General features: G+C 39.8%; 10 protein-coding genes and 1 non-coding gene across 30 annotated transcripts; 5 read left to right on the top strand and 6 right to left on the bottom strand.

Moving 5' to 3' along the window:
• The first annotated feature begins 2651 nt into the window (after positions 1–2651).
• On the top strand, positions 2652–5297 carry LOC102712547 (heat stress transcription factor C-2b-like). Its single transcript, XM_040525108.1, has 2 exons — positions 2652–2986; positions 4212–5297. The coding sequence occupies exons 1-2, from the start codon at positions 2774–2776 to the stop codon at positions 4830–4832; spliced, it is 834 nt and encodes a 277-aa protein (XP_040381042.1). The 5' UTR covers positions 2652–2773; the 3' UTR covers positions 4833–5297.
• A 9083-nt stretch (positions 5298–14380) lies between these two features.
• Positions 14381–26111, top strand: LOC102717257 (protein HEADING DATE 3A-like). 2 transcript variants are annotated; one of them, XM_015838334.2, is made up of 5 exons: positions 14381–14411; positions 14507–14603; positions 24151–24212; positions 24313–24353; positions 25503–26111. In XM_015838334.2, the coding sequence occupies exons 1-5, from the start codon at positions 14389–14391 to the stop codon at positions 25727–25729; spliced, it is 450 nt and encodes a 149-aa protein (XP_015693820.1). In that variant the 5' UTR covers positions 14381–14388; the 3' UTR covers positions 25730–26111. The 2 variants fall into 2 exon arrangements, with proteins under 2 accessions (XP_015693820.1, XP_006656153.1); XM_006656090.3 differs by lacking the exons at positions 14381–14411; positions 14507–14603 and adding an exon at positions 23362–23783.
• Positions 26112–28444: 2333 nt separating this feature from the next.
• LOC102712269 lies at positions 28445–42819 on the bottom strand. 19 transcript variants are annotated; one of them, XM_040524980.1, is made up of 17 exons: positions 42503–42819; positions 40911–42395; positions 40471–40522; positions 39710–39768; positions 39262–39318; positions 38519–38654; positions 37144–37215; positions 35116–36912; positions 32166–35031; positions 31911–32077; positions 31513–31788; positions 31134–31443; positions 30972–31053; positions 29802–30898; positions 29658–29723; positions 29503–29587; positions 28445–28820 (listed from the first exon to the last, which is right to left on the bottom strand). In XM_040524980.1, the coding sequence occupies exons 8-9, from the start codon at positions 35882–35884 to the stop codon at positions 33314–33316; spliced, it is 2487 nt and encodes an 828-aa protein (XP_040380914.1). In that variant the 5' UTR covers positions 35885–36912; positions 37144–37215; positions 38519–38654; positions 39262–39318; positions 39710–39768; positions 40471–40522; positions 40911–42395; positions 42503–42819; the 3' UTR covers positions 28445–28820; positions 29503–29587; positions 29658–29723; positions 29802–30898; positions 30972–31053; positions 31134–31443; positions 31513–31788; positions 31911–32077; positions 32166–33313. The 19 variants fall into 19 exon arrangements, 18 of the variants coding, with proteins under 18 accessions (XP_040380914.1, XP_040380925.1, XP_040380926.1 ...); XR_005812025.1 differs by lacking the exons at positions 32166–35031; positions 35116–36912 and having other exon boundaries at positions 31134–31267; positions 31353–31443; XM_040524991.1 differs by lacking the exon at positions 31134–31443.
• A 12041-nt stretch (positions 42820–54860) lies between these two features.
• On the bottom strand, positions 54861–56194 carry LOC102711988 (aquaporin NIP1-4-like). Its single transcript, XM_040525173.1, has 4 exons — positions 56000–56194; positions 55503–55922; positions 55360–55421; positions 54861–55272 (listed from the first exon to the last, which is right to left on the bottom strand). The coding sequence occupies exons 1-4, from the start codon at positions 56192–56194 to the stop codon at positions 55074–55076; spliced, it is 876 nt and encodes a 291-aa protein (XP_040381107.1). The 3' UTR covers positions 54861–55073.
• Positions 56195–64966: 8772 nt separating this feature from the next.
• On the top strand, positions 64967–69938 carry LOC102716977. Its single transcript, XM_040525121.1, has 5 exons — positions 64967–65346; positions 65982–66848; positions 67860–68060; positions 68143–68338; positions 69506–69938. The coding sequence occupies exons 1-5, from the start codon at positions 65164–65166 to the stop codon at positions 69685–69687; spliced, it is 1629 nt and encodes a 542-aa protein (XP_040381055.1). The 5' UTR covers positions 64967–65163; the 3' UTR covers positions 69688–69938.
• Positions 69939–72589: 2651 nt separating this feature from the next.
• Positions 72590–75642, bottom strand: LOC102711711 (protein BZR1 homolog 3). The gene is made up of 2 exons (XM_015838123.2): positions 75306–75642; positions 72590–73972 (listed from the first exon to the last, which is right to left on the bottom strand). The coding sequence occupies exons 1-2, from the start codon at positions 75552–75554 to the stop codon at positions 73157–73159; spliced, it is 1065 nt and encodes a 354-aa protein (XP_015693609.2). The 5' UTR covers positions 75555–75642; the 3' UTR covers positions 72590–73156.
• A 9261-nt stretch (positions 75643–84903) lies between these two features.
• Positions 84904–87631, bottom strand: LOC102711443 (G-type lectin S-receptor-like serine/threonine-protein kinase SD2-5). The gene has a single exon (XM_006656986.2). It carries the CDS (start codon positions 87629–87631, stop codon positions 85130–85132), a length of 2502 nt encoding a protein of 833 aa, XP_006657049.1. The 3' UTR covers positions 84904–85129.
• A 3562-nt stretch (positions 87632–91193) lies between these two features.
• Positions 91194–94204, bottom strand: LOC102716697 (G-type lectin S-receptor-like serine/threonine-protein kinase SD2-5). Its single transcript, XM_006656089.3, has one exon. It carries the CDS (start codon positions 93921–93923, stop codon positions 91389–91391), a length of 2535 nt encoding a protein of 844 aa, XP_006656152.1. The 5' UTR covers positions 93924–94204; the 3' UTR covers positions 91194–91388.
• A 3305-nt stretch (positions 94205–97509) lies between these two features.
• Positions 97510–97581, top strand: TRNAQ-CUG. Its single transcript has one exon. It is a non-coding gene; the product is annotated as a tRNA-Gln (tRNA).
• Positions 97582–98008: 427 nt separating this feature from the next.
• LOC102711164 lies at positions 98009–99476 on the bottom strand. Its single transcript, XM_006656985.3, has 2 exons — positions 98760–99476; positions 98009–98468 (listed from the first exon to the last, which is right to left on the bottom strand). Exons 1-2 carry the CDS (start codon positions 99099–99101, stop codon positions 98445–98447), a joined length of 366 nt encoding a protein of 121 aa, XP_006657048.2. The 5' UTR covers positions 99102–99476; the 3' UTR covers positions 98009–98444.
• Positions 99477–105080: 5604 nt separating this feature from the next.
• LOC102710885 (ras-related protein RIC2) lies at positions 105081–110070 on the top strand. The gene is made up of 2 exons (XM_006656984.3): positions 105081–105423; positions 109377–110070. Exons 1-2 carry the CDS (start codon positions 105200–105202, stop codon positions 109804–109806), a joined length of 654 nt encoding a protein of 217 aa, XP_006657047.2. The 5' UTR covers positions 105081–105199; the 3' UTR covers positions 109807–110070.
• Positions 110071–135083: the final 25013 nt, after the last annotated feature.

Below are 135083 nucleotides of genomic sequence, written 5' to 3'. Positions count from 1 at the left end.
CTTGCATGCCAAGCGTGGCGATATTTTCCCACTAACATCATTCTTGTCCCATATAATATTGTCCCGCCGACTGACACGACATGCTAGACGCATCTTTAAATCAAATTAAAGTTGGGTGGAGATTATATAAATACAACTAAATGCAACATATATTTTATCATATTTATATTGTAGTAAAAAACAAAACACAATCTATAAATTGAGTCAAAAAAATACATAGATATAGTAAATTTCATATCAAAATGAAGCAATGATCTTTAAACAATTTAAACAATATGTAATCCATTAGACATAAAAACATAATGCTAAACCTATTAATTTTAAAAAAAGTTAATTTCTGAAACATGAGTAGTAGTAAAGTAATCAACTATATTTAAAGATTTAGATTAGTATATGAGAAGACATATACCACTAATAAATCACACGTCTTTTCAGCGCGTGTATGTTATATAGGAGGCGCAATAAATTGAGTACACATGCCTTGAATTCTCTTATTATCGTCGTTAAAATCAAGTCCTTAAATTTTGATATAGCACGATACGAAATCGAGTCATTCATTGTTAATCCTGTTGCACAAAATGGTTTTTGTTATATCCAACAAAAAGGACTTTTAACATATGTTATTGTTACAAATAGAAGTATTGCTAATTTTATCAGATAATGTACAAAAAATATGCTTTATGTTTTGATATTTTTAATGCCAAGCTATTAAGATCGTCTTTAAGTTTAAAAATTATCAATATTAAAGGGGTCTTGAGGTGTGAAATAACATGGATCGTACCAATGCATGGGTCTGCCCCATCGCTGTAATTTATCCACGTAGCAAGGTGCCATAGTAAAAAATAAATCATAGAAAGTTTTAACTTAAAAATTACAAAGCTACAGGTTAAAAAAAAGTAAAAATAATAAAGGGGCCCCAAAAATAAATTTCACGAAGAAACGAGCGACGGCCAACAAAAGCGCCCGTTCCCCGTCTTTTCGCGTGCGCTAGCCACCGCCTTTTCCACTTCCCCCACCCTGCTAACTACGGCTGGATAACGAGGCAACTCGTTAAGATAATAAGTTGATTTAGTTATCATAACGAGTTTTGATTTAATTATTGTAACGAGTTAAAAACACAATTCGACTCGATTCGTTATAAAACCCAAACTGACTCGTTAGGCTTGTGAGCTAATACATAAAAAGTTAACTAAACAACTTTTTAATAGATTGTACAATCAAACTTTTTTATTCAAACTTATAAATCATATGAAATTGTATCAAAATATTAAAGTTTAAACCAACAAATCACATGATTAACATCGTACTGAATACATGTATTCTGGGATGGAATCAACGAAGAACAGCGAATCACATGTCTTTGATCTAACTCTTTAAGGCTCGTGAGCAGCTCATCCGTAAACTCAAGCTGACTCATTATCTCTAATAAAATAAAATAATAGCTGAACTCATTAGAAAATAAACCGAGCCGAGTCCGTGACATAAAGATCGAGCTAAGGAGCTTATCCACGCCGCTCCTGACCCTGCCTTCCCTCTTCTGCGCGCACAGGCACCGCGACACACACCGGGTGTGGGGTCCACGTGCCCACGTGTGAGCCCCCCAACCCCGCGAGGAAGGCTCCCGAGCGCACGCGACGCGTCGCGGCCGGAGTGGGCCCGATCGCTCTCACGCACGCACTCAGCTGCCTCGCCCTCGTGATACAATGGTAATAATATTCGTATAATTAAATATGCTGATAAAAGATAATACGATAAATAAGTAATAAATAAGTAGAAAGAAATTATGTATGACATAGATATTGTTTCTACCCAACCCATAAAACATAATAAATAGTAAACTATTGGCCGGTTTTTAAATTTGTGGCGTAGTACCATTTATGTTCATAAATTTGAAAAATACATGTTTAGGTCCATGAACTCGTTTTAATTTACCATCCAGATCCATGATTTTAGACATTAAAACGAGTTTATGGATCTAAAGTACATTTTCTAAGTTTATGGACCTGAATGATACCGCGTCACAAATTTAAGAACCAACCATTTACTTTATTCCATAATAAAATATGAGTAATATTAAATTTAAAAGATAAAATTAGTAACGTTTGTATTCTCAAATAAATGATGTCTAAGGCTCTGTTTGGTTCATAAAAACTTTTCTCAAAAGCATAACATCGAATATTTGGACATCTAGATAAAGCATTAAATATATATGAACACTAAAACTAATTATACAGTTATAGAGAAAATCGTGAGACGAATCTTTTGAGCCTAATTAGGATATAAATAGGCATAAGTGCTACAGTAACAACATGTGCTAACGATATATTAATTATATTAAAAAATTCGTCTCGCGGTTTTCAGGCGGAATCTGAAATTTGTTTTATAATTAGACTACGTTTAATACTTTAAATATATGTCTAAATATTTTTGTAAACTTAACCAGGCCTAATTCTAGTTTTTTTTTATGAAAGATATAGAAATAATAAATAAAGTTGCGAGCCACCTGTGGCGTCCACGTACTCTCCCCACTCTCCCGGCCGTTTCGGTGACCGAGACGTCGCCTTGCTCCGCCACGCGGCCCTCGCTTTTTTCTTCTTTTTCCTGTACTTGCTTTCGCTTTTTCTCGCTCCCCCATTACCACATTTAGAAACCCACCCCATCGCAATTCGCAATACCTATCCATCATCTCAGCCAGAGCCAGGTATACTTTCGGGAGACACACAGCTAGCTTAGCTTAGCTTAGTCCATCTGCCGCCGGGAGACGGCGACGGCGATGGCGGCGGCGGGAGGAGGAGGAGGGGCGGCGCCGTTCGTGTGGAAGACGTACAGGATGGTGGAGGACCCGGGGACGGACGGGGTGATCGGGTGGGGGAAGGGGAACAACAGCTTCGTCGTCGCCGACCCCTTCGTCTTCTCGCAGACGCTGCTGCCGGCGCACTTCAAGCACAACAACTTCTCCAGCTTCGTCCGCCAGCTCAACACCTATGTCAGTCTCACGCGCTAATTTCATCTCTTCATGCTCCTCGCTCTCCCCTCTCTGCCTGCTGCGTTGCCATGGATCGATCGGCCAGCTACTCAGCTCAGTTCGTTCGTTCTGAGGACACCCCACCCACCCATGGATCTGCACTACATGCTTCTTATTTGAGTTATTTGGGTCTCTGCGTGTGTGTTTTGGGAGATTCTTTGGAAGAAAAAAAAAGTGTTGTGGTTGTTGGCATGTCGATTTTGTAGGCCAACAGAGCATGGGACCCTTGATTATTATTATAGCCTTAATTGTGGAGTACTTATGCTGTGTAATTCAGCGAGCTGTACATCTTGCTGTACTAAAATCATATTAAGAAAGAGAAGCAAAGAATAGAATCCTTTGGCGCTATGTCGTGTTTTTTTTCCTTTGTGTGTACTGCCTAGTTCTTTTATGCAATTTGGTCTAATCATGGACGTTCGGAACATATTCATGTTTTGCGTCACTCAGCTTTGCTTCTGGGAAGAAAGCAAGCGGTCAATTAAAGCCAACAAAAATAGGATTTCGATGCACCTGAAGAAATCGATCGGTAGCTACATGTTTATGATCCGAGGTGGTTCACGAGTTCATTCCGGGAACACCCAAAGATTCAATTTTGTTCACCCTTCTGTAATTGAACGATCGGTCAAATACTCAAAAAGGTGTTTAGGGGTGTTTATCCGGTGAAAAGAAAACTCTTGCATGTCACGTGACCGAATGTCCCGAATGTCGGATAGGTTTTCGGACATAAATGAAACTAGCCTGAAACCGCGAAACGAATCTTTTAAGCCTAATTAAGCTGTCATTGGCACATATAGGTACACTTAAGGCTAATTATAAACTAATTAGGCTCAAAATATTCGTTTCACTGTTTCTTTTTCTTTTGAAACGGTGCAATTAATTTTTTATATGTGTTTAATACTCTATTTAGATGTCTAAATATTCGATTGGATGCTTTTGTTGAAAATTTTTGGGAAATAAACGAGGCCTTGGTGTCACCGTTTGAACCAACACGCAAGAATTAACCTGAAGAAACTGTAGAACCCGTTCCATTTGTTCTTCAATTATCTTCAGTGACATGACATCACCAAAGAATCGAACACAAAACTGTCAAAAGGCGTGGTTTTGAATTTGTTTTTCAGAAAAGTGTGAAGTAATTTTTGATCTCTGGCCCTGATTATGCTTGGATTTGTCGCTCGATTCCTGCCAGGGCTTCCGCAAGGTGGACCCGGACCGGTGGGAGTTCGCTCACGCGTCGTTCCTGCGTGGCCAGACCCACCTCCTCCGCAACATCGTCCGACGCGGCAGCGCGGCCGCGGGCGGGGGAGGCGCCGGCAAGCGCAGGGACGCGTCGGCGTTGGATGGCAGCGGCGGCGACGACGACATGACGATGGTGGCGACGGAGGTGGTCCGGCTGAAACAGGAGCAGCGCACCATCGACGACAGGGTGGCGGCGATGTGGCGCCGCGTGCAGGAGACGGAGCGCAGGCCCAAGCAGATGCTGGCGTTCCTCCTCAAGGTCGTCGGCGACCGCGACAGGCTGCACCGCCTCGTCGGCGCGGGCGGCAACGGCGCCTCCCCCGCCGCGGCCGTCGACGACGGGTTCGCGGGTGCCGCCTCGCCCGTGGAGGGCGGCGAGAAGCGCGCGAGGCTGCTGCTCGACGGCGACCTGCAGGTCGGTCACAACGCCGCCTCCGTCGCGTTCGGCCCGGACGCCGTCGACTTCGCCGGGTTCTACACCGGCGCCGACATGTTCCCCGACATGCCCGTGGATGCAGCCGCCGCGCCAGCCGGCTGCTCGTTCGCTTTCGGAGTGGACAGCGGCTACTGATCAACTCACCCATCCACGGACTGACACATGCGTCGGCCGCCGCCGCGAACTGCTCTCATTTTCCGGCTGGTTACGCCGAACTATTGGCGCCCCATGCGTCTCCGCTCGCCGTCGCGCTGTCGCCGCCGTGTGCTGCTGGGATGGTGATGTGGCACGACATGTATCCATGGCGTCGCTTTTTCGATGGGTGCTTGCTTGCTTGGTCACATGTTTGCAAATTGCAATGCTGCGGCGATGCTTAATAAGATGTGCTATATATGTGTGTATCTATGGAGTACTTGTGTTGCTGTAGGGAGTGATGGCAATGGCCTCTCTAAAGGCTCTTAACTAGTGCTGTTGTGTACATACGCATATGCATGATTGTAATGGTCGGGTCAGCCCTTAATTTCATGTAAATTACCTTACATGTTGCAGTGTTAAGAATTTTGGAGATGGGATGGCATAATTAAAATCTTTAGAAGTATAAGCTGTTAGCCCGTGCAATTAATATTACAGCATCTACAATCAGGGCGGAATAATGTATAGGGCGGCTAGGGCTTAAGCCCTATGCTTAGCTATATAATCTCATTTATATCTTGTCAATTTATCACGTAAATTCTAAAAATAATGAAACACATGTTAATTTAGCCCTACAAGTGATTAGTTTCTGTTCTATTTATATCTTGTCAATTTATCACGTAAATTCAAAAATAATGAAATACATGTTAATTTAGCCCTACAAGTGATTAGTTTCTGTTCTGCTCCTATCCATATACAGCGCTTTGAGCGCTACGTAATAAACAAGTAAATTCTAAAAATAATGAAGCACATATTAATTCAGCTCTACAAGTGATTAGTTTCTGTTCTGCTCCTATCCACTATACAACGCTTTAAGTGCTACCTAATAAACAGCTCGTGACATACCATAACCAAACTAGACTCCACACCACCCACCAATCGATTTAGCGGGTTGAATTGTTTTACTCCCTGGCATCTATATGGCGTTAACTTTTGGATAATTTTTATCATTCGTTCTATTAAAAACTTATATAATTAATTTATATTGTTGTAATTTGTTTTATCATTAATTATGACTTATATTTTTTTGATATTTTTACTAAAATTTTAAATAAAACAAATGGCGAAACAGGTGTAGAAACGACGTGAAATATTAAAAGTAAGAGGGAATACCTTAGAATGGGCCAATCTTTCATGGGCTACATATTAGACATGGTAAGCAGGCTGTCGTTGAATGGGTTTGAAATAGGCGATTCGAGGGCGTGCACACTGAGAAGCAGGTAGGTACGGAATTTTTTAATTATTTTATTTTATTTAATAAATAATTTACAAAAATATATTTTTGTTTATAAAGTTTACAAATCTAACCTTGTGCCGCTCTCCTAGAGGGAGGAAATGTGACATGGCAAATGGCAGGGAAGGAGCTGGGGACAGACGATGACGGCGTGGAGACAATTTTGCAATTTAGCCCCTTGTTAGAACGGACTCAATTTCTCAAAATCTCATAAGAAACTTTCTGAGAATTTTATTTTAAATCTTGCTTAATTTTATTGCTAGCTAAACTTCTTTAAAAGATTTATTATCTTAAAAGGCGTTATTATTTTAAAAGGTTTTACTTCAAAATTCAGTTCTAATTTAAATTTTGGTCGGTCCCGCATTCAATTATGTATCATCACCTTCTTTTCAATTAAACTTCCGTTCCTTTAACCTCAACAAAAATCCATAAATTCAATTAGGAGTTATTTCCAAATTCCTATAGAAGTCACTAATAACTCCTTTCAATTTATTTCCTTTGATTCATTCCAATAAATTTCAAAGCTCCGCATCATTTTAAACCTTTAATCTCAAATTGGATTTTTCTTCAAAATTGAATAATCTATCATTGAAATCCATTCCTTGTTTTTCTTAATTTAAGTATCTCTTACAAATTTTTATTTCTTTGAATCTATATAATTTCACTCCTTTGAAACATTTCTATAAATTCCAGATCTCAAATTTCTACAAATTCCAAAATCTTACTATTCCAAAAGGGCCAAAACTTTCTCTCTTTCTGGGCAAGCTGACCCAGTAAATCAACCAGGCCGGCCTAACAAGCCAGCTGGTTTCAGCCCGCCGACCCAGCTCTCTCCCTCCACTGTTTCACCAGAAACAGCAGCAGACGCCGCGGCCGCCGCTGCTTCCCGGTGGCCAGCCAACCGCCGTCGTCGCCATTGCTATGGGCGCCGCCCGTTTGCTGCAGCAACCGCCATCGGCAGTGCCTGAAACCGCCACCGCCGGCGGCTCCCAGCCACCACCACCACTACCAACTGTTGCTCGCCCATACGCCGTCGCCGCCGACCTTATCCCCAAACTGCCGCCGCCGCCGTTTTGCCGCGCCAAAACCGTCGTCGTCGTCGGCTTGCCATCGTCGCCGCACCTCCTCAAACCCCTATAAATAGCCCCTTTCCGCTCCCATCCGAACTCGCACCCGTCCGAGCTCTCGAGCTCTATCTCTTTCTCTCTCTCTCTGTCGGAAGCCATGGCTGGAGCCTCCGCAGCTGACGTCGGCCTCCTTTGGCCCCGCAGCCGGCCGCCATCGCCTCCCCAGCCGCTGGCCGCTGGAAGCCACCCCTCTCTCCACGGCTGACGGCTCTTCCTCTCGCTTGCTGCTCTGCCTGTGAAAGAAAAGAAATAAAGCAGAGAAAGAGAGGAGAAGAGAAGAGAAGAAAATAAGGAGAGATAAATGACAAGTGGGCCCCATCGTTTATAAAGTAATTATTTTATTTCTTTAACCAAATCCTATAATAGGGTTTATGTCCTCTAATTTTAAATTCAATTCAAATAAAGTTTTGATTTTATACCAAATCTAAAAAAATTATCTTTTACCTATTCTATTTAAATTTATAATTCTATTTTTAAAAAAAACTTCCAAGTTTAAAATATCTTTTTATTTTATTCCAAATCCAATTTAAACAAAGCATAATGTAATTATAATCCTTTTATTTTTTTTCATCCCCTTTACTTTTAAAACATTTATTCACTAAATATATCAAATCTTTTATTTTCCTTCTTCTAAAAACTAGCATATAAAAATTTAGATTTATTTATTTATTTCTTCCTATTATTATTTTATCATTTATTTATAATGTTTTATTTTAGGTATTTATTTGTAATCTTTTCATTCTTTAGCTATCAAATAGCTGCCGGAATTTTACGACTTTTATAAAGATGATCGCACGGTTTATGAACCCCGACATCAATAGCCGTAAATCTGGTATAACCTAACCCAAGGCCGAACAATTGTTTTTTCGTACCTCGCGCCTCAATGCGTACGCTGGGCGGAATTCAATTATTTCTTCGGTCTCCATAAACACACTATATGTATAAAACCAATCACTCCCTCACTATCCACAATCATAAAATAGCCTTCCCATTATTTAAACTCTCACCAAACTTTCATTTTTTTAAGCGTTATACTGCCCAACTCGTATTAGCCCAAAAATATAAATGCATACTTATTATACCCATCACTCCACTCAAATAAGGTGGATAAATCTTATCGATCCTATCCATAGTCACATTTACCCAAATCTTTCAAACTCTAAACCTTAGGAACCAATATCTCCTTTATTTTAATTTTGACTTTGACTTTTAATTTACTTTCTTTCATAATTGTTTTCTAAAACTTTTTATTAGTTTTCTTTGTTCATTGGAGCATTAAGCAGATGTGGACCTTGCCGACTTCAATTGAAACTATAGGACATCTCAAAGGCAAAGACAAGATATAATAAAATTTTGTCATATAGAAACTCCTAGGTTTATGCATTTATAACCTTTACTTTCTGCTCATAATTTGATTTACTTTCTTGCATTATCACCTAGTAAATAGGTACAGCAAATACTAAAATTTTGCTCATATAGAAACCTATAATTTAGATTTCATGCATTATAAGTTTTTAGTAAATGTTTTTATTTTAAAAGCATTTATGCATTGCATGTAGTTTGATACTTCAAGATAACATTGCATTTTATTACACAATCATTATGGAGCTACATTGAGATTTGTGGTATTGTGAGGGGATATATATATATTGATACATGGAGTTATCATTTCACATGGTTATCCCTTATGAAAACCCCCTTAAACTAAGGATTTGGTGGAATGGATTTGTGATTGGAGGTTATGCATATGTGGTATATATATAGCCTAGTACGTTGTCCCAATGATATGAAAGACTGTAGGGTGGCTTTTGATAAGCAAAGTTGGGGTGTAAAGTGCATAAGGGGCACGAGGTGTCAAATGGGCATGCTTACACAACAGTGGATAGCCATGAAAGTGCGACGATGGAAACTTTGGACTAGCGCTAGCAAGAATCGACCACTAAGATGGTCCAAGGATCCACTAGGCATTAACTAGTAGTATATGGGACAACCTGAACAGCTATATTATCTCTAGCCTTGCAAAGTGCTGATATCGTATGGGCAAAGCTGGGCAGTCTCTGCAGAGGTAATTTAAACCATTTGAATGTGTCGTACTATCGGTCTTTAGAGTTATGTCATTTTGGGTGATTCTAAATTCTTCTGGTATAAGTAGTTTTCATAATATACAATTTGCTGTAGGTATTTTGGTAAGTTGTTGTTTATTTGTTTTGTTATTTTATGATTTTATTACTTTTACTTATTGTTTTGCTTAATCAACTAGTAATATATATTGCTGGGTATATAAGTACTCATTCTTGCATAAATTAACATATAGATATATTGGAAAGTTGATGGGATCTTCTAAAGTGAAGACTTGATCTAGGCTTGGTCTACACTCGAGCTTTTGCCTGTGGAGTCTTTTATCAACTTTTCTTGTAAGGATTCTTTTAGTTTGGATCTTATAACCTTTAGAGTTGTAACAATCAACTATTGTGAAATAATCAAAACTTGTTTTATTTTATCATTTTGTGTCTCATCAAAATCCTAAACGATCATGAGGAATTCTTTCTAGGGCACAAATTTCAAATTTGGTGTCCCCACACTTGCCGCCCTCTATGAAGGTGGCAAGGGGCAAATTGCAAAATTGTCGCTCATGCCTGGAAACTTTTCGATTCAACCACGGTTTGATACGTATATTTATAACGTATATAATTGTTTTATCATAAGTACTACCTTAGCTCGGTGGTCATCGCTACTCTCTTCTATCCTGAAGGACTGTCACGCCCAGAAATTCCTCACACGAATTTCTGAACTTAATTGTGTATTAAAATCCCTGTCCAGGACCAGGCAGGGTACACAAAAAGACAATGTTGATTACATAACCATCGATCTTAGAAACAACTGAAAATAACACTTATTCTAACGAAAATGCAGCGGAAAGAAAAGTAGACTAGCTCCAGCGGGTACGGCTCCAGTCCACAGGCAAAGCTTCGACGGCAGAACAGCTCACTCCGGAGAGTCACCTCCATCGGATTCCACTTCTAACTCTAGAGGGGGAAATTGGGCAAGGCTGAGTACAAACCACCGTACTCAACAAGTAGCACGGAAAAGAGGGTAATAAATGATGCATAAGGACTATCAAGGACAGGCTTAGGCTTAGTTGCAATAAAGCAGCACTTAAATAAATAACAGAGAATAAACCGAATAAAGGTAATTAAATACATTAAAGGATAAGTAAATAACAGTTGTAAAATACCACAACACTGTCCAACGTTACACCACGTTGCAACAGGCCCGACCACTACTCAATGTTACACCATGTTGCAGTAGTCCCAAGTGAAAACCAGTTTACTCAGGTCATTAAAGGTTCACTAATCACAGTGAAGCTGGGAGTTCGCCCGTAACCGTGGACACGGCTATTCGAATAGGTTATACTCTGATCAGAGGTGTACTATTGTACCCACAAGACACGACTCCACTACACTTGAACGTGCGCCGACATACCACCATGGTATACCGGAAAGGAGACCGTGATAGGACCCGTCACATAACCCTCCCTATTTAATCGCACCGCACTTCAGGTTTCACCCCCTCTCTTACACCAAGTCGGGCAGTCCCCTCTTGTGCCTTGGTAGATCCGGAAGCATCAAAGGCTTTCGTTACACCACGATTGTCCGTCCATACTCTATCACGCCTACCCTTGCCTTGGTACGTCAAATAGTTCGAAGCCATGCTTCAAATCCCACCTTACCCATTCGATATGTGGTTAGCACTAACTTACTTCTAGGGTTTCCTGTGAACCGGTTCTTAATTGCCATGGGTGCGACTCTCAAAACCATGCACCCACAGCCCACCATTATCAATCTTTTGTTGACATTAGCCCGAACCGGGTAATGAATCATTATTACAGCTATTCAGAGTTAATCATGATTAAAGTGATCCCATGAGCTACTTGTTCTAAGCACGGCTAAGCATTAACCTAGGCCTAATTCTAATCAAGTTACCCTTGGTCTAGCATGAATAAAGTTGGATAATCAACGACATAATAATAAGGATTACCCGAAAAATAAATACAGTAAATACTTTAATTAAAACAATGCATATTTGAATAAACAAAGCGGGGAATTTACAATAATGGGTTCAATATGATCAAAGATGAGTGCCACTTGCCTTGCTCTAGCCCCTGGGGTACTTCGGCGATGATCTCGAAGTAAATCGGCTCTTCGGTGGGGTTCGAATCTAAGCGAAAAGCACAAAAATAAATAAAACAGGCACAAACTCTACTGAAACAGTAAAAGAAAGTATTTTTAATGGATTCTTGACAATTTTATGAATTTAATGGAATTTGAATGGACCTAAACAAAGACTAGATGAATTACTTATGAATTTTAGAAGTTTTCTGGTTTTTTTAACTAAACAGAAAAGTCCAAAATCAATTATTGCGGAATTAATGAGGCTGCTGACATCAGCGAGGAGAGAGGAGGCGCGCCGACAGGTGGGGGCCACCTGTCGGTGGGAGAGAGGGAGAGAGAGGCTGGCAAGCGGGCCCGGGAGGGAAGAGAGAGGGAGAGAGGGGCGAGCGGCTGCCAGGTGGGCCACGGGGTGAGGGAGAGAGGGTGAGGCCAACGGGTGGGGCCCGTCGGTCAGAGAGGAGAGCAGGGGAGCGGGGAGCGGGTGCTCGGCTGACGGCGACAACCGGCGGCAGTGACAGCGGCGGCGCATGGCGCGGCGGTGACGACACGACGACGCAGCGACGACCGGCATCCGACGGCGACGGTCAGCGGCGGGAGGGCGACAATGGCGACGGCCGGCGCAAGGCAACGGGCGGCGGCGCACGGTGTCGGGGCGATGGCGACGGTGCACGGGAGGTGGAGGCGGGCTCCGGCAGCGGCGGCACGGCAACCGCGCGGCGACGGCGAGGCGAAGGCGATGGCGCCGGGGCGGTGCATCGGCGGCAGCGACCGGCGCGTGCGTGCGACAACGACACGCGCGTCGGCGGCGGCGACCGAAGATGGGAAAGGGCAAGGAGGGAGGAAGGGAGATGCTCACCGACGAAGGCGAAGGCAAGGGGAAGCACGGCGAGACGAGGCGAAGGTGATGACGCGGTCCCGCGGGAACGACCGGCAGTGAGGCGCGGACGGCAGCGCGTTGGCGACGATGTCAAGTGCGGCGGCGAAGAGGGCGAGGAGGTGACGAGGGTGCTCGGGTGTCCTCCGGCGGCGACGGGGGCGGCGGAATGTCGGCGAGACGGTGGGACACGGGGTGACAGTCGGCGGCGAGGGTGGCGAGGCGCAAGCGGCGAGATCAACTACGGCGGCGAAGTGATGCGGCACGGCGGCGGCTCGGGTCGGACGGGGAAAAGTGGCGGCGGCGCTCGGGAGAGGGGGATTTATAGGGGAAGGTAGCGCGGTTAGGGCGACAAGGTAGTTGGAGACCGAGTCGGCGACGAGGCGGACTCGGCGGCAGCGGTTGCGGCGGCGCGGCGAAGGCGGGGCGGAGGCGGACTCGGGCGCGGCCGACGCAGCTGGGTGCGGTCGCTGACAGGCGGGCCCCGCCTGTCAGTGGTGCGAGGATGGAGGGAGGATGGACTCCGCGGGCGGGCGCGGCGTGCGGGCGAGCAGGCGAGCTAGGCCGAGGCGGCGGCCCAGGATGGAGGGAGGAGGCGCGTGCGGGAGAGCTACCGGCTCGGCTGGGCCGGCCTGGAGGGGCGGAGGGATGGGCCGGCTCGGCTGGGCCGGCCCGGGAAGGAAGAGGGGAAAAAGAAAAAGGAAAAAGAAGGGAAAAAGGGAAACCCCACTTTTGCCGAATTTTAAATTAATTTGTTTGGCCAAATTTTATACTTTTTCAATTTGAGTTTAAATCCAGTTAATCGATTTGCGAACCTCGATTTAATTAAATTAAGTTCTTTTAGAGGGATTTTTCCTGAGTTAATTAAGCCAATTATTATTTACGGATTTCTTTTACGAATTTAGGCTTGGGACAAAACTCCGGGTGTGACAAGGACAATTTCTTGTAAAAGGCCCTCCTAGAGGGTGATAAATATGACAACGTGGTAGCCCTATGTGTATCCATATATGAGAATTAATGCCTCCTAGAGGGAGGGAAGGGTATAAACGCAAAGTGTCCCGTACAATTTAGTACATATTGTTTTTATAATTTTTAAATATCTTATAAGAATTTGGATTGAGTCAAGCCGTATATCAAAATTATAGAGCTTGACAAGATATACAACTTTGTAGTTGATAATATTTTCATTTAAATCATTTGGAGGACCAAATACTCTTTGTGAAATTTCAAATGTGTTTTTACAAAATTTCATATCTACATTTCAAACAATCTCTGATGAAGACGAGGTCTGTTGGCAAAAAGTTAAATACCCCTCAAAGTTATAGATTTCAATGATATACAATTTTGTAGTTCATTAAGTTTTTATTTAAAAAATATTTAGGATATCAAATAAGCGTTACTAGTTTTAGTAGCAATGAAAACCAGCGGGGAAAGGGTCTAAATACAAAATCAAATATTTTTTGAATGATAAATTTCACTACTACGAAATTAGTTATACTATTCGATACTATAAGTAATTTAAAAATAATGATCAACTAAAAAGGTATAGATCTTATCGAGATTTACAACTTTAGTATGTAGTAATTGATTTTAAATAAAACTTTGTTAATTACGAGTTGTAGATTTTGTCGAGCTCTACAATTTTGATATACAGTTTGAGTTAATCCATCTTCATATGACATATTTAAAGTTTATAAAAGTAATATGTGCTAAATTATACAGGAAATTTCTAATGCACAAGTGAATATATGGTTGGCATGTTATATTTAACATCCTAGAGGAAGGGTGTTTTCTAAAAAGAACCCTTCCCAATGAACGTTAGGAGTATATTACTACAAATGTTGAAAACAAAAAAAATGGTTTTGCAATTTTTAGAAAAATAATTATACAAATAAATAATTCCCTTTTCCCAACTTGTGTCCCGTTGATAGGATGGGCCTGATTTATTTCCCAACTTGTGGCCCAATTAAATTAGTCGATTCTTTTATAGCCCAACTAAAGCCGGTTACAGCCATCTCTGCAGCCCAGCACGCGACGCGACGGCGGTGAACCTAGCTATGTCCGCGGCGGCCGGCGGCGGTGCGGAGAGCGTATGTTCCGGCGACGGCGAGTGAGGTGAGGCGGCGCTGATGCGTGGAGATACTCCCGTTCCTTCTCTGTTTTAGGGGGCGGTGTAAGTAATTTGGTGTGCCACGCCGCCTTCTCCGCAGCGCCGTCGGATGCGCGCTCGTCAACTGTTCGACGGAATGCGCAGGAGGAGGAGACAGACGCGACGGCGCGTTCGTCCCGGACGAGCTCTTCCCACAGGTTATGCCCTTCCTTCCTTCCTTCCTTCCTCCCTTCCTTCCCGCCGCCCGCCCCACGAGGCGGTGCGAACGTGCGTGCTCTCGCGCCACTGGCAAACCTCGAGACGTGCTGTCATGTCAATGTCACCCGTTCACTCGGGCCGTGCCGGCTTATGTCGGCGTCGGTTTCACAACTATGTTCTTGTTTCTTGTGAATAAGTGCCCTTTCTTTTTGAGGTCTGGCCACCATCACCAGCGCCGTTCATACTTGTGGCTGCGGCCAGCAACACGTTGTTCTCTCTAGAAATGGAGTCTCCTCCAGGGGACAGGACCCTTTAAACCCATGGTCACAAACCCTTGCTTGCACCTACCTAAGCCACTTGGAACTCATGTAGTAGGTACCCACACTAGGAGGTCCGGCCTAATAAAGTTCCATTTCATGGTTTTTAACCAAATTGAAACTGTGAAGAAAGTATACAGGCATACTATACTGTCCGCATATGGGTGACCGTTCGTAAGGTGACTGAAGCTTTATGTATGTAACTTTTTCTTTAGCTTTTGGATCTTGATTGAACATCCGCGGATTCATATGTAGTAATTTGTTTTCTGCTATGAAAGACAAAAAATCGTGCGATTAATAATAATGACTCTAAACTATAAGACAATCCAAAAAAAAGGTCAGAGCTTATGATTGTGCTGTTCTTTTTTTCCCTGCTTTTACTGTACACTCCACTCTGTTGCTGTCAACCTTTTCAGAAGAAATAAAGCTCGTGGTTTTAGATAAAAAGGGAATAATGTAAAGTATGTATCGAAACAGACCATAATGTGGGCTAGAATCAGTTCTTTATGTCGTTGATCAATTAGATCGACATATTAGAATATATGATCAAAGGATGAAAGGAACATAAAAAGTCAACTGGCCATAGTTTGACCAGTGTCAATAATATAGTCAATATTAGTTGGACACACTTTCAAGCACAATCAGTTCTAGTAATTATCACAATGTCATCGGACATGGACGTGACTAGGGTATTTGTTAAGCTATATGCAAGACTATAGCAACGAGAAAGAGACAAAATGATTTTTATAGAGGTGCGGGTCCCATCAGGTAATAACCCTATCCTATCAGTCTCAGCCAATTTTGCTTTTATATGATAATGACGAGATATACATAAATTAATACAAGACTTAAAACTATCTAGTCGGCTAGACTACCTAATAGCTACATGTCAACGAAGTCGACGAGGGTGTATGTGATTGATCTTGATGAGTGCGCTCCTAGAGTCCTGGCTTGACACGGTGTGTATCTGTCGTTGTTTCTTAGGGTTTGTTGGTTTGCTTTAGCTTGTGTATTCCCTCCCTACGGGTCTTGTATTTATACCCAATTTACTTCTCTCTATCATACAAGATTAGGTATGTAATACTCCTGTTGAGTTAATTACAAATCTATGTGATATCCTGTAACATTGACACACAATCTACTCATTCTTATGTTTGGGAACTAAGGACCTTTACAGAAACTTTAAAAAGGACCAACATATTCCTAGTTTCTTGCAAGAAACTGGAGTGTTCTCGTATTCTGAAATCTGAATTGGGTCTAAGTGAGATACTGCTGCTTTATGTATGCCATCCTTTGAATTGTACCACCAAATTGCATGGCACAACTTTGAATGACCATATGGTAGTCGGCCTCTCAAGTAGCATTTCTTATTTAATTGCTATCTCTCAAAGGAGATTTCATCCACTTTCCACATAATTTTATCTACATCCTCTGTTAATAATATCCTCCTAAATGGTAGTGGGACTATTGTTAATACATTGGTATAATGGAGGTTCATGCCAAATTGCTTTCCACCGTTTTGGAGTGCCACAAGTCAAAACTAAGTCACATTTTAAGGTCACTTTTAGTTGGGGGGGGGGGGGGGGGGGATACGAACATTAATATACAGACTATAGAAGTAGTAGCATAACAATGAGTTATGAGTACATGTATACATTGACGTTATAACAACTAGCATAATGCCACGTGTTGCAATGGTATTTTTAGTTAGAGATAATTATAATCATTACTATCACTTAATACATGTATTATCTCTTAACTTTTGCATACATTTGTTATTGACATGTAGGCCCTCTGACCTCACGTTGTCAATTTTTTTGTTCCCATAAAAAGTTGGGGCTTAGTAGTAATAGATTCTCTATTCACCGCTGATCAAGTTATATATATTATAGCCGTGCCAAGTGCATGCTGGTGATGTGGATGTTAAGATAAGGATTGAACTTGTTATGGTGAAGTCAGAGCTCCTACATCGCCATGACGATGCATGGTGGTCATCATCGATTCTACTAGTATTTTAATTGAGAATGCCTCAACTATATTGCTGTGTTTCTTTCTTTGGTGTTGGCTTTCCATCTGGAGCCACAGTGTCATCTTGTATTCTCTTTTTGTGGTCCAGTGCAATTTTCCTCTTCTTGAAATAAATTTCAGAACTCTAATCCTTGATTTAAAAAATGTTAGAAAAAGAAATATGGTTTCAATACAGTAATCTCCCAAAGCTTACCTCCTTTCAATCAACAAAGGAATGGTGGTCGGCAGAGGCAAAGAAGAATTAAGAAGATAGGAGAAGCTTTGGCAGACTAATCTTTCATCTTTTGTGGTACATCTGGAAAGAGAGAAGGCGGATCTTTCAAAACTTTTCTGCTCATGCATCACTCCAGGTTGCGTATGTCATCCGCGAGAGTGGTTCTTCAGTTGCAACTAGCTGGAAGAGATTAACGGATCATCTTTCTTTTTTTTCTTCTCTTTCTGGCTTGCTCATTCTGATTGTCTTTTCTTTTTTGTACCCTTTGTTTTAGCTTGTTCATTCAGTAGACTATATTTTCTTGGACTGCAGCAATACCCATTCCATTAATTTGCCCATCACTCACGTTGTATAGTGTAGTTCCTACAAGTCCTGCCTTAATGTTTTAACAAATTTAACAAACAACATCATTGCTTTTGGAGCATTTGACATTGTTATGGCTTTTCAAAAGTTCTATTCTTATTCTAAGATAAAAAGGTAGTTTGAATCATTTTTTTTGTTAGACTTCTAATGGAAATCCTCTAACAAAAACTGAGTGTGTCAGTTCGACCATAAACTAAACCTTAGTTTATGGAATACAAATATATGAAGTTTTAGTTTTTTTATTATGAGTAGCATATTGCCCATATGTTGCAATATTATTAAAAAAATATCATTAGCATAATATTATTTTTGCATTTATCATCTCTTAATTACTGTATATATTTGTTGCTAACACGTGGATATATTTATTTCAGTTTTTCTCTTCCCACGAAAAAATAAAGTTAGTAGAGGTGGTTGACATATAGGTCTCTAGTTATTTTTTCTTTTAAAAATTAGTGATGCAACCAGATTTTATTAAAGAAAACTATCATTAACATGCTATTACTATTATTTTTTGAATATATTATTGTCTATGTTTGTTGCTAGCACGTGAGCCCATTGGTCCAATAATACTTTGTTCATTACACAAAATGTAGAACTAATAAAAGTGGGTTGATGTATAGATCTCACAGTTATTTTTTCTTTTAAAAAAAGAGAGAGTTGGTGGTGTAACGTGACAGATTCACCACCACTATTTCTTTTTATAGGACTAATATTATTTTTTAAATTGATGTCTATATTTGTTACCGGCATGTGGGCTCATTGGTCCAATAATATTTTGTTCATTACATAAAAAGTAGAGTTAATAAAAGTGGGTTGACATATAGATCTCACAGTTATTTTTTCTTTTAAAAAATAGGAGGAAGTTGGTGGTGTGGTATATAGTAGATTCACCATCACCCGCCACCACCACTGCTCAGTATACATAGAAAACTCGTTCAAGGAATGCTAGCTACTGGCAATGAGAAGACGAGTGTGAGTTCGACAGCGCTACGCCCTTGTTGCTAAAATGGTGAAGGCCAAGATGTAGTCCTTTGAAGAAGTTCTTCCCAGCCGAGCTGCAAGCTAGCAGGGACAATGGTTGTCCTATCCTTACAGGAGAATAGAAATGGAAGTCGGTAGTGGAGGCGATAGAGATTATTCTGTTACGATAGATATACAGAATTAGAATTGGGTCACAGTCGCCACAGACATATAATCAAGAGATGCGGAGATAAAATTGCATGGCGTAATGCCTTTAAAACATGCATGATGATCATATATGCACCTTGCTTTTATGCTCCTGTCGTCTCCAAAGAATAATATATATAGCCACTTTTTTGCTTGCACATATGGCGTTAACATTTGCCCCTGTTACTACATGCATGCATGCATTCATGGCTCATTTGCTTGGGAACATAACTGTGGACGATGTGTTCATTCAGTTAACGTGGTCAATTAGGCTTAAGGGTTTTGGTCTTAGGTTAATGCAACTGGGCGACAGTGGTATCATATGGAAGCTAAGCTAGCAATATGTGTACGTCTGCATGGTCTGTGTGTGGGAATGGACCAAAACCGGTGGGTTCTTTCACAACCATATTTAATTCTTAAAAAAAATTAACTCAAAACTCTATACAATTTTATTTTCAACATATTTTGAACTCAGCTCTTAAATTTTGTAAGCAAAATAGTTAGTCTCATTATCACCTGGTCAGGTGTCTGGGGCTTGTGACTATCAAAGCTGCTGCTTTGGCAACTAGGGGCTACTGAATAAACATAAAGTGCAACGTGATTAAAGGAGAACCAATCATAGAGGCTTCCGTTGTTCCTTTTCGGCGAGGTCATGTCGATTTCAACAGCAAGCTAGCGGCCGGAAAGCATCAAAATTTAAAATGTGAAGCTAAACTTTACTGCTATATTTCTTATTCATGATAACTTTTCAAACAACCTGCCAAGTTGTGGCAATTCAATTGTGTTAAGCATATGCATAAGAATGTCATGCTTGTCTAGAATCAATTGCATATGGTGTTGTTTTTATTAATCTACTACGATATGATACATGACATATGTTATATTCCAGCATAGTATATGAAGGATTTAAGGAGGGGTACGTGTTTCTAAAAAAATTTCGAGCTATATCATATGTGTACGTCATGTTTCTAAAAAAACTCCCAACCCTTGTTTGTCTTCAATTCTTTTTGGCTAAATCCCTAACGAACCCATACCTAGTTTTTGTTTTGATTTGATCACTATGAGATCCTAAATTCTATTAGTTGAAGTTTCTCCTGATTTTTTTAATCAAAAAAACACTAGGGGAATCTGCCAGACTTATTTTTACATTAACTATTAACAAGAGAAGTACTTGCAAAATCTGCAGCCATGATTCAACGAAAGCTCTTTCTAGAGTAAGTTTTGTATTTGCTCGTGAAAGTTGATCGTGACTGACACTTATTTTCCCTCACAAATTAATCTCTCTCCTTCAATTACCATTCATTTTCAACTCTTCTTCCTCATTTTTCCACTAATATCCATCAAGGGCTTGTTTGGATAATGGGTAGGAGAAATGTGATGGAATAATAGGGAAATGAGTGAAGGGTGGAGGTAAAATGAGTTATGAAGAATTAATGGCTAGGATCAAAAGTCATCCACTAGAAGATGGGATAAGAGTTACCAGATGTATCATCTCATGGAAAATAATTTGTTGCCATCTACGAAGATTAAGTATGACTAGTTAATTGCTCATGCTTTCCTAATGATAGATAATATTCCCTAAAATAAATAAAATACATTTTCTATGAAATGTGTTAACCATCTTTTTTTCTATAGTGAATATTCAACTTAATTTGATTTTAAATAAAGCTCTCCAGTTAGATTTGATCCTTCGTCAACGACTAGGACAATGAAGGAGGCTGTGCAATGGCATGATGAGACAGCGTAGAGGACTGAGGAGCTGATCCGTGCCTAAATCCAGCGAGACCAGTGGAGGTTTGGCCATAGTGCACGGCGAGCGTCTCTGGCATGGCTGGAGGAAGAAAAGGAGGTAGGGACAATTTCATCCTCTATGGCATTTCGGCGTAGACGTCATATTGAGTGGCAATTAATGAATCCCATTTGAGCAATGCCATTTGGGTGAAGCCACTCTTAAGTATGGCATAATCCCAAATTTCTCCCTTTATTTTAGTTCCGCATTAACAGAATTATATTAGGATTGAGCTAGGTAATAATTTTTTCGTAGTTTTGTTCATATATTTGTGTTGTTTGCTTGCATCATGTTAACTGTGAAAAACAATTGTGCTATGATAATTAGTTTCAAATGAAGTATGGCGACACAAATATAAAGAAAAACATATGTTCTTATGAAATCATAGCCCATTTATTTCGTAGTAGGATAAGATTCAAAGTTGATTACCTTTTACTAATCAAGTGATGGTAAAATGAGCATTTTTTGGAGAGAGAGGAAAGCTAATGGGATGGGCAAATACGAATAAGTGTTGACAAGAAGAGCCAATGAGAGGGCCATATTTATAAGTGCAAAGAGGAATGTTGTGATCTAACATATTTGAAACAGATTATTCAGTGGACTATTGCTGTGGATTATCTACTTTATTATAGGGATACATATTAGAAATTTTTTTGTGAGAAATAGACTTCATAAATAGTCTAGAACAAGTACTGTGGGAGAAGAAAGTTTTTTAAGAATACACATTTTTAGAGGCGTTAAGCAAATAATCTGTGGCAACAATATGGTGGTGAAGCTGAAAAAAATGTGGCTTTAAGGAATTATCTCCTGTTTGTATACAACACTAAGTTATGAGCTGACGTAGTTCTTCCTCGAAGGAAGCCTTTCCAATTTTCAATCGACATATGGAGCAACATCATTCAAGATCTTATTGTTTCTTTGCTTATAGATATGTTATGCCGCCAATGGAAAGATTTCCATAAAACAGTACATCCCATTTTTTAGTCACAAGTTCAGTACCATTTGGAATACAATTGTTCCCCAGTTTTTTCCCAACTTTTACAGCCAATTTAAAACTTTAAATGGATTTTGAACCAAATTTAGAGTGAAGAATATCTTTAGTTTGTTGGTAACAACTACCTCCCCATGTTAGTTTCCTTCAAATTTAATAAATTTGTGTTTAAAAAATGTTTTTTTTGGTTACTCGAGTTTGGTCTGATTTTAATATTCTCGGTGAGTAGGGTAATTTCAAAACCCCGTGGTTGTGGGCAATGTGGTCACTTGTTTTGAGAAAAGATGACAATCAATCCATGGTCAAATAATGGAATAGACATGTAGTACGATGCAGATGCGAGGGGTGTGAAATGGACGGAATGAAAACTAAAAGGCACGCAAATAATTCTCTCACAAATTCTCTATTTGTAATGTTATTAATAAACTAATGCCATCTTTTCCATGTGGCATTCAAGCATACCTTTGTAAGATACTCCACAGAATAGATTCCATGAGATTGTGCACATGAGCACACCTTGGTAAGTGACATGCCTATCTGATGCCTGATTGCTTCCACTATTCTATAATTATACTCCAATGTCTCATAAAATTTACTGAGTAGGCAAATAGTTGATAGTGAATATTCAGTATATAGCTAGCTGTATGAATTATGAAAGTGAATAAGCTGGCTATATGAATTATGAAAGCTGTATTGCGCGAACTAGACATGTGAGAACTTGTAAACCATGATGCATGAGAAGGCACCTTTGTCAAATAGAGAAAAATATATGATTTCACTTGTAAAGTGTGAAAACAAATATTTGATTTATACTAATCTCGCTGGAACCACAAATTTTTCAATCGGAAGCTGATTTAGTTTTTGATATAGCAAGTCTCGGAGAAAAAATCTTCTTAATCGTCTGTACCCAAAAAAAAAAAAGAGCAGCGGATGTAGGGCATATTTAAGAGAGCTTGTAGCAACTACAGCTTCTTCTAATATCTTCAGCTTCCCCAGACAATATAGATTATAGAAGTCTATAAGCCAGGAAATATAGCTTTCCTAGAATCTGAGATGTTGGCTTTGCACTAGAAGTTTTTCAAAATTTTAAGCTCCGTAGTAAACAGCTGTAATAAGGGCTCGTCGTCAATATGGTAAATAAAAGTTCCTTGATCACTGTTGATATCTTGTCGTTGGACTTAACTTGCCTGGGCATTATATCACTCAATTTGTTAACCTGTCCCTGATTTGTATGAGTTTAACGGAGAAACTCGTTCTTGGTATTTGAGTTTGCACCTTGGTTTTTGTGATGTTCTCTGATTTACTCTTAACTAATTTGTTTTTAAGTTATGCAATTTATCTCTATTGATATTGGCATTTGGAAGTTTCAAGGACATGAGAGCATATTTATCACTAAATGAATTGTTTATTTTACTCAACAATATAAGTACTGAAAGTGTGACTGCATATACATATGCGGCCGCATGTATCTGTGTGGTTTCCAAATGGTCCAGATGTGAAAAAAATCTGAAATATAGAAATAATAGGTTAAAGTATTCCTCTTTTGGTCCTTAAATATAAGGAAATTTAGAAATGACCCTAATACATATGTCCAAATTGATCATCGAATCCCTTATATTTAAGGACAGAGGTATTAGAAAGTACTCCGTATGCATTAATGTGAAAGCATATTGTCCCACAAATGTAACAAGCTATCCGTTGATTGGTGCAGTCGTGCCAATCCCACCACCCCGATCCATGGGGAAGTAAAGAGCCAAATTACCAAGACGAGATGGAACATGATGCATTAAAGATGCTATGATATGGCACAGATATGTTTATTCCCAGACATCCGCCATGCTGCAAATTGAAATGGCAAATGAAAGAATAATGTTTATAATCCCTGTCAAAACAATCAGAAGAGCATCTTGGAGAGAAAAGTAGATCCAAATACTGTAGAAATTGATAAAACGGGAATCACATGTGTGCGCAATGAGACAGCATCCATGCAGTAGAGGCCACTATAAGTACCGGCAAAACCTAGTCAGTTTTCTCCCAACAAGCCATTGCAAGGCCAATTAGCACTTGGAGCTAGCTATCTAGCTGCATCTCTCTGCCTCTCTCTCTAAATATATCATGGCAAATGACTCATTGACAAGGAGCCATATAGTTGGAGATGTCTTGGACCAGTTCACAAGCTCAGTGCCTCTGACTGTGATGTATGATGGGAGGCCTGTGTTTAATGGCAAGGAGTTCCGTTCATCGGCTGTCTCGGCGAAACCTAGAGTTGAGATTGGTGGCGATGATTTCCGATTTGCCTATACCCTAGTAAGCCCATTCGAACTATATACTTCACACCCGGTCCAAAAGATCGAGTCATTTGATGCATGCATGCTATGTCATGCATATATATACATAGCCATGGTGTTTGCTATGTACTTTTTCTTAAATCTTTGGAGCTCCCGAGGTTGGACAGACCAAGAAAACAACAGCTCCACTAGCCATGACAAACCTTGGCCTAGCTAGCTCGTTGCAATGTGTCTGGTTAAGCCAACTGAGCAGCAAGATTAATTACTAAACCTAAATTAATGAGGCACTTTTTCCAGCCACCCAGACCACAAATACACAGGCTTATTTTTAATTAATCCCAGCTGACATTTTGACCATGTGTTTGTGTGAACTGTAAATCAATTAGGTTATGGTGGATCCTGATGCGCCCAATCCCAGCAACCCGACCTTGAGGGAATACCTGCATTGGTAAGCTGTAGTCTTGCAAAAATGTTATTGTAATGTTCTACTGCTTCATGTGTCACATTGGTCAGTGGTCTAACTAGCTGCATGTCAATATATATGTCAGGATGGTGACTGATATCCCTTCATCAACAGATGATAGTTTTGGTGAGTACACTCATGCTGTATCCAGGGCGTCAAGCATACATAACTATTGCATTCATGTATTCCTAGCAATTACCTAGCTCCTAAGTTGCTTATATTGAGTTGTTCCTTCATATATGGAAAGTACATGAAGCTTGCAAAATGCTTAAGTTTCATTTATGTTTGTTGACAAAACGTTGTAACTAGATGGAATGATAAGTTTCAAAAATCAGTCATTCCCCACTTTAATCTAAGGTCCTTATTTTGGATATCAATTAATTATAGGCCACTATACTGGCATCTAGATAGATAGGTATATATGTTTAGCTAGCCGAAATGCTGCTTAGTGCTTGGTGTGTACTGACATAAAATTCATACATCATAAATTAAAGTTGTATTGTTATGGGCCCTAAGTTAAGAAATCTCAAGTAGATTTGGTAAAAAAAACTGATGTACACGACAAAGTAGATCTAAAGCTCACAAGATGCATTCATATCGACATATATTGAAATAGCGCAAAATTGTCATCTGAAACTGTTATCTATAAAATTTCAACTACACTTTCAAACCCATGTTAAATTACAAATAAAAAAAAATCCGAACAACAGGATCACAGAAATATAAAATACACATACTTACTGGACATACAACCTTCATTCTCTCCCTTTTTTCCACACTTGATTAATTTCAAATAAGGGTTTCTCTACCATTCTTGAAAAGTATGTTGAGGTACGTACGGTACCGAAATTTTTGGTAACTTAAGCTGTTTTTTCAAAGAGGTAAAGAAAAACTCTTCAAATAAACTGGATGTGAAATCTTCTTGAAATGAAGAAATTTTATCTTGGTAATTCATACATACATACATATATACATACATACATATATATATATACATATATATATATTTACAATCACTTTTAAAAATCTTAAACAAATACTTCGAAATCTCCAAAAATAAAAAAAATTACGTACTACAAGATTTTAATACAAAGAATCTAGCGAGCTATATAAATCCAAATTTAGAGGTGATTTGATATGTTTTTGACCCCGACTCACAGAGCAGTCCGTGAGTTGTAACTCACTATAGCTAGAATATATATATATATATATATAACGCGCGATATCTGACCACCATCACATATATAAATACATATATATATGGAATACATGCAGGGCGGGAGATCGTGACGTACGAGAGCCCGAGCCCGACGATGGGCATACACCGCATGGTGATGGTGCTGTACCAGCAGCTGGGGCGCGGCACCGTGTTCGCGCCGCAGGTGCGCCAGAACTTCAACCTCCGCAGCTTCGCGCGCCGCTTCAACCTGGGCAAGCCCGTCGCCGCCGTCTACTTCAACTGCCAGCGGCCCACTGGCACTGGTGGCAGAAGGCCAACCTGATCATCATCATCTACGTACTTAATTATTAATTAATTATTAGCTTAATTGCTCAAGTCCAAGAGTCTATAGCTTGCTTGAGCTTGCCAACTATATAATATATATATATATATGGTGTATGTGTGTATGTATGTATGTATATATAGCCGTATCTATCATGCATAAAGCTCCTACCTATAATGGCTAGAATAATTAAGCTCGATCCCCCACTTGGTGTGCATGCATGGCGGCTCTTAAGTGTGCATGCTGTCATGAATATGCATGCCTGCCTGCTTTTTAAATAAACTGTATTGTAGTATTAAGTGCAGAATCGAAGTGTATTAAGTAGAGATGTGACATTATTTTGTCACACGTTGGTAATAAGATATGTGTGCATGGTTGCTTCATCCAATATCAGAAATTATTGTTCGATATTTTCGTAATTGACTTAGCTTTGAACTATCACAAATACTGTTCCATTGAAAAAACTATCAGAAATAAGTAGTTTTCAATGGTGATATATATATATACAGAGTAAAACTAATATGTGCACCCTACTTAGAATAAGCTATTCTATGTCCCCCGTCTTCTCACAGGGCCCAAACCCACCTCCCATCCCTTTCCAAGGCCTCAAAACCTCTCTCATGATTTGGTCAAACCTCTTCCCCGCCGGTCAAACCTATCCTTTGACCTTCCTCCCCACCCCACCTTTGTCCAGTCCCGTCTATCTGAAAAGTGCAGTAACACGAAGGCAAAAATACAGTAATATGTCTTATAAAATACAGTAACAACACCATGACTGATCTAGTTTTTTAAATCATAATTTTTTAACCACTGTAGTAAAAACGGTTTTAAAAAATAATATAAGATACATGAGATATTGCTCTCTAAAGATTGGGAATACAATATTTTAGCTCTCCCACATATATTAGTTGTACTGTAGCAATAGTATGCAGTCACATCTCGTGTTACTGCATTTCGATCATAATGTTACTATACTTGTATCATGACGTTACTGTAATTGTGTAGTAACAACATATATGTTACTGCACTTATATCACTATGTTTTTGCAATTATGCAGTAACAATACACATATTTTATATTAACATAATGTTATAGCGTTACTGCAGTTATTGCCATAGCATTAGTATATACTAATACAAATTCTATAGATATTTTTTAAGATTTCAAACTTTAAACAATTTTAACTCTCACCTCATATATTATTTTTTTAAAAACGTTTGTATCACGTTGTTAGAAAAAAGTGTTTCAAAAGAGTAGATCTCTCATGGGTATGTTTCGACGTTGTTACTGTGAATTAGTCATCGTATTACTGTTTTTTGCCCTTATGTTACTGCAGAATTCCTGTAAGACGAGGGATGTGCTTAGATAGACATGAGTAAAAGCTCATAAAGGGGTTGACCTACGAGAGAAACTCTTTTAACCAATCTTTAATCAAGGTGGGGATGATTTTTGGACCTAGGAAAAGGGGTGAGAGGTGGGATAGGCTTTGGGAGGCCTTGAAAGGGATTAAGGGAGGAGATGTAGAATAGCTTATACTAAGGGGTGCACATATTAGTCTTGATATATATATATATATATATATAGACACACACACAACAAATCCTAAACAAAGAATTGCTAGCTTTTGTCCTGGCATAAAAACGAGGAAAGTTAAACAAACATGATGGACAAAATAAAGACGTAAAGTCCTTCAAACATATATGCACTTTATTTGCCACAGTGGTATATGTAAATAATGTAAAATAATAACTGACATGAATATTGCATCAACAGCTGATCGAACTATCTAGTTTTACTTCATAACATGCTTGACTAATTAACTGTTTGCCATGACCTAATGCAATGATCTGGGCTCACTAACACCTTTGGGTCTCCCAAGAATTTAATACCATTCTTAAAAAAATATGTGTTTCATCCAAGGATTATATAATAGAAAGACACCTCGGTCTCCCAAGAGTTTTTTACCATTTTCTTAAAAAAATGTGTGTTTCATCCAAGGATTATATAATAGAAAGACACCTTGGCCTCCTAACATTTTTTCTACTCTATGGAATATCCATTATACTAGATGAAACCCCGCGCGTTGCGGTGGACACATTAGAAAAGATGAAATATGCATGTAAGTATGAACAATCAGATTGTATGAACCTAAAAATAAACTGATATACAAAATATGCACACTGAACTTGCTGGAAAACACACATGAAACGCTAATTTCCATTCATTATTCTTTTATGCTGAGATCTTAGGAAAAAAACAAACAATTTAATCCATGGATCCTATATTACACAACACATGAAATGAGTTAGACTTATGAAATATATGTTGCAAGCACCTTGATCTTTATCTTTATCACGATCTGATTCTTGATAGTTACTAAAAGTTAACAAATATAATTATTGAAATTTGTCTAAATTGCTTTTTTTTTCACATATTGATCCCATAATAAGAGTCAGTATCGTCAACAAATAGATTGCAGTCAGCAGAACAATGTTTCACATTTTTCATCCACTGTTCACTTTTCAGAGAATGAAGAGTTTGCATGTATAGAAGTATATATAAAGATTACTTACATTACACCATCTGGCTTCAACCAACGATCCCGGGACAACTCGTTTGAAGTCGAAGGAGTTGCAAATTTATAGTCACAATCACAACATCTGTCAGACTTATAATGGAAACAGTGGAAGCAGAATATTTTTAGGAACCTCAAGATCTTCACCAGATAACTGGGTATATATAAGCTGAGTGAAATATATGCAAATATAAAAGTAAGTTTTCTTTATTTGATTACAGCACACTGTAGGTAGGTAGTAAATACTGTAAGCTAGAAATAGTAGATATCTAGTAATAGTATATAAGTACTAAATCTCATTGTTTTTCACATTTTCTTCATCGAGAATGATATGCATGTGAGGAAGCTTATTTTTCATGTAGTTCAGAATATGAGCTTGAGTTGGCTGCAGCTTAGAGAGGGCATTGGTGGATGCTTTCCCTTGGACAGTGATAGAAATAGATGTTGATTTGGATGCAGTCATCTTGGAAACTGCTTGGAGGTAGTTGTTGTGAGTGAGTCGTGCCTCATGGTTCCTGAAGAAGAGTAATATGTTTGATTATGTACACATATAGACATATATAATGTACAGAGTACTGGTGTATGAAACATGTTACATATAAAATATAAGTCTGAAATCTATATAATTAGGAAGCTATAGCTGAACCTGGATAGTGGGAGCTAACCTATTTTTTTCTGGCTGTTGGTCCATCTGTGTTGGTAATGGACGTTGTGTTGGTAGAAAAAATTTTGTGAAGGAAGGACTATGGTATAAGCAATGTACATGTTCCGGTGTTGTGGGTGATTCTTATAGTATTTCAGTGGTGATGGTGATAGGTTTGTGGTGATAATATGGAGACTATTTATTGTTTTCTCATTTATTGCAGAATCATATATGATTAAGAATAATACCTTGAGTCTTTTATTACCGAGGATAACATACCGATTAGCTATAAAAGCTATATTTGAAATCTGGTTGGTTTTGATAGTAAAATTGCAAGGAATGGTTGTCAACATAAGTTAGCAGTGATGGTGACAGATTTGGTGCAGGTCTAAATTTTTGAAGAAAATCGTCAATAGTGATGATGAAGATTTGGTGTAGGTTTGATTTTTTAAAGAAAATATATGTTAATGATCAAAGGTCATGTTGTTGAAGTTTTGCAATTTTGATTAAAGCATACATAGGAGGACAATTTTTAAGGATTTGAAGAGTTGTACCTGTTCTTTCTGACCTGATGGCCGTTGATCATCTGTTTTGGGGTGCTGTTGTTGGGTTTCCTCTGCGTTGGTGGAGCTTTCTATTCTAAATTTAGCAATCAAATTAGTAGTAACACACACATGTTTATAGACCAAAACTTAAGGAGTGTACTTACATTTTTTTATGGCGCTTGCAATTTGGCTCTGGAGAAAGAACTTGAACAGTGTTTGCAATTGCTGGGCTGATGCATATATAAAAGGAATTTAGTTGAAGAATAGTTGTATTCTAGAAAAAAGAACCTCTTGTATCAATACAGTACCTTAGCTGATCAATGTGTACCTCCTTTTTCAAACTAAAGAGTTCTTTTTGCTGAAGGTATAATTTGGTTTACTGTGCTGTCTAGAGTTGTTGTTGGAGGTTGTGGGGGTGGTGGCGTAGTAGGATGTTGGTTTTCTTTGCTGCTAGTAGTTGTAGTAATAAATATAGAAATATTAAGCAAAATATAATAAGAAAAAAGGCATATGTTGGTTAACCTGTTATGTTCCATGATGGTCTGCTCTTCATTTGTTGGCACTTGTTTGTTGTCTGATTTCTAAAAAATCATTTTATTTCAAAATATAGAAGGCTGGTAAAAGGTATGGTAAGAACAAACACTTGTATACCGTTGTTACATGTATATTTCTCAGAGCAGGTAGCATCAAAGTTTTATTTTCATTTTCAGTAGGATAACTCTTCTTGAGGACATAATTGATAGAGAAGTGTGAAGAGTACTTTGTATTCATGCCAATGTGAAATAGTCTTGTTTTCCCAATAGCTGTATCAAGAGCTATGGCATGCTCTGTTGCATCATTTTTCATATTCTGGGTAGCTTGAGTAGCGTTGATTTCAACCAAATCCTCAGCCACATTGTTGAATGCAATTGCATCCATAGTTCCTAATTCATCTGTAATTGTTAAAGGAAGTTTGTACTTGAAAGTTTGTTTAGGTATATTAGATTTGTTTGTGGAAATGCAAGACAAATTAGTTAATAAGAAAAAATAGTTTTATAGATGTCACATACATTGGTTTTGGCATCGAATGTTGGCATTGACATCTTGGAGTGTCAGAGTTGTTATTGTATGATGCACTACAGGTTTTTCATATTTTGTAGTACCAATTTGTATATGGCACTATTGTTGATACATTTGCAATGCAACTGTATGAATTCCCTCCCTATTGTATAAGATATATTAAAATGATTATTTAGTTAGATAAGCAATTTATTTGGTGATGTAGTGTGAATGGCTTACCTCGAAAGAAGAAATTGGCATTTCTAATATTTCTTGAAGTTTGTACAATTTACCAGCTGCTTGAAGTGGAGTTAAATGCTCAATTCGAGGCATTTGTTGTTGGAGAGTTGGAATATTCCATTGATAGCTTCAAGGGAGATTGATGCATTTTTAAACTAAATAAAAATAAAATTCAGTATGGAAAAAACTATATAAGTTACCTGGTTTGATACTCAACGATCTTTGTTATATTGGAGTCAAAATATATTTGTGTTGCTGAACTTGATGAAGCTTCTGTTTTGCCTTTTTCAAATTATAGCACATAAGAAAATGAGCAATTTTTGTTATGAGAGATGTACAAATAAGTCATTTGAGTGACAGACCTAAATAAGTCCCTGCTGTAAATCCAGCAAGTATAGCTACTACTAATTTTTGGTTTGTTGATTTTTGTAGCACAAAAGCTTCATCAAAAGATTCTCCATATTCACCCCATAGTACAATTTCTTGCTCCTATTCACTACAAATTGATGGCACAAAAAGTATAAATTATGTTCCGAGATAGATTTGCGAATAATGATATACTTTGTGTATGTGATACATACTCTTTGTTACGGATTTTGAGCTTTCTGTTTTTTTATGATGTTTTGCCCGCATAATCATATGGCCCAACATGGCTAATAACTCCTATCAGATCTGTAGACAGAAGGTTTGAGATTACATGTATAATAATTAAAAAAAGAAGATTGAAAATGTAAGTATTACCTAGCAATGGTTTTGATAATCTGCTTTTAGTTGGTATCTGATCAAATGGGCACAAATCAAAACCATATTTTGGGATGGATGCACCTCTTGATTCTAGGTGATGAACCTTTGTGTTGGGCTTAAACTGCAACATGTATTTTTGTGGTGGTAAATATATCTTTTGTTTTTAATGTCAACAGTATTGACATCGACAAACATGTAGACTAAGCCGAGAGTTAGTGATGGACGGAATTCATTTTCAAGTTTCTTTGGAATAGTAAACTGCACCATACTGTCCTGCAAGATTAAAACTTCTATTAAGTCTAGAACTACATTATTTTATTAGTAATATTAGCATTGGAAGTTTTATATTTAAATATAGGATAAATCCTTTCGTTTCTTGGTGTAGGATTGTGTACCTCTTCATCAAGAATGACCCCATCGATGCTGATTACTGCAGGTGTCCCAGCTGAGGCCATGTTTTTAACATCCCATAATCTAATAAGCCGGCCAAAAACTTTGAGGTTTTGTTGGCCCTAATTTATCTCTTTGAGTTTTGTTGGTGATCCCATCTATGAAAGTGTTTCTGAAATATTAGCTTTAATGTTAGCTAGTACACAATATCAGAAAACATACATTGCATATAATAGATAATGAACTGTTTACAAAAATACCTTGGTGACTAATTGAGATGATTGTTGATATTCTGAAAAATCTCATTGTATACAACATTTTTCGTGCAATGGTCATTTGATGAATTATTGCCGCTTATAAGTATTCGCAGACCTTTTGGAGATGTTACTCGTGATAATGTAACATATAATTGGCCATGAGAAAAAACTGGAGATGGCAAGTATGCACCAACTTTTTGAAGTGTTTGACCTTGACTCTTGTTAATAGTCATGGCATATGACAAACGTATTGGAAATTGCCGCCGTTTTAGCTTGAATGGCCAGTTAGATTGGGCTGATGTCGTTATAATACGTGGTATGTATGCTCTTGAACCTATGGCTTTCCCAGTGATTATTTCCCCTTCAGTGATGCGAGTTGTACCTCTAGAACGATAAAGGTTACGCAAGAGCATTATAGGAACACTAATTTTGAGATGCAAAACATGGTCTGGAAGTCTATTCAAAGATATTGTGTTCAGAAATTCTGTTGGATATAGAGCCTCTAGAGTTGAATGGTTTGAGCAGCTATCATCAATAGTATCTGAACTATAATATGACATCTCGGCAGTTGTTACTTGAGCAATGATTTTGTTGTTGATTTCTGAAACAACCTCATTTGTTGGTGATAAAATTGCATGATCACAAAAATACGTTGTAATATTGCTTGGTTCATATCCTAAGTCATATACAAAGGAAATCAAGTTATTAAGATTTCTAGAGTCCAGGAGCAACAAAAGAGACTCTGGTATTTCTATGAAAGTACCATTGGTTTCATGTTCTATTGGAATTTGAGTTTCTGTACCATTTCCTACTCTTAAAAGCCAGTCTGCAAATATTCGTAGCTCTTCTTTATCGGATGGCGAAAGGTTTTGTGAGGTAAGTCTCATGTTTTCAGTCAATTGAAGAACTACACATTGATGCCGTAAGTAAGAATTAACAATACAAGCTCGCAAAATTTGGCCCCTTGTTGCATTCTGAATAACAGGAAGTGTTTGCCGAAAATCTCCACCAAATGCAACAGTTATTACACCAAATTGTCTATGCTGTGCATTAGGTCGAATATCTGACAATATATCTCTCAATGTGCGATCTAATGCTTCAAAACAATGCTTGTGATTAACCGGTGCTTCATCCCAAACAATAAGAGATGTTTATTGAATAAGTTCTGCTAAGTGTGTGTTTTTCTTTATGCTGCACATAGAATTGTCACGTATGTCCAAAGGGATTTTAAAGCGGGAATGAGGTGTTCTACCACCTGGAAGTAGGAGGGATGCAATTCCTGACGATGCAACAGCTAATGCAATTTTCCCTTGTGTTCTCACAAAGTTCCATAAAGTTGTCCATAAGAAAGTCTTTCCAGTTTCTCCATATCCATACACAAAGAATGTTCTCCCCTCATTATTTATGACTGAATTAGAAATAGAATCAAAAATTTCCTTCTGATTTCTATTCAGCATATTTATGTCATTAGCAGATGTAGATGTGATGCCAATAATATCATACCCGAGCTCATCTAGTAATAATCTATTATCTGCAGATGCGCTACCAATATCATCTGGAAGTGGCAAATTAAAGTGTGATAAAGAATATCCTGCATTTCTCAATAACTTATCCAGTTCAAACAGTAGGGCATTATGAACAAAAGAGTTTGCAAGTGAAATATTACTTTCCGATAAATTTAGATTTGCTCTATGCCTGATATCTTCACTCAATCGTTGGGCATGTTTTGTAAAAAGCCTTTGTGGATTTGTTACCTCACAAAAGAGCAAGATTGTGACAAATAACTGACGCAACTGATAAGGTAAGGCCCACTGTGCTGCATCATTAAGAGCATAGGACCACTCTTGATCATCATCAAGGAGACCTAGAGCCTCACATGCTGATCGAAACATTGGATGTTGTTGGCCAGATATATTTCTGATTTCAGAAAAAGCCTTTGGTCCTTTAACTATATGGAGTAACATCCTCAAATAATATTGTTCCCCTTTTGTTGGATCAACATGAGCAATGCGCCCAATTTTGTTGTGGTAACCACGGCGTATATCCCAATATTTTCCACTTGAGTGCCATGTAAAGTATTGAGGGAATTCAATATATGTATGCTCTCTAGCTTCATGGAATTGACTATTAGCCTCTAACCATGCAGTAAGTTTGGATTTTTGATTTCCTGGGTTTTCAATGACTTCTTCTAGGTCATCATCCTCGGTGTAAACAACATTATTCTCTAAAGGAAGGTGGACTGGAAGGCGCTCAACCGATGGGTCCGTATGGTGTATATCAAACTGAAGTAAATGCCAAGCAGCATCATTTGGGGTTACACATCGACATTCATGATAATTGTCTATTTCATTTATAGTTTCACTTCCTGAATTGGGACGGATACCAGCCTTAGCACAATCATAGCCTTTTGTAACATACTTAAAAAGATACTTATGCATTCCATCATGATTAACACTTTCCACATTTATATGAGCTTGGTACTTTACCACCAAATCAACATTATGAGGAACAATGAATCTATTGTCAATGTCAACTCCATTCTTTGTAACAACTATTCCATTGTTTGGCCGTGCATATTGGGTAAAACCATTTTGTAATATAGAAGTGTTTTCATAGAATTCCTTTGGATAAAATTTGGAGCACCTTCCTCCAGACATGCATGGTGAATAGGAAATTCCAGGGCCACAAGGCCCATGGATCATAAAAGAAGTAACAGCTTCAAATCCTATTGTATCAAGTGTAGGATTTGGTAATTGAGCTGAGATACGTTGGTCAACCTTTTGAGCATCGAGAGGTTCTTCTTTTGACAGCCAAATGATTATATGGACATGTGGTAGCCCACGCTTTTGAAACTCTACTGTGTAGACAACTGTACAAAAGGGTAACTATTATATGGATTTCATGAACAATACATGATGCAAGAATTTTGATTGAAAGTTGTTTTAGAAATTACCCGCATGGATGGGACCAAAGAATTTATTTTTCGTAATGTCATCCATTAAAATATTTAGCTTCATTTTAAAGACACGGTCAACGATGTCTGGACGATCAGAAGGTTGTTGCCTAGGTGGTAGAGCTTGTAGGATTTCTGGCCAAGATGCATTTGATGTGAATGTGAGAAAAAGATCCGGGCAGCCATATTTCCTACAAATAGCAATGCAGTCTTGGTAGTTCTGGTAGAAATACCGAGGGCTTCCAGTATGAGAGGCCGGTAAGATAACCCGTTGGCCAGCTGAAGAACCGGCTGTAATGCCTTTAGACACAGAATTTGCTAAAGAATTAAATGGTGCTGATCTATATTTGTGTTGGAAGCTAGGTAACCTATAGTGTTGTATGCGTTCACCTTCAACACAACAATAGCCATCAACAAAATAAGACTGGGTTAATCTCTCACATCGCAACGGAGTGTTGAATTGGCCCACTCTGTCATGCAATATATAAACAAAGAATTCAACCACTGTTGCTTTATTACGTTGTAAGGCAGATGAGCTTGTTGTTTGGTTGTATATGATGGATTCATGGAAACCATCTTCACCATATGGAAATAAAATAGGATATTGCATTGCCATAAATTTGCGATGTTTTTCATGTATACGCTGCAGTTCTAATGAATGGTGTTGAATTATTATATCTCGTCCAATATCAGTCATCCCAATATCCCCAACAACCAATCCTACAACCTCTGCTGCAACTGGGTGCACTATATATATCCCCATGTTCATCTATTGAACCAAATATTCGGATTTTGTAATGATCAGATTCATTCTCACTTAATCTTTCTCTTGCTGTTCGGAATAACTTCACAATAGGATTATGTGTATCAAACATTTCTATTAGAGAGCGGACAATTTCTTCGTTGGCATGGGAGGAGTTGTGAGAAGATGAAGCAGCGTTGCTTCTATTACGTGAAGATGAAGCAATGTTGATTCTATTAGAGATTTCATTTTCTGTATCAAAGATGTATAGCTGAGCATATTCTGGCCGATGACCTTGTGGAGGTATTAAAGAGCCTACTCTGTGGCAGATCTGTCCACTAATTTTGAAGACATATGGTCCATGGCCATCGTTGACGGATTCAATGACCTTAGCTCCCATTGAAGTCATAGCAAACATGGCATTGTATCGACGAATGTGCTGCAAGAAGTGATTTGAATGGGGGCTAGCAGATGTCAACAAATTCAATAAGGGCTGAGGAGGTGGATTATAAGATGGTAGTGATATCCTGCCCCCTCTGCAACATAAATTATATGTTGGATTTGATGTGTGCCTATTTTTCCGTGTTCGCTCTTTGTACCAGAATAAAGCACCACAATGATTGCAAGAATGATTTGGGCCACCAAGATTAAGTGGAGCATAGATTGTTCCTAACAAAGTATACCAGTAGAAGATTCCAGATGTAAGATGTTAACTGACATATGTCAATTTTTATGTACAAAGGATATGATAACATACGGAGATGGCAAAATACTTGGTTTGATGTAGACGCGGATGAAGAATTATGAAACTCAGCTGATTGGGAATGTGAGGATAGTCCAATAATTCGTTGTTGGTTAGGCAATGGAGGAGTAGTTGCAGATGATGAGCCTCTAAATCTACGGGCATCCAATATGAGTTTACGTTTTCGCCGTGATTCAGCAGAAGTAGCATGATCAGGGTGAGGGAACAAAATATGTGACGGTCGACATCTTGCCCGGTGACGACCTACCGGCAAACGTAAAGTACTCTGCCCAGCATCCATGAGCTAGGTCCTCTGTTTTTTAGTTTTAGTCAGCCAAGCATCTGATTATATATTTACAACTACCAAAAATAACTATGACATTTGCAAAATGTAGGAGTATATGCATATGTTGCACTTGTAATATGAAATGTAATAGCAACCATAAATTAGAAAGGAGATGTACAGGCAAAACGTAAGGATAAATTAGAAAAGGGATGTATAGACGAAATGAAAAATATAGTTGGAATTGAATAGTACACATACCGAGCAAGGTTATTTGCTTTTATGACAATTCCCAGGCTTCTCCAGAAGGGGGTGAAACAAATGCCCTTCTATCTATTAAAGTGACAGGTGAAAGAAGAATAAGATGAAGGTACCATTTTTTTGAAGGTACTAAAACAGTACATAGGTTTACTGCATGTGCAAACACCACAATTTATAAGCTGCAGTTTAAGATGAAGGTACCATTTTTTAAAGATGCTAAAACAGTGCATAGGTTTACTGCATGTGCAAACACCACAATTTATAAGCTACAGTTTAAAATGAAGGTACCATTTTTTAAAGATGCTAAAACAGTGCATAGGTTTACTACATGTGCAAACACCACAGTTTATAAGCTGCAGTTTTTTTCGAAGAAACAACCTAAAGAAGAATAAGATGAATTTACTATTTTTTCTAAAGATACTAAAACAGTGCATAGGTTTGTTGCATGTGCAAATACCACAATTTATAAGCTGCAGTTTTTTTCGAGTGGTTCACAAAAGCAACTAAGTAGATATATAGGAATGGGGAAAAATATGGGCAGAAAACATGAACAGCACAGGATCAGCTGAACTAAAGATGTACTGAGAAGGTATGTGATTCCTTGCTATGCAGGACAATAAGTATTAGCTGCAACTATCAGGTTTTTTTTCTTAAGAAACTGAAAAAAAAGCTGGTGCATACGATAGTTTCTTTCCTAACAAACTAAAACAACACTCAGTGCATAGGTTTCCTCCGCGTGCAAAAACCACAATACATACTGAAATTTAATTGAGACAAAAATCATGTGGAAATACCTACTGAAGTGGCTCACTAAAGCAATTCAGTAAATATATAGGAATTATACAGTGTGCATGGAATTTATACTCCGCAATTAAAATTTGGATTCAGAATGCCCAATGCATTCGTCTCCATCTTTTCTATCTTGAGCCATGTATGGGGATGTACACTGACAAATGCAGAGGCAGCAGACACCTGGTGATAAACAAATCACCTGGTTTATCTTCTATCATGGGGTGAATCCTGTTTCTACACACTGTGTACACCTTTATGAAAGCAAGAGACACGGTTCCTCTAATAGGCAGGCAGCAGCTAGCATATATATATAAAAATTACTAATAGAGTTTATTACTATTAACCTCTACTACGTGCAGTCTGAAAACAGAAAGAGAAGATATAGGAAAACAGAGAAAATGACCCAAAAAAATTCTCCAACTCATAAGATAATAATAAGCATACAATAAGCCATGCAAAATATTTTTTCTAAGAATAGAAGTCACTTGTAGTAGGTCCAAAGTACCGCTCCCTTTATCCCAGAATATATCTATCTTAAAATATTGCATAGAGAATAAGGATTAGGGTGTAAGATTAAAATTACCTTTTATTTCATGCAGTTGATACAGTAGGGCTATATGAAATTTATGAACAACTAAGTTAAGATGGAGAATCACTCCAAGCCAAGCTAGCCCACTAGCGAAAGATTGGTTCTCCCAATCCCAATAGCACCTGTGAGTCTGCTTGCAAAATACAAATGGTAAGTCATTCAGTCTAAGGTACTTATTATGCGTTTGTGGTCATGCATGTTTAACAGATGAGCCAACTACTAATTATGAGTTTGTGGCCATGTTTGTTTCAGCTTAGACTTATTGTAATCTATATTATAGAAATAATCTGAAAAAAATGATTAGATTATTATGACAACGACTTATTATGATCTACAGTTTAGATTACTATAATATGATAAACTTATTCAAGAAAACTTTCTTTAGATTATAGTAATCCTAAATGGAATCATAAAAATATGTGCACAAAACATTAACATCACACGATTGCTATGGGGTTTTACAGAACAGTACATAAGCTTTTGTTATGTGTAAAGTTGTATAACGATGATTAACAAAATGGCTATAAAATAAAAATTCAGCAAATTCCTACTCCTATTGTATAGTAGTGCTTGATTTGTCAAGAGGACAATATGGCGAACATACTGACTCCAATTTATTTTGATCAACTCTCTGAAGTGCTTAAAGAAACTAAAGTTCTAAGGAATATAAGTATCGGCTGCATAAAAAGTTGTAGGGAAAACACGAATAGTGTAGGATGAGCTGAACAAAATACTACCGAGTAAGTTGCTGCTCCTCGCTACGTCAGGACAGATATATAGCAATCTTCTGGGTCCTTCCCAAAATTGGAGTGTTAAAACATATAAGTATAGGATGTAGAAATCATGAATCTCTTATAAACTAACTAAAACAATAGTTCATGTTTACCTAATAGAATAAATTGACACTTTTTTAGAAATTGAAATCAATATTGAGGGCTAATAACCAATTCAGACATATAAGACATATAAAATCAGTGGGCGTACATGCAATGGATCGATATAGTTGGTCCACAACTAACCTTAAATCATGAATCTTTTATAAACAAACTAAAACAACCAATCAGGTTTACCAAATAGAAAATATTGACACTTTTTTCAGAAATTGAAATTAGTACTCAGGGAAAATAACCAATTCAGACTTATAAAATCAGTAAATAGAATCGATAAAGTTGGTCGACAACTAACCTTACATGACTCGATTGCAATCAAGTGTGCTTGTCGAATGAAAGGGTGCAAGGTTGAGGCTTGCACACAGAGCGATTGATGTGAGGGAGGTATGGATTTGAGGAGAGGTTGGATTGCAAGAGACTTATCAAAAGGTTTGCAAGAGAATTATAAAAGACAAATAGGAAGGGGCACATGAATTGTATTAATTAACCATTGCACCTCCTGACCCAATTAATTTGGCAGTTTCTATTGTAAATGCTGCTGATTAAGGCAGGAAGTAATTAAGGGAGAAAGTAAATACCAATCAACTCTAAAGTTAAGACCGAAAATTCAAATTTTGAATTTAAACATAAGCAAAAGCCAAAGGATAGTGGTGTGAATCTTGGCTAAAGCTTTATCATTTTAATAAACTTGTAAACTGAACACATCAAACAATATCAAAATTTGGTCAAGCGAATAGGTGCTAGGTCAAGGTATGTTTGCAGGCAGAACATCGTTTAACTCTATGGGAAAAAAACATCCTGTTACATAGAAGAAGTTTCTTACAAAATATTCTTAAAAAAAACATTTAGCTCGGTGTGATCCGCAATTGGTACAGAATTTTAAAACATATAAGTATAGGATGTAGGAATCATGAATCTCTTATAAACTAACTAAAACAATAGTTCAGGTTTACCAAATAGAATAAATTGACACTTTTTTTAGAAATTAAAATCAATACTGAGGGCAAATAACCAATTCAGGCATATAAGACATATAAAATCAGTGAATAGGCATACATGCAATACGTCAGGACAGCTATATAGCAATCTTCTGGGTCCTTCCCAACTGCTGAAAGAAATTGGAGTGTTAAAACATATAAGTATAGGATGTAGGAATCATGAATCTCTTATAAACTAACTAAAACAATAGTTCATGTTTACCAAATAGAATAAATTGACACTTTTTTTAGAAATTGAAATCAATACTGAGGGCTAATAACCAATTCAGACATATAAAATCAGTGAATAGGCGTACATGCAATGGATCGATACAGTTGGTCCACAACTAACCTTAAATCATGAATCTTTTATAAAACAAACTAAAACAACCAATCAGGTTTACCAAATACAAAATATTGACACCTTTTTTAGAAATTGAAATTAGTACTCAGGGAAAATAACCAATTCAGACTTATAAAATCAGTAAATAGAATCGATAAAGTTGATCGACAACTAACCTTACATGACTCGATTGCAATCAAGTGCGCTTGTCGAATGAAAGGGTGCAAGGTTGAGGCTTGCACACAGAGCGATTGATGTGAGGGAGGTATGGATTTGAGGAGAGGTTGGATTGCAAGAGACTTATCAAAAGGTTTGCAAGAGAATTATAAAAGACAAATAGGAAGTGGCACATGAATTGTATTAATTAACCATTGCACCTCCTGACTCAATTAATTTGGCAGTTTCTATTGTAAACGCTGCTGATTAAGGGAGGAAGTAATTAAGGGAGAAAGTAAATACCAATCAACTCTAAACTTAAAACCGAAAATTCAAATTTTGAATTTAAACATAAGCAAAAGCCAAAGGATAGTGGTGTGAATCTTGGCTAAAGCTGTATCATTTTAATAAACTTGTAAACTGAACACATCAAACAATATCAAAATTTGGTCAAGCGAACAGGTGCTAGTTCAAGGCATGTTTGCAGGCAGAACATCATTTAACTCTATGGGAACAAACATCCTGTTACATAGAAGAAGTTTCTTACAAAATATTCTTACAAAAAAACATTTCGCTCGGTGTGATCTGCAATTGGTACAGAATTTGTCTCATTTTGTCTAGGCATAACGCATCAAATATGATGTGACTCATCAAACTCCTCAATTAGAAACTCTATAGTCCTCAGTTATCCATACATGACAGTGCGAGAACTACTTTGTAACGGCCTAATTATGCCCAAATATTATAGTTCATATGCACTTCTATTTGTACCTGAACATATTTCACCATTCTAATCCATATTATACAGCAAGAACTTTACATTTTTTTCCATCTTATCTATATATACAACACAAAGATTACACTGTAACACTTACAATAAACTGCCATTATTCTTTCTATTCGAAAAGTATATTGTTACCTAGTTCTTCTATTCCTTGTACCAGCTCAAGATCATATAAGAAAAGGGAGTTGAGCCACTCTCAATGTTCTTTTTCTACTTTCCAGTCACATTCATACAACTTTATTTTTTTCATATCAGAATTATTCAATATAAAGTTGTATTATTATGAAAAAAAATTCCCTGAGATAACTCTAGCGATAATTTTCATGCAGTCAACATAGGCCTGAACATATTAGTGATAAAAAGTTTTTTAAGGACAAAATTGACTTGTGCTGATGCCCAGTAATGATATGATGCCACGAGTCCAAAGAATGTGTATACAACTAAATGAGGTCCAAACGTAGACAAATTGAGTGCTACCATGCAGCATCTCCAAAATAAACTATCTGAATTAACAGTATGATTGCTGATAATTTCACTGAAAGTTTCACCTAGGAACATTGATGAGAAAAAACAGCAAATCACGATAAGTCGTCGGTGCTGTTGACGAAGAGAGGTGGAAAAAAAAAGGGGAAATGATGAAGGAGACATTACGATTGGAAGCGGAGCTGATCTTCGGGGACACTGTCCATGAGGTTGATCTGAACGTAGAGAGAAGGTCCTCCTGCACAAATTTCACAACCCAATCAATCGAAACATTCACATCGACTACCCCTCCTCTGGTCAGAGCAGGAGACGGAGGGGGCAGGAGCCAACCCGATGCGCGCCTACCTGAGAGACGGGAGGTGCCTGGTTAGGGTTGGCGCCGGCCGCATCAGAGGAGGATATGGGGGCGGCGGCAGGGTTGGGGGCGCCGTTCTGGTGCTGTGCTTCGGCTTCTCCAAGTCCGGCGGCGGCTCGGCGCGTGCGGAAAGAACGGCGACCGGATCTGGCGCCATGCTAGGGGAGAAGGCACCTCCCGGCGGTGGTACTAGGGAAGAAGGCCCCTCCCAATGGCGGCAGTGGGGGAGAAGGAGGGGCGCACCCGGCGGCGCGCCGGCGGCACTGGGGGAGAAGGAGGGGCGCACCCGGGGGAGGAGGAGGGGTGCACCCGGCGGCGGCATCGGGGAGGAGGAGAGAGAATGCGTACCTGGCGGTGGCATCGGGGAGGAAGAGTGCATGCGTGCAGCCGTGCAGGAGAAGGGAGTGTGACCGAACCGTCCAGATTAGATCCGACGGCTGAAAATTACGAGTGACGTGGCTCAACCACAGTTCACCTTTTGGTCTTAACTATATAGAGAAGGGATATGCAAATAGTTAATCTGGAACTTTAAACCTTACTACAAAGAATTTATATTCTTCTTACCTCTTACTGAACAGCCATCCCGTAATGAGTTGATTTTAAGGCATTCAATATTTGTCCCACTAAGACTTTATTTGGAGCTTTAAACGTTCTCTATCACTCCACCAAATGTTCATCTTTGTGGATCCACCAATTGCTCTGTTATGTTTGTCTGCACGATTTCATGCAGTTATCAGCCATACTATTTGTGTGTGTCGGTGGCCAAAATATGACATCACGGGAGCCTCCCATACAGCTCTTTCTTCAAAAAAAAAAGGTTTTACTGATATCCATACTACTATAAAATTTATCCTAAAACTACCATCAGAAACCGAATGCGGAAGTACACGATAAAAAATGCAAAACTGACAGCGACACTGATACAAAGTATTTATTAACAAGGTTTAGACGTAGCCTAATCCTTAGGGCATTGATTATGTATGCTCTTGCCCGATGTAGCATATTACAATGCATAAGGCTATTCAAGACCATCAACCGGCAACATTGTTGGTCGACCATACGCTCATATATGCAAAAGTCTGTCATAGTCACCTGCACAAACAGGTCCACCTCTCTATTTTGGTTGTGTTCGTTTACTCCTCTTCCCAACCTCCGTTCCTTCATTTTCTTTTGCACACATGGTTTCCAAACTACTATATGATACATCTTTTTTTTGCAAAATTTTCTATAGTAAAGTTTCTTTAAAAATTATATTAATATATTTTTCAAGTCTTTTATATCTACTAATTAATTAAACATGCGCTAACCCATTGCTCCGTTTTGCATGTTATAGGGAGAAGTTCCCAAACCCCCACTTACGAACACAGCCTCAAGAGAGAGCCTAAGACAAGATAAAACTCTAACTCTATCCTACAACTAGTACAACTCCAAGTCATAAATTGTAACTGAATGCATACACATATTAAACACAAACTCTGACAAACTCCAATTTGGCAAATATGCCACACCAACTTGAATTTGTTTCTTGCGCAAACCTCCAGTCTATCTGGACTTTAGTTGGTTCCTTTTGCAGCTAACGCCGAGTCACCGGAAAAGTCTCATTGACATCAAGAGACTCTACTAGTCATGTAACTTCTTCCTGTTGACTCCACCTGCAATAGTGCTCCACCTTCTCACATATCACCAAAGCTATCTTGCTAAGAAAAATTAGACTCCTTAATAGGCACATACCTGACACCTTGAAGAACATTTTCATATTCCCTATTGTCTCAACTTATATTTATCTACTTCATGATCATATCACACATTACACCACCAAATAGACAAATTTAAAATCACAATACTAATGTAAGATAACACTTTGTTAGCGTCTTACTAACTGAGCTAACCAAACCAACATACTCATTTTCTGCATATTTTGACTGCATCTATGACATTTTGAGAAAATTTAATGTCGTCTTGAATCACTAGAAGAAGTTACCACAATAACTCTATTTTCCTACTTCAGTGACACAGTTTTCATATATCCCCTTCATGTTGACTCATAGATCCTGGATATATCTTCTACCGCCAAACATCACCGTTGACAACACCAACAATATTAACTAGTTATTTCCTTGACCTTCTCGGCACCTCAAAAAATTTGGAGGTCATGACTAACGTCATCAAGGATATCAATTCAACCAGATATCCTTTGTGGGAGGCCTGCTACCGCCCCTTCTGCCAAGCCCACCACCATGGACTCTGCAGCTAGTCAGGATGTCATGTCATTGGCTTCAATCGACAACACCTCCACCCTACATGCCTCTTGCACAAGAATGTGCCCCCTAGCATCATGTGCTAGTCATCCAAATTGCCATTGGCTCCAACAAATCAGGTACATTTTTTCCAATTGCTGCAATGATTTGTTTGATTGCTTTTTGCAAGCTCATGGGTTCCATTTTGCTGATTTTGTTGTAATTAGGATGACTCCGATACCAAGTCAGAGTCCACTTTGGTTCCAATCTCTTGTGTGTCCTAGAGTTGCAACCAAGCCTCATGCCGTGACAGAACTGGAGTTCGTTTCCTCATCTATTCCTTCACTACACCGTCAACTTCACACACTGTACCCCTAGTTTTTTTAGAACAGAAGACCTTGCATACATTTATTTATGAAATCGCTTGATCAGTAGTTTGTTGCACACATGAGATCATTATTACATTTCCATACATAGTTATATAGTCTTACAAAACACTTGATAGGGATACAAGGGGTTACATGTGTGTGATCCAAATGACTTGCCTAGACAATCTAAGGCAAAGCAGCAAAAGAGAAGCTAAGATAATGGAAGCTAAGTCACGGTGGTTCTACGTTCGTCCGGATACATTGAATAGGGACTTAGGTCCTATAGCACCTCCTTCGGTTTCTCCTTCACCAGGTAGCACTTGTATGGGTCATTCTCAGCATCTAACTCTAGGAACAATGATAATTGAGCACCGCTAAGTACATAGAGTATTCGTGAGACACCACTACAACATGATTATAAAGAGGGTTTAGTCTAGTTGCGTAAAACAAGTTTTCATAATTCATTTTGCAAACCTATGACTTAGACATTTTACTAAAAAAGGGGGTTCACCATTATGTGAACGGTTATTTAATCATGAAGGTTGGGTCCACCTTGCCAAGCTCCCCTTGGCTCAGTTTACCTTCATGTCCATTTGCCCATCCTCCCTTAAATCCCACACTTTTCCACATTTTGGGATAGTTCACGTTATCCATCCATTCCCAACTAAGTCAAGTTTAAAAATTTAGAGTCTCGTCAATATTGGTACATTATCCACGAGCATGACTAATTGAATAAGTTGCTTTTATTCAAACTATTGTGGATGTATGCTTTACCCATATTCTGTGGCTTCTAGCATTGCAATACCTGCTCCGAAGACTACAAGCCCTCATGTCACCACTGGCACTCCATCCCACCTTACACATGATGTGAGGAGTCTTGGACAAAGAGGTATCAAGGGGAGGGAAGTAAGGTTCATTTTACTTGACATGTCATTTAACACCACCTCACCACTCATGACGCCACACCAATACACCATGATCAACACTGGTGACAAGGGAGGGAGTTGTTGGAGGTGCTTGGGCAGTGAGGCATGTGCGTCCTTCAATGTTATGGACAATGGGTGTGCACTTGTGGGAGGATGACGAGTCACGACCGAGGATGGTGGCTGGCGTCAACAGGGGTAATTGGCTACCCAGCATGTTTGGTGTTGATGGCTTGGGACATTGGTTCACGTTGGGACGGTTGGGGGCAAGTGGAGGCATACCCAATGATGTGTGGGCGTGTGCGTGGAAAGTGGTTGCCTCGCCCTAGTGTGTACCTATGATAGAGGCGTGCGTAGGGGTAGGTAGAAAAAGGACGAACCGAAAAGACCGGGACTGAAAAACCAAGATCGAGAAATTTAGTCCTAGGTAGTCAAAGCTGAGTTTTTCTTGCCAATTTGGTTAGTTCCCTCGGTTAACCAAAATGGCTGAATTAACAAAAAAAAATCCTAAATGCACCCTTCAATCTATTACGTTCAATAGGATTAAACTCTAGCTTTTGCATCCCAGCTCCTCCTAGCCAATGCATTCCAATAAGAGTATTCACTCGAGCATGCTCACCTTTTTTATGACTTTTGTGCAATAAAATCATTAAATAATTATCACATTTCTTTGCAAATATGATAATATTGTATTTAGTCAAAGACCGAAGACCGAGACTAATCAAAATAATCGAATGGTCACCCCTATGCACGCAGATGGCCATGGGAGCAAGCGTTGCATGGGCTACTGTGTTGCGAGCACGTGCGAGGTGCGGGGCACACGTGGGAGAACGTGCAAGGTGTGGGGCACACGCGGCTACTGGGCCTAGGTGCCGCCTATTGGGCTGTGCCTAGGTGGGGAGGGGCTGAAGGAAGGTGAAGTAGACCTTGGTTGATTGCAGCATATAGAATGGCTTGGACCGATGCCCCAAGTGTTCACATACATAAATTTGTGCCCCGGGACATTACATGCAGATTGTGCAAGGTGGGGCACCTTCATCACGCCTCTATCCATGGATCTCCCTACATTGCCAAGTATTGACGTCAAATGTGATCCGATGTGTCACACACGAAGGCCTGAGAGTCGTTTCCTAGAATGCTCTAGTGCAGGACCTAAATCTTAGAAACCAGGGCATTCTAGTTAGTTTGATCATATAACTAACAAGATATAAACATAGAAAACAGTTAAACCTAAACCGCTATCGGCCAAAAAGCCGATACCGCTTCAAGACCCTAGCCGATGCGCTAGATAATCGGCTTTGCATGAATTTCATGATATTGTGTAAAAATATGCCCTATCGGCTGAATTATGAGTACGATAATCACCAAATAGTTCGATCAACTAACTTATCTTAAAAGATCAAACTTAACCGAGACAGATTTAAGATTGCATGAAATCAGTGTAAATTGCAATGTACAAGTAAATAAATACCAACCTAGCGTAATCCATCAATCTGCCTACTAAACTTAGTAGATCGGACAGACTTCGATAGGCAGATCGGACCAAACCAAGACAGTATGCAGTCTGATTCGATATAACTATAGAAACATGAAGATCTATAAACTTAACAAATAAGCCAATGAACTACTTAAGATAATGCTGGCTAGAACTCTAGCGATAAACCCTCACGAGTACTTGATCCGATGTGTTAACACAAACCCAATCAACTAGATTGATCAGACTAAATCGAGACGGAATCAAGTCGAATAGATTCATATTAACAAGTGGAACGAAGAACTTACAAGGACTTGATCGAGAACCTATCACTACTTCAAATCAAGAACATGTCAAAAGTAACAAGTTTTAGATAAACCGTCAAACAACTAGACAGAAGATCGAACTAAATCGAGGCAGTCATGTTCTAGCCGATCGATGGGTTTGATAGATACGAACTACATTACAAAGCTGACAAACCTCGCGCCGAGAGCTCGCTCTTGTCGAAAGTTGGCGATGCGCCGAAGACGTGTATTAAACTAATTGTTGTTTTTACAAAGCTCCGGGATACCCTATTTATATCCTAGAAATTAACAAACCTAACCGGATACGAATCCATATTAGCAACTAACCTATTACACACGGACTCTAATTAGAGATAAAATCCTAAACAAACTCTGAGACACGGATAATACTAATTTACACAGATTGTGACTGATTTCAAATGTATCTATAATTGTCCGGGCATAATCGGACTCCAATTCTTATCCGATCCGGACTCAATTGGCTGAACTCGAATTGTCTTCTGCTTGGTCTTCCACTCAATTGCTCTATTTTCTGTCCTATTCGGTCTTCAATCGCGAGTTAATCCATAACGGCTATTTGCCAAAATCGGACGTTAACACCAAGCTACCAAGCTATGATGCCACTTGTTACAAGATCGGTCCAGAGATCACCATTGAAAATCGAACGCGGAAGCACACGGTAAAAGATTCAAAACCGATGATGACACCGATGCACGATATTTATTAATAGGGTTCAATTGTAGCCTAATCCCTAGGACATTGTTTACAGACGCTCGATTGGCAACACTGACAACTAGTTGTACACTCACCTATGCTGAAGTCATTATGGCCATGGCACGTTTACGATAGATCCACCTCTCTATTTTAAAGAGTGCCTAGGACATAGTTAGACTCTAACTATATCTCACACATAGTCAACTGCAAATCCTAAATTATAACGGACTATATACACATATTCGATATAAACTCTAAGACATACCTTCCTCACTTCATTGAATATTTGTGACCGAGTATTTTTCGCATATACTTTTTTACAAAAATTAATCGAACAACCACCACAAACACAATTGGTTTAGCAAGCATATATATTGTGCAGTGGCCTAGTGGGTAGTGGGTCTCATGGCAAACATCACCCCTTTGGTACTGCCCATGACACCATACTCCGTTATAATTGCCACCAGGGAAGTTGACAAATGACAAGATCATGCATGTTCCAAATGCTGCTGCATCTGCATGCACATATGCTTTGAGATGAGGCGTTTTATTTGTTCGTGTCGTTGCTGCTGGTTGTGTCCAGTTGAGGAGCTGGCAAAAAGCATCATTCCTGTTTGTGTGGTGGCCTCTTTCCCTTGATGCAATCTCTGTTTGATTGCTGCATCTTGGACTGTGCAGGGCAGGCCCAGTGGAGCACAAAACTTTAAGTGTGATTTTTGTGTCATTTTCCTTGAATCGATTAAAATTATTCCAAACTGATATGGCAAAAGTAGAAAGTACATCAATTGACATTTGTCAACCATTATTGGTTTGAGATAATATTGAATAAGTACCAATATAACAGGCTATTACTTATAAGTGTCGTCTATTTAATTATTAATGCTAGAGGTAGCTATAATATAATATAGGACGGAGGTAGTACGAAAAGTTCTGTACCACTACCCAACAAACGAAAAAAAAAAAACAAATTCATTGCATGGCTGGTTGATTAGCCCACACTGAGAGAATCATGCAAAGGTTTTGGAGCCCCATCAATTCAGCAAGTTGCTAGCTTCTGAAAGGTCAGTGTAGAAGAGTACCAATCAAGGGGTTCAATGTTTTTCCTGTGAAAAGCAAGCTTTGGAAAATGTTGTCATTGGCTTTTCTTTTGGTTCACATGAGTTGTGTGTGTGATTCCGGATCTCTTGAGCAGTCGACACTCGACAGGTAGCACACAAATCTGATGATGTTTATGTCTGAAGCTGAAATTTGCCCACGAGGACATGCCATGGGGAATAATGTGCTAATAACAAAATGTTCTTCTTGACCAATGGGTAGCCACACCCCATGTCAATTCATGTCTGTCGATCCCAGCCTCCTGTCGTCCTAGATTGTGAGACTCTATGTTCTGCACCATACATTCCAAAATAAACCAATTCCTGCGTTTTTGGATTGAATTTTTGACTCTTCGTCTTATTTGAAATTTTTTTATGATTAATATTTTTATTGTTATTATATGATAAAACATGAATAGTACTTTGCATGTGACTATTTTTTTCAATTTTTTAATAAATTCTTCAAATAAGACGGATAGTCAAACGTTCTATAGGCAAAATTCATAAATCTGTTTTTTTTTTTTGGACGGAGTAGTATACATTATCAGGAGAAAAAAAAAATCACTGTAAACAGCTCCTGAGCAGGAGGCTGGAGCCGGTCAGCGGCATGACGGCGCCATGTCTTGGTAACCGGGCACAGGCAGGGTTGCCCTGGGGTTTATGGCTGTGTCCATGCATCCTAGTGCTGCCGCGGACTGACATGGAGAAGCACATGTTCGCAGTGGCAGATCCAGAAAAAAATTAGCAGGGGCTAAATAAAAGAGAGTAAAGATCCATAAACGTTGACATCTACTTCCAGTATTTATTCTCTCTAGTAATACTAAAATTTTTTGTTGGGGAGATAAGGGGCCCTTCAATAGCGCCGACCGGGTAGGAGGGATTGAAGCTCCCTTAGCCCCGGTGGTAAATCCTCCCTGCGTGTCCGCACGGAGAGCGTTGGAACATGGAAGCTTGGAGGAGTGGCATGCTTGGCCATGTCTCGTGTGGACTGTGGCAGGGCTGGAGGCTGCAGTCAGAGGAGCAGGCTGGCAGGGGGAAGCTAGCACAGGTGGCTTAGCCACATAGGTGACAACGAGGAGGCGGCCGGCTTGACCCAAGAAGCTGACCAAGCAAGAAAGTAATTCTTGATTCCTGATTTCTGAAAATGGATAGATCGCATTGCAAATTTACGATTCCGGTTGCTATACTCGGTGCAAAACTGGTTGAAATGGTTGCGATTCATGGTATGCTTCTGAGATTTAAAATGTTTGTTAGCACGAGAGGGGCAGGACACTGCAAAATGGATAGTTAATTTATCTGGGGGAGCCCAGGTTAGGAGAGCTTGCATTTAGACAACATTTTTTTTTCATTGTCAATGTTCTTCCGAATCCCCCGTACTTCGCCACATCTTATCTTTCTATCGTCCTCCGCCACTGGGTGGTGGCAATCATAGAAGAAACGAGGTAGGTCGATGCTGGAGCTAAAGCTGCATCCGCCCATAGTTTAGAGTAACTAGAATCATATATGCTGGAGCTAAGTGCTAGCCCGGCCCTAAGATAATCATATATGCTCACACCATAAAAAGTGAGAAGAGAGGAGGGCCAAGGCAACCTCTACATGACTCTAGAATAAAATGAGAGAAAAATGGAGAAGACCGTGCAAACAAACTAAATATAACTACTTTAAATTATAGGTGTAAATGCCAATACCGTAAAACGTCTTATCTCGGTCAGAACATTAGTGTTGGAGGTAACTCTCCGTTATATTTTACTGCTAGTATTATACTACCAGTAGAATAAAGGTATTTTTTACTTTGTTAATTACTTGATTAGCGGTATTTTGTAGTTTTGTTTTTTTTTGCAATAAAGATCACAATAAAAAGGACGATATTACCCCTTTAAATTTTAATTATAGTCATCCGATAAAAATAAATTCTACACCTAATAAAATACACCGGAATCGGTCGTAGCGTTGGTTATCCTAAACCCGACACAATATATCCTCTCCTGCCCACTAAGCCCTAGAATGCCTCATCTCGGTCAAGAGACGACACTGATGATAAGCATCAATGCCAATTAATAGCTAAAAGCGGCACAGATGTGATGGGTTTTGTCATTACCGGTATGATAGCTAGAAGTAGCACGTTTGAGACACTCATAAGTGCCAATTCAAGCCATAAAGTGACATTGATAATAATTTTTATGGCAAAATTTGATGGTTGAGGTCATTAGTGTCCGTTCATAGGTAGAACCGCGACACTTATGTCGTAGACTAAAGTTAAAGTTAGTAACATTTCTTGATGATAATTGACTTTTTAAGTACAAACTCAGACCAGCACAATCTTTAGATGAAAATTGTAGCGCTCGATGACCAGGGCCATCCACAAGCTGTGTGGGGTGTGTGACCGAATAGGACCCTAAAATTTATGGGCCCCTACCTTGCATCCCTCAACCTAGTACCAAACAATAGTTGGAAGTGGAAATTATAGTATCGTCACAAGCGACGAGCTCCAAGTTGCATCATCGCGACCTCTCGTATTGGTCTTGCGTCGTCACCGACGACAGCAACGGTCACCGGCAACAACAGCTAATGTGTTTTATATTTTTACATATTGTATATTTGTATTGAATAATATATATTTAAGTTATCTATGAGTAAAACTAGTTTCACTTGTCATTCATTAAAGGGCCCTAATTAGCATTTCGAGCCAGAGCCCCTAGTTTCTAGAAACGGCCCTGTCGATGACACGTACAATTTTTTAGTTGACAACTTTTTCATTTGAACAAGTTTAAATGCTTGAACATGTGATTCAAATCTTGGGAGCAAAGGTCAAAGGAGAAAATAACAAATGTTAACAACATTAATGCGTAGGTGAGATCGCAAAATCGAAGTGATGCGAGACAGAGGTCTCATGTTCTCGAGTCTTGCCAGCCACATGGTGCACATTTCACTAGAAAAATATAAAAAATATATTTTTCTTATCCAAGGCCCAATTTCAAAAAGATTTCTTATTATTATAGGTGGTTCATGGCAAAAACTCAGCACTTATGGCCATTATGAACCAATACTGATGAGGTTATTTGTAGTAGTGTGTATGAAAACTAATGTAAATATAGTTAGTTGTATATAGCATATTATCTTAATTTATAAGTTGTTAATAGGAACAAAATTAGAGGTTATATGTAACCCTAACCCTATATCTGCATAGTCTACTCTACACGATTAGTGTGCTCATGCTCATATAATACCTCACTTGTACTTTTATCCTCGTCTCATATAAAAGAATTAATCTGGAGGTGCTATGCTTGGGGCGAGCTGGATATATAAGTCAGCTCAAACATATCTAAATTTTTTATCTGAAACTTAAACGACGAGTCGAACCGGAACAAGAACACACATATAGGCCGAAATACTAGCAATGAGCTAGGGTATTACATCTTCATCCAAACTGTCCAACACCACTTGCGGATTGTCGAGCTCAAGGAGATCCCAAATACAACGTGACTTTCAAGCTTCCAAACTTTGCACAAATTTCTTACGCTTCAACACATTTGCTTTGGGGGTTATTTGGCGCACTTAGCACCTTCAGAAGACCAAATGCATACTCATCACCCTATCAAACACATTATTCCCTTATCATTTGTCATTGATTAGCCAAAACTCACTTACGGGCTAGATGTACTTTTACCAATGCACCAAAATTTGGCCTAGTAATGATGTCAAATTTACCAATATTAATTTAGAGTACTAAAAGATTTCAATGAACCGAATTTTGACCGATGAATGATATAAATGGACCAAAATTTGACTTATTGACGATAGTAAACAGGCCGAAATTTAGCACAATTTAGCCCATTGGTGTTGAACAAGCCGAATTTAGGACCGGCGCTTACCTAAATACTCTTGAACTAGGGGTGTAAGTTAACGCGTTACCCGCTTAAGTGGTAGGTAAGCGGGTTCAGGTTGGTCCACTTACATCCCTAGCCTCAATTGTATATGTGTCATTAATGGGCTGACTGCCTTTGTCAAACGGGCCGAAATTAGGCTGAATGATGCAATTAACTGCGCTCAATTAGGTCTACGAAAATCAGTTCAGTTCATACAACAAATTTTGGTCCGTCAAACCATCTTAGTGGCCAGAATTGGATGTGAAACTTCAACAGGCCGCAACGGCCCATCATTTCTGCCAAATGGGCTTAAATTAGGACACCTAAGGCTGCAAATGGTACGCGGTTGAGTAGGCCAAGATTAGTTCAACCACGTTAGTATGGCTGGATTTTGGTCATGTATTGCCCAAATCACGTACTCCCTCCGGATTTTAATAATAGTACCTATGATTTACAACAAAAATATTGAGTTATGATATTTTTATGAATCCACTAGAACTAGGCATAAGAAATCAAGTGAAACAAAAGTTGTTTTTTTTTCGATTTCTCAGTGAACGTGGTCCGCTACGTGTTGGGGGAGTGTTTTTTTTTCTGGGGGTAGGGCGAGGAGGAGGTGTTGGTTTTTTAACTGATCTTGGGATAGGAGCACTATGCCTGAGAGGAAGTGAGAACGGACGACTACACCTTTTAACTAGTAAAATAAAGATAATGTCGTTTCTTTTGGCATACTTTCAACTATTGATCTAACCAAAATTTTTGTACATATCAAATATTAAAAAAATAGTTAATGCTTCAAATACTTAAACCAAATCTCAATAAAATAAATAATAGTTACATAATTATTTAATAAGAATGAACTATAGTTCGGAGATTTTTTTATTGTGGAGTTCTGTTTACGGCCGTCCTCATACCAGTATTTTCATTTTGAACCGGATAATTTAATCAATTTTGTAGTTTGGGCCGCTCAACTATTTTTTCTAGTCATATTTAGACTGCTCCTTGACAAAGATACAACATGCACATAGATAGGGAGTTCATCGGTATGCCTAAGCCGATATATTGAGGTCGTTGATGCATAAAGAATAAAGAATAAGTTGTTTGGGATGGTTCAAACTACAATACTAAAGTGAAAAGGTATGATCCAAAGTTACACTTTGGTAATAAAAGTTGGCCCATATTGTATACTATTATCTCTTTTCCACGTTATAAGGCTTTACGGTATTCTCTAAATTCATATATGTGATAATAAAATATAGACATATACGGAACATATGCATTGATACATGGATGAATCTATGCAAACACAGAAAGTCTTATAATATGAAACGAAGGAAGTAATATTTTCATTTTTGGTCCACATAAATTCGAATTTAAATATAAATATTAATTAATCCCATGTATCCTAGCCTCGCCAATAGACCAACAAAACACCGCGGATATTCCCTTCATTGATGTATTTGTCTGATAATTTTAACTTACCATATGCACATATATGGGCTGATTTTACATCGCTACATTACATATATGGCCCAACTTGGGATTCGTACTCGTGTGATTCGTGGGCGCACTGGTCGATCTCCTCAGGCGGTCCGGCCGGCGCCACCCTTGGTGACCTCGCCCTCGCTGTCGCCGGTGAGGCGGACGAAGTTGTAAGCCCGGGCTCCGGCCGCCGCGCCGGCGAACGGCCCCAGGATGTACACCCACAGCGCCGTGTACTTGCTCCCCACCAACGCCGGCCCGACGCTCCTCGCCGGGTTCATCGACGCCCCCGACACCGGCCTGCACGCACACGCCCCACCAACACGTCGTCATCCGGCCATGCTTGCCAACGCAAAGCCCAAGTCAATATGCAACGATCAATCGTACCCGGCAAACAGCACGTTGAGCATGATGGTTCCGCCCACCGCCACCCCAGCCATGTGCCCGACCTGCACGGACGCATGGTCGGGTGAGCGTGATTAAAGTTAAAACTGATAAGTATTCATGACTCGGATAGGAGGCCGGCCTACCGCTCGGTCATCCGTGGCGACGGCCATGATGACGAACATGAGGTAGAAGGTGATGACGAACTCGACGGCGAGCGACTGCACGTCGGTGCCCGCCGGCAGCGTGGCCGGCACCGGCGCGTGCCGCCCGCCGAACATGAGCCGCAGCGCCAGGCTGGCGGCCGTGGCGGCGACCGTCTGCGCCAGAACGTACGCGGGCGTCTGCCTCCACGGGAAGCGGCCGGCGACGGCGAAGCCGACGGTGACGGCCGGGTTGAGGTGGGCGCCGGAGATGTGGCCTACGGCGTACACCATCGCCATGACCACCGTGCCCCACACCACGGCCACCCCCGGGAGCGTCACCGCGCCCTTCTTCTGCTCCACCGTGATGGCGCCCAGCCCGGCGAACATCAGGAAGTACGTGCCCAAGAACTCGGCGAGCAGCTGCATGTGCACACGCAAGATCATATGCATACATTTCAACGAAGAGAGAATCGTCTATGGCAAAATGTTTCTCTCACCATCTGGAGGAAGGTGACTTCCACGGGCACGCCACACACCACGACGTCGCCGTCGTCGTCGTCGTCAGCCTGCAGGTGGTGATCGTCCTGCACCTGCTCCTTGTCCTTGTTTCTGCCTTCCTCCATGGACACGACCTCGACCACTGACACTGATCCATTCGTGTAAGAGTCGTCTTCTCGTCGTCGCCCTGCCATGAGCTCGCCCAGTACACACAATCGCACTCTCAGATCGAGCTACAAAACCAAAGAAAATACTAAATGGTACGTTGCATCGATGTCGATCGATCAGATAGAGCCATAGAGGTAGAGATTATATAAGAGCGAAGGTTCCCTCAGAGTGTCAGCCCTCAGCTTTGTCTTTGCTGCACCCTGCTCGATCTGTCTGTCACTCTCATTCCTCCTTCGAATTCGCCGAGAGATGTTATCTTGGCGTTTCGTTGTGGATACACCGATACGTACAGATAACTCAGTGAAAATTAAAAGATCATTTTTGCTATTGATCAAACGTTTGATTTTTTATTTTTCTATCCAACACACGTGCAATGCATGCGAGGGTTGAGGAAAGGGCGTGTATGAGATTTTTGACTTACATGCATGCCTTCAAATTATCATACAAAAGAAGTGACCAGATTTGATTGATAAAATTAAAATTTTCAAACATCTGATTAATAGGCGGACCCTTAAAAGATTCAAGCAGGGTTATGGGCTTCGGACCATATGGGCCGAAATTTACCGAAATTCGTCCATTTTGGTAGGGCCCGAGACATTAAAAACCGGCCAAATAATTTCGGCCCATTTTGAAAAACGAGGCTGGCCCTAGGTCCATATAATTCCACCTATGCATCCTCTAGGTATATAAGTGCAAACAACACACTGGAAAACCCTAACTTTCTTTCTCTTCCTTGCCCACTTCTCTACTAGCGGTTGTGCTCCAAGTCAGCGATGGGGAGGCATGATCAGCAAGGTGAAGGTGATGAGTAGCTGCTCTGTTGTCCTCCTCTCTCTCCCCAGCTCCATCTCCCAATGTTCCCCTCCATCTCTCCCTACAAATCGAGTCCACGATCCCCTCCTCATGGAGCTTTCGTGTGGCAGTGACCCAGTACGTGACGGTGCCGCCGGTGGTCAAGAAAATGGCGATGGCAATCGGACAAGGAACATGCACAACACTGCTGCTCCAAATATATTGGTTGGTGATGATGTGGCGAGAGGAGTTGCAACCAGGCAAGCGGAAAGGTCGCCACCAGCTTGTGAAGGTAAGCACAGAGTAGTCTGATGCGTGTATGTACTTGTTTTAGCAATATTAATTGGAATTTGTTCATGCAATTTTCTAGGTAGTCCAACCTGTACAGAGAATGAATGAATCTTCTAATTTTCCATGTGTGATAATACCGGTATGATCCTATGAATGTTGTTCACATCTATGTACAATTGCAAATGTAGTTATAAGCTTTGATATTAATTTGTAGTTACTATTATTTTGCTTGTGCTGATGCTTGTTATGGTGCTATGATCATTTTACCTATTTTTCTATTGTTTATTTGAATTTTGTGTGAAATTCAGTCAAATTTTATCTGAAATTTCCAAATTTTCCGAAATTCATCAATTTCGGTAGGTGTCGAAATCTATACTTTCTGTAAAGTTAATGCATTCTCTCTTCTCTCATGAAGTCACATCACCTCAATTGTTTTTAGCATTAGAATGATACATCAAGAGTGTCAATTAAGCCACATCATCTCAATTATTTTTAGCCTTAAGATAATACATCAAGGGTCTTTGGATGATTCATCAAGAGTACAAATTGCATCTTGATGTGCACGGGGGTGGCCCGATCTTTTGGTGAGTTATGATAACTACGATTTGGGAGAAACATTGATGATCCGACTACAATCATACAAGACGTTGTGTTGCGCCTTAGAGATCGATACACCTCTCCCTGGATTGTTGATCTTGCCGGTGCAAGTCAACCTTATTCCTGCAAGCAAAACGAAGAAACAAATAAGAATAAAATAAAAGCAATCTGATATTGCGAACAGGAATTGAATACAAATAATAAGTTGGGGTTCCGAAGAACAACCAGACAGATGGTCTAGCCGACACGCGCGCTGCAAGCAAGTAGCAAAGGCTAAACTTTAATCTAACAAAACTCGAATAACCCTAAAGGGGTACATAGCAATTTATAGGGGTGAGAGGACGACCAAGGGTGCCCTAGGGTCGTGCTCCACCAGATTGGGGCGCACTCCACTTGGGCCAGGGTCCCAAACGAAGTTACAAGCCCATTGGCCTAATATAGGTGACGCAACACCTTGTTTCTGTGATTGTTGCCAAACGAGATAGAATTTGAGGATGTGGCTGGATCCGTTGGAAAGATGACTCCAAGATCTTTCCATCAAGTACTCATGGAGCTAAAACTTAGCTCGTATGTAAATTTGGCGGCCGTTTGAATTCAGCAAGGTGGCTTGTGGCCGAATCGGATTCCAGCCCTTGATCATCTTCATCTTGATGTGAGCAATGGTTATATCAATGGTGGGTGTGGTCACATCAGATCTCTTCCCCCAAAAGGCACATCATACAACCAAACCATTTATAACCTATGGATAATTGATAAAGACACAAAAATACATAAACAAATGAAAAAAATCGTATAGTATGTAACAATTTTTTTTTAGAATTTATATCTACTATGTTATCACACAGTTCTCCCATAGCAATACGTGGGGTATCCATCTAGTTTTTATGCAATTGAATCCCAGAACCCTGGATTCAAGAGAAAAGCCATACGTGGAGATACGAACTGGTTCGGACAAAGCGGAAGACAGAAACTCCAATGAATACTCTTCCAGGATGATGGATACAATACCTGCTACAGTCGTTGGTGAATGGTGACAGTTTAACCCATGCTGCATCTACATGTCGTTCTTGTTTCTTCAGGGTACGACAGGCAGCTAGTGTTTATGCGAGGGGCTTTTGCTGATGCATGTTGTGAGCAAATCTAATGTCCCATGCATATTGTTCTTTTGGAACTTTTATGTTTTTGCGTATCAAATAAAAGTTATTAAACTATTGATAAACATACTTACATGAAAAAGGTAGAAAAATAAATTTTGTTGATATCTGGAGAATAGTAGCTAGGATTCTATTTGATATTAGTTGTAGGTAAACAAGAGAAGGCAGGACGCAGAGGCAGATATCATCGAAGGTTGAATAGAGACTAAATAGTAGACGACAAGTGCAAGTACAAGTTGTTAGCGGGATTTCATTAACTCATAAATTAATGTGCTGATGATAGTTGAACATATGATACGTTGGCCACTAAACAACAGAGCTCCTTTCACAGGGCTATATGTATAGTACTTTACTAGATGGATACCTCATGGATTGCTACGCGAGAACGGTGTGATAATATAGCAGATATGAATTCTAAAAAAAAATTCTTACCTACCATACGATTTTTTTATGTGTTTATATTGTGCCTTTATCAATATCCATAGGTTATAAATGGTTTGATTGTATGGTGTGCCTTTTGGAGAATAGATACAATCTACACTCTTGATAAATCATCCAAAGGCTAAAAATAATTGAGGTGATGTGAAAAGATGCAATTTAAATCCTTGATGTATCATCCTAAGGCTAAAAACAATTGAGATAGTGTGGCTTAATTTACACCCTTGATGTATCATCCTAAGGCTAAAAACAATTGAGGTAATGTGGCTTCATGTGAGAAAAGATAACGGTATTAACTTTATAGAAAGTAGGGATAAGTACTACATCGATAAATCTTCCCCATCTCCGATCAGCATTACTTCATCTCCATCTAATTACTTTATTTACGTGTTTTGTTATATTTATATTTTGATCCCAAAAATATGATTGGTTAAAAATATCACAGACTGTTTGTGTGGTTACTTTAAGATTTACATTTTGTCATTAAAAAACATGAGCTCACTAGCACGGGTTCAGCCATCTCAAATAGGCGCAAAGCGTTATCAGTGTCGAGCACGACCACCGTTAGTGAGAAAAGGTTAGTGATGGCCTGAAGTTATCTTAGTCGGGCATACGCCCGTCACGGATGACAAATATCTCAATCGGGCCGTAGGATAGGCCTGTCATAGATGACTTGCCTTCTGTCGGGTCGTTGTATATGCCTGTCACGGATGAATTGCCTTCTGTCAGGTCGTACTACATGCCCGTCACAAATGATGCCATCTCTGATGGGCATCTAATAATGTCTGTGCTAGCCATGACCACCGCAACAACAATGACATATACACATTTACCCTTCCCAACACCACTATAAGTATCAGCATATCAGAATATCGAACATCCAGCATTCACATATCCGAACAAGAAACTGAATAATTGAATATTACAAGTACATATATTGGTTCACATGTTTGCTTACAGACAACGTGACAAGTGCAAAACGAAAATGTAGCAAGAAAAGATAGCAGCCGCGCACGAGTACGATTACAAGAACAAATCCGATCAGATCCGAACAGGCATGTGCCATCAACCGTTGATCATAGCAACTGCAATTGAGTCGCGAAACTCATCCATAGTTGCACACTCATCCGAAACTTCTTTCGGATCTGGCTGATTTGCACCCACCTCGTCGGGCACATAATTTGGGTCTCGATCACATCAAGCGAAGTCCTTATCACGAATGCCACTAACCCTCATAAAATTATGCAATGCACAGTAGGCAACTATGATTTGGCTTTGCTTGTGAGGTGCGTAGGTTGGGATCTTATTCAATATCTGCACTAGGAAGGACCTTTCTATCGCATTCCTTATAGAAGAGTGAGCATAGTTAAAGGTCTCTTCTTTACCTTATGGTGCTCCGATACAATCCTTTCGTAGATACTTTGTTACCTTGTATGGAACAAGGTATCCCGGCATGTTAGCATACTCAGAATCAACTAGGTAATACTTCCCTACATAATAGACTAATAGAGCATCATGTCAGTTGCGATTTGAAATTTGTACAATCAATATGTATGAAAGTAGCAACAAAGGAGTGACGTACCTGCTAGGGGGTGTGGAAAAAGATGCCTATACGTCGACATTGCATCGTCAAACACTCTCATGTCATGCATAGATCCCGACCAACCAGCTAATACAAAAGTGAATCTCACGTCAAAATCGCAAACGACCATGACATTTTATGTTGTCATGTCCTTGCGACTCATGCATTGTTCAACCTTATTAGCTGGGACCAAACATGGTGCATGAGTCTCATTTATGGCTCCAATGCAATCCTTGAAGTACTGATAGAACCTACGATTCCTTAATCTAGGATACAAAATACGTTGTATTAGTAAATCGATAGAATAACAGAAAACCTTGAGGACAATAGATGCACTACTACAAATCAGCACCAACTTAGCAAAGTTCGAAACCAACTACACTCATGTTATTGCCATAGCACAGATAACACACATATGTCCATACATGACAACAAGCTAGCAAAAGCCCTCGTCAACGCATAACACATAAATGAGAATAGGAGATCTAGTTGTCGACCCCGGCATGTGTCTTGATCATGATAAGTCATCCTTCGAGGTTAGTGTCAATGAACAATTCCATGACACTTTCGTTCTTGATTATCTCCATGACCCCAGGGAACAAGGTCGGGGTTCGGCTGGGATCAACTCCACACTCCTTGGCTAGCTTGTTGACAAGCTGGACCTTCTCCAAGTGGCAATAAACCCAGTTCTCCACGATGGTATGAAGGGGCTACATACGAGATGCATATTTATATCCAAAATAGGGAGCCATTAACAAAGAGACGCGATTTATCCTGAACCAGTGCCAATGCCAACAATTCGATCATGAGAGACGTGCTCCTCTCCTAAACAGATGATAGAAATTTATCGCAACTAATTATTAATCACATGTAATTAATTGATATCCAAATATTAAAAAAAACAAAATCTTCTAACGGATCAATAGAGGCCCAAACCAACTTCCAAAAACCCATACATGACATGGAACCAAACACAACATGGTCGGAGGTCCAAAACGCAAAAACATGCGGCAACGCAATCACTTGTGGAGGTAGTCTACACGCCCCCACAAAAAAAAGTTTAATAATGTGGTTGTTTTGCTCTGAGAGTACTTATGTTGATCACTTATTTCTATCATTATAGACCAAATAGTATAAATATAATTTCAAATTCCAAGAACACTCTTCATAATCTGCTAGTATTATGAAATTACAAATATTGTTTCACTAGTTTGAAATGCACTGGTTTCTTCGATGCACAATAGTTATTTTGTTTCTCTGCTTATATTTCTAAACACTATCAGTATGAATGCAAACCAAATCAGACATAAGAGAACTTTCATGTCGATGAACATGAGTAAACATGAAAGCACAAATATAATTTCAGATTCTAAGAACTCTCGTCATAATATGTTAGTTTTATTATGAAATTACAAATGTTGTTTCACTAGTTTGAAATGCACTAGTCCATTCATAATACCATTGTTATTTCTATTACTTTGCTTTCATTATCTAAATAGAACTGTCGGTATGAATGAAAATCAAATCACAAAGGAGATAATTTTTCAAGTGGATGAATATGAGAGAATATGACAGAAAAGTTCCTTTAGAATTTAAAGTTTATTTTTTTTTCCTATGTGTTGTGATGTGCAAACTACCGGTTATCTTTTGTGTTAGTGACATATATAACCTTGGCTCATAGGTAAAAGAGGAAACACGTACATATTTCGATTTTAAATGTGCCTAGAGTTTTGTTAATTTCTTACTGTATTCTTTTATCTAAATCTGAAGATTTTGAATTGGATTGAAATTCTCCTCCTCTTGAAACTTCATTTTGTTGAATTGAAGAATTCAACTCCTTTTCTCTAAGCTTGTGCATTTTCATGCTTTCTTCAAGATCTGGCTCTATCTTCAAATCACTATTCTGTAACTATATCTCCCAATCGAGTTTTTTCTCGTTGTCTTTGATCATGTGACTCTTTCTTCTATTTATATCAATGTTTCTTGTATTCCAAGATGGGTATGTATTGATTTTTTTAAAAGATTAATTTGATCCGTGCCATCTCAATTATGCATATTCAGATAAATGCCATTATAATTCATCTATTCATAGCAATGACACTCAAATTTTATAAAATTAGAGTCATGCCATCACCGTCATATTTTTCATCCTCACCCCGTCTGCACGTAGGACCCACCCGTCAGATTCATCTTCTTCCCTCCCATCTTCACTTTCCCCACCCCTCTCTCTTCGTCGGCCACCATCTCCGCTCCTTCGACACGCTCCGCGGCGGCACACATCACCGCACCTAGTGCAGGTCGCTGCGGTCTGAGCGAAAACCAGACCCTGATGGGTTGTACATCCGACATCGACACCATCGACGATGACACCCGGCACAACGACGCTGGAACCAGCGGTGGCGAAGGCGAGCTTCCGCCCATGCGCAGAGGATGGTGGCGTGCTCCTCGCGATGATGCTCGGCACAGCGGCGCCGGAACCGGGGCTGGTGACGACGAGCTTCCGCCCATGCGCAAAGGATGGTGGCGCCCTCCTCGCGAAGACGCTCGGCGCAGCGACGTCGGAACCGGCGATGGCGACGGCGAGCTTCCGCCCATGCATAGAGAATGGTGGCGCCCTCCTCGCTATGACGCCCGACGTAGAGGTGCCAAAACCAGCGGTGGCAACGGCGAGCTTCCGCCCAGAGCGATGTCGGAACCGGTAGTGGCAACAGCGAGCTTCTACCCATGCGTGAGGATGGTGGCGCCCTTCTCACGATGACGCCCGACGTAGCAGTGCCGGAACCGGCGGTGGCGTCGGCGAGCTTCCACTTGGAGCAGTGCCGGAACCAGCAACGTTGAGCGAGAGCTAGTTGTTCCACCAGAGCTAGCACAATTTCCCTAGCCGGATGTCCCACCCGAACGTCGTCTAGTTCCGCACCCCGTGCCACTCCACCAGCCATCGCTGTGCCTCTTCCTCCACGCAGCTCCTCACACACGCGCTCCTCTACGACGTCGACTCTGATGGAGATGGAGGCCGATGGAGAGAGAGGTGGGGAAAGTGAGGATGGGAGGAAAGAAGATGTATCTGACGGGTGGGTTCTACATGCAGACGGGGTAAGGATGGAAAATGTGACGGCGATGGCATGACTCTAATTTTATAAAATTTGAGTGGCATTGCTATGAATAGACGAATTGTAATGACATTTATCTAAATACATATAATTGCGATGATACAGATCAAATTAACCTTTTTTTAATGGTAAGTCAATGCTTTTGTTGGTTTGTTTATGTTTTAGGTCTTTCTAAAGTTTTAATCTTGACTTTTTTCCATTAGATTGGGCTTTTTTAGATTGCTAGCCCGTTAGTGGGCTTTAATTTTTTACTTTGAGTTATTCATATGACATGAGCTTTGATTTGAGCTCTATTTTATGTATGGTCATTTCTTTTTTTCCCTTTCTCGTATGTTTGTGGGTCTCGGTACATCTTTTTTGAATCGATTTATTTGATCGATATGGATTTTTTGGATCTGCTAACCTATTATTGGTTTGTTTTATAATTTTAGAACTATTTAATCCAAGATGTTGAATGTAGATGTGTGATAGAAAAATCTAACACTACATACGAGATGCATATTTATATCCAAATAGGGAGCCATTAACAAAGAGACATGATTTATCCCAAACTAATACCGATGCCAACCATTCGATCATACGATCATAAGAGACGTACTTCTCTCCTAAACAGATGATATAAATTTGTCGCACTAATTATTAATCATATATAAATATCCAAATATAAAAAAACAAAATTTTGTAACGGATCAATAGAGGTCCAATCCAACTTCCAAAAACCCGTGCAGGACATGGAACCAAACACAACATGTCGTAGGTCCAAAACTCAAAAACGTGCGGCAACGCAATCGCTTGTGGTGGTAGTGTACACGTCCCCGAAAAAAAAAAGGTTTAACTTGCCGATGCCGTCTCCCTCCTCCTCCTCACAATCAATCAACCAGCAGCGGCAGCAAAGCTAATCCTTAACGAAAACCTTCCCCCCCGCGAGCGAAATCCCCCAAAAATCGCAACCCCGTAGCCGCTCCACCGGATTCATCTCGAAGCCGCCGCCGCCGCCGCCGCCGCCGCCTTCGCTACGATCCTCCGCGGCCATGGCGGCCACCGATCGCGGCCTCTACCCTCCGATCGACCCGTACGACCTCGAGCCCCCGCGGTTCGTGGAGGACGACACGGCCGGCAGCTGCGGCGGCGGCGAGGCTAGGGTTTGCGACCCGCCGCAGGTGATGTGGGACGAGGAGCCTGAGGCATCTCCTTCCCCCGAACCGGTGATCGAGGTGCGTAGAGCTGTAGATTGGATTGGAGTGGTTGCGTTGCGTGACGGGTTTGTTTGTTTGTAGCGCTGGATTGGTATGGGATTGAAGTATGTTGACGTGATTATGATTGTGTTTAAGTACCCCGAGAGCATGTGACGGTTTGTGCTGGTTACACGTGCAATGCTGCTGCTTGGTGTGGTGGGTTGCTGTTTCAGGTGTTGTTGCAGGTGTAGAGCCGCGAGCACGGGGGAAAAAAATTGATGTTTGTGCTTGTGTTGAGTATTTGAAGTTTTCTAATGCTGTAAAGTGAACGGTTACAATTGGACAGATGCACAAATGTGTTCTTTTAAAGGCAATTTTTGGACTGTACTTCATATTTGTTAGTTACCTTTGGTATGTTGGTTGGTTTTTGTAGTTGCATATGCTATTCTGCAAGGAAAGGTTAAGAGATATGTTTGCTTTTTGTATGTATCTAAGCATGGTATGCATATGCTTGGGAATACCTGACTAATGATCAAGGTTTGGAAACTCCTTGAAACATTTACTTATCCATCTATGTTACTTGCCCATAAAACTGCTTTTATATAATTTTTATGTTAGTATCACTATGAACTTAGCTAGATTGTTTCTTGATATGATTTCTCATGAAAAATCAGGAAGCCCACACATTTGAGCATAGGGCAAATGTTCTTCATCTTGCCAGAAATAATGCAGTAGGCAGTGTTGGTGTTGGCAATGTCTATGGGGGCCACAGTGAAATGACCACCAGGAAGGAATTGGTAGAGAACATGTACTATGATTGCCCCCTCCGTGATCAGACTGACATATGGGTGCCTCCATCTGCTCCACCGATGACAAAGCATGATCATGAAGAGTGGCGAAAGGGCTTTGGTTCTAATGGTGGGTTCTTCCCTGAAGAAGATGATAAGTGGGATATTGATGAAGAAAATAAGGAGATGACAATGTGGGATGTGCTTGCTGAGATGGTTGCTGCAGGGAGACACAAATTATTGTCTGTTGTGTCATATGATTTCGGGAGGCAAGGCATGTCTCTGATTTCACATTTGCTTCTTGAAGAGGCTTGTAAGGATAAGGCTGATATAATTTCAAATGCTAGTGTTGGCCTTGAACACGCACTCCTTGAGGCAGAACCAACAGACTGGCTGCCTGATAGTGCTTCTCCTTCTTGCATGCTTTGCGGAGCTCGTTTTCATCCAATAATTTGCACCCGCCATCATTGTCGTTTCTGTGGTGGGCTGTTTTGTGGTGGCTGCTCAAAGGGTAGAAGCATGATGCCTCCAAAATTCGGCACTTCAGATCCTCAAAGGGTCTGTGATGTTTGTGGCGTACGCCTTGAATGTATTCAGCCTTATTTGATGAATAATGTCAGCCGTGCTTGTCAACTTCCTACAAATGATTTGACAAACTTAAGCACCTTGAGGTCATGGTTAAACTTACCATGGGCACGCACAATGGAATATGAGATATATAAGGCTGTAAATTCTATACATGGATATTTTAAGGTACGTCCATCGTATACCTATAATACCTTTTCATGTAATTTGGTTGCATCTTTGTTTTTGGTAACTTTTTGTTCTCATGTACATCACCAAAATAATGTTTTTATGCCTTGTTTTCTTTCTGAGAAATATATCTGCTCAAGCAACAATTATTGAATAACTGCTTCTGTCATTTAAGTTTACTACATAACCATGTAGGGACCAGGACCTAAGTGAACTTATCTGAAATTCTAATTCTTCTGACCAGCTGAATTATACCCACCACAAACTAAAACACATTTGCTATAACCCTAGGCAGCTTTAGTGCACCACATAATTTCGTGTTCCAACCCATTCAGGAAAGATGATGACCCAAATTCTTATCAAATGTAACTGAATCCATCCATTTCCTTTCAAAACCTTGTCATTAGTCATTAGTCATTAGTCATTACAGGGTTTTTTAACCATTCCAGGCTGCTGCAAGTGGCTTGATTGCACTATTAAAAAGTCTGATGTTTATGCTGGCAATGATTTCACAAACCAGCATTGCATGAAATTCTAATTTGAGAATTTACAAGTAATTTGAGTATTTATTCTACTTTTCAGACAATTTTATGTGTCTATGTAATCATTCTGATGCATCCTGTATCTTATGTTCCTTATTGTTACATCATTTGCTTTGTACTACTTTAGGAAGAAAATAAGTGTTGTGGCCTAAATAGTTTTTTCTTTTTGAAATTTTAATGAATTCATTCCTTCTGCATTTGACAACATTAAGAGCTCACAATAGAAATTTTACATTTTCTTCTCTCGCTGCACCAAGTTACAATAATGCTGCTCTAACGCATTGTTGGTATTCAGTGTTAGCTGCTTTATATATTCCATTACATAAGCTGGCAACCTGTTTTTAAATTTGTAAGACCACAATATAAGTATAAATATTGCAATATTGCTACGTCCAGTTGCTTGTTTGAAGTCAATTTGGAATCAGTTAGAACACTAACCAAATTTCGTATGCTTGAATGCAATTTTAAGGTTGGAAATTTGAAACCAGAGAAGTCAATCCCTGATTTGATTCTTAGACAAGCAAAAGGACTTGCTATAATTACTGTGGTAAATGTTGGAATGATGATGACGTACAAAATTGGTACTGGATTGGTTGTTGCTCGAAGGGCTGATGGTTCCTGGTCACCTCCTTCTGCCATCTCTACTTATGGTGTTGGATATGGAGTTCAGGTCAATGCAGCGGCTGAAGTGTTCTTGTTTCACCAAATACATATGTTTTTTTTGTCTATTTATTTGTGTATTGGCCTTGCAGGCTGGAGGGGAGTTAGCTGACTATATCATTGTTCTGAGGAATACTGATGCCATCAAAACTTTCAGTGGAAATGCACATCTGTCAGTTGGGGCTGGCATTAGTGCCTCTGCTGGTCATCTTGGGCGGGTAGCAGAGGCTGATTTCCGTGCAGGTGATGGTGGTTATGCAGCCTGTTACACATACAGTTGTAGCAAAGGTATGATTCAAATGACTAGCAGTGGAGCATAATTGAACCTCTTTCCATTTTACTATTGTCCACCTTGGTCCACAGAAGTATTATTCCGTTCTTCCTATTTCTATTCACTAGTGCACAAACCCACACATGATCAAGTTTCCTTGAATACCACAGTTCAGGGAGTAGTTTCTAGGTCCTTTGAGTTTTGAATGACCTAAACCAACCTGGGTCAGAAACTAATATTATTAATTATTTGCTCCTTATTTCACATTTTACTTTGCAACATGCAGTCAGGCAAGTTATAATTGTTGATACTGCTAGGCTGGTTGTTTCTGACCACCTCTTATCCCACCTGGTGCTTGTTGGCCAAACAGCATCCTTCAGGACAGCACTGCTCTGACTTAACTGTTCCAAAAAAACAGGTGTTTTAGAGATCTTAAACCATGTGGCCATTTCTAGTCACCACGTAACTAATTATAGCTAACAACAGACAATAAGGATCTGTATAATTGTAATTCCACGCAGTTCAATAAAGTAAAATCCTGATGGTTGACAACTTGACATTGTAGCTAGTCACTTCAAAGTACCAGATTCAGATATAATTTAATAAATCAACATATGCTACTTTGGTACCCGAGGAGCATGAAAACAAGTACGACTTTGTTACTTTTTGTTGCTCATACAGTCAAAAATGTCTCGTTGGATTCTTGAACTAAAAGAGATGGGATGGTTTTGAATCAAATTAAATTTAAGTCATTTCTCCCAAAAACGCAAAAGACTGGTTTTAATAGAATCCTGAATTGCTTATCCACAAGTTTGTTGGGCAATCCAAAAGGAGTTTTACCTTTTCCATTAAAACGTGCTTACCCAAAATTCTGAGATCAATTAGGCTGTTAGTTTTTATATGATTACCGTGAAAAGCTGAAACTTGAACTTTCAGCAGTAGCTCGCACAGAAATAAGGTCCATCTTAACTGAAACTCCAAAAATGATTTTGAAAACTGAATCTTAATGAAACATGCTGAAATTTTGTATCCTGCTGCCTGCTGGGCTTCTCTCAACAGTATTCTGTGTCCTAGCTATACTCGTACTATTGATGCCAACTATGAACATATCTGGTCAACTCAATTAATCATCTGCAATCTATTCATCATCTCCATTTTTATCATTTTCAACTCTTCTCTGGCAGGGGCATTTGTGGGCTGTGCACTCAATGGTAGTGTTGTATCAACTCGACATTTGGAGAATGCTCTATTTTATGGTGGTCCAGTAAACGCATCAGAAATCCTGCTTGGTTCAATGAGTAGGCCAGCTGCTGCTGCTACCCTCTACAGAGCTCTGTCCAAATTATTTGAGAAGGTCGAAAATTAATTCTAGCCTCTTGATTTCTGACACACATTGTGTCCCCTGGTGATTACCCACTGGTATCTCTAGGTATTTGCCTTGTGCTCTGCTTACTCCCGAGTTGTGATTAATCAACTGTACAGTTTGCCATTCGTTACTACATCAAATAGATCATCTCTCCAATGCCACAAACACACAAACCACTTTGTAAATGTTGTGCATATAATTGTTACGTTTGCGTGATGAATGAAAGGGGAAAACAGAAACTGTTGTTCTGAGTGTTGATCTTTGAACCTGGTCTGGCAATATTATTTCTACATTTCTGGAGATATCATGTCCTAAATCTTTGTGCTGTTCAAGTCCCTGCTTTCCTGAGGAGGATAGGGCCATAGCCTATAGTGGGGACCACTCCCAGAAATCACAGGGAGTGTATAGCACATTAGCCAAAGGTCCTGGAGGTTATTTTGCCTTACTGGAAAGGTGACTTTCTTGCAGCACAGCACAGGAACTGAGACTATTAGGACATGTACTATGCAAGTCACTGTCTTAGAGAAAAAAAGATGCCACGTAGGATGAAGCTATACACTCTATAATGCATGGAGCTTCGAGTAGGTCCCACGGTAAAAAATTATTCTTTTCCATCCCTCCTGGCTCTCTCCTCTCCATCTCCCTTTCCCGTCTCTCTCTTCGCTCTCCTCTCCCGGTGGGGAGAGCTCGGCGCTGGCGGTTTAGGAGGTGGATCTGGGTGGAGGAGGGCGGGTGAGCTCAGCGCCAACGGTGGCGCGTCAGGGATGGCGGCGGATCCTAGTCCAGGAGCTTAGCGCCAGCGGCGGATCTCGGGGGGGGGGGGGGAGGAGCTTGGCGTCGGTGGTGGCGTGTAGCGGCGGATCTTGGTGTGTGTGGGGGGGGGGCCTAGGCGCCGACAGTGGCGAGTAGCAGCGGATCATGGTAGGGGGGCTCGGTGAAGCTACGCGACGAGGCATATCAGCCTGCAGTGTGGCTCGCTGCTGGGAGGCGAGCGGCTCCACGCACGGCTCTATCCCGAGGATACGGTACCCTTTGCAAGGTACGCATAGCTCCACAGAGCACCGATCCTAGCTGAGATAGAACCACGGCTCCTACGTGGCGAGCTAGAGCTCCTCGCCACGTAGGAGCACTGTGTGTGCCTTTATGTACACATTTTGTTACTTCAGCCATTACCGTACAAAGACCATGCACTGGAGTTGGATGATTCTGGCACCGTACCTGTGATCTGCGTGATGTGAGCCGGTGACTATCAGAGGACCATTATTAATGTCAGCAGTAACCTTTTCCTGAGTATACTGAGCCCGTGAGTCATCTAGTATTTGTACCAATATCTGCTGCAACATATGATTGGATAATTAACTTTTTGATAACATGGTGGCCGGTCTGCATGAACGTGTTTATTGATAACATGCTGTTCAGATACTGGTTTTGTGATACAGGGATTTTAGTTTATCCTGCTAGGACCAAACTATAATGGATGGCAATGGTACACCTCAAACGTTTGGTACTAAGAGTTAATGCTGGTCCTTTCAATCGGCGATAAAAAATTGTGCACAGCCGAGTTCTTTCCTGGGCCAGAGCAATAAGCTTTCCTGGTCATGCTCTTTCTTGTTCACTGGATTATTTATTCCACTTCTTCAAAAAATACATTTTCACAAGAAAAAAAACTTTCTGGTACCGTATTGCTTAGACCACTTGATTAAACTGTTTGTTAAATTTATTTCTTAAAGTATTTAATTTATCTCTGTAAAAAACCAATAATTCACACCAACAGTTCAATCATTAATCTAAATTAACAGGTCCTTTCCGTATGGGATAGCCTTTTTTCTAACAGTGCAATCTATTTTTGGTCGGAGGTGTTCGTCTGCACATGTCTAGCACAGACATTCACAGTAAACACTGTTACGTGTAACTGTGTGACAATCATCTACTCGTACAACTAGCTGACTACAGTACAGCGTTGCCAGAAATCTTCTCGTACTAGTTCTGTGACAGGAGACATGAACTGCTGCTGTTCAGGAACAGACCGAGTCGGCCGTAACTCGATAATTACCAGCCTCCACTTCCTGGACGAACAGGCGTCTTATAGGTCATAAACTGTTGAGTGATCTCACACAAACATTCACTGCCACAGCATCATGCTTTTGTGTGTATGTGCTCTCTCTCTAAAAAAATCATTTTTACCTCGAAGTTTCTTGTTTCTTACCCCCCTCCGTCACCTTAAGGCAGCGTTCAAGTTGACTACATCAACATGGCTAATCAGCACACGTAAAACGAAAAAAGCCATTAACACATGATTAATTGAATATTAGCTTTTGTAAACTTGTAAAATGAATTAATCCGATTTTTTAAACAACTTTAGTATAAAACTTTTTTCTAAAAAATACACCGTTTAACAGCTTGGAAAGTGTGCACGTGGAAAAAGAGAGAAAAGTGTCACTTGTTGGTCGGTTTCGAACGAGGCCTAAAAGACTTTGTTTCTTTTTCATCTCACGTTATTACAATGAGCAATTTTACGGTTTTTAAGTAGGTATTAAGAGGTAACAAAATTTTAGTATAAAATTTAGTATCTCATAATACCTAGGTATCAAGAGGTACCAAAAATTTACACTGAAATTTTGGTACCCCTAGTACCTTCTCAAGGAATTGCTCTATTACAATATAAAATAAAAAAGACTAAAATAACCTATGTTTCTTTTAAAATTCTGATGTATTTGTCGTCCCATTATTTAAACTCCAAAGCATGTGACCCATTTAACCAAAATGTATTACTGTTATAAAAAATAAAGTCTTATTGAATGGAGGTGTAAGGAAACAATCGGATAACAAATCAAAAGCAACCCAGACACTCCAATATCGGTGATGCTTGCGGTAGGAAACAAACCAAGTGCAGATTGCAGCCACTGAGGTTCTATAATTGGAGACGACATACAACAGGTAGGACAATGACAGCAACTCAGCAAGACAATGTAAACATCAACTTGGACAAAAGGTATCCTAAAAGGGGAGCACGAACTTGTAATTCTAGCAACTTCAATCAGGAAAGACATAACAGAATCCAATCAATGATCCACTTACAATGTACACACTTCCGACAGAAGTACAGAGCGACAACAGTCATAGCAAGGACAGCTAAAACTTGTTACGGGAGCACATGAAAAAAAAATAAAGAACTCCTTTCCTTCAAGCACTCCTTTCCCTTCCCGTATTTTCTTATCAATTCTAAAGGAAAAATATAAAAAACCAAGAAGTAAAACAAAGTAAATAAAAGAAAAAAGTTAATAAGTTGCATAGGCTAAAACAAGTTCAGATTTCTGAAAGAGGATGGATAATCATCTGCAGAGGACCATGGTAGGATCTCTGAGTTCCCTTCTCTCTTTCCACAACACTGAACTTAAAAAACGGATGAGCAACATACAAATAAATATGAAATAAACCCAACCGAAGAAGAGATGCTCTTGAATCATGATCAGGAGGGATCCGCACGAGTCTTCGAGCTCCCAAGCGTAAGCTCCAGCTCGTCAGAGGCACATTCTTCGTGTATCCGCTCCCCCTCCCACGCCTTGACGAGTCCAGGCGATTCGTTCTTGCCATTGCTGCTGCTCCCAAAGGCAAAATCATCCGGCGCACCATCAACCATCTGAACATCGTGATGAGCCGGCACGCCACCCATTACAGGGGAACATGTTCCGCTCTGACCAGGGGTGCACACCCTTGAAGTGCTCGCGATAGCCTCTTTGAAAACCCCGAATGGATTCGGCGAAACAAGGTTGTATGTTGGCGACGAGGGACCAGCAGATGATATCTGAAATCCTGCGAGCCATGCAGGGTCTGGTGCAATCTGGTGGCCTGGGCTAGGTGGTGTAGAGTTGGGAAGGGATGTATAATTCGCACTAGCCCATGGTGGCTGAACACTTGCGTTCTCCCAATCAGTCCTCATGCGAGGTGTACGGGTAGGGGAGCTGGATGGAGGTGTCACCGGTGCACTAATGGAGCCTCCGTTGAAATATAGATGGTGAAGCTGTGGGAACTTGGAGGAAGAGGCATAGGAGGAACTCAATGGAAGTGTCTTCAGCCATGGGATGAGGGAGCTTCCCTCGACACCACCGATCAAGTTGTTTCCAGCAAGGGTGATATGAGAGGAGGATCCAGAGCTTGGAAAAGAAGATGATGCAGGACTTGGGTTGTATGAACCCCGCGGACTTGGTTGATAGGAAGAGCAAGGGCTTGGTGAAGCCGATCTCCCAATTGGATCAGGACGCTCTGACGGAGGAGGTTTACATCCCTGAAATATAAATGAATAGAACACTTAACAGTTAGTACATAACTAATTAATTTCAGCCATCCAAAGAAAATTGAAATGCACTGGGCAACAGTTGTATGAGGTCACGAAGGAAGTTGTTCAGAATTTATCTACATAAATCTAAATTGTAAGCAGGTGTCTAATCCCCAGAAAAAAAAATTGAAAAGAAACATGCCAATTTATCTACATAAATATACTTGTGAAAATATACCTCGAATTTAATTACTTAGAAATGTCAAATGGGGCATTATTGGCATTCTTGTAAAAAAATATGCTACATTTTAGATTAAAATTCAACCACAGAACAGAAAATCATGGTTGTTGTGACCTCTGTGGGTGTGCCTATGGACAATGCTTTTGTCCTGTTATACTAACCTATTCTATCTCTACACCAGCCTCAAAAATACAGTTAGAAATTCTGGTTTTGATCACTGAAAGCAATGACATCATTTGCACAAGGCAGAAAGATCATCACAAGAGCGTAATTTTGGATCACGTTTTGTGTTTTATGATGCAAGTAGCTAGCACCCTGTTGTGTTCATGTTTGTGTATGACCTCGCCATTAAAATCTGCATTATCAACTGAACCCATCAGCTTTAGAATACCTTCTTGCCAGCCCAAGAAAGAAAGGCAATGTGGTGATTTCCGATGCGAATGTATAGATGTGAGTTTGGTGTTGCCAATTGGTACGCAAATTTTGGTCAAAAGATTCTATGGCACACAAAAAAGGTCGTCCTCAAAAATTGTCCTCTCTTTCCCTTCAGCTGAAATGCTAATGAGAAAGAACACAGTAGTTTCAGTTGAACTATGCATTGGCCATTACTGAATCTAGCTCTCATACCATGGCTCGGCTACACAAATTAAGCATCTCCCAAGAGACAAGAAAGCTCAAAACAAAGAAAGAAAAATGATTTAAGAGGCATGCAAATCAAATTCAGCGCATCCAGGATCAATCCATCCTTAATTCGAAGCAACAAAAGATCAGCGCATTGCATTCCCGCATTGCTGAACAGAGGCCCCCACAACGGCATCTTCAGCTGATTCGGCATCAAACCATCCGAAATCGAAGCAAAATTGAGAGCGCGCGCCGCGAGAGAATGACATTAGCTGAAAACAGAGGCTCGGAAGCTGGCAGAGACGCAGATCGCAGTCGCGTCCAGGATTGCTCCGGCCGAGGTGGAGCAACCAGCTCACATCAGCTCTCGCCACTGCCATGGCGCGGGAGCTAGCTAAGCTACAGGATTCGCCCACTCAAAAAGATCGGCGGGAGGAGAGAGAGGCCACCGGAGCGGGAGAATGGCGGGCGAGATTTCACCTTGCGGTAGGTGGTGCCGTCGGGCTCGACGGTCCACCCGGCCTCGTTGCAGAGCGCCTTGAGCACCTCGTTGTTGTCGCAGTGCTTGGGCAGGTTGTAGTTGCCGTAGGCCCTGAGCCCCGCGTAGATCTTGGCCGCGATCGCCCGCCGCCGCCGCTCCCTCCGCCGGTTGTTCTCCCTCTCCCTCCACGTCGGCACCCTCGTGCCCCCCAACCCTCCCCCTGCCCCCGCCCCCGCCCCGTTCGTCATCCTCCTCCTCCTCCTCCTGATCGATGAATATCACTTCACCTCACCGCCGCCCGCCGCCCGCCGCCGGATCCGTCTGCTCCGGCGACGCCGCCGCTCTCCTCGCCCTCGCCTCGCCTCGCCTCAGCTCAGCTCGATTGTTTAATAATTTCTCGGGGGGAGGAAGAAGAGAGCAGAGCAGAGGAGGGAGGAGGAAGCATCTGTGTGAACGCAGCTGCAGGCCACTCTGCTGCAGCAGCTGCTCGCTTTGAGATGCGATGAGTAGGCAGGAACGACGAGGGGCAAGCGCGGCATTTCACCTCGACCATCCCCCGACTGACGCGCGGGGCCCTCCCGGACGCCACAGCGGCGGCCGCGGTCAAACGGAAGTGGGGGGAGAGGTGGGGCCCGCGTGGCCCCACACCCAGGCACGCAATCATGCGGCGTGGCCGGCGAGCCCGAGCCCGAGCCGATCGACGGTCGGCTCGAGACAGCGGCTCGACGATGGGCGGGGGAGGGGATCACGTGGTGGTATGCCTTCATGGATGCCGTTGGATCGCGCCGGGTTTTCCTGGGTTATTTTTTTTTCTCTCTTTTGTCGCGCTTCGAGGGGTGTGGGGGGACCGCGCGCGGCTCGGGATCCGCGGCGCGGCGAGAGGGGCTACGTCGTGTCGTCGTCGCATCGAGCACGCTACGAGTAGAGGGTGGCGCCGCAGCCGTCACGCTATCCGCTGCTGCCCGTGCCGTAGCCCCGTGGCTCCTTGCCTTGCCCGCTTTTGCGCCTCTCGCCCCCCAGCTTTCCTGGGCGGCAGGGCGCGGCCGTTTTCCGGGCGTTTTGTGCGTAATTTCGGGCGGGCGGGCGGACGGACGCACGGCGCGCAGCTGCCGAGTAGCTCGATGCGTTGTGGTCGTGGTGTGCAGCTCAGCTCTCGGTGTAGTTAGTGTAGATGCCGTGCGTTTGGAAGGGCTGTTGTTTCTTTTTTCCTGTTTCTGTTGGGACTTGGAGCGGAAATCCGTGCGGTGCGTTGGCGGCGTGGGTGCTCGCGTCGCGTTGCGCGGCTCGTAGCTTTGACTTTTTGAGCGGGCGTTCGCCGTTCGGGTGATGTGGTGCAGGCATGCATGCTGACGCTTCTGGGATGATACACTTGGGCCGATCCTTATCTGGTGTCTTAATTTGTTTTTTCTTTCTTTCCTGCAGTGAGGTTAATTAATGAACTGTTAGTTTGAGTTTTTCTCATTTGCTATATACTATGTTTATTTGCTTTTTAAAAAGAGTAAAGTACATAACCAGATGTCGCTTGCGTCCCTCGACTCTTAAAACATATATTACTCCTCCCTTATATGAGAGGTCTAATGATGCGTGAACCCGGTAATGATGTAGACATGGCACATCTGATATGGAAGGCTCAACCAAATCAGTGCAATATTGGCAGATCACCCCCTACCATATAGACTCTATATCATTTGCCTTTTTGTGTGGCTCTTCAGTTTCGTTGAGAGGGCAGAGGAAGGAGAACGACGATCTGCTCGGCAGCCAGAGGTGGCGATCGGCGGCGATTGCAGCAAGGCCTATCAGCGAGGAGTAGGGACGTTGTGAATGCAAGACCGCTGTCCAAGGCATCACCCACGAGATGGTGGCCAGATTGCGGCGACAAGGAGAAAGGACGCCCTTGTATGGTGAGTGAATTAAATCCTAATCACCTTGTCTTCCTTGCACATGAGTTGTTCTTGTTTGATTTTGGACATGTATTTATCATTCTTTAGGTAGAACTTCATTTTTTGTGCTAGGGTTTTAGTATGTTCTGAAATCAAGGACAAAAGGTTTTGGTTCTGTTCTTGTGTATGTGTGATGCAAACTGAAGATGCTTTGGTGAATGACTGAAAGTCTGTGCAAATGAAAAATACTAAGATAGTTGATTTTGTACCCATGAAAGTATCACGTTGCTAAGCTACCATTACATACTGTTTAAACTTATCAATTGATTATTTGATGCCTCATCTTTACATCTGCATTAATCAAGGAACACCGATTTACCAATTTGATGGATTAACGATTCTAAATTTATTAATCATGATGTCCGAAATTAGGATGAAAATGGAATTACATCAATAAATACTGCATTTAATTTATCAAGACTAGCTGATCAATCTGTTGTCAAGTACTAAATAAGTACAGGCAAGGCAACACCATTGGCAAATATTGTACATGCAAAAACACCAATCGGAAGCGCAAGGGTCTAACTGCAAATTAGTTACGCCTCAACTGCCCGCTAATACAAATCCATGCATGGCCTTTACACGTTGGACATGCCACATCAGCTTGGGTAGTGGGTTTAGATCCAGTTGGATCTCTAATGTGACCCAAATTAAGATTAGGGAGGAGTAATCCATATTTTAAGAGTTGAGCAACCCAAGTGACACAGCCGGACAAGTTTAAGATCCAGCTGTGTACTTTACTCTTTTAAAAAAAACCAGTTGTAGGAGGAGGGGGAGTGAGCCTTGGAGGTATGCTGCTGAGCGCCTGAATATCACCGGCCAGCTTTTGTTGGCAACGGTGAGCTACGGACATAGGTTTTAGCTAGTTTTGTGTTAGATGTTGGGAGCTCAAACAAAAATACAGTCTAGTGTTGTGTAGGTTTGAAATTTTCTTCGTGATCAAATTAACACAATCGAGATAAGCAAAACATCGTACGTGCACGTACGACTAACTTGCCCGTTCGCACATTTCGGACAAGTTGAGGCAATTATCCCCCAGAAAGGAAGACAAGCCGATGCATTCAACGGATTAGCCCGAAGCCATCTTTACTCTAGACGTTTTTATATTGCACAACAGAAGTTGATTTAGCCAACGCTACGCGTATATAGCCGCCGCCCAGAGATTAATGCCCATTTGTCACGCTTGAGGGTGGGTACGTGCTGACAAATAATACTTGACAAGCACTTGTCAATTAATTATATTCCTAGCTAGTAAGACTTGTAAATTAATTCTAATTTAATTAATAGACTTGATTGGCTAATTCTCTACTTAATAATAGAACATATTTATTTGGACACATATGAAATTGTTGAGACATCGCCTAGAGGAGTTGAATAGGCGATCCTAAAAAACACATAAGGTAGCAACAGTCAAAATGGTCGGACTGTCTGGTCAAGTGGGACGGACTATCTGATTGGCTATGGTCAGGTATAGGTAGCCAAAGCGAGATAGGTCTTGTGCAGAAAAAATACTTTGTTTTCATAAAAAATATGTCCACTGTCTTAACAGTCTTTTAAGTTAAAAAAATACAATAAAACAGCAACGTAATAAAAGAGCACATTAGTTAACTCTCTTTTTTAAAAGTTATGGCAAATATAACACTGGCATAATGCGTATTGGGATCCACTGTATATGCAATATATCGATATCTAACACGAGAAGACTATACCCCATACTCACCTTTGAGACCATTCGAAATTAACATTAAACTATTTAATTTGACGATCGATCTAGCTCACAAACATGAACATATAACATTAAGAAAGCTCTAGTTACTACAAACTTAAGAGTATATCATATACCGAATCTATGTTTTATATGACTTTTTTAGATTTCAAGTGGAAACCCTTGTTTTTAAGATCAGAGTATACATTTAGTACATACACGTAAGATCGGCGTTCCATGTATCAAAATAATTCAACCGTCGTTATAGTAGCCAAATGAATAACCTGGACCACGACTGGTAAATAAAAGCAGGTTCACAGAACCTGTTCATATAGTCGAGTCGACGACCTTCCCATCAGGTACGATTATAGACACGGAGTATGTTAGAGCAGGTACAATAGCAGGCTATAAGATGGTTGTAATTATATTTTAATAAGATAAGAGATGATAGAGAAGAGTGGTGAGCTAGCTACAGCATGGACTCTAAGACACAATGTATGTATGACAAGTAAGACATAATAGTATATATTTTGTAGCTAACTATTGTATGAATTAGCTATTAGATTGACTATAGATAAATTGTAGTTAGGAGTAGGCTATACTATTGAATTTGCTTAGCCGGGCGGCCATCATTTTCGCGGTCCGACCACGATGGTCCATCGCTCCGCTAGTGTGCTCCTTCGGATTCCATCCAACCCATGGTTGGAACATCCCGATGCTCTCCTCTCTCCCTTTTCCATCATTGCATATCTGCATGCATTTGCCCTTCCCTCTCTCTCTCTCTCTCTCGCTTTCTTTGAAGGTCCACGAGCTGGGGACTAGCTTGTCTTTCATGCATGGCTATTCTCTCTCTCTCTCTACAGTATCTCTTTTTTCTCTGATCAGTTGCTAGCACCTGCAATTGCATTGCCGTCAGCTTCATCTGGCAACAGCAACAGCAGCAGCAGTAGCAGAGAGACACAGCGGAACAGATCACGAGGGAGATGGCGCAAAAGTGAGAGCAGTGATGCGTCCACTGTATGCTTGCATGCCTGCATGCCATGAGCCATGAGAGAGACGGAGTTGTACGTATGCTCCGACTTCTCGGTAAGCTCGGGCCGTTTAAGAGCTAAGTATAATAAAAGAAGTGTGATAACTCAAATTGCAAGAGTAAGGAATGATTGGTTAAACGATATATTTTTAAACAAAAATAATTTATAAATAAAAATTTTATATGTATATATTTAGCGAACTAAAAGCAAAATGAGAAAATAAACTTTGATAAAAAATTTCTCAAAATTAACTCTAAATTTAAAAAATTAAAAATTTGACTTATAAGAATATAAATGAAAAGATAAATGTGTAGATGTTTAGGTGCATGAGTAAAGTAAGGATAGAGAATAAGACCTATCAATAATAAATGTGATAGGTCAATATGCGTGAAGAGAGTAGTATTGTTAAATATCTATTAGTAAAGTATGCTCATGTTTATTTTATATTATGCTCTATCAATATAATTAGCCTTAGATGAGTTTGGCGTATACTTGTAGCCAATACATGGCTATATGCAAGGCGTCCCCGTAAGATTTTCTCACTTCTCCGCAGAAATTAAACTATTTTTAAGTTTTATACATAGCATATAATTGTAGAGCTTACTACAGTATTTTGTTTTGTCCATTTGAGTTCTAACCATCTTTAACAGGACGAAATTCCTTGGGTAGCCTTTGACCACTGTTTGCATTACAAAACAGGGGAGGAAAAGAGAAGCATTTCGCATCACTTTTTATGCCTGAATGATGTTTGGCCTTAAAAAGAAAGTGCACAAGCACATTGCACTGGTCCGAAAATACCATTGACCGGTTACCAAAAGAAGAGGCCCCAGTACCCCATCGATCGTCCACAAATAAGGGCATGTTTGGATTCTATTTGGATATTCCAAACTTTTTTTAAGTTATCGTGGATTAATTAGGCTTAAAAATATCTAATAAAAAAGTTTTTATTTATGTAATTAGTTTTGTTATCAGTTTATATTTAATACTCCTTGTTAACGTCAAACATCTGATGCGACAAAGGACTAAAAAAAGTCTCTGGATCCAAACAACCACCAAGTATTCCCTTATTTATTTATTTATTTGATATTGTTGATTTTTGACTCTATGTTATATTTGATCTTTTATCTTATTTAAGTTTTTTGCAAATATATAAAATTGTAAGTTAGTCTTAAAGTGATTTTAGTAATAAATAAAATCACAACAAAATAATTAATATTATGTAATTTTATAAATAAGACGAATAGTCAAACGTAGACTCAACAGTTAACATTATTAAATAAAAAATAGAGTGAGTAGTACATTTTTGGATCTACGAAGGCTTCAATAATACTATCTCTATCTTACAATAAATTTTTTTCTAGTATTGACTATATCCTATGGATGTTAATGAATATATATATATATATATAACATTATTAATTAATAGATAATCATGTATATTAAAAAATTTTAAAATATAAAACGAGGTGAGTAATACATAACAGCCTAAGCTAGCTGAGCAAAATACGATCGACCAGACCAGGAGACCAGCAGCAAGCACACACGATGATTTCTCCCCCCCCACATGTTAGGCGAGAAGCCCAAGCACATGCACGAGACACGGACAGACAGGCAGGCAGCACAACGACGAAACGATATTATTCGCGCTCAAATGCTTATATATTTACATACGGGTAGGAGTGGGAATGAACCAAGGTCCATGGGTTCTTTCATAACTCTATTTAGTTTTTTAAATTTTTTTAAGTTCAAAACTCTATATAATTTTATTTTTAACCTGCTTTCAACCCGGCCTTTAAATTTTCTAGGCAAAATGGTTGTGCCCATTTCCACCCCTACGTACGGGCCACGAGTGCCAACCAAGATCCTGCCTGCATGCCAATGCACGCAACACACCGCCGTGGCAAAAATAACAATATATGTTGCTAGTATTTCCTCGTTCTAATGTTATAAGATTTTCTGATATTTTCTAGATTTATACGAGTGCCAACCAAGATCCTACATGCATGCCAATGCACGCAACACACCGCCGCCAAAAATAACAATATATGTTGCTAGTATTTTCTCTGTCTCACGTTATAAGATCTTCTGATATTGTCTACTCTATATGTGTACTAATAAATCTGATATATATATATAACATATACATAGATATATAGCTGAATATAAACACATTTAAAAAGTTTTATAGTACAAAACAGAGAGAGTGCTATTTATATTTCGGACACGACCGATGTCGTGAATTTGAAGCTGCGTGTGCCAATAGATCGATGGAAGTACATGTACATGAATGCAGTGCTGGGCGGTAAGGGGCAGCTACCAACTCGCAACCTCGCGTTGCTGCTCCGTTTCTGGGGCAAGGCTTCGTGGCTGGCATCTACAGAGATGAAGTCTCTCCTGTCTCGACGTGTTTGGAGAGGCCGACCACAGTTTAATTAATCGGGAGGGGAGTGCTAGGTCATTTTTGGTCTTAAAAATGGGTGGTTCACATTAGTTGAACTCACAATTGGACGGTTTACTTTAAAGGGGAATTGTTCCCCTCTCACCCGGCCGGCTGTGTGATATACAGATGCCGATATGAAATGGAAAGAGTTGGGTAGCTAATGCTAAGAGCAAGTTTAATAGTAAAGTTAACTTATTAGCTATAAGTTTATATTATAATTAACACATAACACATATAATAGATGATTGACTATAAGGTTGGCTATAATTTTTATCTCTTATCTCTTTATCTTACCTTTGCATTTAATGTATTTTTTTAAAGTTGATGTATAGCTGGCTCGAGAGTCAACCCCATATCTTTTTTATTACCTCTTTCCTTCACATCAGCTTATAGCCAACCTATAGTCTATTATTATACTTGCTCTAACGGAGGAATTTAACTTCTTAAAAGTGGCACCAACCTCTTGTCCGTGTTGGGGTGTATAAAAAGGTGGCACGCCCATGTGAGTGCTGGTGGCAAGGTTATAACATGCATGGTGTATAATATAAGAACGTTGCTTTACTTATTGTACTTCTCTTCTCTTTATTTAAGCCTGTGTTTCTATCTTGGGCATTTATTCGACAGAATTGACGGGTAGGAATCCATCAGTTAAAGTGGGATAATTAGCTAGCTTAGGTGCCCATGCAACTTGCTGCTGCCAGTCAGCCACCATTGCATGCACGGTCACAAAGTCACATACAAACGCACTACTACCCGTACGTCCGGGAAATCTCATGGCACGAAACTATTTGCATTGCTTTGGATGATATTTGCATTGTTTGCTGGCATACATGCATTATCATGCATATACTACTAACCTGAAAATTGGGTCTGTAGATTTATGCTGCCGCACTCTGCATCAGGGAAGCAGTTATTGAAGCCGGAGAACATCACGGCCGCCTCGCGGGCCATGCAGAGCAAGCGATGCGCGGTTAACGAAAGCGCAACTCGTACTACGGGCGTAGTAGCACGTCACCGCGTAACCGACTACACGCACCCCTGTACGTTCACGTGGGCACGTATCACATGCGGTAGCGGTACGTCGAGGGGCGCCGGCGCTCGCACGACACGCCGCCCACTGCGCTCGCGGCGCGGCGCGGCGCACGCACGGAGAGATCGAGAGGAGAGGGCGCACGAAGACGCAGCACGCGCCGGTCACCGTCCTGCGCGCGCGTCGCCCCCACTTTTTTCACCTCGGATTCGCACGCACACCACGCGGCCCGCGAGACGGAGGAGAGGCGGGCACACGGCAAGGCACGGGATCGAAGGGGAAAAGCAGCCGCGCGCGCGCGCACGCGAGCAAGTTCACGGAATCCCGCGACCGATCCCATGGCGGCGCACCACGCCACCACCGTCTCACCGGGCACCGGCCGGGAAAATCGACGAGACGAGACGGCCTGCGTGACCGACCGACCGAGAGCAACGCCGACGCATCCGTGCCACCCATGACACAGGAGTGCGCGCAGGCGCAGGTACGTGCAGGATGTGGGGGTGGATTCCTTCCTCGGGATTGAAGCCGGGGATCGTTCTCGGGGGGGGGGGGGGGGGGCGGGGGCGATCGTCGAGCCCATCTCCGCGTTTACTATTCACTCACTTTTGTAACTTTTATGTTTCCTACTCCTGCGGTCCTGCCTCCTATTGTGTTGACTGTTCACTGGCTCCGGCAGCTGGCCGTGCTGCTGCCGCTCCAGCGAGACGTTGCCCTCGCTTCGCTCGCGCGCATGTTGGGGTGAACGCCTTTTCATGGTTGCGCCACTGCCCGCGGAATGTCCGTTTGGACCGCTGCCGAGCCTACCCAACGGCACGGCACCCTCCCCCGTGACTGTTTTTACAGTGGACACAAGTGATGTGGTGGGTGGGTACTCGATCGGCCTCGCCTTTTATAAATTACTGCGCTGCAAAGCAGGAATAGTAAAGCTGATCCGACGGCATCTGTCTCGGTCTCGCATCTCTGTCTGTTTTGCGAAGCTTTTTCAATTTCCAGTGAAAGCTCAGGATGGCCTTCGTGGGCTGCCGGTGACCTCCGTTTTCAGAGAGCACAAGTTAGTGTGGGCTATTATTGACCCAAACGGCAGGCTCATCATCTGCTCATGTACTGGGCCTCCGCCGTAGAGTTGGCTAGGTACCACGCCTCTGCGGTATATATTTTTTATTTTTTAAAACCTTTTAAATAAATAATTTTGTTACTAACTCTCGAAGCAAAATATTTTTACGATAAACCTACAATGACATATAATATGAAACAGAAGGAACTGAAATTGTGCAGATGACATGGGCATTGGCACAATTCTGGATAGGGGTTGTCAAGTATCTGGCGACAAGAAACAGATACAGTATTTGAAAGAAGTGGAATGAAAGGGAAAGCACACAGATGGATCCTATTGGCTTTGCATATGACTTCTTCAGTTTGACTTTACCTCAAACAAAATAAGCCTCGTAATTAGTCTTTATGAAATAATCTAATCCTTGTGAAAACAAAGTAAGTATACATATAGTTTTTTTTTCTATAGAGACGTGCTCAAACATGGTACATGGATTGTACCACATAAAATGGTACTATATATGGAGGTTAGTTAGCAGCGATGCTGATGGAAGATCATGTATGACATCGTGATAACGAAAGAAGCACTTACCCGGTCAGATACATCGCAACACTTATAGTTATGGATCACCGTGGTCCAGACAGTACTGACGATGAAGGAAGATCTGATTCATCCAAGCATCCTTCTCTGAAGATTGATGAACTGGTAATAACGAAATTGAAGTCGAGATTTTCCTGCACAGCGGATGCATCCTCCAGAACCTTTAGAATGGTCGACATCGAAGGCCTTCTGTTGCTATCAAGCTGCAGGCACCACATTGCGAGGCGCATCATGCGCATTACATCTTCAGAATGAAGCTGCATGTCCTCCATCCGACGGTCGATCATATCCAGAAGCTTGTCATTTCTGGCGTTCTCTTGCAGCAATCTCATCAGGCAGAAGGCTTCTTCAGGCTGGGAGTGGTCCAGGTTTCTCCTGCCACACATCACTTCCATCACCACGACGCCGAAACTGTAAACATCTGCCTTTTCAGTTATGGTGGAGGTCAGCCATTCTGGGGCCAGATACCCCGGTGTTCCTCTCATTCTAGTCATCACTCTACTCTTGTCTCTGTCAACCAGTTTGGCGAGTCCGAAATCGGAGAGCTTGGCATTGAACTGGTCATCGAGGAGGATGTTTTGTGGTTTGATGTCCAGATGAACGATCCTTTGCCTGCACCCTTCATGAAGGTAGCACAAGCCCCTAGCAACGTCAGACACGATCTTGTGTCTTGTTCGCCAATCAAAGGGGCTTTCTTGTTCGTCAAAGACCCATCTGTCCAGCGATCCATTTGACATGCACTCGTAGACCAGAAGCCTGTGGCTTTTCTCAATGCAGTACCCAATCATTCGGACAAGGTTGACGTGATGAATGCTGCCGATGGTCTGAACCTCTGAAAGAAACTCCTCTTTACGCCGAGCAACACTCTCCAAACGTTTCACTGCAACGCTTTCGTTCTCTATCATCCCTTCAAAGACGATCCCGGATGCACCTTCACCGATCTTCTTGGAGAAATCCCAAGTGGATAGTTTCAGCTCCTCAAAACTAAACTTTCTTGGCATCCCGGGCAAATGTTCAATATGATCTCCATCCTCCCGTTGTCTGCATTTTCTCATCGTAATGAGCAGAGCAATAGAAAGGATCAAAGCAACACTTCCAATTGTTATACCTATTAGCATTCCCGTCCCAAACGTCTTCTTCATAGGAGGACGAGACATTGCAAATTTTATAATTTGGACAACCTTGATAAATGCCTCGGAGTTGTATAGGCTTGGTACCGCAGTCTGAAGTTCTTGCAATGAGAATAGCTGTGACTGAAGGAAACACGTACCGTTTGTGTCGTTCACCCTGGTCTTAAAATAAGCAGCCTTGCAAGAACAATTCGCCAAACAACCTGAAAGACAATCTGGTTGTGTGACCTTGTCATGCACGATTGCTCCTGAGCCATCGTAATTGAAGTAAGTAACATCTGGAAGCTTCACCATTGTTATATTCTTTGTGTTCTGGCAAGAAATCGGGTTTATCGGTTCACATCTGAGACTTGCTCTCCGAAAATACGTCGCTGGGCAACTGCATCTCCCGGCACCTGAGCAGATGCCATAGCTGCCACATGCCATCGGGTACTCGCAGTCACCGGCGATGTACTTATGTAGCACCTCGTGGATGAACACCCACGATGACAAATTCCATCCGTAGAGCCTCATGTGCCCGTCGGATTCCACACGGATGAACTGAACTGAGCGCGCCACAGGCAGCGAGATCATGATTTCGGGCGAGGAGGAAGAAGATGACTGTCCAAATGCAGAGATGCTACCGTTCAAGAACGTGATGTTTGCAAGCAGCTTCATGGAGTTGCTGACCGGAGCTGTGAAGTAGAGCTGGGGAGGATCGTGCCCAACGAAGCCGGACAGGCCGTCATTCCCGGCGGAGACGTAGAGCGAGCCCTCGGAGACGTTGGCGGCCGAGGCGTTCGCCGTCAGCCTCATCCCGGGGCGGAGGTACTGCCCTGGGACGAGCACATCCGTCGGGTGGTCGAAGGATTGCCACACGGGGAAGCTCCTGTTGTCGAAGAGGACCAAGTCTCCTGAGTCGGCGAGGCGCACGCCGGCGACGGCGAGGCCGGAGGTGTTGGTCGACCAGACGAACGCGCCGTCTGCGCTGTGGAGGACCAGGTCGCCGGCGTCGGTGAGCTGGAGCGTGGCGTTGTCAGGGACCGGCCTGTCGCGGTTGGCTGACCACACCGTTACAGGCCGCGGGGCAGCGGCCACGACATCGCCGGCGCTGTTTGTGGTGACCAGGAAGACGCCGAACAGGAAGCTCCGGTGGTCGCACGCCGGGCCGCACAAGAAGCCGCAGGCGAAGGCCGGGGCGTCGTTGGAGGCGCCAGCCGAGTCCGAGAGGAGCACAACGCGGGCGACGGAGCCATCGCCGTAGCGGATTTGGTCGTCGGCCGAGTTCGTCCATGACGTCGAGGTGTTCGCTGCCGACGACGGCAGCTTGGGATCGAGACGCTGTGCTCGTAGTGAGCCGCTGGCGGCGAGGATGACTCCGGCGACAGCACAGAAGAGCAGCGCGTGGAGCTGCTGCATTTTTTGGTGAACAGGCTAACACGAGTTACACGATCGAAGAGATGACTGCCTTTGAAACATGTGAGTTGTGACTTAGCAACACTAAGGCTGCTTTCGTTTGGGTGGAAGATGAGTTAAGTTATACGTGGAAAACGTAGCAATAGATTAATACATGATTAATTATTAATTATTAAAAAAATATAAAATAGATTAATATGATTTTTTAAAACTACATTTCTATAGAAAATTTTCGCAAAAAATACACCCTTTAACCGTTCGGAAAACATGTGCGTGGAAAAAGAGAGGAGTTAGATTTCTAGCTCTCTGACCGAACACGGCCTAACACATATATATTATTTCACTGATGCAGCGAACCATAGATTCTGAAGTCTGAACTTTTTACAAGGTAATAAACCAGAGTTACTTCTAACCATTTAATACTGTTATTGGTCAGCTGGCACTTTTGATGTTTCGTTGAAGTTTGTCAAACAGTTGCTGCAGCGAACACTGTTCAGGACCAAGGCAATATTTCGACGTATCGCACCCTTTAACAAGATTGCTTTCACCGACTAAGGCCGCGTTCGGCGTTTTTATCCATTGCACGGAAAACGTAGAAATAGACTAGTACATAATTAATTAGTTATTAATTATTAAAAAATATAAAATGGACTAATATGATTTTTAAAACAACTTTCCTATAGAAATTTTTTGTAAAAAATACACCGTTTAGCAATTCGAAAAACGTGCACGTGGAAAACGAGGGTGGTTTAGTTAACTTATAGGGAGGGCCAAATGTGGCCTAAGGCCGCTTTCAGTTACACTGCTGCTTATCCTAGATTCACTCGTTTTCCATGCGCACGCTTCCCGAACTGTTAATCAGTGTATTTTTGCGAAAATTTCATATGAAAAATTGCTTTAAAAAATTATATTATTCTATTTTATATTTTTTATAATTAATAATTAATTAATTATGTACTAATCTAGTATTACGAAAATTCACGCCGGGTAAGATAACTTACCGCCGTCCATACCGAACACGGCCTAACTCTTTTTAGTACACAGTAGACATCACCCGTTTTTGCATATCATCTAAATAGTTATTAAAAACATAAAAATTTAAAAAGACAAAGTAATATGAGTTATATCACTTCATAAATATACAAATTTAAATTCGACTACTACTGGTTCTAACAAAAAAAATGCACTTTCTAACAAAAAAAATGCACTTTCAGATATGCACTTTCAAATTTAAATTTTGTTACAATAAATTAGCCATCGTATTAATACATTTTCACTGCAATGCTTCAAAAATAATTTAAACAAATTAGATTCGTCATGACTATATGTGAATATTGTTACTATAAATTAGCCATCGTGTTACTACATTTTAACTTTTATATTATTGCACTGTTTCAGATATGCGAAAGTGACAAAAGGTAGGCTATGGAGGGAGTCAATGGGCAAGCTTGACCAGCATTGGAGTGCATTGACCATACTTGGACTGGGGCAGGAGGTGGGTTTTGAGCTCTTGGAAATGGGTTGAAAGTAGATTTGGGCCTCGAGAGGGGAGTTGGTATGAAATATTTAAAGCTAAGGTTGTGGCCGATATTTTTTATGCCTAACCTGAATTCTATAAAAAATGGTAAATTAGTTTACTAGTTTGATTTTGAAGATTTTTTTACTAGTTTGAAGAATACAAGAAGTACACACAGTTCTAAGTGGTTTTCTTGTTTAAATCAAGCTGTTAATTTGTAGTTTACGATCATTTAACTTGCAATATTTGTAATAGTTGACTGTAGCTTTTATAAAGCGAAATCTGGAATGAGTGAACTCTATTATCTAAAAAAAGTAACATCTATTATATATATAAATAATAGAAAAAATAGCCTCCACGTTGTCTCTTACAGGCTAGAAATTTTGAGAAAATAAGAGAAAAAAAAAGAAATATCATGTTATGAAATCGGACAAGGATTTTTTTATTAAAAAAAAACTGTGGACAGTTTGTTAAAGCCGTGTGAGCAACAGATAGAAAGGACTCACCAACGATGACAACTGACGTAAAAGTAATTTAGGATATTAAAATACCGTCCACTTAAAACACAAAATGGTAAATTAAGATTCATAATAAAAATAAATAAAACTTGAAATTTGATTTCAATACAAATTCAAAATCAAACTCCAAAAATAAACTAACTTCGGAATAAAAAACAGCAATAAAAAATAATTTATATTGATATCAAAGTCCATGTAGAGCTACCATTTAGAAAAAAAAATTAAAAATACAGATTGAAACCAAACAATGTTATTATTGGGAGAAGAGTCCGTCCATGTGGAAATACAAGAACATTTGAAATACAGGTGAACAAATTATAATATTAAGAGGAAGAGTCCTGGTAGAAATACAAATTATCAATATAGAAAATTTGGATTAAAAAATAAATATGACAGATAAAAGAGTTCATGTGGAAGTATAATTTTGAAATAATATATTAAGACTTTGAATCTACGTAGAAATACATCTTAATAAAATGATAAAATAGGAGCCACCACATATAGAAATTCACACATTAGTCAAAAAATACAATCAAACAAGAAAGAATTTCGAAAGAAATCTAAACTTCGAAACAGATAATAATAAATATTGAAATAAGCGTCTACATATATATACAAATTAGGGGAAACTCCAAAATTTGGTCAAAATAACATACAGAATAATTAACTTTGAGACAATATTCAACATAGAAACAGAAATTTAGATTAAAAGTAAATTGTATTGGTAAAAGAGTCCACATAGAAATACAATCTATAAATATATAAAATTATAGTTAAAATATAAATATAGTGGATAAATAAGTTCATGTAGGAGTATAATTTAGTGATATTTTAAATTCGGATTAAAAGTAAGTAATATTAAGGAAAAGAATTCATGCATGATGAAAATTTAGAAATATTTTAAATCAAGCTAAATAATAAATAATATTGAGAGTGATTCTATATTTTTAGTTATATTAATTTGAGAATTTACTAGGAGCATCACATTATTTCTAGAAGGCAAAAATACGTACAAGTTCACATGTTAATTGAAATTCTTTGAATTAAAAGTATAGGAAAATGGCTTGATTGTGTAAGCTATATAAAATTACAACTAACAGATGAGATTGTATCATCCAACCCTATACTAATGCGACAATGAAACGAAAAGGTGATCTAACGCTCTGGACATTCTCTTATCTAAAATAGGTTATAAAATATTATCTTTATTAGGCATATGGATATTATTAGACGTAGCAAAAAAGATGCCACTAATAGTTCAAAACTTTAAAAGATGGAGGGAGGAAGAAACATAGGACTTACTATAATAATAAAATATGTGGACATTGGACTTACTATATCAAACGTATAAAATCATACTGGTCTAAGTTATGCAGGAGTATGAAATCATCATTGATTTTAATATTTTTTTTAATAATAGAACATGAAAGTATATATGTTATTATCAAAAAATTATAGGAATGCTAGCCGTGCAATTTTCACGGGCCACCATACTAGTTATTTTAATTACCTAAAGAGAGAATTCTGGGATATTCCGATTTGCAGTAATAGATAACCACACAGTTTGGTAACAGAAATATTTATCATCACAAGTACCTTAAACTGCTGCAGCATTAGAAAATAGAAAATCTCACTCACTATATTACATCTTTGTTTCTCTAAATGACATAGTAGAGGGCATCAAATCATGAGCTTGGTTTTTTGAGAGAAAATTTGAGCCTGTATTTCATCTTGGCCCTGAAAGGACAGAGTCTATCTGCAAAGTCACAGTGTTCCTTTGAGCTGCTCGATTCGCTACTACCATCGGATCTATATTTACAAGGTCAAAATCAAGTTCAGTTTCAACATCCATGGTACCTTCCAGGATTTTGACCACCATGGGCATGGAAGGCCTTCTATGGTAATCGACTTGCAAGCACCACGTTGCTAAGTTCATCATTCGTAAAACATCATTCATATGCAATTCCATATCAACGAAACATGGATCAATAAGGTCCATAAACTGGTCACTCTTGGCCTTGTCTTGCAGCATGCTGATGAGGTGACGGTTTTCTTCAGGCTGTGAGTAATCCAAATTCCTTCTGCCGCATAAAATTTCCATTATCACAACGCCGAAGCTATACACATCAACCTTTTCAGTGATCACAGATGTCAACCACTCAGGGGCTAAGTAACCCAGTGTGCCTCTTAATCGAGTCATTACACTGCTTTGCTCATGATCAATCAGCTTGGCAAGTCCAAAGTCAGATATCTTAGCAGTGAACATTTCATCCAAAAGAATATTTTCTGGCTTGATGTCCAGATGAGCTATTGTTTGTCGGCAATCGCTATGAAGATAAGCTAATCCCTTTGCTACATCAGAGATAATCTTCAATCTGGTTTCCCAATCAAGTGGAGCTGCTTGGCGATTTTGAAAAATCCATTTATCCAAAGATCCACTAGGCATGTACTCATAGACCAGAAGCCTATGCGTTTTCTCAGCACAAAAACCAATCAGTCTCACCAGGTGTATGTGGTTAATGCTTCCAATGGTTTGAACCTCTGCTAAGAATTCCCTTTTCCCCTGACCTATGCCATCCAATCTCTTGATAGCAACATGCTTATCATCGATCTGTCCTTCAAAAACAGAACCAAATCCACCTGCCCCAATCTTTCTTGAGAAATCTCCTGTTGCTGATTTTAAATCCGTAAAGGAAAATCGTGTGGGTAGCCCTGGAAGCTGATCAATACTATATTCATCTTCTAATGGTTCTGCTTTGTTTCTTCTCAGAATTATAAGTGCTGCAACAATAACTGAAGTAACAAAACTCAAAGGACCAGCAACTGAGATGAATATTCTTGTTTCTTTAGACAATAAGGATTTGTGTGTAGAGTCCTGAATTTTGATGAAACAAAAAGAAATAAAATCACTTGAATAACTTTGTGCACTGACACTTATCATCGAGAATGCATCAGATGCAAGAAAACAGAAACCAGAAGAAGTGTCCTTGTGATGGAAAAATGAAGCCTTGCAAGAACAGTCATTCAAGCATGATTGTTTGCAGTGCTCTTCGTTTGTTGTCCAATTGTAGACAAAATTGAAGTGGGTGACATTGGGAACAGCAAGAAACCTAGCCTTCCTTGCTGACCCACAAGACAACGAAGATTTTAGAGAGCAGCCACGATTAACTTCCCTGGAATCAACCAGCTCAAACAATCCTGATTGCCCAACGACTAAATCTGGACAGGTGCACTGTCCATGTAAGCAAATACCATACTCTCCACAAGCTAGAGGGTAAGCACAAGGGTCAGTTATGTCAAAAATATCTGAACTCGCCCAGCTATCATTGGCCCACTGATATAGTCTCATGTGCCCATCCCATTCTAGCCGTGCAAACACCAGGCCAAAGGGATGCACAGGCAACATGATGCGGTAATCAGGCGCCTCTGTCTCCCGAAAAGAAGTGAACACCTCCAGGCTACCATTCTTGAGTGCAACATACGCTGACCTGTTTGTTGCAACATTTCCACCAGTGGGGCTCCTATAGTATGCAAGAGGAGTATGAATACCTGCAAACGCATACATGCCATCAGCGAGGGTGGTGAGATAGAAATTTCCTTCGGTCCAGTTTGTCAGCGAAGTTCTTGCCACAAGCTTCTGACCCATCTGTAATGTTTGTGCAATGATAAGTGTGTCAGTTGGGAGGTCAAAGGATCTCCAGACCTCAACATTTGTGCGGTCTAACAACACCAGATTTCCTGACCCTGTAAGGTTCATGCTGACAATAGACTTGTCCGCCGTACTGGTCGACCAAACAAGTGTTCCATCTGCATCATGGAGCACTAAATCCCCAAGTTCAGTAAACTGAACAGTGGCATTCTCTCCAACTGGATGATCACGGTTGGCAACCCAGACTACCTCGGGCGAATACAGACTCACACCATCATCGATGCTAATGTACACATTGACAAAGACGATGGAAAATATGTAGGTATGACAGGTGGTTGCAGGTTCTGCACAGTAGAACCCACAGGCAAATGAAGGGAAGTCATCAAGAGATGAATCACCACTTCGAACTGTGGTGGTGGCATGGAGGATCACGCGCATCAAGAAATCATCATATGTATGGTTATTGTGGAGGAGGGACGCGTTATTATGCCATACAGTGTTTAGCCCAGCGTTCTGAGCAAATGGCATGTTCATGGAAGGATTGGTAAGTCTAGAACAGGAGGAAGTTATAAGGAGAGTGCAGACAAAGATGAAGAGCTGTGAATGATCCATGGTTAGAGCACTCAGCGAACTCCAACCATCGGTGGTGAGAATCCAAGGATGAAAGTACAGGTAATTTTAGACAAATTGCTCCTATGCTAGGCAGGAAGTGTAGATGGAAATACTAGACAGCATGGTAACACGGATGTTTCCATTTCATTGTGCCTGGATCCTCATCCTGGCTTCGTTTGAAATAGAAGGATTCAGTGGCTATTGTAGAAAGCTTAAGATGAGATCTAATACACTTGGTGCCATTATAATAGCACAAGAGATGATGATAAGGAAATGAAAGCACCGTGTCAAGGTCCTCTAAAGACTTTTTCTTTGTTTTTGAGCAACCATGCACTGGGCTATTGGAGTGCAAATAATTGGCGTTTTGGCACCATAATAAGCAGTCGTTTTCTTCATTGACCAGAAAGTGGTTTGTTTTGGATCTCTGCATTTGGACAATTTCATACTTTCTTAAGAAGTTTGAAAATATATATAATTGGAAGGATAAGCACTACAGTAAGTAAAATAATGCAGACAAAACTAATAGTAAGATGCTAACAGACCTAGCTTACATGCCCAAATTTCTGCTGCTGCAAACAAGTAGAAGTTATCACAAACTTTATCTGTCTTGTATTTCAAAATATACCCGCTATATTATTTTTATAGGTTTCTACCTCAGTAGGTATAAAATTCAGATATGGACGAACTGGCAGATCATTAGACCCTAGGATCAACCTTGACTGCTTGAGCATATCACACATTTTACCATACGGTGGCAGGCACAAGGTATCAACGGCACATACCACAATGGTATTGTCCACAACACAATTAGAATGCTCTCCACTTTTATGTTTAAGGAAGCCTATCCTTTGCCTTTTGCCTGGTAAAGGCAGAGGTTGTCATATCCTACATCCACCGTTCAATTCAATCTGACGACCTGCTCATAACTCCCTTCTCCCTTGAGCTGTTCCATCCCATTATTGTCCCTTTTAGCTAGTGGCGGATCCTCCAAACGACATTAGGTCTGAACAAAATTGATAGACTCCAGCCCCACTTTCTATTGATCTTTGGCATTATGGGGTTGTTTAGTTTGCAAAATTCTTTTGTAAAAACATCATATCAAATTTTTGAACACATATTTAAAGTATTAAACGTAGTCTAATTACAAAACAAATTTCAGTTCCGCCTGGAAACCGCGAGACGATTCTTTTGAGTCTAATTAATCCATCATTAGCACATGTTGGTTACTGTAGTACTTATGGCTAATCATGCACTAATTAGTCCTAAAAAATTCGTCTCATGATTTCTTACGTAACTGTGCAATTAGCTTTTTGGTTCATCTATGTTTAATGCTTTATTTAAATGTCTAAAGATTCGATGTGATGTTTTTGGAGAAACTTTTTGGGAACTAAACAAGGCCTATATTTTAGGGGGCTTATTCGGGGCTACCATGGTAGATCCTCCGCTGCTTTTAGCTATGCAACCTCTAGCCTTATTTGGTTCACTAGAACACAAAGACTAAATCTTCAATTTCTCTTGTACCTGAATGCAACTATAACGACACGAGACTAAATCTTCAATTTCTCTGTTCTAATTCAAGGTAGTAAATATTTATTTTACTTTGGAAAATATATAGAGATTATAAACCAACACATTATTTCCCAACAACAAAACTAAATTGTTCAAAATCTATTATGAGCAGCCGACATAAGCGGTAAGCCCGACAACTAGGACAAATGGTTTACGAAACACAGCTTCCTTTTAAACTACAGAAATACAATTTGTGTTGTAGAGCCTAAAGTTTTCGCTTGAATTACCTTTCCAACGTAGCCCAGGATGAGGCACTGGCTATTGACAGAATATTAGGGCTTATTCAGTTTAGAGGAATTTTAACCATACGAACAATCCATAGGAGTTTTCCTATGTTTTCTCTCTACAACTTGAAGAAATGAAAATTTTTCAATTGATTTTTCTAAACTTCATTCCTGCAAACTAAATGACACTTTTAGGAATTAATCCTTAAGAATCCATTTTTTTTTTGTTTTTTTCCCTCCAAACTGAACAAGCCATAAAAGGGTGCAGTTGGATATTCCTCCAAGTTCAATCAAGTCCACAATGTCACTTGGGAAGTAACAGCGATATTAAAGTCGTTCACAGTTGAATGGATTGACTTCTTAGCTAAAAGCATACTACATGAGTTGCTGCACATTTAACTATTGTGGAAAATTGGAGCTACAACTTGATTGACTGGATCAACCTATGCCATTTGTTCCAAGCAAGATGCAACTAATAAGTAACGGATCACGGACAGGTCGCTACTCTGGGTCCTTGTCTCGGGCCTCGGCCATCGACGGGTCGCTGCCTTGATCCACCACCACCACCAGCAGACAGGGGCAGGAGCAAGGAAGGGGTAGGCGGAGAAGAGAGGAAACCGAGGTGCTGTCGACGCACCCAGGCGAGGTGCTGATGGCGGCCGACCTCCGGCTCGTGCGAGGGAGCAGCAGAGAAAGAACGGACGAATCGTGTGGCACACTAACCCCAATTTGTTTCTTTCCAAAGTAAAAACTGAAGTGTTTACCATATTCGATTATAATGGATTGCTATCAGTCTTCAGTACATGTGAAGTATGCACTTAATAATCGAGTATTCTCCCATCCTTGAGATGTAATATCAGATATACCTCCATTGTTACTTTGCCAGGTAAGTGCTACCTCCGTTTCACAAGTTTTTTTTTTAAGCCCCACCGTTTCACAAGTTTCACGAATAAGTTTCTAACGTTATCTAAATTTATATGGTCGCTACCAGGGGGCGGAACTAGGTCTAGGACAAATTCTATGCAAATTTCAGGAAAAAAGTTATACTTGTAAAGAGGTAGGATATGACAACAATTTGAGCCCTAGTCGTGGCTCATAGCTGGTTCCACGTCTAGATGCTAATAAATTCAGACATTTAGATAAACTATATTTATCGATTCATAGATGAATCTAAATAAAGCTAAAAGATGCAGCAATTTCAATTGTACACTAACATGATACACATGGTGAAATTCTCCAAAAAACATAATACTCCCTTCGATTTTTTTTAGTTGATGTATATCCAAAATTCAACGGTATTAATTAAAAGACAGAGTGAGTAATAACTAACGGATCCAAAATTCAACGGTGTTAATTAAAATTAAAAGACAGGGCGAGTAATAACTAACCGAAAGCGAGGCATGAAGAGCGCACATCACCGTCTTCACGAAATGACGATCAACCAAGAAGCCGCAGGATTCTCACCTGCGCATTCCGCCGAACAGGTGATGGGCAGTCCTGCTCCTTGCGAAGACCAGCCACCGCCGGACAAACCCCACAGCCAGGCCCCTGCGTCCAGGCCGGCAGGAGCAGGCAAAGCCCACACCCAAAGGCGTACCGCCGCCGCCCATGTGCATCCTCGTCGTATGTTGCCCCCGCTGCCCCGGTGCCAGAGCTCGCATGGCACGGGACCGGCCGACCGACCGGGGTCCCCGACTCCCCGCCCGCCAGCGCGTGGCCGACGTGGAGATCTCTCGCGTGGCTAAAGTAGCGGAACGAAATAGTTAGAGAATAAATACAACTTATCTCGGGAAGGTCCCATGGTCTAGCGGTTAGGACATTGGACTCTGAATCCAGTAACCCGAGTTCAAATCTCGGTGGGACCTTATTTTTACCTATTATTATTTTTGTTCCTCCAAACTGATATGCTAATGTTTTCTTGCAGGATTTTATCTGACAGAAACAATCTGTTATCATCCGATTCTGACAGAAACAATCTGTCATCAATTTATCATCCAAGAATCAAGTTTCCATTTCAGACCTATTTTTGTTCCTCCAAACTCCGTTATCATCCAGGAATCGTGTTTCCCTTCAGGATTTTATCCGACAGAAACAAGTACTGTACTTAATGGGGCTGAATTTTTTTTCTTTTATTCTTCCAGTCTCTGTTATGATTAAAAAAACATGTTTCCATTTTGATATGTGATCATCTTCTTGAAGGATTTTATCTGACAGAAACAAGTCTTGAATCCTAATGGGACCGAATTTTGTTTGATCGAGTACTTGTAGGTAGGCATGTTGGCAATTTTTTTTTTTACTTTTGACTGGATTTTCTCTGCAGCTAATAACCGGAACTGCAAAGAAGCTTGTTTTTTTTTCTCAATCCAAATATACATTTAGATCATTCATTCTATTAATTTCCTCTGCCTGAAAGCTGGAAATCAGAAAAGTGGTACGCATGATCTGAAGTAATTCGATCACAAATCTTCTTTAGATCAGTACACACAGTGCATCAATAAATCTCACATGGAAAACAGTAAAGTGGTTAAAGAAATCAATACTAGTAGTTACAGAGCATTAGGTACCCCAAAAAAAAGTATTGCACAATGTTTTGGCAGTACAAGCATGGACACCCTCTTGTATTTGCCCTTTTCTTCTGTTGCAATTGCATTGATTACTAATTCCTAATCCAACATCAAGCTGCACTTGAGAAGAAGACATGCCATGATGCCAAATTGCCGGTGCCATGTCACCAGAAGCAGTAGCAGAGCATCTGCATCACAGAAGAGAATCAAGATGCATCCTGAACAATTAAACAGATCTCTGTTGCATTGCCAATTCTCCATGAACCAATATGGTTCCAGAAAAGAGGCAGTTTAGGAGGTAGTTATTGGCCGAAAGGATATGAATTTAAACGAAAATCGATCGCTTAATTTCGAATTTGGAATTGTTTCGGACGGTTGCTACTTGCTAGAATCTGAATTTTCGTCTGAATCTTAAATAATTCCGGTAACTCGAACTCTGTTCAGAGTGTACAGAATGCAAAGGTTTCTCTGGCACTCACCTCCTTCCGCTTCCATCTCCGGCGTTGGTGGCGGCGGCGGCGCCGGCCCGCAGCCGTCTGCGCGAGCAGGAGGACCTCCGGCCTCAGCACCAGCGGCGACCAGAGGCCGCTCCTGTCGTAGTCGAAGTCGAACTCGCTGGTGTCCGCGAACTTGCCGAGGATCCCGTCAGAGACGTCTCTTGGCACCAGCTGCACGACGAGCTCGCCGCCGCCGTCGATCATAGGTGCCAACGACGACGACTCGCCGGACTCGGACGGGAAGCTCATGATCTCCTCCGGGTGCGAAGACGACGACGACGCCATTGCAGCCTTGTGGATCGACGACCAAACGGATGGTTGCATCAAGAGAAAGACTAGCCCTCGATCGAGCTGATCATCATCATGTAGCTGAAAGCTGTGTCGATCGACTGGAGATTACGCTGATGTGCAGATTGCTTTGCAGTGGTTGAAGGGAAAATGACCTAGCAAGATTGGAGGCCTCCATCTGATCTTGGCCGAGCTAGCTGCAAGGTAACAATGGCTGATCTATCAATGTCCATGATTGGATTCATTGATCAAGTGTTGTGGGGGGCCACTACTAGCTAGCTAGGTCATCTCCTTTTCTTTATTGGTTCCTCCTCTCTCTCTCTCTCTCTCTCTCTCTCACCTCTTGCAACAAGTACATTTCATCTCGCACTGCCTCTCGCTTTCTAGTTTCTTTTCTTCCAACCAACCAACCTAAGCATGAAGCATCTCTCCATGTCTCATGTCTCTAAAAATTCTCTCCAGTTTGGACTAGCTAGGAAGAGAAGAAACCCTGATGCAATAACATGATGCATTTAAGATTTTTGAGTAAGACATCCGTGATGGGGATAGATCGGGTACAACATACACACTTACATTTAATTATACCATGCACTAAGATAAGGACTTCAGTGGCATGCATGCCACGACGTTAATCACGGCAAAATCAAATAACCAAAAAAGCAGTACCACCACTTCTCTGAAAGATTCAGTCCTTCGTGGCCGTCGATGTTGCTCGCCATACTTGCTACTAGTGCTGCTTGATTACCATTTCTTCGCAATAATTCTCTGCAATTATGCGCAACTTTAGAACGGATCTGTATATCCTGCTGGAGCTTGGAATCACCGAGAATTAAAGCAATCAAGCAGGAGCTTTTCAGTGCAGATTTGTGGGCATAGCGACCAAGCAAAGCTGGGGCATTAGTGTGACTGTGTGAGCAACCTTAGCTACCATGACAGCGACCTAGCTGCCCCCATTCGAAGATGATCTCGCATCCTTCTTCAGCTTGATCTGCCCAGGTTGGTCCTGAAAAAGAGATCGGATTTGATGCGACTCATCAGATCCAAGATCCAATCAGTTTTAGGTGCAGGGAGAACCAATAAATTAGCCATTTTCATGCATAGTTTTCGCTCTCTGTACGTCCGACCTGTTTGCGTCTAGTCAGCGTTAGAGATCAGGTCTCAATGTGTGAAGGATCAAGGATAGTAATGTAGGATCTGATCGATGATGATGTGTGACAGTGTGATGCTTCTTTGTGTTAGATTTGTGATGTAAAAAGGTAGACAATGGCAAAATCAATTAATTTGTCTTTAGAAAACCCATTTACTGATGATTCTCAGTTGGGCATGTTCCTGTGAATGATCAACAGTGCTCCTCACATGATCGCCACACAGTTGATGTACAGTACGGTTTTTATCAGATTAACTCGTCAGACACGGTCATATAATCAATCAGGAGAGCCAGGTTACAGACAAGAAAAGGGAGTGATACTTGATTATGAAATATTAAAAAGATGTGCGTCCGATCGAGTGTAACGTGTTTGTTCGCTGATCAGTAATGGCGCTGGTGCAGCGGGTAGGTTATGCTTGGAGAAAATTGGAAACTAGTGGCTCAATTTAAGAATACGAATGGAAATCAACATGTGGGTGGTTGGATATTATAAAAGGTTAACTTTATTTGTACCTCTCCTCAAAATGCTGTGTGTACATTTTTAATTTTTTTTATGGAACATTCAGATAACCAGATGGTCAAAGGGACGGATTTGGTCCTAGGAAACATCAGAACGGCTAAAGTTGAAGGGAGTTCTTTTATAGGTCAGGTTAATTTCTTTCCCATTATCTACAACAAATGCCCATAATTTTTAGTAAAAATACCTCATGAACGAGTTCGCCATGCTTTACATGTTTCTGTTGCTTCTCACACTTCATAATCAAATGGTTTCTTTTGATTTTTGAAGCGATGTTTTTTGTTTGACGTGGGACGAGGAGAAGAACGTGCGCTTTCGTTTTTAAGGAGTAAGATGTTGGGCTTTGAGAGCAGTTGGGCTCATGAACTAATTCTTCTCTCTTTTTTAGCAATTTGACTGAAAGTTATCTTTTATATTTAATTCTATGGATGTGGTAATTCATACATAAATTTTTTTCCCTTGAAAGAAAGTTTTCTTAATGTCAACAAGTAGGGTGGCCCGCGTAGATTTCCTGGCTAGCATCGATATTAAGTTCATTCACATAATACAAAAATTCTTTTATATTTTATTGTGAAAAAATATGTTACACGGTAGTATAATTTAAATTCTAACCCGATCAAAATTATATGTACGATATTCTAATTAATTTAGTAATTTATATGTGCGTAAAACAAATATGATGGATGCTTTAGTATTTTCTTAATAATAAAGTAAGTCAAAGATATATAAATTTTATGGTATATTTTTTATGTTCTTCTATCCATCTTTATCTTCAATATAATAGTAGTTACTCTCACTGTCCAAATGACACCATTCCTCGTACTAAAGATGACATATTATATAGTTTATTTGTAATAGCTTATAATTCGATAGGAATAAAACAATGTCCATCGTAACCAACATTATTTTATTACCATATTTGGTGGCCCGCACAATTATGCTCATTTACTATAGTAAACTTAGATTAATTTTATTTAGAACAAACACACAATCTTATAAGATTTTAGTTATGCTCAGTTAGTATAGTAAACTTAGATTAATTTTAGTTAGAACAAAACATAATTGTTATAAACATGTAAATTTAATAATGAAATAAAATACTCTTTACTATTTAAACAACCTCACATATATTAATCACCATTTTTGTTTGCGAGCGCGTTGTCGGTTTGTATATCCGTGTATACGTGTTCTTTTCATAAATGTAAAATATTAATCTCTTCATATTTTGCATTTAACACCATTTACTGTTTAGATTCAATTTTAACCATTTATCTTATCCAAAATTACATAATTACAAATAAAATATTATTTGAGAAACTATAACATAAAAAAAGGCTTTTGTGGGAGGAAGAAAACAAATGGCAAAAAGTGAAATCCGACGGACACTTGAAGGGATTTCTTCTTTTACTATTTTATTTGCTGGCAGACCTATTTGGCTTATCTAACTATGGCTTTATCGTGTTTACCTTTAGGGAGAAAAATATAACGAATCCAGATCTGTTGTTGTCTGTAGATTGTAGATAAAGACCTTATCCATTGGACTATGAATTTGTTTGTTAATTAGATTGATAGTGAAAAAGATCTATATGATTAGGTTCCCCATGACTTTGTCCATATAATTTAGATATATCATGATCCATTTGGTTTTCTTTTATATAACAAATCTAGACTATTCGATCTAGATATATTACGACGGTGTAGATTTTTTTCTGCGTCCTGTACGGAGAAAAGGATCCCACGCCTTTCACCCTTTTTTTTTTCCCTGCAACATCCGACCCCCCTTCCGCTCGCCCTTTCCTATCCAAAAGGATCCGCACAAAAGTAAGAAAGAACGAACAAAGCAAAACTACAGCGAGGCGAAACACAAGCGTCATCACTCATCGGGAATACCCCTGCATATACTAATACGTAATTTTTTTCTGTAAAAAAATGATGATCAAACGGTCTTGTATCATGATTTAATTTAATGATGTAGATTTTTTCTTTTTTATAGTGACCTTACAATCTAGATATATTATGATCTAATAGTGATATTTTTTTTCTTTTTCATAGCGGATCTAGAGCTTATGATATATATATATATATATATATATATATATAAAATGATATAACGGTCTAAGACAGTACGATCTATATATATTATATATATATTATGATCTAAAATGTAGATTTTTTATTTTTTATTAATATGATAATTTTTAGCCTCTAGAGTAAACGTGGAGGCTTTTTTTTAGGCTGGATAGATAGATGTTTTGCAACCTTCTATAAGAGTTTTGTACATAAAGATCTTTTTTCAATTGAAATCTTTTCTATAGTACAAGGTTTATAGATATTTTCACCCATACGAATAGAAGACAGAGGAGGAATGTAAATGCATGTATCCATTAATTCAGACGATTTTTTTCCAAAAAGTTCGAGCGAAAAATTTCCTACTTTACCTCTACAACTTGTAGGAAGGCAAATATCAATATTTTTTTATACTTTATTCGCATGAACCGAATGGCACTTATAGAAATTAATTCTAATGAACCCAAATCATTAAATATAATTTCTCCAAACTGAACAATCACTAAAGTTTTCCTAAAAAATATTTTCTACATGTAGTTTATAGTAAAAAACAAGTGCATTACGTACGTGGAAGTGCTAAATGTGTGCATGTTTGTGTACCAACTTTTTGTAATTTTGAGGCACATTTTGGACCTTGGTTAATGGAGTCGTAGTAATACTCATACACCTATGATTTTAACACCACATCTTTCGTCTACTTTTAATTATTTAAGGTGAATGTAGAGTATTAAACATTTAACGTCGACATGCATTTTTTTCTCGTTCTATTTAAAAATATTGATGGTTTATAATGAAATTATAGTGCGAACAGATTAAAAATGTCACAAAAGAATATTGCATTTGGCAGTACTAATTCAAAAGAGATCTGAGGGTATAAACATATGATTTAACTACTACAAAAATAAAAAAATGTTCTTAAAATGGAACATATAATATAAGGAATTTAAATTTAGAATTTTTTAACGAAATACACCATTTTAATACTAGCTTAAAAATACATCCGTAAAAAATGGAAAAAAAATCCAAAATTGACGGTAGGGTTTGAACGTGGGAACTATCCGATCTAAATAGGTCTATTTTTTGGTTAATTAGATTCATGTCACTATAAATTTGCTAGTTTTAAAATATACCATTACATTTCGCCTCATTGTAATGATGCCATTATGATTTTAGAACTATTTCAGATATACCATTCTTGTACCATATTGCCCTTTGCACGTATAAATGACACAGCGACCAGTAGGGGCATTATGGTCCAATTTTTTAAAAAATACACTAAAGAGGTATTGAGTGGCATATTTTAAATAATTCTAAAATTATAATGACATTCTTATAATTATTCGAATAGTAATGACATATTTTAAAACTAGTAAATTTATAATGGCATGGTCCTAATTAACCCAATTTTTTATGTTCTAGTTAGCGATTCATATCCTGTATAGTTATGATAGTAATATTACTGTTAATTATACGTAAATCCTAATTTACACTGTAAGTCTGTAATAACGCCACGTAAGTATATCTGCAAGAGAATGCTAATATAACTATCCAAAAACTTGTATTGAGTTCATCTTAAAAAATATTAGGCATAAAAATTACACATTCTTTAACAGAAATCTAAATATTAATAACTTGTATTAGTAACTCATATTTTTGCCCCAAATTTAGAATGTAATTGAGATAATTTTACGCATGAGTAAATATTAGAAATATATAGAGTTATATTTTCTAATCCAATTATCAAAATTTAGTTTTAAAGATCAATTTTAGACATCTCCTAGATATGCTAATATAATCGTACTCCCTTCATCCAAACAAATTAACTTTTTAATTTTTAGATACGACTCTTAGTCTTATTAAAAAATTTACGATTAATAATTTTATTTTTATTAGATGATAAAACATAAATAGAATTTTATGTGTGATTAGTTTTTTAAAAAAATTTAAAAATTTTTTAAATAAAACGGATGGCTAAAAAACCAAAAAGTTTGGTTTGGTGTGAGTAGGATGGAGTAAATTCCAGTGACTAGTTAGTGAGAGCGGTCGGTCCGTCCTAGGTACTCGCGGTCAAAAAGTGGTCACCAAACCACCACCTCCACTACACCGCCGTAAAAAAGAACCCGGCCCAGGCGGCCGACCATAATCCCCGCATCCGGCGCGCTCCGCTCCACCACTCCACCGCACCGCTCCACTCCACGCGCACGCGCACCCGCACCGCGCCGCGCCGCGCCGCTCGCTGCCGTGCTCCTCTCGTGCTCCTGCTCCTCCCTCCCTCCTCCCCTTTCCCGTTTCCTCCACCTCTCTCCGCCCCTTTCCCCTCCCCCTCCCATCTCCTCTCCTGTGACGCACGCGCGCACCAGGCGAGGCGCAGGCGAGATCGCGGAGGCGGGGCCGGCGGAGCAAATGGCGGCGGGCTACCGGGCGGAGGACGACTACGACTACCTCTTCAAGGTGGTCCTCATCGGCGACTCCGGCGTCGGCAAGTCCAACCTCCTCTCCCGCTTCACCCGCAACGAGTTCAGCCTCGAGTCCAAGTCCACCATCGGCGTCGAGTTCGCCACCCGCTCCCTCCAGGTCGACGGCAAGGTCGTCAAGGCCCAGATTTGGGACACCGCCGGCCAGGAACGGTATCTATATCCTCCTTCTCTTTCCCTCGCTCGCTCGCTCCCCCTCTTCGTAGATCTATGGTCGCTCGCTCGCTTCGATGGCTGCCTGACCACCTTCTGCTCCCCGTGCGTCCGTGCATTGATGCGTGCGATGCGCTCGCGGTTTGGATCTCGCTGCCGTATTCTGCTTGCGTGCGTGATTTTGATGCAGCTAGCTTAAGTGCATGGTTTCGGTTAGATCTTTCTTCGATCCCCGAAATGGAAAGGATTTGATTGATTTATAATCCTCTATAGCTTATTACAGTGTCAGACTATCAGACAGTTTCTCCTGTAGTTCTGAATTTGCTCGATTGCTGATACCTTTCGCGTTGTTCTAGACTTCTAATCATGGAAATGAGCTCCTTTAGTTGGGTTAGGCTGTCTGCCAATTCTCTACACTCCCAAATTGATAGCCCGTCTCGTCTTATGCCACGCTTCTTCGAGATTTTAATGTTTTGATACAGATGCTGTCCTTCGGTTTAACCGACGATTTCGGTGATCACGTCTTCGACCACTGTAAATTTAGATCCTCCTATACCACTGTGGATAAAACTGTCCAAACTCCACAGTGATATCCTTTTGCACTGTTTTATCTTAATTGTGAATAGCTATGTTTGTGATGCATGTGCGAATTTATTTACTCTCACGGTTGTCTTTGCCAGCTAAAATAACTTCTTGTGACCAGAAAATGGGTTGAATATTTCAAATATTTGAGGGAGCTGTGTTCATCTGGTTATGATATTGAATCAGCCACTAACGGTTACTAATGCTAAAAATAGGTACTCGGTGCATCTGTATTCTCAGGTGGTTACAATATTGAAAATTGGGGGATAACTGTTGCAATGATAAAAATATGTACTGGATACATCTGTGTGATTATAGACTTCTCTTGCCAATTTAACGTGTCATACTAATGGGATAACAATTATCATTAAGCATGGCAGTCGGTTAACAATTATGCTTCATTATCACCCATCTCGAGCTACTTATTACCATAATTTATTCCACGTTAATAACAAATAACATTAGGACTATTGCATATCCTGTCTAGATCTCACCATACATAGCTATCGTGCAGCATGTTTCCAACAAAAACTCAAATAACTGCAAACTTCGCCCAAACTTTAGATACTGAATAAGGAAAACATCCAAAGTATGATTGATGTATCACATCTTTTTGGGTGAAGTTTTGGCTGTGTTTTAGAAGGCCACATGCTGGTCTGTGCCTTGAAAGCACTATCTTCTGCTATCGCGTTGAAGAACCAAGAATAGCCAATGAGGGCACATGGCAGTTCTGTTTTTAGGGTAGGAGCTTTTTGTTAGTAGGGAGCTAGGGATAACTAATGATTTTATGCTCTCCAATAGTTGCTTTTGATGATTTATGAATCACATATCAGTGAGGCATACTCCCTAGGATAATACAATTTTGACGTAGTTGACTTTGGACATGGCATGATGTTTAACCATTTGACTTATTAATAAAACTATGTGAGTATTATTTATTTTGTTGTGACTTGTTTTTATTATTAAAGTTACTTTAAGCATGACTTACATTTTTGCACTAAACTTTTGAATAAGATGAATGGTGAAACATTATGTCCGAAGTTAACTGTGTCAAATATTTATGACCGGAGAGAGTAGGATGGCAAATCCTCATTGCCGGTATTGGTGTCTAGCAGATTCTGAAATCATCCATAGTATTTTACTATGCATCACTTAACAAGCAAAATAAATACTGATTTTTTGTATGCAGTATTACATACATTGGTGCTATCCACTACCACAATCTATTTGTATCAACTAAGGCACTTTACCCACAAGAAAGGTTGACTAAGTCAAAAAATTCAGTTCCAATTGGCAGCAAGACTGCTATAATACCATTTAGTACAAAATCTTCAGTTGTAGCTTTTAACAATGCTAGCCACAGCTCCAAAACTGCATTCTTGAAAGCAGCCATTCATGGCACACATACAGTTTATCCATTATGTAGAAAATAGCACATTTTCATGTGTGCAGTATGCATTTGGAAAGCGGTTATGTTTGGCCATGGTTTTGATATGGAATAAGTCCACTTTTGGTCCCCCTGTGTTGAATGAAGTCCCTTTTTGGGGCTATAAATCCACAAACGGTTAACTTTTGGCCTTGAACTTTGCTGGAAGTCCATTTCCCCCCCTGTCATTGCTGTCGCCATTGAGCACCGTTGACCTGCCTCATTGATCTCTCTCTGGCAAATTCAACCACATCACACCATGTTCTTGAATCTCCTAATCGAATTCTTACAAACAATGAGAGGAACAGAGACTCCTACCCTCAAGGAAATCAAATGTGTCTTCTTTGCATCAGATACTGCTTTACTGCTGCCGGGAAATTTGTGATTATACCACTGCCAACAAGTGGATTCGCCAAAATACCATCCCTAACCTGAAACACGTCAGAATACCATTATAATCATCTCACAATTGCTCTTTTACCATTGGTTCAGTTTTTTACCGATTAACCTGTGTATACCCCTATAAAAAGACAATTTTAACCCTCACATCTTACTTTTTACAAATTACTATCTGTTGGCTAGCTTTCTCTTTTATGCAAAGCATCTCAATAATTAAAAAATCACAAATCATATGCTCCACTTCAACATAACAGCACTACAATTAATGAATATAATTTTAGTTTTCAACACAGCAACCTTAAAATAACAATAGTTTATATGTGCTCCAACAAACATGATTACACACAGCAACCTTAAAAATCACAAATCATATGCTCCGAGGGGAGGAGGAAGGATGGCGGGCTGCTACCCAAGCTTCTGCAGCCTCCTGCGTCCTTGCTGCTGGGAGAGACCAAAGGAGGAACGGAGAGAAGACGGAACAGAACAGATCGATCTCCATCCTTCTTTGAACGAAAAAAGAATAAGGGTATGTTGGTCTTTTTGCGTGGCCCGGGAGGGTTAAAGTAATTAGATTGAAAAAAATTGTCACAATGGTAAAGGAGCAAATATAAAGTGATTATAATGGTATTTTAGCGTGTTTCATGTTAAGAATGGTATTTTGGCGAAACCAGTTGTTGGCAGTGGTATAATCACAAATTTCTCACTGCTGCCAAAGTATGGAATCACCAATTAGATTCCTGTACTAAGTTCACTCCATGTAGTTCCTCACTGCATGTTCTATCCAGTGATGTTGATGTCTAGGAAATAATCAACAGCTTCAACAGTGAGAGATGGTGGGGTGGCTCTGGTGGGGGCCAACAGCTATGTGATAGTTATCTATGAAGAAATCCTCATCACCGGATAGAATGTGGAGTGAGAAACTGGTTGGAGGTGATCTTGATGGGGGGTCTCATTGGCAAGGGTGTATTATGAGCGTGAAGCAATGTCTCAGACATTCTTGATCTCCTTCTGGGTGGAGTATATGCTCAGTTTGTTTGTAGGAATCACTTAAGTAGCTTTGGGAGCATGGTATACGTGGTTGAATTCACTGAAGCATTGAGGAGGTAGAACGGCAAAGCTCCATGCCCACAGTGATGCTAGGGTGAAAATACACTGAACAAAAGTTAAAGAGGACCAATAATAAACTTCTTCCTTTTGATTTTACTAAAAGTGGTATTACGAACTTATATCAATTATTCATTAATACTGGAGTACTTAGTAATTGATTCACACATAGTATTGAGATTCACCAACCACTGTTTGGCTGGATTGTGTTACTCAGACCTGTAAAATGGATTTGGTTAATTTTGTTGAATTATCTATGACAAGGCCATTAACTAAACGTGGAGTGCTAGTACCCTCAAGTTTTTGAGACATACATTATCCTTTCCTTGCTATTGTATTTTCTGACTATTTGTTTTAATTGTGTTAATGTCAGCACTGATTTATCTTGCGAGTCAACACTGCCTTTTCTGTCTCCGCTTAAAAGCATCTGTTCTTCCTGCAGGTATCGTGCTATTACTAGTGCATATTACCGAGGTGCAGTTGGAGCATTGCTTGTCTATGATGTCACCCGACACTCAACCTTTGAGAATGTGGAGCGCTGGTTGAAGGAATTGAGGGACCATACAGACCCAAACATAGTTGTCATGCTAGTTGGCAACAAGTCTGATCTGCGCCATCTTGTAGCAGTTCAAACCGATGAAGGGAAGGCATTTGCAGAGAGAGAATCACTCTATTTCATGGAGACCTCTGCTCTCGAGTCCACCAACGTCGAGAATGCGTTTGCAGAGGTCTTGACTCAGATCTACCGCATCGTGAGCAAGAGGTCAGTCGAAGCAGGTGATGATGCAGCTTCTGGGCCTGGCAAGGGTGAGAAGATCAATATAAAGGATGATGTATCGGCAGTGAAGAAGGGTAGCTGCTGCTCCAGCTGAGCCTTGCTGTACTTTTTTGGACCTGTGGCTTGTGTGAGCTTGTGTTATCACCGTTCCAGCGACTGAGAATTGTTGGTAGTATTAGCAACTTCTGTGCTACGTAGAGTTTATTGCTACACAACTGAAAGGTTTGGCCAGATCAGTTTAGATCTTCCTATTGTTGTATGGTCTCCGCGGCCACAGGCATGGTATTGGTTTTCATGTGAATCCATTGCAGCCATGCTTGAACTGTTCAATCAATCAGAAATATGCCTTACGATTGCACGTCGTTGATTTCTTTAAAGGGGAAATGATGAGAACAATAGTATACACTTAGTATATATGATGATGGGATGCAATTTGGCACGCAAGCAAACAAAGTCCATGCTTGGCAGTTTCTCGTATACGGAGAATCTCTATAAGCGAGAAGTTCTTTCAAACAACATCTACTGGTCTCTGTTTTTATACCGTAAGACTTTCTAGACTTGTCTAAATTTATCTATAATAAATGTATATAATATATATATATATCTAAATTTATTAGCATTAATATAAATTTAAGTAAGGCTAGAAGTTATATTGTGAAACAAAAAGAACCTATAGCTGTAAAATCTAAAAAATAAATAAAAGCCAAAAACTGAAAAAAAAACAACTTGTCCCCCTATCTGACTTCTCATCGGCTGCTTTAAGTTCTTTAAACATGCCTAAAAGTAAACTAACACTTCTGTATTCGTTTGTTACCTGATAAATGCACGAAGATGCCGTTGTTGCACGTCGTATTCTGCTGCATTTCTCTTCTAACATGTGGAGTGTTCAGGTCTAATAGTTCACTCATTTCTAGCTATACTCTTTAACCAAGATTACTCGGACCCGATGTTGTGTGGTCTCTCAGTAGTGCCTTTTAAATTTGGCAACCAAATATTGATCATTCTACGCTACTAGTATAAGAGGCAGTATAAAAACATCCACAATATATATAAATATATATAGCAAAAGTAGTCCATATATATGGGACCCACATATATAGGCTATTGTTATCTTCATAATGTATATAGATAACAACTAGTATTAGGAGGAGGAAATAGAGACAAATAACATATTTTATTCTTTATAGGATGGGTGGCTTTTACTATTTTCTTGCTATGGACTAGTTCCACAATGTTGTTAGGTGGCTGAATAAAATATTTTATTACTTATGGACTAGTTTTAGACTATATTGTGGATGCCCTAATGGGTAAAAATGGTCATAGTTTAACTAAATTTTTGTCATCTCGGGTGCTTCTCATTCTTAGCAAGGCCATAATGCTTAGCCACCCACGGCAAAAGATCAAGGCAAGCTTTGTTGGTGTTCTAGGTTTTGTATTCTTAGATTATCTTTTCTATAATAGCTATTTGAGAGTATAATGGATTGAATTAACTCTTAAAACTTAAAATTTGTTTTAGACATATTAGATAAGAAACTTTTCTCTATAAAATATATGGGCAATTTTACGGTTCTTGAGAAGGTAACAAGAGCTACCAAAATTTTAGTGTAAAATTTTAAAACCTCTTGATACCTAGATACTAGGAGGTACCAAATTTTGAGCTTTTTTATCATCTTTTAAAAAGTACCACAAGGTACCACCATTTCTAATATAAAAAGTATAGTAGCTCGAGGTACCAAAAATTTATACTAAAATGAGTTTTTTTTACCATCTTTGAAAAGTATCTCAAGATACCAAAAATTTTAGTATAAATTTTTGGTAACTCAAGGTACAAAGTATTTCAAGGTACCACCTATTTTATACTAAAAAGTGTGGTACCTTGAGGTACTTTTTTAAGGATGGTAAAAAAAACTCTAATAAAATTCTTGGTATCTTGAAGTACTTTTTAAGAATGATAAGAAAGCCTCTAAATTTTATACTGAAATTTTGGTACGTCTAAATATCTACTCAAGAACTATAAAATTGCTCAAAATATACCGTTTAATAGTTTACTGAGCGTGTCTGAAAAATCCACAATCTCCTAGCGACAGGGAACAGGCACTTTATTACGGAATGCTCTAAAAACTCATCCTCTTTTCCGGATGGAAACCGAGGCAAGGAAGAAATTTAGTCTGTTCCAATAAAAAGTATCTCGAGGTACCAAATCATTTTTCATCATTGGATCGAGGTACCAAATCATTTTTCATCATTGGATCTAGTTGAGTAGGATGTGTACTGTTAGATCTAACTATTAGAAATGATTTGGTACCGCGAGGTACCGGTATCTCAAGATACTTTTTGTTAAATTGAAGCAATTCTTGGCAAGAAAATATGCACTTTTGCAAGACACTATTTTATGGCTGGGTAACACCTTTCAGGGCTACAAGATATGTGACATAATACGTGGGTAGTGTGGACATCCGACATGGTTATGTGTGAGCTAAACAACTACTCCAACTAATGAAATATTCCACAGTGTAATAAACAAGCCAAACTTTTGAAGTCAAAGTTATATCATTTTGATATAAAATAGAAAACTTACATATGTGTTAAGTTACGAAAGCACTTGGGTAACTTATGTACTCCTTCATCCTATTTTAATCATCATATAAATATAAATAAATAAATTGTAATTTGATCATCATACGACGGAAGAAAATTCATTATTGTTTCAGTTAAGATACTACATATACATATAGGGTGTGTTTGGTTGGCTATATGAAGCCTGGCTCGCATGAGTAGGAGCAGACTACCGGTGTTCGGTTGCCCGGGCATCCTTCTGGGCCTGGTTCAGCTCATGCAAAAAAGCCTCTGGAGCCAGGCCCGTCGGAAGCGGAAGGGGCGAGCTTCACTCCGCATGCAGGCTGGGCGGATGCAGGCGGAGGGGATTTTTTTTTTTTTTTTTGCTTCGATGCTCGCCGCCCCCGTATCGTCGCTCCCTCCATCGCCTGTTGGAGGGCATCAGCTATTGCTCTGGACTGGCCAACAACGGCTGCTCTAGACCCGGCCCGAGGTTGCGACGGTGGCGGTGGATGACTAGCAGCGACGACGGTGAAGGAGGAGCAGCGGCACCGGTCGGCGGCGGAGGAAGGGGTTGCGGGGGATTGGATGGTGCGGCCTTCTCGCTCCGCTGCCTCTTCCTCCGCTGCCGCGGCGGCCGGGCGCTCTTCCCCTGGCGCTACCTCATGGTGTGGGACCCCCTCTCCGGTCACCGCCAGGACATCCCCTTGCCGTGAGCCTTCAAACAGTGCTACTTTCGTGGCGCCGCCTTGCTCTGCGACGCCGGCGAGTGCCATCGCCCCACCCCTTTCCGCGTGGTCTTTGCCTTCGTCGACCAGCGCCAATCCGCCACCTCCCTTGCCTTGCATCTACTCGTCGCCGTCCAGCGGCGAGTCCATCTACCGCGTGGAGGCATCTCAGGGAAAAAAAATTTCTGCTATTGACATGAAGCCTCCTGTTCTTGTTGGGAATTTTCTCCACAGGCTGCTCGTTAGAAATTACATCCTTGCGTTCACAGCAGTGAAATGTTCTCTACTGAATGATTGGAGTGTGCATATTATGCGGATAGAGGGTGGTACCAAGCTTGGCTTCATAGCAGTGAAATGTTTTTGCCTCAACCTTTGGGTGCGTGAGATACACTCTGATAGACTGCATGTTGGGTGATCAGTAGAATTATGAGTGTCAGTATTTTTCACCCATAAAATATGAGGGGTAATCTAACCAAATTCAGATATAATGCATTCAATCAAACAAAATCTCAGCTCATACATGCTCAACTCATACGTCAACCAAATAACTTCATTTGCATCCACCTACAGCCTAGATGGCTCATATGAACCAGGCTAGATTGATGTATATAACCAAACAACCCCATATTGAATGTCTCATGCATGCATCTGATCGGCTTTAACGTGTTCAATTTGCATATATACATCCAGGTTGAGATTTATGACTCTGGACGCGTTCGTTCCTCTTCCTTCCAAACCTAGATTCTCTCGTTTTTTGGATGCACGTTTTCTAAACTGCTAACTGTGTTTTTGCGAAAATTTTATATAGAAAAGTTGCTTTAAAAATTATATTTATCTATTTCTTAATTTTTTATAACTAATAATTAATTAATCATGTACCAATCTATTATTACGTTTCCGCGTCGGATAAATTATCTGCTGCCGAACGCGGCCTCTCTACCTCTTTTAATTCAGATTAAATAGATTATATGGGATTTTTTTTATCTTTTTGGTAATTTTATGAACTTACAGTAGAAGCACAAACAGTACGGTGGAGTTGTGGGTGATCGGTATAGATAGCCATATGGTCCACCTAGCTCGGCACGACCTAGGTATGGTCAGGCTCGTGCCGAACTCCGTTAGGCCGGCATGGCCCAATCAACACACCGGCCGTGCTGGACATCGGGCTGCACCTTACGCCTAGACATGGCCCAATAAGCCTCAGGTTGCATCGGGCTGGCTCGAAGACAAGATGACCCATCGTTCTTATTCAGTAAAAAAGTCTATATTTCTCTCTCACCTCTTTGGGCTATGTAAATAAGCCTATTTTTCGTCCCTCTTCTTTGGGCTATGGCTTATATAGCTAGAATAAGTCTATTTTGCACACCTCTCTTTTTGAGATAAGCCTTATATGACTAAATAAGTCTATTCTAAGTATTTTAATATTTTTTCATCCTACTAACTGAATCAGGCCGTGCTGGGCCGACCCACGTGACAAGACATCGGCCCAATCATGGCCCAACTGTCAGGCCAGGCTGGTATGGACCTGATCTCTGTCGTGTCGTGCCGTGCTTGGGCTGAGCCATTGGGCCTTGGGTCTTATGGCCATCTATAGTCATCGGAGCGAAACTAAATGATTTCAAATCAACCCAAACGGTATAGTTGAGGTACCATCGATCATATATGTAATGTTCTTAATATTATTAAGGCTATGTATTTGCAAATGGTATTTATCGTCTTTGAGTGTGTCTTAGGATATACATTGGCATGCATTAGAGTGTGGTGTGCATGCGCAGTCATGTCTGACCGTACGTGCCAACCATGTAATCAGAAAAAAATATTAGCAACTTATATAAATTGATTTAAATGTCTTATTGACTGAAATATGTTATAAGGATTTTTAATGTCAAAATGCATTTGTTTAACAAAATACCATATATTTGAATTTCTATATCTATACTCATATAAAAAGAAGTGAAAATGGTGAATCTGTCACCTGCCCCACCACCAACTCCCACCTATTTTTGAAAAAAATAACTAAGATCTATATATCAAACCGTTTTTATTAACTCTAATTCAATAACATGCTAATAATATTTTTAATAAAATCTTGTTGCAATATATGGGCAATATGCTAGTAAATGAACAAAAATAGTACTATTTGATTATGTTTCAAAATATTAGAAATATTATCCAAAAATACAACATAAAAAATGATACATCACATGTGCATAAGCCTCTATGTTTGAAATATGCGTATTACTCTAAGTCCATATTTCAAATTGAGGCAAATTTCACCGACATTGAAAAACATGATGCAAACATAAAAAAGATTAATGGTGACATTAACTCACATGGGTTTGTCGGTGCTTGAATTAGCACACATAGTAGATGAAGCAGACGGTCGATATTGATGAAGCCAATTATTTGTCCTTGATGCAGCGAGGATCGTAGTCGAACTACTTCGAGCGGTCACGCAGATGCGCTGCCTAGAAACCTTATTGTTACCACTCGTGCAGGCACGATGACAACTGTCTGGAGATATCTCTTATCCTTCTTCTTAGCTCAAGCCAAGAAAAAGGGCTCAAAACCACAATATAACTTTCTAAATTGGAAGAAGAAGAAGAAGTAAGTAAGGAGTGAGATTATTTCTATTGGAAACCTGGACGTCTCTCGGGGCCTAATATAAGTGCGGCTGCCCTTAAGGAGTCGTTTCCTCTCCATTGACGCCCACTAATTGGCTGGCCAATTAATCCTGGGATTATGGCAATTAACTTAACCTTGCATTATCCTCTTGATTAGTATAGACCGGTTCAGATTTTGTGAGATTGAAGTGGCAAAAAAAAATGCTCTGATTTGCAGCCAAAGCACGGTCACGCGTCACAGATCACATCACGTGTGAAGAATTAACACACGAAACATCGCAGATATTTTGTACATGTGTGTGTATATAGGCTGGCTCAGTCTCTCTGGCCCATTGCTTTCTTATTTCTGCCCGTGGCATGAGTTCACTGATTTATGTTGGTGTGCACCACCATCAACTAGCAAGATGGAACTAAACCAATAGCCACTACTTGCTTCAGAATTTCTCCCGAATGGGCCATGAAAATAGGCCAAATTCCAATAACCCCCACCTATTTCAAAGAAAGGGAAAAAAAAGAAAAGGATCGATGTGTTGTAGAATTGTTAATATACCAGTCTTTTGGTATAAGTCCCATACGGGTTGAACTTGTACATATAATAACAAGATTCATCATTCCACAACTGAAGAATGAACTAGGCATTGAATTCTTGGCTATGTGGGAAGATTTCAATTGAAATATAACTGGTACTATAATGCCAAACAACCTTGCCCAACCAGAGCGTTAATGGTCTGCTCCTATATCTTCTAATGAGCTTTTATGAGAATGCCCAATTCCTATGAACTGCGACCTACAATTGAGCTCAAGTAAGTGTTTTCATTGGAGGCTAATATCTTCACAATAGAAAACAATAAGGCTATGTGCCAACCTTCCATACAACAAAGAGCATGGAGTGTCATTTGAACATGGGTCTTATTTACTTACAATGTACTCTTGGTTACATAAATCAACTTATTGTCTCTATTACCTATGTCACAAGATCTCCGATCAAAAGGATAGGTTGCCATTGTGATGCAACTTCATGTGGGCCTCATACCCATGTTCTTAGACATAAATCACATTCGGTGCTAACCCCTTTGTAACATGGTTTGCCATATTATTTTCACTTTTCACATAGCTTGCAGCTATAACTCCAGATTGTTTATCACAGTACATAAGGATAAGCAATACCGGCTTTTCAACAAAAGACAAGTCCACCAATAGCTCTCTCAACCATTCAACTTCACTAGTAGTTGTTTCTAGTGCTACAAGTTTTGCTTATGTGGTGGATTTTGTTAACACAACTTGTTTAAAAGACCTCCACAAAACTGCAGCACCAACAAGTGTAAAAAAATAGCCACTTGTGGATTTTGTCTCATTCACATATGAGATCCAATTAGAATCATTGTACCCTTCCAATGCTGGAGGATATCTTGGTAGTGAATTCCGAGTGAGGCTGTACCCCTCAAGTAGCACAACACTTGCTCAAGTGCCTTCCAATGATCATCTCCTGGGTTTGATGTAATATGACTAAGTTTGCTCACATCATAGAAGATGCCATGTCTCATGGCACCAAATAGATACATGAGTAACCCAATTATTTGTGAATATCTTAGTTGATCTTTACCCACTCCTTCGAATTTTCGAAGTTTGATACTAGCATCATAGGGAGTTGGAGAGATTTTACGGTCCTCAAAGCCAAAGCGACTTAGTATTTTCTGCGCATAGTAGGATTGATTCAAAGCAATTCCTTCCTCACTCTTGATCAACTTAATATTCAGAATTAGATCTTCTAGTCCCAAGTCTTTCATGTCAAAACATTTTGACAAGAACGATTTGATCTCATCAGTTGTGCTAGTTCCGGAAAATCAATATATTGTCAACATATAAGCACAATATTACTCCTTGAGCCCCAACCATAGTGACAGTATACACTTATATACCTTATTTACACTAAATCCAATAGATGTCAAACAAGTGCAAATTTTTCATGGCATTGTTTGGGGGGCTTGTTTAAGGCTGTATAGGCATTTTATCAGTCCGCACACTTTGTTCTCTTGGCTAGGAAATTTATAAGCATTTGGCTGCTCCATATATATATGTTCCTCTAATTCTCTATAAAGGGAAATTGTTTTTACATCCATTTGATGGATATGAAGACCATATGAAGCAGCAAGTGCAAGAAGCACTCTAATGGTTGTGTAAAGGTTTCTGGATTGTTTGAAATATGCGTATTACTCTAAGCTTAGATTAATTTCAAATTGAGGCAAATTCATTGATAGTGAAAAGCGTGATGAAAACTAGTGCTAGCTGCAGGTAGACAAACACAACAAAAATTAAAGGTGACACTTATTCATGATGGGTTTGTCGGTGCTTGAATTAGCACAAATAGTAGATGAAGCAGACCGTCGATGTAGATGAAGGTAATCGTTCGTGTTCTTGAGCTAACGTGTACTGTAGTCGAGCTGCTTTGAGCGGTTACTCAAATGCGCTACCTAGAAACCATATTTGTGCCCCTCATGCATGCTTCACGACGACAATGGTTCACCTTCTCCTTAGTGCACGCAAAAGTAAGAGGGCCGGCAAGATGAGGTATCTCAACACTGCACCACACCACAACACAACTTGATGAGGTATCTCAACACTGCACCACACCACAAAGCAACTTGACATGTCACACAGAAGAACATGAGAAAAACCGCATATATGCACACACGTGTCTATATATAGCATGAGAAAAACCGCATATATGCACACACGTGTCTATATATATAGCATGAGAAAAACCGCATATATGCACACACGTGTCTATATATATAGCCTGGCTCACACTCTTTTCCATTGTATTCTTATTTCAGCCATGTGCATGAACTCACCTATTTATTCTGGTGTACACCACCATGAACTAGCAAGGTGGGACTAAACCAATAGCTACTACTTGCTTTGGAATTTCTCCTGAATAGGCCAAATTCCAACACTTCATTCTATTTAACTAGAAAACCATGTGGTCTTAGGTGCATTGTCTTAGCTTGACACTTGTTTGCTTCACCACCACGACTCAGTTTACGATACTTCTATGAGTTGTTTTTTACTATTTTTGAAAAATACCTCAAGGTATTATATTTTTCAGTGTAAAAGTTTAGTATCTTAAGATACTGAAATTTTACACTAAAATTTTTGATACTTCAAGGTAATTTTCAAGAACGATAAAAACCATACTTCTATGGATATAGAGCACATATATCATTCACTCAGCTTTAAAGCTAAGTTTGCCGTTATGCCATTGCAAAGTTTCTCTAGGGTAGGCCACAACAAACCACTCCCTGCGTAAAAAAAAAAGGAAGAAAAGGGTCGTCTTTGGACTATGGAGTGGTAAATCGTGAGGCGTGTCCAGAAGAGTGGCAAATCCTAGGCTTATATTTTGTTTTCCAATTTTGGGAGGGAGAACTTGGCAATTTTGCACTTACAATCATCTAGGATATATTGTCGTCAAGATTGAAATCAAGGGTGATTGTTTGGCTTACTAAAAAAATAAATGACATATTTGCAAACTAAAAAATTATTAATAAAAAATTTATATATATCTTTTTAGTTATCTAAAAGCCAAGACTAACCAAATAAGCTATGATAAAAAAAACTTTATAATATACTGTAAATTTAAGGTTAAAAATTTAGATTTTAGCTTATAAAAATAAGCATAAGCGAAAAGATGGGCGGTGGCGTCCGTTAATCACAATCAGGGAATAACCCCAATCAGCAGCCGGTGAGTTTTTTACTCCATATGCAAGTGATGTTAGTTATCCTTTCCGCACCATTTGACTTGCTTTATAGGTTTAATATGTTTACCAATGCATGCATCGACGGTCGTGCAAGAAATGCTGCTTCCACTATGCATTTTGTTCTCCTTCAAGATCCAAACCCTACTGGAAATATCATCAACTGACTAGTTGGAAATAAGCCTGAAGGATGATTTCCATAGTTAATAGTACCTTTATTGCGTGATCCATTCCACCATTAACCTGCAGACACAAATGTGAAGTAACAAAAAGGGAAATTGCTGCAGCGTACGATTTCAGCCACCGTTGCCGTGATTTTTTGGCCGCGCCGCTACGTGCGCTGCTATGCGCCGCTGTGCTGTCGTTTAATCGTACGTACGATTATTGTCGTACGTATAGCACTGCTCGACAAAAAGAAGCAGGGTTTATGCCGAATGGCAGGGCAATTCTCCTTTGGCAGGGACAGCAATAGCATACAGCACGTTGTCTAACGCCTGCTGCATTGGCTTCCATGCCAGAGGAGAACTGCACTGTGATTCTCACCCTGAAAACTCCATAGAGACATTGAACTTCTTGTTTTTCAGAAAGGCCACTGATCTGTCCTAGATTGCTCTTCATGCTTCTATTTCATGTAAGATCTTGTTCTTGCCTTGAGCAGTATGCGGCCATGGCACCTATATAGTGCAGAGATTGGCAGGCAAAATCTGGATATGCTGCTGGATATGCTTCCAAATCAGGACAATGCTTTCAGGAGGTATTCCTATCTAGGCTTGCCTTTTCCATTTCTTCCTCTCTTTTTGAGATGAACCATGGAAATAGAATGAGCCTAGTGCTATTGCCATCTCATCCTGAAGGTATAAAATCTCTTTTGCTTTTGTTATTCCCTGTCACTGTTACTACCAAGAAAGGTTTGACTACTTAAAGAGATGTGGGTCTGTATTTAATATGATACATTTTGCATTAGAGACCGATCAAAGTCTGGACACAGAAATTAAGTTGGTTTTCTAGTTCTAGGCCTCTACCAGATTGAGCATTTTGTGTTTCATTAATCATTACCTTTGTAGCATTCTGGTGAAGTTTGACACAGTGAGTACTCAAAACATAAAATGGAATTACAGATTCTAACTGAAGTAAATGTATTGCTAATTAATTACTCATATTTGGGGTTTGCTAGGCTTGCTTTCCGTTATGCGTTAGCATTATTTGGAAATATTTTACAAAGTGCATACCGCATGGGCAAAAACATATATGCATTACTCATCATCTTCTTTTATCAGTTCAGCTGACTACTTACTAATCACATTATCACACATACATGCATGTACTTGATGGAACATAGCTAGATCGTTTTGGTTTTTCAGTAGGCTCCCTGCTATTATGCTTTGTCCAAGAACATCCCCATGGATCTTCCCGTTTGATGCGATTGCAAGCTGCAGCTGCCTCCTCTGGAGAATCCAACAGGTATCTGGTTCTTCTTCAGAGCACTGGGCTTTTTACAGTTGTGTGCTGCAGCAGGTGTCGAAAGGCCGCGTAACATTATCTAATCTTGTGTCCTGATTGGCAGGATCAATTTACATTCTATTCCTAGAACTTTATCTTTTCTTAATACAGAAAGCATCCAGCTAGCTGTTGACACTGATTATTTATTAGCATTGCGTTCTCTTTTTAAGTATGCTAACCACAGGTAGAAGAGAAACAGATATGACAATGGAAATGGCAAGTGCAAAAAAAAAAGTATCAAAGAGGCATAATTTTTTAGTGTCAATGGGGAAAGATCCTGGCCGTACACAATGAAGTGCACACAACCTACCCTATAGCAAAGGTTGCAAGAAAATGTAGTAATAATTTAATATGCATGAATCAGTGGTGAAGCTGCATACAAGAAGAGGGTTCCAGGAACCCCTTTCGAAAAAAAATTTAACTAAAATTTATGAATTTTCACTATATATTTATTCCTCCAATTCAAATTCAAATACCCGTGACACCCCTCTCTATTTCGCTCTAGCTTCGCCCTGGCACGAATGAGTTATAATAATGCAAGATAGAAATCATCAAGCTATTATCGTTTTGCTAAACCCACTCATGCATATATAGTGTAACAGTAGAGGTCCCTCATCAGAGTCTCCAAGTTAAGGTATATCAAGCAACACTACCTTTTTGCCCCCTTGATCTTCCTGCTGCAACTCTATCCGATATCTCAACCATCTGATGCACATATAGATATATAATCTGCATAGTAGAAATCATCTTTTGATCAAAGACTTATTAGGACAGGTAAAACACTTTTGTGCAATAGTGCAGACCACATGCCTGGTACCTCAAGTGGCCAAACAACACTTAGAATCCACCAAGATAATAGCTAGTACATGTTAATAATAAACATACCAATTTCTACAACCTCTGCAAGAGAAGCATACATGGAACACGAGGAAGATGCTAGGGGTGCCTGGAAAATATGCCTGGTATCTCAATTTCTACATCTCAAGCAAGCAGCAGCTGCAAGAAGAGAAAGGCATAACCGGATATGCGAGCTTCAACACACACACACACACCATGTAGTTAAACCTGCCATTCTGCAATGGATATAAATACCCCAATGGTTTGGTTCCAACGTAGCAAAGCAACAAGCCAAAGTGAACTGACAACAGAGTCAAGGAGTGTGCAAAGCAATTCAATAGCATGCCTGCGACTGCGAGTGGTGGATTACAGGGACATGTCTCCTTGGGCAGAGTGATTGCACTTCACTTAAAAATAATCTGCTCTGCTAGCTTTTTCGCTCTGCCAAAGGAGATTTGCCCAGCAATCCATATTTGCAGTTCTCTGTTGGAATTTGGTGAGATGTCCAGTTCACACAGTTCACACACACAATGGTCCTTTGGTGTTGCATTGTAATTAAATTTTCTCTGTGCAGTTTTATAGTACATTCCAACTGGGAATGTGCAAGCAAATGATTTGAGAGTGACGCCTTTTTTTTCTTTGGCAGTGCGTACACTCCTAATTTATAAAAGTTGGCCATGCATGCCTGCGATGTTTTTATCATGTACCCTTCCAGTTTAACAATTCAGGTTGTTTTTGGCAACCACATGGTTTCTAAGGCCTATTTTTTACTCTTATTTTTCTGTTATAATGTATTAAAAAATAAACAAATGTATAATTATTTCAAAACATTTTTAGACTCATATATATATATATATACTGTTTTTATAATTATGAATTCTATATAAGATTGAAAATATAATTGGACTTCATAACTCTTGAAACAGAAAACAAAATTGAATTATAACCCTTACTTTCTTTTTTATTTCCAACCATACGGTTTTTGATGTACAATTCTCAACTTCTCTTTTGACACATACAATTCTATTTTATATACAATTACATGTAATAAAATATACACCGCTATAATACGGATTCACCACAATCCGATGTTGAAATCTTTATTTTTTTTGTTGGATTAATGTGAGAACTTCTAGTTTTAGAGCGTACATGGTGACTCTTTTTATTATCTTTATAATATAATAGATTATAGGACCGGAGGAAGTAGTAGCAATGTCTGGTGACAATCCCTTGAGATACATGATCTCACAAGACTGACAGACTAAAGGGAGTATCCATTTCAAGTGAAGCCAAGATGAAGATGTTTGCCTCATCTGTTCGTTTATGTTTATAAAAAAAATTTTAAAACTTAAATTTCAAGTTAATTTTAAGAATTTTTCATCCTAGTTTATTTTTAAGGTTTGCTTTTAGATCATTAAAAACATGTATATGTGCGCTTTATTCATAAATTATTTTTTACCATTGTATATTTATTTTAATCTAATTTTTTTATTTTTCTAAATTATATTTGTACATGGACTCTTTTTTATTTTTCTTTATTTTTAGTTCCAAAATTGTATTTTCCAATTGGGTTCTATGTTTTGTTTTTCAATTAATAGCAAAACTAATATATGCACCCATTAGAATAAGCTATTCTAGGCCCTCTCCCTCATAAGACCCAAACCCTCTCCCACCTCCTTTTAAAGGCCCAAAACCCCTCTTCTAGCCTGGTCAAATCACTCTCCCACCGGTCAAACCCATCCTTTGACCTTCCTCCATACCCCACCTTTGTCAACTCCCGTCTATCTGAAAAGTGCAGTAACACGAAGGCAAAAAGACATTAACATGCCTTATAAATACAGTAACAACGTCAAAATATAGTCATGACAGATCTAGTTTTCTAAATCATATTTTTTTAACCAATATGGTGAAAACGGTTTTGAAAAGTAATATAAAACACATGAGTTATTGCTCTCTAAAGATTGGGAATATAATATTTTAGTTGTCTCACATGCATTAGTTGTACTGTAGCAACAATATACAGTCATGATGTTACTGTACTTCTATCGTGATGTTACTGTATTTTATCACGACATTACTACAATTATACGATACACATGTTACTGCACGTATATCGCGATGTTACTGTACTTCTATCGTGACATTACTGCAATTGTGCAGTAACAATACACATATTTTATAGCAACATAGCGTTATTACTACATACAAGACATATTGTTACTGTATTTATAGATATTTCTTAAGATTTCAAACTTTAAACAACTTTATCACTCACCTCATATATGATTTGTTAAGAACTTTTATACCATATTGTGTAAAAAATTATTTTAAAAAAGTAGATCCCTCATGGGTATGTTTCGACGTTGTTACTACAAATTAGTCGTCGTGTTACTGCATTTTTGTCATCATGTTATTGCACAATTTCTGTAAGACGAAAGATGAGCTTAGATAGACATGAGAGAAAGCTCATAAAAGGGTTGACCCATGAGGTTAATCCTTTAACCAGCCTTTAAATGAGGTAAGGGTGGTTTTTAGGCCTTGGGAGGAGGGTGGGAGGTAGGTTGGACCTTAGGAAGTCTTAGAAGAGAAGGGTTGTAGAATAACTTATACTAAGGGGGTGCACATATTAGCCTTGCTCGTGGGATTTTATAGCCCGTGAGAGCGAATGTGGTGACTTCTTTTGCTATTACTTTAATCATATAATAGATTTTAACACACTATTGCTAGGCTAAAATCTAGCAACATGCACTTGTTATTAAACTTGCTCTTTAGACATGTATAAAAGAACAATAAATGAGTCAGCGCATAACATTGCCATGTAGGATTGATATTGATGTGGTGAAAAGAAAAATGCTCAGGGAGAAAACATAGCGGGATCATTTGCTTTGATGCCAAAAGGAACCCTACGAATATTTTGATATTTTAAATAGTAGATATAGCGGTTTGGGTTTAAAGAAAAGTATTTGGCATTTCCATTGTTTAATTTGATACTTCCTAGCCTCTACTTATAGTTTGGACGCTAATTGGCATCAAACCAAACACAACTAAATAAAATTTTAGCACTACCAATATTCTGGTGGGAGGAAAAGGTCCACTTTGGATCTCTCATCTTGTTGTCGAGTTTAAAAAACATCTATAAACCACAAAAGCAGGTATAACACATTTCTAATCTTGAAATATCAAGTTAACTGAGGTCCCATGACAGTGCTGCTCCTAGTTTTGCTAAAGTGGCAAATTGATTCAGATCCACTCGTATTGACTAGACGCTTATTGGAGAAACAAAAGTAGAGCCCAAAAGTCATCCTCACTTTGCTCCTCTGATCTCTCTCCCTACTCTCTCTCATCATCTTCTTCTTCTCCCTACTCTCTCTCATCATCTTCTTCTTCACCACCACATGAGGCCCATGCTACTTCTTCTTCACCCACCTCTAGCCAAGTCAGAAGCCCTCGTCGGGCACCCACCATCATATGTCACTGCTATCTTTCCACTAACAAGCTATCAAGCTCAAACTCGCAGAACAGAAACTAGACAGAGGGTCTATAAAAGAACAAAAAGCTAATATTTCACTAACATGTGGGACCCACCTTATTTTTTATTTTTTTGTCTAATTGGAGTGTCGTAGATCTACGTTAGCAAAACCTGGAGCGATATTGCTCTAGAACCTCAGTTAACGAGTTAATGTGGTATTACAAGATTACGATGTATTATATCTGGTTTTACGGTTTAGGGATGCGTTTTAAACTCGATGAAAGAGGAGGGGCCTGGAGTGGACCTTTTGCTTTGGTAGGTATTGAACCAAACAAGCCCAGGAAATCTTGAAGAAGCCATGAAGCCGGGCCCTGAAATGAAGCCTTCAAGGCTGGAATGGGCCAAGAGGCCAGGATACATATACCCATAAGACCATGAAATGGAGAGCACAGGTCAAGTAGGCTATCTGGATTTTGTGCAGTAGAGAATAGAGTTTTTTTTTTTTTTTACCAGAGTAGAGAATAGAGTTGATCAGTTGGCTGTGAGTCTGTGACAAAATAAAACTGGGTCAAAATATGCCCCAGGAATGCTGAATTCAAACAGCTCTATGCTTTAGCGTCAACGTCTCAAGTTGCCTGTTTTTCAAAAAGTAAAATTTAAGAAAAAGGTAATATTGAAAATTCAGAGGTTGGGAGTCACCTTGCGGGCAACATACGTGAACTCACGTGATCATTTCTTTTCTAAACCTCACGTGATTATTTCTTAATTGCCTTGTTTCAGTATCATCGATTGAAGATTCGTCAGAGGTGTGGTTCGAGTTTTTAAGCACGTTTTATATACACGCACATCAGTCCGGCTGCCAAGACTATGGCCGTGTTCCGCAGAAGCACTATAGGGTTTAGATATCTGACATAAAAAAACGTAGTGATATATTAGTACATGATTAATTAATTATTAATTATATAAAATATATTAATATGATTTTTAAATAATTTTCTATAGAACATTTTCACAAAAGATACACCATCTAGTAGTTTGAGAAGCGTGTAGGTATAAAACGAGGGAATCTGAGGTTATATCGTGGATAGCCAAACGCGGCCTACGTATATACACACGCACGCCAATATTTGAAAATAAACTTCGGTTCTATTATGTTAGAAAAATGCATATTTCAAAGGGAGTAGCTATACAAACTATTTTGTGTTTGGAAACCTTTAAGTATAACAGTAAGTAATTGTATTATAATTATACCATAGTTATAACTTAAATATAATTGAGTAAAATGCATGGGCCGGCGGTCAGCTAGCTATGCAGGTGTCCACCTAACAAGCCGTGGGCTTGACCTTGACTCTCGCTCCTGACCGTGCATTGCAATTTTTTTTCCCCAATTTTGTGAATCTTAAGGCAATCCAACAGTTAGAAATTTGTAGATCTGGATCAAATTGGACGAATCTTAAGGCAATTGTACAGCCAGAAATTCAAAAGTTTGGGGAAGGGTAATCCATAGGTTATAAATTCGAAAGTTTAATTGGCCCACTCTAGACAAATCTTGAGGCAATCCAATCGTCAGCAAATATGATTTTTAAAAGTTAAGCGTACGTTGAGAATCTGACCTTATAGTTAAGACCAGACCACCACAAAATTAATTTGAAGGTTCAAATCAGCTCATGTTTCTCGCGGCTTCCCAATCAAATCTGCCAAAAAGAAGCTATAAATCCAGAAAGCTGTGGCGCTCACTCTGCACGTGCACTGTATTTAGCATTAATTTTATCCCTTTTCATCTTGTTCAATTCATCGCCCGGATGATCCATTCGTTTTCACAGGACACCCGGGGCCTGCCGCTTTCACGCATGTTTAATTTGCCCTCGACCTGCAGGCATTTGGTCAGCAATTAATGAGTGAGTAGACTTAATCATTGATGAGATCGTCGTGTACACCGTTTGCAAATTAATGTTGTGATTAGCATGGTCTTCCACACTTGCCCATCGACCTTAGGGTGCTGGCATCTTGTTCAGCTTGGTCATGTCAAAATTATCGTTTTACTATATCCCACTGAGCTAGGTATGGATTGACAAGTTAGATTATTGTATCTTTCTACAATATATTACCAAGTCTATCAATTATTCTACAGTACAATATTAGACCATGTATTTTTTTTTCCAAAAGTAGCCTAATTAAATGCATTTATGCACATATAATATAAAATTAGCCCAAATACAAGTTTTAGAAAATTACGATTTTTTTGTGTTATATTTTTGCACGACATAGAAGTTTTCTATATGCTTCAAAATTATTTTTATTTTTCTTTCAAAGTCCTTTTTGTGTAGTATTCGAGATGAATCACTTGCCCAAAAAATAATACCACAAAAATATTTTCTGTAGCATATAAAAGATTATTATCATTGATAATAGCATAATATAATAAATTATATTTTATCAAACATAATAATGAAAACCGGGGGCAGTGACATATAAACTCAACCTGGATTGGCCCCGTAGCTACGCCCCTGCCTTCATTAGGGCATGTTCAATCCACACACGGAGCATTTCGAATCTATCATATAGACAATTAAAAAGACATGTGATACAACCTAGATTCTATTTCATTGTCTATAAGTTATTTAATATTCTTATGTAGTTAAGATCAACTATAAATAAAATATTAAAAATTTATTGTAAGCTATACAACAGAAAGTCATGTATTCTTTTTTGGAGCATGAGCTGCTGCCGTCTGTAGATGAGGTGATGTAGATGAGGTGATGGTACCATCGTTTTCTGGGCAAAATAGAGTTTATATATATATATATATATATATATAAGTGCCATCTCCGCGTCACCAACTGAGATATTGTACATGCCCTTAGTCTAAGTAACACTTTCAACGACAAGATTCAGCTCTCGCGAACAACAATAACAATGAAACCGTGGCTTTGGACGCCACACCTTGATTCCACTAGTTGACTCCACCCACGTACGTACTGCAGTAGTAGGAGTAGTATACCGATCTTGCTTTCCGGCGCATGCGTGAACCACGGCCGAAATCACCAATCGATCGCCTCGATCGTGCGCCACTTTGGACTTGGGCTTCTCCCTGCGTCACAGGGAACACGACCACACGGGACTTGGCCAGTACAGTTAATTATCTACGGGCGTACGTCTTCATTTCACCCAAATTGTTAAATTCTATTTGTTGACCAGTACATTCTTGCGAGCGCCAAGAAACCAGCGGCTGCTAGCTGCTGCCTGCTGCATGCTGCAGGATATACTCCCTCTGTAAAAATAAGAATTCTTCGATTTTCGTGTCCAACGTTTGACCATCCGTCTTATTTGAAAAATTTTCAAGAAATTAGAAAATAATTAGTCACACGTAAAGTACTATTCATGATTTCTCATCTAATAAAAACAAAAATATCAATCGCAAAAATTTTTTAAATAAAACAAAAAGTCAAAAATTAAAGATAAAAAGTGAAAAATTAATTTATTATGGGACGGATGTAATATACTACTTCACTCTGGTGATCGGGTCTCATATGTGTATGCCTGCCGCCGTAGTAGTTAGGCAATCGAGTACGTGCTCCATGTCCCACCACGCTCGTACTTACGTACGTGTTGCTGCTAGCTGTTAGCGTTATTTACCACGCTTGTGGAGTTGTGGGTGTTGTTTGCCGTCTGGATACCGGAAGATGATTTCCAGGGGACCTGGTCCTTGGTTCCCGCGCTCGCTCTGTATAGCTAGCTAGCTAGGACTGTTTCAGTGCAGCGTTTTAGAACGAGTATAGTACTGTATACATGTCCAAACCGGCCGCCGCCTAGGCACGGCACTAAGCGGCACCGGAACTTAGCCATGCCGTGCCGAGACGGAGGACCAAGCAAGGCGCTAAGTGACCTTCAACGTGTCATGCCGTGCCAATGGGCATGGTGGCACCACTGTGCCCATGCCGACAACTGGCACTAAACTTGCAAACACATAGCACAAAACCGAATCATAAACACATGCTCCCTCCTGACATAATTAAATGATGTTTAAGATAAGCAATTAAAAAATAGGCTAAAATGTTTGTCTGAAACGATAACTAAAGATGACCGGAGGCAGTAGTACAACACAGATAAGATATCAAAATACAAATTTATTTGAAGCTTTTGTATAATGACTACCTCATTAAAAACCTGACTAGGTAAAACTCACCATTGTAAGAAACCTTAGACATGAAAAAATGGTGCAACCCAGATCCATAAGTTTATTGTCTATTCATAGTCCAATGGCATAAGTTCATAATATTACAACCTTTTACATAAGTGCGGTCATCAGTTTCATTACGAACCTCAAGACTAAGGTACGTAGACAGTGAAGGTCTTAATTTTTTCTTGTCTTTAACATTAGCTAATGCATGGTCTAACGTAAAAACAAATACCTTTACTGTAAAACCATAATCAACAAGGACGGAGTCAACACATTCAACAATGTTTTGTCCACCGTGGGACACATCAATCAACCTAAGACCAAGCACCCTCTTCTCTAGTTGTCAATCAGAGTTCTAAGATAGTTCTCTTTGGCATTACCTAACCAAATGTCAGAGGTTAGACAAACACAATTAATACTAGCAGAGCTAACAACAACAAATTTAGACTTACGCGGTGAAATATTTTAATGTCTCTGGTGGTGGTTTACCTATAGACAGATTGATATCTAGGGTTATGAGCAGTTCTAATGTACTCTATAAAAAGCATCAGATTCACCTATGCTAATAGGAAGATCAAGTTTTGCAAGCACTCGAACCAATTGAGTATGAGCAATCTGACGACAATACTCCCAACTATGCATAATACCCTAAATTGAAAGAAATTGAGACAGAGACTTGACATACTAAATCATGCTTTTTAAGACATTTAGGGATATGCTAAGAGAGGTGACCAAAGCCACCAGAGGAGAGACTAAAATATTGCTTACCGCCATTGATGCACTTACCTACATACCCTACATGCCTATCACCTTCCTGGGGGATATGTGGCGGCGATGATGGGAGAGGTAGGAGTGGTAATGAGCTAAGGCCCTAGGGTTCTTTTACAACCCTATTTAATTCTTAAAAAAGTTAGTTCAAAACTCTATATAATTGTATTTTCAATCTATTTTGAACCCGGCCCTTAAATTTTATAGGCAAAAAGTTTAGATCCATTACTACCCCTAGGGAGAGATAGGATTTTTAATACTCTTCTCAAATTGTCACAGGCAGTTCTCTCGATGATCCGTGTGCAAAATAATGTTTAGCAGTTTGGGGAACAATTCTCCTATTTTTTGATGCGCACGCTTGCCAAACTGCTAAACGGTGTATTTTGCGAAAATTTGATATAGAAAATTTACTTTAAACTATCTTAATCTATTTTTAATTTTTTTAAAAAAATAAATAATTAATTATGTACTCATCTATTACTATATTTTCTACTCTGGATAACTTACCTAAAATTACTTAAGCCGAATGCGGCCTAAGAGGATCGCCTGTTGGGACGACACCGTGCCTTTGGGCAATACTTATGGGGTGTTTAATTGGGAAATAAAAATTTTTGGGTGTCACATCAGACGTTTGACCAGATATCGGAAGGAGTTTTTAGATACGAATGAAAAAACGAATTTCACGGCTCGCCTAGAAACTGCGAGATGAATCTTTTGAGCCTAATTAATCCGTAATTAGCGTATGTGGGTTAGTGTAGCACTTATGACTAATCATAGACTATTAGGCTCAGAAGATACGTCTCACGTTTTTTCTCATAACTGTATAATTAGTTTTTTGTTTCATCTATGTTTAATGCACTGTTTAGATGTCTAAAGATTTGATGTGATATTTTTGGAGGAAAATTTTTGACCTAAACAGGGCCCTATGGCACACGGTGCAAATTTGGCTCGACTGCATAAATACGAGGGGCATGGGTGGAAAAATGTTATTTTTGTTAGTTTGGGTGAAAGTACATTTTCATGGTTTTATCCTCGTTGGCTCGTCCAATAATCATTTTGTTACACAACATATTCACGCTGACGTCACCGTTACGTATATACACGTGGTTACTTAATTTGCTGACGCAGGGCCCATCGCTATAGTGGAAGCAACCCCATGTTGCTACGGATTCGATGCAGTGTTCCTTACATGAAATACGTACACGTACATGACAATTGACAGCAATGGGGCAACAGTAGTTGGTTGTACACCTGAACTGGTTATGGGCAGCCCCGGACGGGAACAAGGATGACTCAGCAAGAAAGCAACATCCATCTCAGCCAGGACAACGACCAAATTACCTCCATTACATTACGAATATATAAAAGATTCTTAATTATCCGATCCTTTTCTATTTATTTTATGTTTTACTAGTTAATTTAGTTATTTATATCGATCTTAAATAACAAGTATAATAAATCAGATAATCTAAAAGTCTACGTGACTTTTAAATGAGGCCTAATGCCTATATAGATAGATGGATGTGTGCAAGCATGCATAGTTCTAGTAGACCCTCTAGCTTGAGCTTGCTTGCGTACGTTGCGTCTCGTGTCCGTATTATTCTCAGGCTAGCTTGGACAAGGATATACCTTCTCCCTGCGTTGTGCCCACGCAGAATTTACAAGCTAGCTAGAGGTCAACATATACAACTCTTGCATTCCGGTTAACATCGATCACGGTACCATTAATTCACAATTAAGGTGCATAGGGTGAAGATTCGTAAGATCGCTTCTATTAATTCTGATCAAATTGAGTCAAAAACATTAGTTGAAGCTAGGTAAAAGTTAAGCGCGACAATAAATTTAAGGTGTATTTGGTTGAATGAATATGGATGGATTGGTATAACCGTCAGTTTTTTCGTTATGTTTGGTTCGCAGACAAATGATGGATATAGCGATCACCTAAAAATATTTCTTAAATATGTTGGATGAATGAATTTGAGCAATTTGTCTGGATTAAACCATCCACCCTCGCTAACCATGATCGTTAGCAAATAATTTGTGACAATTAGTGCATTTTGTTGTTAGTTAGTGACTATCATTTTAAATTAGTGTTGATTATGGATAGGCAGTACATTTTGTTGCTAATTAGTATTAATTATTATAAGATTAGTAATAATTGATGTATTTGATATGGATTAATAATTTAATATTTTCATTGTTCATCTCTTCTGGCCAACCAAACAACTAACTTGAAATCATTATATTCAACAAAACATATATTGTCTTATCTTGTTTAATTTGCCCGCGAACCAAACACACCCCTACACCCGTGTTTTCTTAAATTCATTCCCATAATACTTAAATATTTAAGAACAGATGAAGTTTTGATCACATGGCATATAAGGCCCCTTGGGGGAAAAAAGCAATACGTGCATTGTGCACCGTTTGATTTATGTCGAACGGTATGGATCGAACGCTACTGTAGAAAGTACTAAGCTAAATCCGAGTAATGTAGTTACAGTTCAATGTCATTGTTTATTTATTGTGCTACACACAGTTACAATAGTCATCTAATCTATCGATCGGTCCCATCATATCAATGTTTGGAGGAAAGAAACCAAGACTTCCCAGATCGTTTCGCTTTTTCGCCTGTATATTTGTAAAAAAAATTATGGATAAAACTTATATATATATATATATATATATATATAAATAATATATATATATATATATATATATATATATATGTGTGTGTGTGTTTTAAGCAAATCTAAAGACAAAGAGTGAAAAATAAATTATGATAAAAAGAATGTAAAATCAACTCTAGATTTAAGGTTAAAAAATCAAATTTTGATTGATAAGCATAACTACACGCGAAAAGATGAGACCCCTATTAAGCCATCGAAAATTAATTTATACATAAAAGTTGTGTGTGTGTCTATATATAGAGAGTTTTGCTACACTGAGTTGTAACTCATGGAGACTTACGTGCGTCAGGATCTAGGCCGTCGGCTATGCGCCAAGATTCGTGCGGATGGAGGGCTTAAAAATTGAATCCCGGAGGCGCCCCCATCCAATCTTGCACCTTTCTCTTTTCTTTTTCTTTCTTTCTCTTTCTTCCTCATCCAGCTGCAGTGTCCTCACACAAGGAAGCCCTAGATCTAAAGCCTACTAGAAAGCCACCATCGCTCGGTACACTATCAGCCAGCCCTAGCTCTGGCAATGAAGCCTAGCTGCTGCCACCCCCTGTTCCAGCCGTAGCAACCCAGCGCCTCCGCTAGACGCGCCGTCGCAACCCACCCAATTTGATTTCGTCTTCCCATCTTAAAAAACTGAGCAAATCCAAAAGCAGTACTTGGGTTTCGAAAAACTAAAAAAACAAGCAAAACAAAGAATTAAACATTGTATCAAAAAACTAAAACATGAAGTTATTTTAGGACAAAGTGAGGGGATAACAAACGAACAGTACTTGCACGTGATAATTCACTGCTCCGTATCAACTCGATAAGTCATTCTGAAATAAAAGCTCTAAAAAGACTCGATATATGCTTGCACTGTAAAAGTTTGGTAACAAAACTAGTCCAAAATTAAAAAGATTTGCCTATACATAGTGAAATTCACAACAAAATTATTAATTGGCCGTGCATGCGCATGGGTTTTATGTCAAGTACGGTTATGGACTGGACTTTATCCAGGAAACTTAACGCAGTGGTGAAGGAGGAATTTGTCTAGCAAATCAGCTGCAAGTAATATATGAAACAGTGGTATTTGGAAGTATTTCCATCTCACTCCCGTGTGCTTTTCTGACAACAGGAATTTATACACGCAAAACCCAACGTGGCACCGGAAGACTAGGGCCTTAGTTTCCATTTTTTTTTCAAAAACATCACATCGAATTTTTAACATCTAAATAAAGCATTAAACATAGATAAACCAAAAAACTAATTGCATAGCTATAGAAGAAATCTTGAGATGAATCTTTTAAGTCTAATTAGTCCATGATTAGCCATAAATGTTACAGTAATCAACATGTGCTAATGACGGATTAATTAGGCTCAAAAGATTCGTCTTGCGGTTTCCAGGCTAGCCATGAAATTCGTTTTTTCATTCGTGTCCGAAAACCCCTTCGACATCCAATTAAACATTTGACGTGACACTTCTCCCAAAAATTTTCTCAATCTAAACACCACCTAGATAGACTTTGGCATTGTTTAGTTTTCAAAATTTTTTTCAAAAACATCACATCGAATTTTTAGACACCTAAATAAAGCATTAAACATAGATAAACCAAAAAACTAATTGTACAGTTATGTAAAAAATCTTGAGACGAATCTTTTAAGCCTAATTAGTTCATGATTAACCATAAGTGCTACAGTAACCAACATGTGCTAATGACGGATTAATTAGGTTCAAAAGATTCGTCTTGCGGTTTCCAGGCTAGCCATGAAATTCGTTTTTTCATTCGTGTCCGAAAACCCCTTCGACATCCAATTAAACATTTGACGTGACACTTCTCCTAAAAATTTTCTCAATGTAAACACCACCTAGATAGACTTTGGCATTGTTTAGTTTCCAAAATTTTTTTCAAAAATATCACATCGAATTTTTGGACACCTAAATAAAGCATTAAACATAGATGAACAAAAAAACTAATTACACAGTTATGTAAAAATCTTGAGACGAATCTTTTGAGCCTAATTAGTTCATGATTAACCATAAGTGCTACAATAACTAACATGTGCTAATGACAGATTAATTAGGCTCAAAAGATTCGTCTCGCGGTTTCTAGGCTAGCCGTGAAATTTATTTTTTCATTCGTGTCTGAAAACCTCTTTCGACATCCGGTCAAACGTGACACTTATCCCAACACCACCTTCGCCGCGTTGAATCAAAATTCGCACGGCTCCACGTGACGTGACGTAATCACCGCACGAACGCTTCGCAAAACCATCGCCCATCCCCAAAGCATACGTAT

The sequence above is a fragment of the Oryza brachyantha genome, chromosome 6 (genome assembly GCF_000231095.2).
Source record: "Oryza brachyantha chromosome 6, ObraRS2, whole genome shotgun sequence".
In the NCBI taxonomy this organism is placed as follows: Eukaryota; Viridiplantae; Streptophyta; class Magnoliopsida; order Poales; family Poaceae; genus Oryza; species Oryza brachyantha.
This window is presented reverse-complemented; position numbering and strand designations above follow the sequence as displayed.

Excerpts from the sequence above, each read along its gene's own strand:
- LOC102711443 (XM_006656986.2), bottom strand. The coding sequence starts at position 87,631 with ATGCAGCAGCTCCACGCGCTGCTCTTCTGTGCTGTCGCCGGAGTCATC.
- LOC102712269 (XM_040524980.1), bottom strand. The coding sequence starts at position 35,884 with ATGAACATGGGGATATATATAGTGCACCCAGTTGCAGCAGAGGTTGTA. Across the intron at positions 35,032-35,115 it reads CTTTGGTCCCATCCATGCGG|TTGTCTACACAGTAGAGTTT; the intron begins GTAATTTCTAAA and ends CCTTTTGTACAG.
- LOC102717257 (XM_006656090.3), top strand. The coding sequence starts at position 23,592 with ATGGCAAATGACTCATTGACAAGGAGCCATATAGTTGGAGATGTCTTG. Across the intron at positions 23,784-24,150 it reads TCCGATTTGCCTATACCCTA|GTTATGGTGGATCCTGATGC; the intron begins GTAAGCCCATTC and ends TAAATCAATTAG. Across the intron at positions 24,213-24,312 it reads TTGAGGGAATACCTGCATTG|GATGGTGACTGATATCCCTT; the intron begins GTAAGCTGTAGT and ends TATATATGTCAG.
- LOC102711988 (XM_040525173.1), bottom strand. The coding sequence starts at position 56,194 with ATGGCAGGGCGACGACGAGAAGACGACTCTTACACGAATGGATCAGTG. Across the intron at positions 55,422-55,502 it reads TCGCCACGGATGACCGAGCG|GTCGGGCACATGGCTGGGGT; the intron begins GTAGGCCGGCCT and ends GCGTCCGTGCAG. Across the intron at positions 55,273-55,359 it reads CTCAACGTGCTGTTTGCCGG|GCCGGTGTCGGGGGCGTCGA; the intron begins GTACGATTGATC and ends GTGTGCGTGCAG.
- LOC102711711 (XM_015838123.2), bottom strand. The coding sequence starts at position 75,554 with ATGACGAACGGGGCGGGGGCGGGGGCAGGGGGAGGGTTGGGGGGCACG. Across the intron at positions 73,973-75,305 it reads ACGGCACCACCTACCGCAAG|GGATGTAAACCTCCTCCGTC; the intron begins GTGAAATCTCGC and ends TTTATATTTCAG.
- LOC102710885 (XM_006656984.3), top strand. The coding sequence starts at position 105,200 with ATGGCGGCGGGCTACCGGGCGGAGGACGACTACGACTACCTCTTCAAG. Across the intron at positions 105,424-109,376 it reads GACACCGCCGGCCAGGAACG|GTATCGTGCTATTACTAGTG; the intron begins GTATCTATATCC and ends TTCTTCCTGCAG.
- LOC102712547 (XM_040525108.1), top strand. The coding sequence starts at position 2,774 with ATGGCGGCGGCGGGAGGAGGAGGAGGGGCGGCGCCGTTCGTGTGGAAG. Across the intron at positions 2,987-4,211 it reads TCCGCCAGCTCAACACCTAT|GGCTTCCGCAAGGTGGACCC; the intron begins GTCAGTCTCACG and ends GATTCCTGCCAG.
- LOC102711164 (XM_006656985.3), bottom strand. The coding sequence starts at position 99,101 with ATGCAACCATCCGTTTGGTCGTCGATCCACAAGGCTGCAATGGCGTCG. Across the intron at positions 98,469-98,759 it reads GGAGATGGAAGCGGAAGGAG|ATGCTCTGCTACTGCTTCTG; the intron begins GTGAGTGCCAGA and ends TCTGTGATGCAG.
- LOC102716977 (XM_040525121.1), top strand. The coding sequence starts at position 65,164 with ATGGCGGCCACCGATCGCGGCCTCTACCCTCCGATCGACCCGTACGAC. Across the intron at positions 68,061-68,142 it reads GTGTTGGATATGGAGTTCAG|GCTGGAGGGGAGTTAGCTGA; the intron begins GTCAATGCAGCG and ends TTGGCCTTGCAG. Across the intron at positions 68,339-69,505 it reads CACATACAGTTGTAGCAAAG|GGGCATTTGTGGGCTGTGCA; the intron begins GTATGATTCAAA and ends CTTCTCTGGCAG.
- LOC102716697 (XM_006656089.3), bottom strand. The coding sequence starts at position 93,923 with ATGGATCATTCACAGCTCTTCATCTTTGTCTGCACTCTCCTTATAACT.